Here is a 108,100-nt window from a genome sequence, read left to right as displayed (position 1 = left end):
TTGATGACTGGTACACACTGGTCATCGAGGGGAATAACACCTCCTCTGGATGACCGGTGTATACCGGTCAACGCGAGGAGGTGTGATTCCCCTCGATGGCCGGTAAAGACTGGTCATCAAGAGGAGTAGCACCTCCCCTTGATGACCGGTACACACCGGTCATCCAGAGAAGCTGTTATTCCCCTTGATGACCGGTCTGACCGGTCATCGAGAGGAGGTGCTACTCCCCTTGGTGACCGGCACAGACCGGTCATTGAGAGGAGATGTTACTCCCCTTGATGACCGGCGATTCGGAGGGTCCCTGCGGGACGGCGTCCCCCCTCCACAAACGGAGGGACTTAGTTAAGTTAGGTGAAGCCTCAGGTGGCAAAGGGAAGCGCCCAAGCCTCTTCCTAGACAGCCGTTGACACGGCTGCAGAGGCGTTTACGTCTCTGAGACACGTGGTTTGGTGAGCGACCCAAGGATGGGCCCCAAGGGGAGAAAGGAGCTGACGAGGCATAAAAAGGGGCGTTCTCCACGCCCTCTCTATGACCTCAGCTCCCATTGTTCTCCCATCGCTCACATCTCCTACGGTTCCTACCTATTTTTCTTTTCAGCACCACCCACCCACCCTGTCAAATAGCACACAGGGGGGACGTAAGCATAGACTGTAGGGTCTAGCTCCGATCCCCCAAGAGCGTGCTCCTTTTCTTTTACTCCAGGAGGTTTTCACCCCTCTTGAGCCACCAAGACAGAGTTGAATCTGAAGAGTCGTCGGAAGCCCGAGAGACACGGGATGGAAAGCCCCCCCTGACCCACACACGGCCGACTTGGAGCCCCCGCCCAACGGGTTCAGGCCGGCCTAGGGGAGGCACAATGGCGAAACCAACGCGCCTCCCTGAACCTGTAAGAAGTAAGAAGAAAGAAGAAACCCCTCCCAAAACCTCGCGTAGAGAAGGGTCTCTCAGACACCACCACAACCAAGTCCCTGGAGGGGCCTACGTTGTGGTAGGTACGTAGAATGGATGACCGGTGTGTACCCGTCATTGAGGTTAGGTGCTACTCCTCTCAATGACCGGTGATGGCCGGTCATCAAGAGGAGGTGTTATTTCCCTTGATGACCGGTCTGTCTTGAGCAATTCCTTCTCCCTTGCTCACTGGTTAAAATCTTTCCTAGCTCCACATTGTAGCAATCAATTATCAAGCTAGCCTGCCTGTCTTTGGCCTGAATTTTTTTCTTGTTTTCTGGTCTTCTTGATGCCACTGCTTGAATACCAGTGATCAATCTGATCTTGTTTTTTCCTCAGGAAACAAGAATTGTTGTTTTGATATTTTTTCTTGTATCTGACTTTAAAGTTGGAATAAATTATAATAAGGCTCAGTGACAACCATATTGGACTTTCAAACTCTCCAGCTACTTAGGCAAACTGAAAGCTTTTTCAAATCAATGGAGACTGTCGAAATTTGAGCTGGTGGAATGACAAATCTGTTCAGCAGATATGATTTTCATTTCAATGATGGGAAGGCATCAAGCTTATCATGTATACTTTAGGATTCCCATTTAACCTCAACACCAAATTCAACTCCCAGTTCCAGGCAACAAGGCTAACTTACTCAGGCTAATCTATGCAGATGTCCATTCAAAGTGAAATGAAAAGACCCATCAGTACTGGAATAGGATAAGAGAATTTAATAAAATGCTGATAAGGGTCTCAGGGTTTTATTTATGTATCTATCCTTTTACATATTCTGGAGTTTATGAAGGCATTTCATATTTAACATTTGCTTTCAAGAGGGCATTTACTGGCCTGTGGAGAAGAATGGGGAAAGGGACTGATGAGAAATTGTCCCTGAACCCCTAAATTTGCAGCGGCGAAGCCGCCTTGGCCTCTAGTATCATTGAAAACTCGATAGATTATTCGTCCAATACGTCCATATCATCTTTGCAGCTCGACGAAGAGGCCGTCATTAGACCTTCCTACGAAATCCCCTTTTCTATTTGCAGAGCGCACTTGTTCATTGACAACGTTCACGCGTACAACGCCGGTATGAGAGACTCTTTTAAACCCGAAGAAGTCGATGCCTTGCGCCGCTATATCCAACAAGGACTTCTTGCCTTCGCTCGGGAGGACCTCAACAACCCGGTTACCGCACGAAACGCCCGCCTTAAGTTGTATAGCCGGTTCCACAACGCTTTTGCACATGTATGTTGACTGGATTCTGTGTGTATATGATGAAATCTTTAGAGGAGAGAGAGTTGATTATAATACTAACATTTCTACCCCCTGTTTCTATTTTGATTTTTAGATGGATACTCATTCCATAATAGATGCCATGATAGAGGAAACTGAGGAGAGGAATACCCTGGAATTATTAAGGATGAGGGACCAAGTGGAAGAGGAGGAAGATGGTTGGAGAATAGAAGCAGAAATGGAGAGGATAAGAGCTGAAGGTAAGTTCTAATATATTCTATTTTTATTCTTTATTGAGGACTTTTACTAATGTTATGCTTTAATTTTCTTTTTCTTTTTTTTTAGATAAGGAGAAGGGAAAAGAGAAGAAGAAGGAGAAGGAGGAAAGTGAAATGGAAGAGGGTGATGTAGTGATAAAAGAAGAAGAGGTGAGCTTTTAATTTTATAATTAGTTATTTTATTTGAGAGTGTTTGAAAATGATTTTTATTGATTTTATTTCTGATTTGTTTATAGATTTTATTTTATTTTGTTTTATGTTATTGTGTAAGTAGATGAGAAAGAGAAAAGAGAAGAGAAATGAATTGATTATTCCTTATTTATTGTTTTCACCTGGAGTGGTATTCCTTGACATGAGTTGCAGCAAACCTTCTGGCCAATTCTGTGCCATCCAATTCTTCCAAGATGTAAGATCCTCCTGGGTTTTGAGCTTTGATCCTGTAAGGGCCATTCCATTCATTTTCAAAGAGCTTGCCAAACTGAGAGTCCAAAGATTTGTTATACACTACTACTAATTGACCTTTCTTTAGTGGCTGCCTTGCTGTTTTCTTCTTGTTCCAATAATCCACAGAGTTTTTCCTGGAATCCATGAGCTGCTGGTGTGCTTGCTGCAAGATGGTATCCCTGTTTTCAAGCTGCTGAGTCCTAGCCAATAAAAGATCCTGGGTTGATTCTACCTTTGACCAATCCACTCCAAAGAAGGTTTCCAATTCTAAATCAATGGGTAAGATGGGGGGCTGTCCAAGAACTAGTTCATAAGGTGAGTACCCAGTTGATCTCTTGGTGGAAATTCTGTCTGCAAATAAAACTAAAGGTAAATAATTCCTCCACTTCTTGCCTTCTTTTCCACAGAGCTTGACCAAGGTATCCTTAATTGCCTGATGTCCTCTTTCTACCATACCATTTGCTTCAGGATAATAAGGGGTGGTGACTTTGATTTTGATTCCAGATTCCAGAAGGGATTTTTGAAATTGTTGTCCAAATTCAGAGCCTCCATCCACTGTGACTGACCAAGGGGCTCCATATCTGTAGATCCAGTTTTCCAAGAACCACTGAGAGATTTTCTTTGCCTGAATCTTTTCTAGTCCAACTGCCTCTACCCATCCAGAAAGGTCATCTCTTGCAATTACCAGGTACTTCCATTTGCCAGCTTTGATGTGAACTGTATCCAAACTGACTCTTCCAAAGATGGTTGCTGCTCCTGTAGGTTTCTTGGGTTCCATTGGCAATTTTGAACTCCTCTTCTGGCAAGTTTCACAAGACTGGACCCACTTGGTAACACCTCTCTTGAGACCTGGCCACCAAAATCTGAGTTTAATCCTTCTGTAGGTTTCAGCAATACCTCTGTGGCCTAAGGATTCATGAAGGGAATTGAGGATGGATTTCTGAGCTGAAGGAGAGGTGACTACTATCTGGGAGAATGGTTTGTTGATCCTGTGCAAGACTCCATTGGAAAGGAAGAAGTTGGCTGATTTGTGCAAAATTTGCTTGAATTCCAGGCTGCTGCATCCTGGAGGTTTGTTCATGGTTGAAAGGTATTCCTGGAGGTGCTTCCAAATTCCTTTCTGCAAGTTACTTACCCCCTCCCCCAACTTAGCTGATGTCCCCAGAAGCAGGCCAAAAGAAGAATGTTTAGTTCCAAATCCAGGGTGAGGTTTGATCCAGGTTTCATCTTCATCAAAGCTAGGACAATCATCTTCATCAGAATCAGGGGGTCTTCTTGAAAGTCCATCAGGTAAGGTGAAAGTTTTTCCAGGAGTGTGAACAAGGTCATAGGAGAATAACTGAATAAATCCAATCCATCTGTTCATAGGGGCATTGGGAAGTGAAGGGTTGTTGATCATTCCAATAAGGCACTGGGCATCCACTCTGAGTTGAAAATGTTGGCCCCACAGTTTGGTTTGAAGTTTCTTGAGGATCTTGGCAACACCACAGAGTTCTAATTTGGATTTTGAGTACTTTGATTCCCTGGGTGAAAAGACTACTGACTCATATAACACAGGCCTATCCAATCCATCAGAATCCTGTTGAGTAAGAACAGCACCTGCAGCAATAACACTGGATTCCACTGAGAGTTTGATTAAGCCAGCATCAGGTCCATAGTCCAATTTCTTTAGGGTGATATCAGTTCCAACAATCCTTTTAAGGTCCTCAAAGGCATCCTGGCAATCTTCAGTCCAATCCCAAGAGGAGTCCTTCCTGGTGAGTCTTCTGAGTGGAGCAGTGAGGGTTGAGTAATTTTTAATGAACATTCTAACATATACACAGATACCTAGGAATCCTCTGACATCTGAAGGAGTGGTGGGAGTTGGCCAGGTTTCAATTTTGTTGAGCTTCTTGATGGATATCCTTCTGCCTTCCTTACAAACCACATGGCCTACCAGATCCAGAGCAGGTACACAGCAAGCAAATTTCTTCCCAGAGATGGTGAGTCCAGCTTCTTCAATCCTGAAAAGAATCCTTTCCAGAGTAATGGCATATTCATAGATAAATCTTCTAATCTGGGGGTTGTCCTTTAGAGTTTCTTCATTGTAGTCAGAGGTTGGTCCTTTTATACCTCCATCATCCACAAAGATTCCCATATGTTGAGGTAGTTCATCCTGGAGTATCCACATCATTTGGGCCTGGTAAACTGCAACTGAATTGGTGGCTCCTTGGGGTAATCTGGTAAGCTGAAATCTTCCAAGGGGTGTTTCAAAGGTGGTCAAAGGTCTGGATTCTGGAGCTAATTCTCTTTCATCATATCCTCCCATAATATCACCTAGTCCATAGCAAGCCCTTCCAGTGAATGATTCAATGAGTTCCTCTGTCTTTGGTGGTAGTCCAGCGTCCTTAATGGTGACTTTGTTGAGTTTCTGAAGGTCATGTACAATTCTGAGCTTACCATCCTGCTTCTTTACACAAAATATAGGGCTGGAATAACTGGAAAAGGATTGTTCATAGAGGCCAGTGCTGAGTCTTTCCCTTACCAATTCTATAACCTGGTCTTTGATGGGTGCAGGGATTGGAATTGGTTTCTGTTGCCAAGGTTCATGGGGAATGACTGGAATAATATAAGGCTGTCCATAGGTGTGTTTAAGAAGGCCTCTTTCTGTTTCCACAAAAGCTAAAGCACCTTGTCTAATCACAATTACCCATACCAGCAGGAGATATTCTTGAGGAGAGAGCCATCCAGGAGGTCCAAAGTTGATGAGGTCCAGCCTTTCTTGAGTAATCTTAGAGGTAGGAGTGAATGGCGGAGGAAAAGGGCTCAAAGGAGTGAGGTAAGGATCTCTGGAGAGTGGTGGCCTTGATAATGGGGGATTGAGAGATAATGGCATTGGTTGGTTTACTGGTTTTATTTTTTTTAGAGTTGATTTATATTTTGCTGAATGAGTGTCTACAGTTTGTTGCTTTTGGTTGTTTTCCAGGGTTGCAGTTGTAAGGGAAGGGAACTGAAAACCTGGTCTCAATCTAAAAAATTTAACAGTCCAGAATTGGAAGGTATGCTGGTTTCCCACTTCTGATTACTGGGGAGTATGATTGGAACCAAAAAAGTCTGACCAGCTGAATCCATGATTGAAAGTGCTTCTCCTCTGGCTCCATTGTAGTTGATGTTAGCTGAGACATCCATCAAGAAAGGCTTTCCAATAATCATCTGAACTGGTCCTTTGGCTACCCAGAAATGAACTGTCCTGACTACTTTCCCAATGGTTACCTCCACATCTTCAGCAATTCCAGGTATATCAGTAAGGTGGCCTCCAATTCCTTTGAGCTTCATAGATTTAGCAGTGAGTACCAATCCAAGTTTATGTGCAAGAGTTTCAGGAATAATTTTGACCATAGAGCCAGTATCCAAGAGTGCTTGATGTTTCTCTCCTCCAATAGTGATGGTGATGTATCCAAGGGGGCAGGAGTAGTGAGTAGTGGGTTGCTCCTGTGCTGGTTCTTCTCCATCCTCCATGTCTGTGAAGTTTGCTGATTTGACACCATCCAATGGGACCCTTCTGTTTGTTATCTTCTTCCTGATACAGTCAGTAACTCCTGGTGATATAGCAAAGATTTCTCCAAAGGCCAACTCCATCTTTCCTGCAGTCAACATCCTACTAGCCACTTCCTCTTCAATTCCTGGGTACTCCTTGGCCAAAGTCTTTTCCAAATAGGTTTTCTTAACTGGTTTGTCCTTAGGTGCAGTGGTTGAATCCTTGTCCTTATCCTGGAATCTGACTTGAGGGGAGCCTTTTGAAGTAGGGGATTTGGAAGCACTAGGAGTGGGGGGCTGTGTCATGTGAAGTAAGTCCTCTGTATCCATGTCCATTAGGTCCTGTTTTTCCTTCCTGATCCTTTTGTCTGACTTGGCTGATTCCTCTTCATCCTGATCCTTAGAGTTGTTTCTGGTCCTCTTTCCAAGGTCTGCTTCATAACTATGGGTTTGATAATAGACTGGGTCCTCCTCTAGTTGGCCAAAAGAAGATGTGAGCTTAGTTTTAGAGTACTCTTCCACTGGGGTTCTGATTGGTCTGCTTGGAATCCAGGGAATAACTGATTTGTCTGGAAGTTTGTAATCTCTTCCATCCTTGATAACAGCACCACTAGACATGTCCTGGGCAAATTGAGAGCAGCTGTTGGTTCCATGGGTTTCCTGATGACAATAATAGCATTTGAATGGCCAGGTCCTAGCAGGTTTGTCCATGTGGGGTGGTAGTCCTTTGCCAGCAGTGAGAGATGCAAGTTGTTTGGTAAGGAGTTCCACTTGTTTGTCCAGAGAAGTAGAAGCAGTAGGGGCAGCTCCCTGAGTAGCAGGTGTGGGTTTGGAGGTCCTAGGTGAGTTGTCCAAAGTGAATTTCTCTTCTGCCCTCCATTCAGTCCTTCTGTTGACCACTGATCTTGAGTAAACTTCATGGTGAATGTAGGTAAGAAGAGTTTCAGTGTCTGGCAAGATATCACCTCCGTCCTTTGAGGCTAGCATTTGATTGTCCTTCATCAAGCTCCTAGTAAACCTTTGATCCAGATCCTTGTGAAGAGTTTCCAAGAGAAGGTGTCTGAATTCCTCCAGGCTGGTACTGTACCCCATTCTTACCAAGTAGTGAGTGATGGTTTCAAACTTGTTTCTGAATGTGTTGAAGGTTTCCAAGGTGCTGATTCCTCCATCCTGGGCAGATTTGTAGACTAGTTTCCTGAGATCCTCCCTGGTATATCTGACCAATGGCTGAGAGGTTCCAAACCTGGTGAGTAGCTGTTTCTTCAGGGTTTCCCAATCCAAGTTTTCATGGCCTGACATGTCTTCCACTTCATCCTTAAGGTCCAACCCTTTGATAAAAGCAATTATTTGTCCAGCCAGTTCCTTAGAGTTAGCACCATCATCTCTTCCAGCACTTTCATACCTTCTAATGAATTTCTCCACAGGCATGTTGGTTCCATCAAAGAAGAGCTCTTTGTCCATGGGTTTGATCTTTACTCCTCTGCTGACAGGATCCTGATACCTAGGCATAGCTGGTTCCTTATTTAAAAAGTGAGTGTTGGACCTGGTGGAGTGTGTTGAGTCGTCCCTTTGGCGCTGGAACCTGGGAAAACGGGGTGGTGGTGCATCTAAATCTTCTGAATCTTCTGAAGGCTGATTGGTATCTCTATATCCTGTGTATCTAGGGATACTGGAAGTCTGAGGTCCAGGTGGAGGTCTGTAAGAACTGGAGTTGACTTGTGGAGTAGAAGAACCCTGGGGATCTGGAGCATTGGAAGAAGCCTGTGGACCTGGAGCATTGGAAGAAGCCTGTGGACCTGGACAAGTAGAAGAAGGTTGGTAACCTGGACCAGTGGGAGGAACCTGAGTCTGACCAGCATTGGAAGTGGTGGAGTCCTGAACTGCAGCATTACTGGAAGGATCCACTGGAGGGTAAAGACTGGGAGCAACATTGGTGTTGGGAGATCCTTGGGCAGACATGATTGAAGCAGATAAGTTGAATCTAAACCTGAAGGGTGTTGAAGGTTGATAATGGAGATGCTGATAGTGTTATTGTTGGTTGAAGTTGATTCTAAAAGCAGGGAGTTGATTTATAAAGAAAGGAGTATGAGGAGTGTAGGTAAAAGTAGGATGTAGCTGATGGTAAGAGTGTTACTAGAGCTGAAGATATCTGAAGGTCCAGTGTTCAGGCCACTGTTGGGACACCACTTGTGGAACTACTCAAAGGGGAGAATAGAGCTTGGAAGGGAAATGGATAGCAACAATAGTACTAATGTAAGCTATGCAAGGGTGCTGATGAGGCTGCCTTCCTGACTAATGCTGAGGGGATGAGAGTAACACTAAGAAAAAGAAGAAAAGGTGTGGCTGATTTCTGCTTGATCTTAGGAGCTAGTACTATGAGCTTAACTACTGACTACTGAGGGTAAGAGAGTTGGAGCAATGGTTGAAGGGGGGGGGAAAGCAATGGGCAATGGTTCAATGGCAATGGGTTGATGAGAATGGGCACTTATAATTTCTGTATCTAAAATTATCTATCAATTCTGCATGAGGTACAAGTGAGGGGGGGGAAGACAGTTCTTATAGTAAGGAGGGATGAGCACAGACAGTGGAGGCATTCTGGCTATGGGAATAAAGGAATGTACAAATGGGGAAGAGTGATGTGAAATAGTAACAGTATGTAATGATGAGCAATGCTGAAAGGGGAATGCTGGTTATGGGAATAAAAGAATGTACTAATGGGAAGAGTGAGGAGAACATAGTAACTACTTGTAATGATGGGCACTACTGAAAGAGGTAAGCACAGATCTAATGATGTAATGTGTACAATAGGTATAGTACATAATGAGAAATGTATGTAAAAGGTTTAGGATGTGAAAGTAATTATGTAAAATTAATGTACTGTAATGATTTAAGTAAGTTACTAATGAATTGAGTATTGTAACTAATGAAGACTGTAGGTTGTCTGTAAGTCTTATATCCTCTATAACTACTGAACCATTGAAGATAAGGGTATACTATGTATGAGTGACTATATGTGAAATTTAATGTAGAATCTGAATATGCAATAATAATGAGGTATTTGTGAAGGGTTATGGGGAAATTTTCAATGTAATGATGAATATATGTAAAAGAAAGCAATAAAATACTACTTATGGTTTGGAATGGAGCACCACACTGGGTTGAGATACTCCGGCCATCCAGAGGAATCAATCCACTCAATGACTGGTACAGACCGGTCATTGAGAGGCCACATCCCTCTCAATGACCAGAATATGAGATTATGGGTTAGAGTAGAGTTGACTGTAAGTGAAAACCTTAATTGCTCTGCTGATTTTAAATTTTTTTGTTGCTGAAAAAAAATCAAATGTGTGATAGATTTGGTCATATGTGATACCCCCTAACAACAAAGGGTAGCTGTGTTACAAATAAGGGCCTGTAGCATAGGAGGTTGAGAAACAGTTTTTCCTGCAGAAATTGTTTTTTTGTGCAAAAAACAGTTTTTGCTAAAAAATGTGTACCACAGCTCCTGTTTTTTGGGTCATCCAGAAAACAGTTTTCCTCAAAAAAAGGCAATTTTCAAAAACAGGTCTGACCCTGTTTTTCACAGCTTCCCCCCCCCACCCCCCCCCATCACCCTCCATCACCTCATTCCTCCATATCATTACTCCAAGCCCGGAGCAAGCCAGCAATCAATCATCTTGTTGTCTCCAGGAAGTCCTCCCTCTGCTTGGGATGATCTATTATAGCTGACCAATCCAACCACTACAACTGGATTGGTCCAAGGAAAACAAAGAGAGTTTGGAAAAAAGAGTCCTTCATCTCTCCTCCTTTCCCTTGGACTGGTCTTCTCCTTCTTCCCACTTGAATCACTCTGTAGTATTGGTCCAAGAGGAATTGTCTCCTCTCTCTCCAAACATGTTCCAAGAGAAAAGCAAACTCAATTTTTCTGAGAGAAAAGAGAAATAAATTGTTCCAAGAGGAAAAAGAAATCAAATTTTTGGGGAGAAAGGAGAAAGAAACCTTGGTTCCCTCCTCCTTACCTCCCCTTTGACATATAAAGTTAAATCAATCCAACAGGAAGGAGGAGGGAATTAAATTTTGACCCACCCATCCCCTTGGATTGGTATTCCCTCCTCCTTAAATCTCTCGGGCCAATCTATGGGCAGGGCAAGGAGGGAGTTCCTCTTGGACTAACAAGTCAGCAGGAGGGAGTTCCTCTCAAACCAATCAGTCCAAGACAAATGGAGGAGTGATTGCAGGCCTCCCTCTTGGGAAGGTCTCTCCAATCCTCTCGGATCAATCTGTCCAATCCTCTTGGACCAACGAGTAGATTGTTCCAACAGGGGGGAGTGCCAAAGAGCTTCAAAGGTTTTCATGAGTAGGGAAGGCACCACAATGTCCCCTTCCCTACTCATGAAGATTTGCAAGGGTACCAAAAATTGTCTTTGGGTGTATTGAGCTGATGAATGGTGGTGGAGTGCAGATATTCTGGAATCCAAAGTGATGGTTGTGGTACATGTTTATTGAAATCTGTTTTTCTGAATGCGGGTTTTTTGAAATATCTGAAAATCGCAGAGAAAAAAATTCCCAGCACAAGAAAAACAGGATTTGTATGGTACAGGCCCTAACAGTAACATAACATTTTTTTCACCATTATTGTCAGGGTTATGTGTAAAGGTGGTGTGTTAAATTGCCACCCAAATGCCAGAGAAACTTTCTTATTTCTGCCATGTTATTGGCACATGTGTGTTAAGATTACAGCTCTTCAGGTGGAGGCGACGAAGGGGGGGGGGGGGGGGGGGGGCTATCTTGAGGTGAACAGATAGGACCAAGCAGCAGGATTGGGGTTGTTGAAGCTCAGACTTGATGATTTTTATTTCATGTCCGAGGAGCGGACTTTAACCAAACAACTAGAGAGCCCCCCAGCAAGATCCAAAGGGGGGCCTAACAACAGTAACAGGGGACAGACAAGGTGACAGGAACTGGTGACAGGGAACAGGAGACAAGTCATGGCCACTCGGCCAAACAAATCAGAACAGGTGACAGGAACAGGTGACAGGAACAAGGGACAGGAACAGGTAAAGGTGTAACCCGGGGTTTGGGACCGGGGATCTTCCCCATCCCAAGGCCCGTATCTATCCGAGCCTACCCGGGTGGAAACCAAACCACCCGGGTGTTTAGGTTTTTTTCATTCACTGGAAGCGGCCAGCCCTATTGGTGCCATTTTCCTGCTCCCCAGCCATGAAGAGAAAGCAAAACCAAACTCAAAGCCGCCGCAATAGCCCAACCACACCGGATCCAATGCCAAGGACTGTCATTGAGGTTGATGACAATAGCAATACAAAAAATGGTGATATGTCAAAACCAGATAATCAACGCCGTAGCTGGGTTTGGAACCATCTGAAAGTCCAGGGTGATGTACCAACCTAGCAAATCTCAAGACAGAGAAACAAAGATGGATCTCTTTGATTCTGAGTTCTATGAACCCACCGGTACGGTTGACACAATCAATGCCGAGATCAAGCAATATCTCAAAGAAGACCCCAAGTCCAAAGGAACAAAGCTCCTTGATTAATGGCGCAACTGACAGCAATCGTTCCCCATCTTGACCAGAATGGCTAGATGTTATCTAGCTATCCCCGCCACAAGTGCGTCATCCGAGAGGGTATTTTCAAAATGTTGGCGGGTCTGTTCTTGGTCGCGCTCCTTGCTCACCCCTCATACAGTAGAAGAGCTTCTTTGTATCAAAGACTGGTACCAGTCTTCCAAAGGGCCTGTTTTTTTGATTTTTCTATCTCGGTTGATTTCTCCTATCTCAATTGTCTTTGTTTATTTCTTTGTTCTTCAACCGCTACACCACACCAGCAGTCACCAGATTGAATGATGCCCGACAAAATTCAGCCCCCCAGGCTTCCAATTATAAATAGAAAGAGGCATTATCAGTCACTGAACCACGGAACATCACTATGAGATTGTTCCTGCCCTCTCCCCCCCCCCCCCCCCCCCCCCCCACTCAATTTATGTTGCACAACTACCCGGGTGTTTGGGTGGTTTGAGAGAGTGATCCCGTGGACCGACACCCGGGTGGTACCACCTGTGAAAACACCTGGGGTGCGGGTTTTGGGTGACACCTTTATGAACAGGGGACAGGAACAGGGTACTGAACAGGTGAAAACAGGACAGGACAGGACATGATTTGACCACTTGGTTGGACAGGAAACAGGGGCCACTTGGCCAGACAGATAATGTGAGTGGAAGATGAAGTCAGGATTCTGACAATGTGGAGTGCAAGATAACATTGAACAGGCAAACTTTAGGCCAGAAATGGGTTTTTTGCTCATTGTCATTTTATCCAGCGGATAATGCCCTGTTTTTTGAGTGTTACAGATTTTTTTGATGAATTTGTATTCCTTTTGCCGCTAGAAGTTGAGATCTGTTTGACAATGGTTTCTGGTTTTCTTGGTCAAAATTTATTGTACATTATTCAAGTGAAAAAATTAATCCTATCACATTGATGACTTCCTTTTAAGACTCAAAAGTGTTTGTGAAACCCTTTTGCTGAATGGAGAAGGGGATGGTGGAGTTGCAAGCTCTTCCCTTCTAACTAACAGATAACAAGACTCACCAAGCTAAGCTTGGTACGTTTTAATCATGTGATAGGATTGGCTATTTCAGGATGATTTTGTTTGATCAATAGGGGGTTTCACAATAAGGAAACCCAGGAAGGAGTTCAAGTGCTTGTGAATATCATTATGAGGATGCTTGGGGTGATTTTTTGTGGGGCTTCACGTCAAATTGTGAAGCAAGTATTTCACCCACAAGTAAAGAAATTTAGTGCCCCAGAAAGCGGGAATCCTTATTGTGAAACCCCCTAACATGTGTGATGTATAGAGTGTTAATGGGTGTTGGTGATGAATATGTGAGGAGGGGGAATTGAACTGAGGTTGGGTGAGGTATTTTTATTAATTTCAAGAGTGGGAATGGAACCTGGGTTGGCTGAGGTGAGGCATGAAGGGTGTGGGAGCACTATGATTCAACCAGGATTGGAACCAAGGACAGGGTACTGGCACTACACACTTGTTATGTTGATGACAAGAAAAATATGTTTGCTTATTTTTCATGTTCTGGAACTCTATGACTGACTAGCTGCAGCTACGCAGCTGCTCTAGCTTATAGGCTTTCAATCCCAGTCAGTTTTTTTCAAGTTTTTGGATAGCATAACCTTTTTGGAGTGATAATTTTTGTTCCATAATTAGTAATTATGGAACAAAAATTATTACAAAAAAAATAAATAATGAATTTAGATTAATGGATATGTGGCACTCCTCTGTTTTGCAAATTGGAGGCTGTGGGTCCTGGAAGAGTTGCAGTCAACTCTTCCCTGGAAGGCACTTTGTGCTTTTATGAGATCATTGTGGATCTTCTCAAGGGAAGGGCTAGACAGGAACAATGTCCTGGAGTCTGAGAGAAGTTTAGAACCAACACTGAAACAAATGCAATACAAGAAATGTATTGTCTTTTTCAAGAAGCTTGGACCCTTTCAATATTTTTTGTTTTGGTGTATCCTTGCAGATCCCATATTTTTCTTATATACTTCTTGACAGGTGTCAGATGCGGTCCAAGGCTAAATCTCAACCCAGAGCCATCATCCTCCAGAAGAAAGTCAAGGAGTTGGCTTCAGTAGAAAGCAAGTTCATATTTGGAACCAGGGCTGAAAGAACACCCCTCCTGCCCCCCTCATGTTGCTGGACAGCTGTCCTCAGCCTGAACGTAGGGGCCAAAAAAGCCCGGGATTGTTATGCAAACTGCAAGGACAAGAGAGATGTGGGATAATTGAATCCAAAGTTAATCTTGAATATGAAAATAAACCCATACAATGAAACAAAAATAATCAAAAATTGTCCAAGCTTCTTGAAAAACACAATATATGGTAAAAGTTTCACGATGCATACCTAATCAGTCATCTCCCTCAAAAAGTTACAACTAAGATACCCAAAATTGGGTAAAATTGTAACATAATCCATTTTGTTGGAAATATCTGGGAAATGCCACATACAGCAATCCATACAAGCTTGCGGAAATACATTTTTTTTTTTTTTTTTTTTGCGCCTGCCCAATTTTTTTTCAGGTTTACTTCGCGCACGGAGGGAAACTCGTTGCGCACGGGAATTTCCGTTGACTCGATGTCACGTGACGTCGGGCCCCCCTCCGTGCGCGCCACCAGCTCCCCTCAAAAAACTATCCGCACACGGGGGTGCTGTGCGGTGACAGGTGGCCGGGGTGAAGCGCTCCGGCCATCCGGAGGAAACAAAACCCTCGGTGACCGGCACAGACCGGTCATCGAGAGGGTATATCACATCTCTCTTGATGACCGGCATTCCGGTCATCGAGAGGACACATCCCCCTCGATGACCGGTACAGACCGGTCATCGGGAGGCTACATCCCTCTTGATGACCGGAATAGACCGGTCATTGGGAGGCTACATCCCTCTCGATGACCAGAATAGACCGGTCATCGGGAGGCCAAAATCCTCTTGATGACCGGAATAGACCAGTCATCGGGAGGCTACATTACTCTCAATGACCGGCATAGACCGGTCATCGGGAGGCTACATCCCTCTCGATGACCGGTCTGTACTGGTCATCGAGGGGGATGTGTCCTCTCAATGACCGGAATGCTGGTCATCGAGAGAGATGTGATATACCCTCTCGATGACCGGTCTGTGCCGGTCACCAAGGGTTTTGTTTCCTCCGGATGGCCGGAGCGCTTCACCCCGGCCACCTGTCACCGCACGGCACCCCCGTGTGCGGATAGTTTTTTGAGGGGAGCTGGTGGCGCGCACGGAGGGGGGCCCGATGTCACGTGACGTTGAGCCAACAGAAATTCCCGTGCGCAACGAGTTTCCCTCTGTGCGCGAAGTAAACACATTTTTTTTTTCACCCCCAAAAAACTTTTCCCCGCCCCCGTAATGAGTGAGCAGCCCCCGGCTGAATAGCCCAGCGCCAATCAGAAATCGGTCATCTTCTCTCAACGGCGGTTTTGGACACGTGGCAACTGCACCAATCACTGAGGGTACACAATTTTTCATCTTCTCATTTTCAAGAAGACATTGTTCTTTGTCAATCAAGCTAATCAATCCATTTTTCCTTTTTAGGTATCACAAGGCACAGATGGGTTTTGTTAAATACTCTGCCGAGATAAAATATGCCGCAGTCCAATCCTCGCTTGATGGCAAGACACTGGACAATATCAACGTAGCATTAGCAGCCACAATCAGCCCCGACTCCCTTCACCGCTGGACCAAACTGTATGAGAGGACACAGGCAGTTGTTTGTGATCCTGCAACCTACCGCAGCAGAGGTCGGCCATTTGACTTGAATGACAAGGACCTGCAGTTTATCCGCAATATGGTCTTCAATAAGCCAACTGTTTATATTGACGAGATTCAGAAGGCGTTGATGGAACACCATGGTATAAATGTTCTCATCCAACGAACCAATCAAATCAATCGCTAGTTTTTTGAAAGCACTAAGGTTAGAATTAGCCACATCCCAGTCAATTGTGATTTTTGTTTTACTGTTGGCAGAAGACCATTTGTTAAATTTATCCTCTTCTATCACGTGGGCCTTTCGCTTGTTTGATCCACAAGTAGATGTTGGTTTTGGTTTTTTAGCTGGGGTATAAAGCCGATATTCTAAAGATATCTTTGCTTTTTCATTGTTGGATTCAGAGTCTACATTGGAGCCGGAGTCTGAGTTGGAATTGGATTCTTTGTTGCCGTTATGATTTGAAGTCCTCCTCGTGGAATTCTTGCCTGGGCTGCTCAAAGGTAGAGTCTCGCTAGGATCGAAGTCTTCAATATCACTCATGGTTGGAGTTGACTGACTTTACTCTTCCCTCCCAAAAGAAAAAACATGGGTTCAAAAAAGGGAAAAAGAAAAACAGCATTGAAGAACAAAAATCATAGCCAAAAATATGTACCCTCAGTAACCAGTGCAGTCACCACGTGTCCAAAACCGCCGTTGAGAGAAGATTACCAATTTCCGATTGGCACTGGGCTATTCAGCTGAGGGCTGCTCACTCAGTACGGGGGCGGGGAAAAGTTTTTTGGGGGTGAAAAATTTTTTGGGCGTGTGCAAAAAAAAAAAAAAAATGTATTTCTGCAAGCTTGTATGGATTAGCTGTAAATAAAATTAAGACCCCGTTTGGACGCCCGGTGTGATATGATAAATTGCATCATAATATACATACCACCCAATGTGCAATCCAACTGTAATAAAGCCAATCAAGAAGTGATTAGGGCCCCATTTGGCAGCAGTGATGTTATGTAATAACCACTGCTTTTCTATAACCGGGCCTCACCGAGGCCCATATCGTATTACTTGCATGTTTGGCAGATTTGAGGAGTTATGAGGGTCATCACGAGTTTCCTCATCACTCCTCATCATCCCTGCCATTTCCAATATAGTACCCCTGGGGGTATATTTGGGGTGATATCGGCACCCTTACACAACACACCCCCAACTCCACCTCGATGGCCGGTACAGACTTTGTACCAGTCACCGAGCGGAGTACACACTCCAATCAATGGAAACGGTCATTGAGATTGATGACCGATCCAACACAATCGGCCATCAATGACCATTGGTCATTGAAGGGACTATGTATTCTCCTCAATGACCATCGGTCATTGAAGGGACTGTGTACAAATTCTCCTTGATGACCATTGGTCATCCAAGGGACCATGTATTCCCATTGATGACCAATGGTCATCAATGGGACTATGTTTTCCCCAAAAGGGACTCTGTATTCCCTTTGATGACCGTGTACAAGCCATCGTTGAGAGGAGTTAAACACTTGATTGGCCTTGCCGGTATGTACGCTTGATGGCCGGTATTTACCGGCCATGGAGCTTGTTATGTAGGCAAGCTGTATGACGCGAGTGGCAGCCAAACACTCGTGTTATGTTGAAAGATATGAAATTCAAGAGTGATGTGCATCACATTAGGTAAGTGCACAACATCACATAACATGATTGCTGCCAAACGGGGCCTAGATTTATAACATGGCTGTTTGGTGCATCTGCTCCAAAATAATAGCACTCTTCACGTAAGCTAAACATCAGCAAGATTGAAATAAAGTTTATCCTATGTATTGTGCCAGCCAATTTGGCTGGGAAAGTATGCTGATGTATATCTCTCACCATGATCAAAGATTTCTTATGTGAACAGTGCTAATGTTGGAGTCCATTTATAACAGGCTGTTTGGAGAGCAGACAGTATCATACATGTACACACACCTATTACACATCTTGATGACCTGTTCAACTGGTTATCCGGAGGAGTAACACCCTCTCAATGACCGGTCATCTGGTCATTGAAAAGGACTTCACATCTCAATGACCGGTCAACCGGTCATTGAAGAGGACCTAACCTCTGGATGAACGGTTTGGCCGGCCATCCAGAGGAGTTCACCTCTCGATGACTGGTTGATTGGTCATCAAGAGGTCAAGTCCTCTTCGATGAACGTTCCATCAAGAGAATTCAGCTCTGACCGGCCATCCAGAGGAATTCAGCTCTTGATGACAAGTTGATCGGTCATCAAGAGCTGAACTCCTCTTTGATGAACGGTCCATCAGGAAAGTCTCTTGGTCCATCAAGAAAGTTCACCTCTCTCAATGTCCGGTTGATTGGACATTGAGAGATGAACTCCTCTCAATGACCGGTCAACTGGACATCGAGAGAGCTGAACTCCTCTCAATGACCGGTCAACCGGACATCGAGAGAGCTGAACTCCTCTCGATGACCGGTCAAACGGACATCAAGAGAGCTGAACTCCTCTCAATGACCGGTCAACCGGTGTGGTGATTTATATAGGCGAGCACGGTAGAATGTCCACGCGGGGATAGCGCGGGCGGGAATGCACAAAGCCGCTCAGGCAGAGTGCATTCCGGTGACATAAGCACTGAGGATGAGGTCAGGAAAGCACGCTAAGAAAGCTTACGGAAAGTCACGCGCGGACTGGAATGCACGGATTGCGGATTGCGGATTTTGGATTGGGTATTTGGATTGTAGCGGAAAAGACAGGGCTGGACTGCGGCGGGGCTACACACGTGGACTGGTAGCAGCGGCGCGTCAGCGGGTGAGTCACGACAGCCAAAGCGGGTTCCACCAGCGGGTGGAACAGGGGTAGAGGCGGTGGCGAGAGACCGACTGACGGGGGCTAGACAGAGGATGGTGGGAGGTCAAGCGTTGGAGAGGAGCAGAGTCTGGGAAAGTGACAAGCAGGATAGCGGGCGGAGCTGGAGGACTAGTGCGGGAAAGTGTCAGACGTGCGGGATCGGGTGGGAACAGCAGTGTGTGTGGAGGGAAGGACGGGATAAGGGGGATCGGGGGGACCCCATCTATTATCCATCCCTATCATCTTACGGGAATACTCATCATTGTACTTACAATTACGGACGTACTAGAGTTATTAAAGGATTATCTGGGACTTTATCTTTACTTTGAGAGTTACTTGCAGATTCAGTGCTTACGAAGTGCGGAGCTTCAATCACTTGCGGATTATTACGCTATAGATCAGGCTCAGTAGAGGAGTGCTGAAGGCTAGCGGAAAGTAGCAGTGCGGAGCCAAGTTACCGACAATCACACAACCCGGACATCAATATTCTTGAAGGAGGCGGTTAGCGGACATCCTTCACCGACTAACTATCTTTCATTCTAACACCGGACATTGAGAGAGCTGAACTCCTCTCAATGACCGGTCAACTGGACATCAAGAGAGCTGAACTCCTCTCAATGACCGGTCAACTGGACATCAAGAGAGCTGAACTCCTCTTGATCATCTGGTCATCAAGAGGAGCTCACCTCTTGATGTCCGATCACCCGGTCATAGAGAGCTGAACTCCTCTGGAAGGCCGGTCAAACCGGTCATCTAGAGGAGTTCAGCTCCTGATGGTCGGTTGAACCGGTCGTCCAGAGGGCTTCAGCTCCTGATGACCGGTTGACCGTTCATCAAGACCTGAACTCCTCTCAATGACCGGTCAACTGGTCATGAGGACACAACCTCTTGATGACCTGTTGACTGGTCATCAAGAGGTGAAGCGGTTGACTGGCCATTGAAGAGGACAAAACCTCTTGATGACCGGTCATACAGACTCCCAAGGTTATGTCCTCTTTGATTCCCGTTTGACCAATCATCAAGAGGGTGTGTCCTCTTTGATGACCGGTTGAACCGTTCATTGAGAGGGTGTGTCCTCTTCGATGACCGGTTGAACCGGTCATCAAGAAGTGAAGTCCTCTGGATGGCGGTCAGAACGGTCATCCAGAGTTTGTGTCTGGATGGTCGGTCCAACCGGTCATCCAGAGGTTGTGTCCTCTTCAATGATTGGCTGACCAGTCATCAAGGGGTTGTTTTCTTCTTGATGACCAGATGATCGGTCATCGAGAGGTGCAGCTTGATGACTGGGGGGTGAGTACATATTTAGTCACCAATATATCACCCGGAAATAGAGGTCCTGACCTCTATTTCCAAAATGGCGGGGGTGATATTTTTTCGGTGATGTGGGGTAATGCATTTTACGATATCATTGGCAGCCCCAAACACCAAATAAACAGGTGTGATACCCCGGGCGCCCCCCCGTTATAAATTGCCTGATTTATCATATTACATCGCGCAGCCAAACGGGGCCAGATATCCGTAACTAACAGACAACATCACTTTAAAGGTTAAATTACAGTTACAATCCAAAATAACGGTAATGTAACGGTGTGAGAATGAAGGCTGGTATGTTGGTAGAAATGTCCGCTAACCACCCTCTTCAAGAATATATGTTTCCAGGCTGTGTGATTATTGGTAACTTGGCTCTGCACTGCTACTATCTGCTAGCCTTCAGCGCTCCTCTCTGAGCCTGATCTATAGCGTAATAATCCGCAAGTGAATAAAGCTCCGCACTCCGCAAGCACAAAATCCGCAAGTAACGCTGTAAGTAGTGATAAGGTCACGTATAACTCTCCTAATACTCTAGTACGTCTGTAAGTGTAAGTACAATAGTGAGTAATCCGTAAGATGATAGGAAAATAGGATAAGGGAGAGAGAAGAGAAACCCATGAGCATTTTCCTGTCCTTCCCTCCACGCACATCACCTTTCACCAGGGGGGAAAGTGTGGCACTCTCTGGAGAGTGCCAGGCCGTAATTCTGTCAGTCAAATGGTCTGATGTGAGTTAGATGTGAGTTGCAACTCTTTGTTCAATTTTCTTCCCAACAGATGTGTAACTGTAGGTGAAGTGGTTGCGGGATGATCTGTAACTCAATTCCAACACATGGAAATATCTTAGTTGAAATTTTCTGTTTGGTTCATATCAAACAAAATCCAGGATGTGAGCTTCAATTCACATGTTTTGCCAAGAATTTAACTATCCTGATGCTCAAAGATATCCTTGACCAAGTGAGAAGGAAGATTTTTCAGGGCTGATTTTTTTCAATCAAAACCCACATAAAATCACATAATGAAAGATAGCTGTAAATTATAGCAACCACAAAGACTCAGCTAACTGGTAGATTAATCCTTGTGGGATATTTCTGCCATACCTGTTCCCTTCATCAATTGGGAGGAAAGTTATGTAAAATTAAATTTCTCTTTTTTGAGTATCACACAGTGTCAAAGCTGGGAAAACCTCTGTAACCTGTCTTCCCTCCCTGTATTATGAAATGTGAACAATCAAAGAGGCCTTTTCACCAACCATGTTTACCAAGTGATGGTCCACTTATGCAGGCTAAAGTTTGCCATGCGGTCAGCTGTTCATTTGGGTCCATGCAAATTTTGTATGTGAATACACATTGCACAATTTTCCTTCACTTGACCTCCATCTGACTGAAAAATGCAGCAGCTAGAGGTTAAAATTATTAAGCTTCACAGAGGGAAGGGGGCAGATTGGTGGATATCAATAGATGCATCAATATTTTGATGATCCTGGAACAAGCAGGAGAAAGCTTTCAATAGCTGGTCTGAACTCTGAGGTGAAAAGTCAACTCTGAAATGTCCACACACATCTCAGCATGCAGGGTCATACCTTTTGTCTTGTAGATTGATCATCTTCACACCTTTTGCCTGACTGTTTTGGGCAATTTTTTCCTCCAGGTAGCATACCTTCATCACACCTACCATTATGTCCGTGGCCATTGTGCAACAAAATGGGGTTGATTGCTCTTATCACATGGTAATTATTAGCACCAGGTGTAAGATAAGAATGATGCTTTTTTGACCTGCTGTATCCAGAACAATCAAAATCATCATCATTTTGCAGTGGCAAAAATGGTGTTCATATGTGTTGCAAATCACCAAAAAAGCTTGTGTTCCAGGAGTTTCAATCTGGGCACAAGTCAACTACGGTGGCAGCGGGGCAACAGGGATCAGCTCTGTATCCCCGGGTGTCCCCGGGGAGCGTGTTTTTTTTTGTTGCTATGTCCACCGTCATGTTCGGCCAAACATCAGGGTGGACATTGGCGAGTTGCTTGTTTACACGGGCTCGATGACCTTTGTTTGCTGGTCATTGAGCTGGGAAAGCCCCAACTCAATGAACAGTACACTAAATACTGTTCATTCAGCTTGGCTTTTCCGAGGTTGGTGGACAGTACAGACTGCTCACCAAGCTCAGACAGGCCCAGAACAATGACCAATAGGTGCTGGTCATTGGACCAGGGCTTCTCCGACTGGATGGCCAACACAAACTGGCCATCGAGTTCAGAGAGGCCGCGCTTGACAGGCATCATGCCCTGGTCATCGATCTGCAGCCTCTCTGAGCTCAAATCCGATGACCAGTAGATACTGGTCATCCAGCGAGAAGCCCTGGCCCAATTACCAGCAAATGCTGGTCATCTAGTCAGCCTTTCCGAGCGCGGTAGGCAGCCTACACTGGCCACTCAGCTTGGAAAAGTGCAGCAGGATGGACAGTACATACTGTCCATCAAGCCGGGACTTTTCCCGCGCTGAGTACAGTACATACAGTCCTTAAAGCTGGGAGAGGCCCGGCTCAATGACCAACATGCAGTACTGGTCACTGCTCTGGGATTTTCCCAGCCTAGTGAACTGTGATCAAGTGGAGGGTGTCACCACTCAATGGCCAGTAGAACCAGTCACCGAGTAAGGAACCCCCCCACTCAACAGCCAGTATACACACCAGTCCTCGAGTGGAGAATCCCTCCACTCAATGACATTGAAAACCAGTCATTGAGTGGAGGATGTCTCCACTTGGTGGCTGGTAATTTAGATATGGTCATTGAGTGGACACAACCTCCAATCAATGGTTGTCCAACAGTCATCAAGTGGAGGGAATCTCCACTCAATGACTTTACAACCCATTCATTGAGTGGAGGGGGTCTCAAATTGATTCCTGAAACACACCACTAAGTGTAGAATACCAGGGTGTACCAGGCATCAAGTGGGGGTACCCTCAACTCAATTACCAACATGTTCACCATGGAGTGGATCAAAGATCAGCCTGAGTTGAACATAAGGTCAACATATTTGAAGCCTAAATCCCACATGCTCACACATTTGACATCAGACAGTCTTCCCAAAGGAACATACGGTCTGGCACTCTCCAGGGAGTGCCACACTTTCCCCCCTGGTGTTTCCCACCCAATCCCGCAGATCCAACACTTTCCTGCACTAGTCCTTCAGCTCTGCCCACTTTCTGCACGTTGTTGTCCCAGACTCTGCTCCTCTCCAACGCTTGCCCTCCCACCGTCCTCTGTCTAGCCCCCGCCATTCATTCTCTCACCACCGCCTCCGCCCTGATTCCACCCACTGGTGGAACCCACTTCAGCGGACGTGGCTCACCTGCTGACGCGCTGCTGCTACCAGTCCACATGTGTAGTCCGCCGCAGTCCAGCCCTGTCTTTCCGCTCCGGTCTGAACACCCAATCCAAAATCCGTGCATTCCATCCGCGTGCGACTTTCCGTAAGCTTTCTTAGTGTGCTTTTCTGACATCATCCTCAGTTCTTATGTCACCGGAATGCACTTTGCCTCAGCCGCTCTGTGCATTCCCACCCACGCTATCTCCAAGTGGACATTCTACCATGCATGCCTATATAAATCACCACAACGGTATGGAGCTCCGCTCGGTGCCAGGCCGCCAGCAGCACTGGGAGGGGAAAAGGTGTCAATGTGACTGCCCTCATGGATGGTCTGGATGAGTTGTAGGGATTTGGGTTGATAGCGTTGAGGAAGTGGTTTTGAGATGTTTTTCTGGGGTTTGGATCCTTGGTGGCGGTTTGTTTTGATGGAAAAGGATCTAGGGAATGTGGGATGGATTCTTGGGAAGGGACTCTACGGATTCTGATTCTGGACTCAAAAAAAAATATCTATAAAATTGATAACCCCTGACTTGGATCAGAACAGGTGCTATGGCCTCCCATCCTCCAAGTTTGCCCAGAACTTGGATTCGTGGAGGCCTGTCACAAGCATGTCATCATCTCCTTGGGCGCCATGTGCGCGCACACACCACAGACACCAGAGAGAAAGAAAAGAAAAAGACAACACAAAGAAGAAAAAGGAAGAGAAATAAAACCAAGAGCTGAAAACATGAAACCAAAGAGGACCACAACTTAAGAAGATGAGAAGGGAACCAGGAAGTATGGGAATAAACATGACTGAGAAAGACAAGGAAGAAACAAAACCAGAAAAGACAACAACTAGGAATAAATCCACAGACAGTTCTGTGTTAGGACCAAGAAATGTGAAAGGTTACTTGAGAGGGAAGGGAAGAAAAAAAGATGGGGGAGAACAGAATGGGGAAGGAGGCTGGGAATGAGAAACTGGATTCTTGAGGGTTGAATCTTGAGGGTCTTGAAACTGTGAATCTTGAAGACTGATGCCGGTGAGAGCGGAAACTGAGAACTGAGCTTGACCACTGTATTGGCCAACACAACAGCCCACCACTGAAAAAATTGCCTTGAGAGGTTTTGTGAGGCCAAAAATAGGGGGTTCCAAAGTTGGTCAAGTGCCACCTGCATGCACTTTTGCAAGTCAGCATTCAAGTTTATTCTTGAACACCAAGTTGCAAAATTGCATGCAGGTCACATTGTCTTAAGCCCTCTAAGCCTTCTTGAACATCTTTTTGCAAGTTGGTCATCAAGAACAGCCTTGAACACCAACTTGCAAAAGTGCATGCAAGTTGCAATTGGCCAACTTTGAATCCTCTTAATGTGAGAAAATGTCCAACCTTGACCTGCAATTGGCCTGATGAGTCCATCGCACTCCTCCAGAAGCTGCTGAGAAGCCAACTGTTCCTGAAGATATGTGAAGAAATATTTGGAGACTACATCCATGCCTGGTGCGGGTTGCCCGGTGATGGGTGCTTACCGGGAGCAAAGCGGGAGGTGGGTCTAGTCCAAGACGCGTAAACTCAGTAGGCGCTGCCCCGCGCGAGAGCGCGGAAGGGAACTGGTGCGCAAAGGGAAGCACGCTTGACCAGAGAGGGCCACCGCACTCCGCAGTTGGGATTGCAGCAACCAGATTCTTAAACCTAGCTGATCCGGGGGCAACCGGTACCGGCTAGCCGCATCCGCCTCGGAACACTAGAATCTGCAAGCCTCGCTGATCACAAACCAACACCAAGTTCCCAAACCAAAAGAAGGAAATTTTTGCCTTTTATTTTAAAAAAAAAAACTGACAATCATGTTCAACCTCATCGCAGAAACCACGTCAGCCGTAAAACAAGCCGCGGGAGTAGGGTCGTTGACGGTTAGGTCGCAAGTCGCGGAGCAGCCGAAAGAGGCAGGCCAAACTCAAGGGTTGCAGGAAAGCCACGAGGAGCATCCGGACGAGGTAGCCGCCCAAGGCGCTGTGCAGGAAGGGCCGAAAACGGTTCAACCTAAGAAAACAAAGAAGGTCACCATCGCTAAGACAACAACCAGGAAGATTGCGACACGCTCGTCATTGAAGGCCCCAGAGGAAGAAGGGGAGGAGATTGAGATAGGAGTCGAAAGGGACGGAAAGGAGCGAGCAAGGGGAAAGGATGTAGGATTAGGGATATGGGAGTTACCAGAGGGAGGAGCCAAGGAGGGGGCGGGAAAATCAAAAACAGGTAAGCGATTTAATCAATTGGAGGGCTGGTTTGAGGAGGGTCGGTAGAAGGACTGTGGAAGGAGGCTGAGATCGTCTGCGACGCTTACCCCATTCAGCCGACGATCCAGCGAGTATTCAAGGAGAAGCATCTGGGACACCACGAATAGAGCACAGGGGAAACGACCTCCAAGGGGCAATGCTGGATATGATAAGGATGGCGAAAGGGGCAGCGGAGAAGGGACAGGCAGGCCAGGCCTTGATATTTTATCAGATTTGCGCTGGGCTAGGAGGAACGATCACCGGAGGAACTCCAATCAATCCCACCAACACCGTCACCAACAACCATCGGCTCCCCAATCTGGATTTCTCATCTATCGTCAACAATCCAGACACACGCCCTTCTCGAGAAACCTCACAAGCAAACAGAGAGGCCGGCCCCCCATTGTCGATCCCAGGATTTACAGTCCCGACTCCAAATCCGCGCAACCCCTCACGGGTGAGAGATTACGATGAGATGGCAGGTATTCCGCAGCAAGTAGGCACGGCAGTCATCTTCGACAACTCGGCCATCCCCACCAACAATGACCTCGGATTTACGCCGTTTTTTGAGCGTAGGCTAGTCGAGTTCAGGGCCCCATTACCCCTGACCATCTTCAACGAGGCATGGCAGGATAAGGCAATCCTGCACACGACGGAGAAGAGGGTGAAGTCCAATAATGGAGACACAGACCGGTATACGGGGTACCCTTACCCGAGCGAATATCTTCAAACTTATCAGGAGTGGTCGATAAATCATCAAGGATTCCTCGCAGCGGTCCGGAAGATTCCTACGCATGCAAACCTGGCGGACTGGCTGGTAGCTCACAAGCAGAACGCCGATGTGATAATCAGGAGGGAGGGCTATATGACGGCACTGAGGTACGACATTCATGTTTGGAACAACGCTCTAACTCACCGAGTCGCATTACCGAACGGAATGTTATCGGTCGCAAACTTCTCTATACTTCGGAAGGAGATTCTCTTGACCGTTCACGCCAAAGCGATCAGGTTTGGCGAAACAGACTTCCCGGACAATCCATACGCCGCCGGAGCATGTAGGTTTGGATGGGACCCGACCACAGGCCAACCCTCAGTGAAGAAAGACGACCCGTCGACGAAGACCCCTCTTCACCTTCAACATCAAGGGACAAAAGGTGGCCCAAAACCTGGCCCGGACACTCCGAAAGGCCCCAGCGGAGCGACCCAAACTCAGAGGCAAGGTGGTTACAAAGGAGGCAGGTGGATCTCAGCGATGACCGAACGCGAAGGGGGGGTTTCTCAAGGAGGGAGCGGAGGGAGTAGCGCAAGCGGAGGCAGGAATGAGAGCGGGAATGGAGGCGCAGGGGGGAGCGGGGGTTACAATAAATCACGGAATTATTAGTTAGCTAGTTTCCATGCTTTGGTTTCCTTTTTTTGTTAAGGGCACAGCCCATATTTGTTATCTCTATCCTTCTTTAATGGTTAGAAGAGAAGCAAATGGAATCACAGTTACTCAGAGTACAACCTGGTTTGTGTACCGTTCCCTTTTGGTTTGACAGTGAGCAAAAGCGTCCCTTGTCCGAGAATAAAGACAGAGAAGGATTGAAGTTATCCGGCGATAAGTCAATGAACAAATTGATTGGAGAGGAGTGGCCCACTGGTGTGACATGTGAGATGAACGTAAAGAAATGGGAAGAAGCGCTCATAAACGCTAATCTGCTGCCCAAATACCAAGATGTGCTACATGGCTTCCAGCACGGATTCGACCAAGGGATTCCACACCACCAACTACCAGGAGGCGCCTCCTTTTACAGCCCGCCGAACCATGAATCCGCAATGATTGCAAAGGAGAAGATCGAAGAATCTATCCTAAGAGAATTAGGCGCCAAAAGGATGTTTGGCCCTTTTAGCCACGAACAAGTAGCAGAAAAGTTCAAATTTTTTCGGACCAACCCACTCGGAGCGGTCGTGAACAGCAACGGTTCATTGAGGCCGATAAACGACTTATTGTTCCCACATGGCAAGATCGGAATCCCGTCTGTTAACTCCTTTGTAGACTCAAATGACTTCCAGACGACGTGGGACGATTTTGACGCAGTTGCAACCTTCCTCAAGAACCAAAAGGAGCCGGTACTGCTAGCGCTCTTCGACTGGGAAAAGGCTTATCGCCAGATCCCAACGGCTCCTAGTCAGTGGCCATATTTGATGGCGAAAGACTTCAATGGAGGAATACTGCTGGATACACGAATCACTTTCGGCGGCGTGGCGGGATGCGGTTCCTTCGGACGGCCAGCGGACACGTGGAAAAAGATAATGTTAGCGGAATTCAACGTAGTACAAATCTTCCAATGGGTGGATGATAACCTATTCGTCAAGAGAATAGACTCCCCAACGCTCATGACAGACGTGATAGCAAGATCGGACGAGTTGGGAGTGAAAACGAACAAAGAAAAGTACTCGCCGTTTCTTGAAGAACAGAAGTACGTTGGTTTTATTTGGAACGGCGTCAACAAAACCGTCCGCCTGCCGGAAGAGAAGCTTGCGAAGCGAATCGGACAAATCCAATACTTCTTAGAGATAGGGGCATCCTTTTTGTATGGGGAGGTAGAGATAATCGCTGGAAGATTAAATCATGTCGCCTACATGTTACCACAGCTCAGGTGTTATCTATGCGGCTTGTACCGTTGGTTGAAAAACTGGGTACATAAGGAGCGGAAGCGCCCGATACCGAAAGACACCGAGGAAGATTTGCACACGTGGCTGACAACACTCAAGAATTTCACACATACTAGACTAATAGCGCGGCAAGACCCAACAGAGATAGGATGGGTTGGAGATGCGTCGACGAGCTACGGTATTGGAGTGCTAATAGGAAGAAGATGGGCTCAGTTCCGACTTCGGTCCATGGACGAATTAGACAAGGGGATAGATGGAGAGTTAGAAGAAGAACGAATATCAAGGCTGGAGACGGTAGCAGTGCGGCTAGGACTCCTAATGTTGCTGAAGCTGGGCGCCAGGAAAGGAAAAACATTCATTGTGTGGACAGATAATACTTCCACAGAAAGCGTGGTCCTGAAACGGAAATCGAAAGACCGGTTCGTGAATGAAGAGTGGAAGAAGATTCAAAAGATCCTCATTGAATTCGAAATCAACTTGATAGCAAAGCGGGTGACGTCGGCGGAGAACCGAGCCGATACGCTTTCCAGAGGGATCAGACTGGGACATCGGGGGCGAGACCAACTACGGATTGAGGTCCCAAGGGACCTGGAACTGTTGATCACGCAAACGACAGAGGAAGATTGAAGAAGTGAAGAGGCAAGGAAATAGTAATACACTTTATATCAAAATTATAGGAATGTTTATGATGCGCGTTGCGCAAGGGGCGCCGAGGAAATCTTCCTGGTAAGATGAACCTCGAAAAACCAGGCCCTAGAGTGAAGGGCGAATCTCAGACAGGTTTTCACCCGGGATAAGGGCGCGTTAGGTCTGAGCTGGCTCCAGGCCCTGGAGTGGTGGGTCGGGCTCAGACCTTTGTGCAGAAGAATCTCGCAGGAGGCTACAGCATATTGCCTACCAGGGCAGTAGAGCAGGCCTCCTCACTCTCTCTACTTCCAAACTAGCTCCGCGACACACTCCGCGGAGTGATAGTCAAGAGAAGGGAAGAGAAAGAGGAGAAGGAGTTCTTCCCCCCTTATCCCATACTCGAGTGACTTGGGGAGCTACAACAGTAGCTTTCAGGTCACCCTAGACAATAGGAAGGAACTAGTTAACCTTCAAGCATTGTTGAAAAAGTGAAAAGAAAATGGGCCAAGGAGTTATCCGCGGCCCACCCACGCGCCTACCACGTGGCAGCGGATTGGATCCCCCGAAGAGGGTCCGCGTCCGGGATTACAGCTGCGCACAAGTTTAGCCGCTGCGGGCAAAGTTTCGAATCCATTCGTACCGCGGCCAAGGTTGCAAGACTCTTTTTGCCTGCAGTAAGAATCTCGCCCTACTTACCGGCCCGGTTGAACCTGGAAGACCGCCTACATACGAAACATCATGAATCCCTCATCTTCAACGAAACTTGCTGAACGTCAATCCTCTCAGATACCCCCGGAACAATCCTCAAAGAACTCAAGCCAGATCCATCCACCCGGATGGGTGCATTTTGTCGCTGGCGGGTGGGTCCTCTTCGCTCAATGGGCGATTTAGCTTCTCAATTGTCGTTGAAAAATCTTATCGTTTTAGGCTTGGGGGAATGTGCGGCGCTATAGTGACCGCGCCATTTGATCTGGTCAAGACAAGACTTCAATCTTCTACTTTCCATGCTGACCGCTCTCAAATTACCCGGTTTACATTCCCATCATCAGCAATGCCCACAACAACAACCGTAACCACCACTGGATCTTCCAATCGTTTGCTTTACCATTTCATCGATACTGGCAAGATCATTCGGTGAGTGCACGTGCCGTTGAAATTGATAAAATGCAAGTGATGATTTAATCTGCTTGATGCTCTTCTCAGTGACATCCATCGTCTCGAGGGTTTCCGAGCACTTTTCCGCGGCCTTGGCCCGACCCTAGTCGGCGCAATACCAGCCCGAGCCATCAACTTTTACGTTTATGGGATGGGGAAAGAATTTTATTGTAACCTCATCACCCCCACTTCTGACAATTCTTCGACTCTAGTACACATCCTCTCGGCTATCACCGCCGGTATTGCAACCTCAACAGCTACCAATCCCATTTGGGTCGTTAAAACCCGGCTTCAACTCGATGTACCTTCCTCCAATACACCGTTTCCTTCCGCAGTACGCACTGGGGCCCTGGCGATCGACCCTCCTGCACGACCTTCCATCGGTTCACCGATCCTTCCAACTTCCTCTAACCTTTCAAAACGTCTCCTGAGTCCCCTCGGCAATTCTCTACATTGTATCTCAAAAATTTATCGTCAAGAAGGTATCCCTGGTTTTTATCGCGGCCTATCAGCTAGCTATTTGGGTGTCACCGAGGGCACCATTCAATGGACCCTTTACGAAAAGTTCAAACGCCTGGGATCCCATTTCATAGAGGATCGAGATAACCGTCAAGAAGGAACATGGTCTACCAAAATGGTTGCTGCTGGTGCCGCCAAACTAATTGCAACAGGAATCACATACCCCCATGAAGTAAAAAGCTTGCTACCGATCAGATTGGGAAAGTTTTGATATTCATGAAGTTAATTATCTATTCTCAACATGTATGATAGGTCGTTCGAACTCGAATGAGGCAAAAACCACCTCAACCACCTGCGAAATCGAAATACGTCGGCCTCGTTGCCACTTTCCGGGTAATCTTAGCAGAGGAAGGCGTCAGTAATTTCTGTTTTGGCTCAGCATGATTTTTGGCAGAAACACCTCAAATTCTAATTATATACATTTATCTAGCTTAAAGCATTTTATGGCGGACTATCGCCACATCTCCTTCGGGTTGTGCCAAATGCCGCAGTCATGTACACGGTCTACGAAGCCGCCCTTTCGATCAGTCGTTCCTCATTTAATCCTTGAACAAGTTAGTACAGTGCTTGCATCAAGTGAAGAGGGCTTGGTGTTCTCAATAATTGTCATGAGGTACACTTTTATTTCGCCACTGGACTATCCCAGCACTCCCGCCAGCACAACAGAAATCAACCGCTTGGACAGCGTAGCCCAAGCAGTTGTCAGACTAACTTTGTCCAAGCAGTCGGCTGATGCGGTGCAGGTGCAGGTGCAGTTTACCTGAGGAGGCTTCCTGGAGCGCACCCTGCGTGGCATACCCTGGTGCTTCGGATACCGGTTCCAGCATTACCCATTGTACACATCACCTTATTTCCCCCGTTGCATTTGCACTGGCTGAAGCAGGTTAATACTTATCTTTTCAATATGAGTTGTAAATAGTTATATCTTAATTTGGTAGAATTGGCCAACTTGGCTTGAGACCAGTACAGAGAATCACTTCTGCCCTTTGGATGCTTGCCTAAGGTTGCGCTGCTGGGATGTGGTTAATTCAGAAAGCAACAATAGTGGATCTCACAACAACATCAATGTCCTTGACACTTCCTCGGCTTATGTCGTTAAGCGTGCTTGACTTCAGGCCCCATGTGCGCCACCAGCTCCCCTAAAACCTATTTGCACGCGGGGGGTGCGCTGCGGTGAAGGTGGCCGGGTTGAGACACCCGGCCATCCGAAGGAATCAATCCTCTTGATGACCGATCTATTCCAGTCATTGAGGTGATACATCATTCTCATGCATGCCTGCAAAAAATCATGCTTAGCAAAAATAAAAATTCCTCATGGAGAAAACCCTCAATCTAAATTTGAAGGCCGTGTTTGGCAGCGTGATTATCACGCAAGAAATAATCACCGCATGTCCCTTTGCATCATGTAAATCATCATCTTTTGGCTTGATCATTTGGAAGTAAACTGTCGAGCTTTATGACAGCTTACTTACAAAAGATTATCCTAAAAATTTGTGTTTTACAATATGTAAGGGTAGCGTGTTTTAAACATTACGCTGCGTAATATGACGCTGCCAAAGACGGCCAAATAGATTTGGAGAATCATATTGACAAAAATGTACTCATGTCTTGTTAGAACATTCCATGCTATCCAAAAAGATCACAGTTTCTTCATCACCTTGTCTACTCAAAACAACCCTATTGGACCAAAAAATAGATGATCACATATACTGATAAATGCCAGCCTCCAAGAATGGTGGGAGGCATCATAGGAGTTGGACAAAAAGATTTACAAGGCATTTCCTGTTGACATGCAACACATCCAGCCTGTAAAAGAATCATATTTTTTGGAAGATCAGGAATTTTTGCTAAGTTCGGGGAGAAATGCGGGCCATTAGAGTAATTACTTGTTTCAAACACCACGTTTCTGCTTCATGGAAAGCTTCCACACTTCGACCGCTTCCCAGTCCTCATCGATCCAGCCCATACTCTCAACCATCTTACGCAAACGGTTGGGTTCAATCTGAGTTGCTCTGAATCCCATCTCAACAGCCATTTGGAAGAATTTGTCCACCAGACTTGGGTCGCGACGCTCGAGGGCAAGATGGATCATTGGTGGCTTCGGTGACCGAGCCGAGAGTGTGGAGAGTGTGTTTAACAACGGACGGATCAGTTCCACGGCGTACACTGTGTCCGCTGAGACAATCAAATCGATCGGAGTAGCAGCAAGTCCATCGCCGTCTACCAAAGGTTGTGTTTGTCCGACAGATAGAGACCTCGAATTCAAGTTTCCGGGAGCCTTATCGTTGGGGCCACTCGAAAAGGCCGTGTTGATCGATGTCCAATCAAGCTCTAGGTTCCAGTTTAGACGACATGTCGAGATTTTTCCGGTCGAAGAGTTATTATCTTCCATCCAATTACGAACATTCGGCACCAAGATCTGAGTCAGAGAGGGCTCAATATCGGTGGCTAGTACTGTATAGCTCAGGGCTGAAAGTGTGATAGACAATAATCCTGTCCTTCCCAAATCAAACAACCGAGAAATATATTTCAATATTACAGTTCAGATTGTCCTGACTTCAAGAAGATTCAAGCTTATCAAGTACCTGTTCCTGCCCCGACCTCTATAGCTCTCAACGAATGATTTCTCTTTGCACGAACTACATTTTTCGATAATGTAGCCAAGAGATAGGCTGAGAGAATCTTCGGGGAAGGATGAATTAGATGCCATTTGAAAAAGATGTGTGAGTCAGTAAAATCCCATGGTGATTTCATCCATCTCCATGGAGATATTTCAATCACTCACTTGTGAGCTAAGCCAAAGGGTTGAGCCGGTTGATGTGCGGCAATTATCGTTCTGGATCAGGCGAGCCACTCGTTGATTACCACAATCAATCGAGTAACCTTCGATGGGAGGCCATAACGGGTATTCTAGCAAAGTGAGGTGCTTGGTTTCGGATGCCGGTATCGGTCGACTGAGTTGAGAAAGACTCATGGCGGACCGGGACGCCGGCGCCGAGCTGGAAACGCACAGATTCATGCGCGGTGCCAAGGGTTTCACACACCTGTTCACTCATTTGCTTGTGAACGATGCCCGATTAAAAGTCCCTTCCTGTTCCTGACCCGATATGAGGCATTTTAATCCCTACTTCTTGAGCATTTAGATATTTAAACGGTTCCGAGTCACACTCCTTGGTCTCCAAGCTCCGCCATTGAATTTGTCTGGGATCATCTCGCTGCTCCGAGCCTCACGAGGCCTCGCGATCAACCGAGGAATCGCCACTGTTCAGCCGCACGGTCGTCCACACAACTCCGCGACAATTTATATGGTTGATGAATAATTTTTCGATGAAATATTCCGCTCGCCCTTTAATCGCTCATATGCACAAAATGTACAACGAAGAACCCAGTAGCAATATGTCGTAGCTGGGGACATTTGACGCGAAGAGCTGTTGTTATGTTGGAAAAGTGATTTGGTTTCCTAGTGGCCTATGAAAGTTCAACCAATTTGAATAGCTCAGCAACCGGGACCTGGTAGCAGATTGCTCCTCAGATACGGGCTGGCATTGTTGGGCATATCGTGTTGCGCGTGTAATCTGAGGAGTGGAAGTGATTGATTTCCTTTCCACAAATTCCCATTGATACATTCCTTGAGTTGGACTACCCCAGACTCTTCTAAAATCGTCGAATCCCAAGTACTGGCTTACTGGGTTAATCGAGTCATTCGTACTGGTATCTTTGGTGAGCTTGTTGAATTTTGATTCTCCACGACTTGAAGAAACTTACCAAGATGAAGCAGGCTTTTGCACGAAGGCTCGAAATACAACAAACTTAATCATATTAAAGACCAGAATTTGACGACAACTCATCCGGTGTGGCTTCTGAATCATAGTGAGAATGTCAAAGCTAGCTCAACTCTTCGTAGTAATAGTGATTTGGGCCAGCATCGTCACTCCACTATCCTCACAGGGACCGCCCCCAGCTCCGCCAAAAGCCGAAGACCCTAAGAAACCCATCCCTCAAGGGAAAAACTTCGTAATCAAAGTAGGGGGTGATGATGGGGCCAAGGTTTTCAATCCACCGACAGTCCGAGTAAATGTTGGGGATACGGTCACATTTGAATACCATGTGATTAGATTTTCTCTTTTTTTTTCAAAGGTTTTGTAGGAAACCCACGTGCCCGATCAGTGATATTTGAATACGATGATCCTGACAAATGATAATATCTCCCAATAGCCGAAGAATCATACCGTCTCACAGTCAACTTTCGAGAACCCTTGTGAAGTCCCAATCGGACCAACAGGACCTGGATTCAACACAGAGACGCAAAGCGTTGAGTAAGTCTCTTCTTTGTATAGCGACTCCGATTTTCCAAAACAGTTTTGATCTCACAAATTACACCATGTAGGCTCAAGACAGCAAACAGCAATCTTCCGCGATGGACAATACAAATTTTGTTACCGGACCCGATATGGTTCCACTGCCTGCCTCATTGCGGAGCTGTGAGTTCTTCGAATTTTATTCCAGGAAATGAAGTTTTGGATGATATGTAGATTTTTATTCCGCTAGGCTGAATTCGATCCTGATTTTTAGGGAATGGTTGGAGCTATCAATCCGCCTACTTCTGGAGATCAAACCTTTGAAAAATATGTCGAGAACGCCAAAAGGACAGGGGGAAAGGCCAAAAACCTGCGAGCTGGCGCCGGTGCCGGCGAGCAGCCTCCGGCTAGACCGCCGATTGCGGCGTCTGCGGCTAAAGCAGGAGATGCAGCTAGAGCAGGAGACAAGTCTGCGCCTGGTTCTTTCAAGGCCGGAGGTTAGTGGTGGTAATTTTGCTTTCGACTTGGTGTCCAATTATTCAAAATTATATCTCCACAAATCCACATCCACTTACCTCCCATAAACAGGACAAGACGGGACATTGAAACAAGGTCCGACAAGAACGGCAGATGAAGTGGCCGCAATCAGCGCAAACTCAGCATCAGTTGACGGTAAGTTTTGGTGTGATAATCTGTCAATTATAGCAATAGGAGGTCTGATCAAATAAAAACCTTAATGAATGAATTTACTTCCAAAATCCAGGAAAAGATGCAAGTACTTTGGCTTCAAAAGGGAAAGACCCGGGGGCAGGTGCCGCTTCTATGATGATGGAGAGAAGGAAGGCAGCTATTGCTTCACTCTCACTTTCTTTGATAGTCCCAGGTGTCTTAAACACTATTTATTGATAATGATATACAAACAGCAAACAAAAATAAAATCAACACCAAAATATGTTAGTAGAATGGTCAGCCTTTGACATCCTTGATTTATTCTTCAGAAATTCACTTCACAATTAAAAAAATGTGTAATAAATTTCTTGAAACAAATTGCAGATGTCTTGTTTGAAAAGCTTTGAAAAGCCACCGTGATGATTTTGAAATTTACTGCAAGATTTATGTGAAGAGAGGATAAAATAGATGATGATCCATCATCCAGGTGAAAGAAATCCATAAAAACTTCACGGATTTTGAAAAACCTCCCCTCTGAGTCTTAATTTATCCACTTTGGCTTTGTATCATATATACATCCCCATTTCTTTTTGGTGCCAGTATTCAGAAGATTAGGACTGCTTAAATTCTCAAAACCATTTGGCTGCTTAATTGGTGCCAACATGAGCTGATCTTTTCACTAATGACAGTCTTGGTAGCCTGAAATTATATCTGTAGTTGAAACAACATTCATTTGCATGTAATCATCATTAAGAGTGGCGCCGCCCAGCGTGTTTCATCCCGAGTCACGAAGCCATGCTGCTTGAAGTGGGAAGCTGTTTGGGAAAAGATCTGCGGAAGCGCTGTTTTGAGGCACCCGGAGATACCCGATGATCGAAAGCCGAGCCCGAGCCCCGAATCTGGAGGACACAAACACTTGGCAGTGTCCACTTGGACGTTTTTCTCATCCAACAACACAAAACACCGGAGATATGGCTACTCGAATCGTCAGGTATACCGCACGACCACACAGGGGCTTCGTCCAAGTCTGTGCTGAATGGCAACTCAGTTGAGTATCTCTCGCTAGAAACTTGATAGCCTTGCCAGGATTCCGCTCACTGACAACCATTCTTGAATTTAACGGGAAATTTACCAGTCACTGCGATCTCGATTACTACCGTCATCATCGCCCTCAACATTTCCCTCCCCAACTTATCCAATCCATCCTCACAGTCCCTATCCACATACCAGACCAGACTACCGACGATCCAGTACCGAAATCCGATCCCGAAATTCATCTATCTTTCCTATCTGAACCCGGTCAATGGCCTCTACTTCAAAGGGAACGATGATATCTACTTTGTCAGCTTTTGGGCCTTGCTCTGGCTCACCTTCAGAGAACTCTCGATTCAATTCATCTGGACCCCCATCGGCACTTGGCTCGGTCTTCGGAAAAACTCTAGCAAACTTGTCAGATTCGCTGAACAAGGCTGGACGTTGATCTATGTTTCAATCTTTTGGACGATCGGCGTGGTCAGCCTTTCTCTCTCTTCAAATTATTATTTCTTTAAATATAACACGTCTCACACCCAACCACCTCACTTGTTTTTAAAATACTCCAGAAAATCCTCTCAGAGTATCCAGATCCGATCTATACCTTGAACATCAGACAATATTGGGCAGATCATCCGCGTGACTCTATCCCAGCTCTGACCAAATTCTACTATCTTTCTCAAGCCGCTTTCTGGATCCAACAAATCATTACTTTGAACCTCGAAAAACCTCGAAAAGATCACTACCAGATGCTCACCCGTGTGTCATTTTCACTACTTTCCAAGTTATATCCGGCTCCTTTTCTTCGATTACCGGTGCTTGAAGCAAATGGAAGTAGAGTGATGACTGACTGTTTTGGTTCTTCATTTTGTTTTGTTTTTGATTGTCTCATGCATAATTTTGAATTCTCCAGATCATCTGGTCGCCTGTTTCTTGGTCTGTGGAAGTTACGCGATTAACTTCACTGGAACAGGAACAGCTATCCACACCACCATGGACTTCTCGGATATTTTGCTTTGCGTGAGTAGTCGGAATACCTGGCCGTGATAGCACAATAATAACAATAACAATAATAATGGGACACTGATTCATGATGCACACACATGTAGATGGCCAAAATGCTGAACTATCTGGGAGGCGGATGGATGTGCGATGGGATGTTCACGCTATTTGTGCTTTCTTGGATCGTCACTCGACACATCATCTTCCCGAAGATAATCTGGTCGATCTATGCCGAGCTACCATTAGATGTTGAATGGGTTTGGAACCCAGCTACAGGACAATTCGCATCCACTTGGTTCTGGGTCGGCTTCCTAGCCCTGCTCTCGTTCTTGGAGGTGCTCTTGTTATTTTGGCTGTGGCTGATCCTGAGGATCATGTGGGGCGTCATTGTGGGAAATGGAGCTGAAGATGAACGATCTGATATCGAGTTTGTCCCCATCTTTCTTTTCTTCAACCGATCCATTTTTGGACACGTTCTTATCGATTTCCTTTTTATTTTTATGTTTCAGTGAAAGCGAAATCGCAGTACGAGAACTTGCGGAAAATGGTGAAGATAAGGATGATCCGATCGAAGCGGAGAAGAACCCACTCTTAATCAACACTCCACAACTAGAATCGCTGGGCGACAAGATGCCTGAATATGATGATCATAATCATGACCGACCTAAACAAAAATAAACTAATCCGGATTTCTTTCTTCCAAGAAAAGAATGCGAGAAACAAAAAGAAAACACTCCAATGGTGGAAAAAGCTTGAAATATGAATAGAATACCTTAAATACCGAAAATTCCTTCCTGCAATCACGTTTTTTTTTTGTTTTCCTTTATATTCTTATTCCCAAATGTTGATACCTTCCATCAAATCCCATAGAGGTCAGCCTCTAGAGTCTTTTACCCTCCTCGCCATTTCAGTCAAACCAAATACACCCATATATGTATGCAATACAGTTAACATCAGTGCTTTCTTTTCTTTCTTCAGTTAGATTTTGCTAATTGAAGTACCACCCCCAAACGTGTTGTTTTTCTATCTTATTGGTTTGAATGCAATGGTTGGCGTTGGGTACATTAATGATCAGTCTCAGCCTGTATGGGTGGACGCGAATATCTGAGACAGAAAGCTGGAGGGAGATGACAATTTACTGCAGAAGTACATGGTGTAACCTGTCCGAGTGTATTAAGCTTCACACATGGGGTTTGCGTGCGGACACCATCCACCGCTGCCTCACACTAAGTTCCCCGCTTTGGAGGGCTAACATAGAGGACACAACTCGTGCATCAATTTTGGATTCTTGGACTTGGTGACCATACGTATACTTATGATGGATTTCGATATATTACAACAGAGTTTAACGTGACGCCAATGCAGGAAGGAGACAGCAATAGACTGAAGAGGAGAAAGATTGGCATTTCAGAGGCAAGTCCAGTTGGTGAGAGGTTAGAGGGGAAGCAGCTCGTCTGTTGCGATGTTATTCATTGGATCCTCGTGGCCTAAATCACGATTCATTCGATATGCCTGCGAGAGAGAAAAGGGAGAAAAAGTTTCAGTAAGTTCACGTGAAAACGGAGAAGGAAGCCGTCAAAAGAGATGAGATCGAAAAATTACCTCGAGCTGTTCTTCGGTGATCCCAAAATCACCGCCATCTTGAGCATTGTACGAGAGCTCCTCATCTCCTTCCATCTTCTTCCTGCGCTTCTCCTCCTGGATAGCTTGACTGAGTTTGTCCCGATCAAGCTGACCAACGTCGGCCCGGCCGTCCAAGCGCTTCTTACCGTCCCGCTCGCGCTCGCGTTCTTCACGGGCGAGATCAGCCTCGGCTGCCCGCTTCTTTCCCTTGGCGTCCCCGGCTCCGGCGGCCTCGGCGGCTTTCCGTTTGATGTTCTCCTCGATCTGCTGCACCAGGCTCTTGGTCTCTCCCCCATTACTGCCCTTCTCCCCACCCCCGCTCGAGCTGCCCAGCGCACGGGTCCCAGTCGCGTTCACTTGGTCGTTCGCCGCTTCTATCCCCGCCTTGCCGGTACAGTACGATTGCTTTGTGGTCGAGTGACAGCAGGAAAATCCCCAGACCATCTTCGTCGTGTCGTACCACGAACCCCAGACAGAGGTGTGGTTACCCGGATAGACTGGACACAATAATTTAGAAAGCAAGAACAATGGATCAGCAAGTGCAACTCGGTCAAACAGGAGATATATATATATATCAACTCACCATCTTCGTCGTATTTCGACTTTGCCTTCGCCCTCTCTTGCCCTTTAACAACCACACCCGTCCGAGAATACTCCACATAGCTCTCGGTTTGCCCGCTGAGGAGTTCGATAGGCACCCGTTCCAAATGTTCCTCACCACCGTAGCGTTCGAGGATGCCGACTTTACTGGTCTCCTTCAGCTTTTCTTTCTTTTTCAAGAACTCCTGGTGCAGTAGTTCACCCTGCGTCGGATTGGCGTTGATATGCACGTCATTTCCTCGCTGCTCCGATTGCCACGCGAAGAGTTGTAGCTTTTGGACCTCCGAGGCACCTCCTGACGCTCGATGGAAATTGTCTCCCGCAAATTTGGCCTATAATCGTATTGGGTCGTGTCGGATTAGTACTCTATAGCATGTTAATTGAAAGGAAGACTGAAAAAAGAAGAATCAGGGTGACTGACATCTTCGGGCGCAATATCGACTCTGGGGGCTTCCCTCATCGACCTAGTTTTCGGGTCATAGTAGGAAGATTCGGTGTCGAGATTCATGAGATACTTCGCAGTATCTTCACGAATCCGAAGGTTTCGAACGGTCATTCGGGTTTTAGCGTCCATCTTCTGCCCGGCCTGGTCGGCCGCATCGGCATATTTATCCTCATCCTCGTCGTCACTCTCGTCACTACTTCCGAACTCTTCCTCTTCGGCGGTCTTTTTCTTGGCCATCTTACCGGCCCTGGCGACTTTCTTGACCTCCTTGAGATCGGTGCTCTTGTCGAGTTGTTCCTCTCGCATCTTCTGTCGGGCCTGTTCAAGTGCTTGATGCTCCTCAACGACCTTCTTGTGTTCAGCTGGATCGTATCCATCCCATCGGTCCCGCTTCGCATCCCAATCCTCTTCGTCCTTTGAACCGAGCACTAGTTCGTCTGGTGCGATATCTTTGTTCGACCATTTGGCTCCCTTCTTTCGGGGTCGTTCGAGGCAATCGACCACTTGATGACTCATCGCTCCGCAGTTAGTACATGCCCCCTTTCTGTACTTGGTGGCTGCATGAACCTAGATATTTTTAATCAAAGATTAGATTCAGTTATCTATCAAGTGGCATGTAGGTTATACGACTTTACTTTTATTCCCCGAGAAACCTGTTCCTTCAGCTTAGCAGGATCCGCGTTGTATTCTTTCCCCTTTTGATGCTTCAGAGATGGGACACCGGTGTTCATATACCAAGGCGCCTGAGCCATGAATTCTTTTGAGGGTTAGAGAAAATGAAAGCAAAAATTAGGATAATCATCTATTTGTAGGCTCTTCTTCATTTATATTGCGGTGGATTTGAAGAGCTTACGAGGAATGTGAGGATTGATGGCATTCCCATCTTCGTCCACTTCGGCTGGGGCATTACCGGCTTTTCGAGCGGCGTCGAGATCCTTTTGACGCCGGAACTCTTCTCTCGAGACTTTTCCGAGTGCCGAGGCTGTGGCCATCCTGTTTTTCCTAGTTCGTTCTTCTGGGTGATGTTTGTGGTGTTGGTTCTAGCAGATTGGTTGGATGGCGGACCCGAGGCCGGCGCAACTCGTGCGGGTTGTGCGGGGTTCCGGATCGGATAAATGGTCCGGTCCGGCCTGCGCAACTATGCAGCCCCGCATCGCTCATTCCGCGCAGCTGAACTGATGGATATTGGTATCAAACCACAGAACCGGTGCAATCAAGTCATTCAAATCACTTGAGAGATGGACAACATCAAGAAAAATCGCCAGCTTGTTCTCGAAACTCCGATCAGGACACATGAACCTGATAGCTGATGGAGGTCTGGGAGTCGGAGAGACAACACATGCATAAACCATCCAGACAAAAATCCGGGCAGCTTGTGCTTTGCCGCCCAAGTTCCGTCTTCCAATAACAATCTTGCAATAGTGAAATCAGAGAATCAATGTCTTCAACTTTGGGGGCTTGCGATACTATGAAAAAAAAAATGGAGAAAATCATGGCACGGCAGGGTCGGCCGCGACTGTCACCAGCCCGTGGACCCTAAAAGTTCAACTCTGAGGGGAGGAGGGACGCATTCCGACATAAATAAATATGTACAGTTGCAAAACCTACCATCATCTCGCAAGGGTGCAAGAGTGACGTTTCGAATAATAACAACATAATTTATGAGCAATTGCAAAGCAAAAGTTACAATGAGGAGAGGTCAACAATAATTGAGATATCGACAGGATTAGTTTGATAAATGAGGAAAGAAAACTAGGCAGGAACTATTTTTGAACAATATTTGTGAGCTGCTGAGGTTTAGAGATGGAGTAAGAGAATCAATGCCTTGAGAGAATCATGAGGACCTGTTTGTCGTCGATGTGATGTGCCTTGGAGTCCTTGGGAGTGCTTTTTTCGTTGCAAGTGCTCAAGATGCTGTTGACAGCCTTCTGGAGGATGTGGTCCCGGCTATGTCCAGCAAAATAAACACGGTCAGCAGTCTTGCAGGCATTCAGGCAGATGGAGGTTGTGAATGCTTACATGTCTTTTGCGACCACCTTGTCCTTGGAATTGTGGAGTGATAACTGGAGTAAGAAATTTGAACTCGTAAGTTGACTGTCTCTCGAACGCACACGGCAGCATCACGGCGGGACTTACTTGGCAGCTTCCATTGGAAGCAGAGTGTACGCTCTTCTCGCGTGAAGTTTGAGCTGCTCTGGAGGAAAAAAGAAGTGAAAAGAGCGGAACAAGGTCAGTTGACAATGATACAGTGAGATAAAGGACAGTCAGCGTACTTCAAACATTGAGATTTGGAGAACACTTCAGAGACGCCTTTGCTGCTGGTGCAGGTGACACTGTCGGCGGAGCTTCGACGCAAGAGGTGGTCGGCATCGAGGTGGATTGCCCGACGACTGACGGAGTGCTCCGCTTCCTGCTCGGAGGCCTTTGCAAAGAAGCCGCCCATGCCGAGGGCCATGTTCATCGGGAAGAAAGCGCCCCCAAAGCAGGCCCCGCCCATCGACCAGGCCAAACTGTTGATCCATGGGGATCCAAACATGCCCAGGCCCATCCCGTCCAACGAGTAAAAGCCGTTGTACATCCCGCCAAATCCTCCAAGCCATTTGGCATCCACGTCTTCGTTCTTCGCCCCGCTTACTTCTTCTCCGTGCGATGCGGCGACGAGTACAGAGAGCAGGGTGATGAGATAGGCTAAAGATACCATCTTAAATTGGGACAGAGGGGATGATTTTGGATTGGAGTGGGTAAGGCTGGAGTTGAATTGTGAGGCTGGCGGTGGAGTGTTGGTGCGGTGGGTTGGATGATGATGGGAGAGACACTGAGGCCAAAAACGAGCCCGTTTTATACCTTCAATCGGTGTTGCATTTTTCGACGAGGCTTTGATCCACGCCATAGAAGCAAGTCCTCCTGCTTGCTGAAAATTCCGGGCTTTGCACCTAGTACATAGGCACACCGCTGGCACCCGGAGTAACTTGGATATTGGGGACATTTTCTGCAGCAAAGCTGGGTGTGAAAAACGGCAGCCCAGTATTTAGATGGAAGATCCCATGACAAGATTGAATATTTACTCTCGTTGTGCCTTCTACCGACATTTGGTGAACAAAGTCATCACGAAAAAACGTGCCGGGTTAAATGCAAATTTTCCCCGCGGAAGTGACCGGTAGAAACACAGCTTTAAAAGCGGGATATTTAATGAAAAATTCTTGGCATGGAATCAGCCAACTCCCATACCGCCGCTGGCATATGAAATGTGGGCATGTGAATGAGGTCGAGGAGGTGCTGGCCATATGTGTTTGAAACCAGACGCCGGTTCTGGAGTCGTCGTCGCCGGCGGAGTCCTTGTTGTCATTCATGGCCCCACCGGCATCATTGAAGGCTCGCAGGTCTGTAATTGCCGTCTATTTTTAATTCGGGAGTCCGCTGATCTGGATTCGGTGTGAATCCGAGCTTTTCTGCTCAAAAGGGGTTTTCATGACAGGTAATGTTGAAGAGGGTCCCGACCCCCTGCCTGTCGGTCCACCGTCGGCACTGTTCCGTCCAGGGAACCCTATTCAGGCTGGATTGCAATCGTGGACCCCTCGGGGAGCTATGTGTATCAAGAGATGCGATTCTACAAGGCATGTAGCATGCAACGCTTGATTGATCTGGAGAAAGGCAGAGTCTGCCAGCCGATCATCGGCGTAACTTCTCCCTTACTTGATTTGAGCCGGCGTGTGGAATAACTCCACAACTTTCTCGACCAACAAGAAGAATTGCAGTTTGACTTGAAGCGTTGTCGCAGTAACGAGCATCATCAGCCATCGGCTACCATAAGGTCACGAAAGAACAAATGACTGGGTGATCCACTCCGGCGCAACAAGTTCTCCGAAGAACAGTTCAGCTGCAAGTAAATATGCATTGGCTTCCACTGAGATTGGTCGGAGTTTCTTTCAATGCCCATTAGATTTTCCTCTCATTGTGCACAGGGAGTGAATAACAGCGGCACAGCTCACTCAGATGTGTGGTATGGCACACAAGTCTCAATCCCTTCAATTCAGAAGGTATGTGTCACTTTTGGAGTAATAAAAACGTAATGTATGAGCAATTGCAAAGCAAAAGTTACAATGAGCATAGGGCAACAATAATTGAGTTTTCAACAGGATTAGTTGGATACAGGAGAAATGAACACTATTGAGACACTATGTTTAAACAAGAGATACAAGACTGCTGAGAGCTTCAGATTTGGTGGCAGAGAATCAATGCCTTGAGAGAATCATGAGGACCTGTTTGTCGTCGATGTGGTGTGTCTTGGCGTCCTTGGGGGTGCTCTTTTCGTTGCAAGTGCTCAAGATGCTGTTGACAGCCTTCTGGAGGATGTGGTCCGGGCTATGTCCAGCAAAATACACACGGTCAGCAGTGACTTTCAGGCAGATGGAGGTTGAGGATGCTTACATGTCTTTTGCAACCACTTTGTCCTTGGAATTGTGGAGAGACAGCTGGAACAAGAAAATGGAAGTCGTCAGTGGACTGTCTCTAGAGCGCGCACGACAGTGTCACGGTGGGACATACTTGACAGCTTCCATTGGAAGCAGAGTGTAGGCTCTTCTCGCGCAAAGTTTGAGCGGGACTGTTGAAAGAAGAATGCAAGAGAACAAGGTCAGTTGACAATGATACAGTGAGATAAAGGACGGCGATCGGCGTACTTCAGACATTGCGATTTGGAGAACACTTCAGAGACGCCTTTGCTGCTGGTGCAGGTGACACTGTCGGCGGAGGTTCGACGCAAGAGGTGGTCGGCATCGAGGTGAATCGCCCGACGACTGACGGAATGTGCGGCTTCCTGCTCGGAGGCCTTTGCGAAGAAGCCGCCCATGCCGAGGGCCATGTTCATTGGGAAGAAAGCGACCCCGAAGCAGGCGCCGCCCATCGACCAGGCCAAGCTGTTGATCCATGGGGATCCAAACATGCCCAGTCCCATCCCGCCCAACGAGTAAAAGCCACTGTACATCCCGCCAAATCCTCCAAGCCATTTGGCATCTCCACGCCGTGGAAGCAAGTCCGCTTGCGTGCTGAACAAACCTAAGTAGTAAGATGCTGGAACCCGGTGTAACTTGGATATCGGGGTTATTTTCTACAGCAAAGCTGGGTGTGAGAAACGACAGGCCAGTCCGTAGATGGAAGATCCCATGACACGATTGTCAGGGTCGGCAGTGCTCTAGAGCACTCTCTTCGTTACTTCCACCGACGGAAGCCCATCGGTGAAACATACTCATCACCAAAAACGCGATCAAGGAGTGCAATTTCTTGCCCGCGGAATTCAATGGGCAAGACAAGGCTTGGAGGTTCGGATAACATCATTGGCATAATGTCCTGCCCACCGTCGGGATCTGATGTGGGGATGTGAATGGGCTCAAGGAGATGGATGCCGGCTGCGCATGGTGGAAGAAGACGCCGGTTTTGGAGTTGTCGCCGGCGGATTCCCTCTTGATCCTCCGAACGGCACCATTGCATTGGAGGCTACCAGTCTGGACTTGGCGTCTTTTCTTGGCCCATCTGTTGATCTGGCCCAGCTTTTCCTCAAAAGGGGCTTTCATGACAGGCGATCTTCAAAAGAGGCACAGCTCCATGCCGGCGCCGGCCCGCTGTCGGTAGATCTCTGATCCTGCACGCTTGATTTCTATGTATCGTGAACACCTCCGCGAGTTATGTGTTTCAAGAGATGTGATCCTAGCATGAGGCGCTCGACTGATCCAGAGAAAAGCAGAGTCTACCAGCTCATCATGGGCAATACTTCACCCCCATTTATTTGAGCCGACGTGTGGAGTACTCTCTAGCTTTCTGGACCAAGAAGAAGAATTGCAATTGTACTAGGAGCGTGGTCTCAGTAATGATCATCGATCATCGGCCATCGGTCCGTCACGGAAGAACAAACGACTAGGCGATCCACCCAGGCGCGACAAATTCTCCGAACAACAGTCCAGCCACGAGCAAATATGTATTGGCTACGAGAGTAATGAGTATCATCGATCATAGGAGTCCATCCCGTGAAGGAAGAACGAATGAGTCAACGACTGGGGAATCAATCTACCCAGGCGCAACGAATTCCCCGAACAACACTCCAGTCGCAAGTAAATAAATATGCAATGACTTTCAGTGAGATCGTTCGGAGTTTCTATCAATGACCTTTCCTCTCATCGGTCAAAATAAGTGGGATCTAAGCCACGCAGCTCACTCAGATGTGAGGGATGGCACACCAGTCTTAGTCCCTTCACGGCACCCCGGAAGGCATGGGTCACTTTTGGAATAACAAAAACATAATTTATGCGCAGGTGCAAAGCCAAAGTTACAACGAGTATAGGTAATAGGATTAGTTGGATAAAAGAGAAATGTGCACTATTGAGACGCGATTTTTCAGCAAGAGTTACATACAAGGTTGATGAGTCTGATTTTTGTGCTTGTCACTTTTTTCCCTAAAAAGGCGGCCCAAACCCGGCCGGGTTCGAGCGGCCATTCGGCAAGCCCGCCCGATTGAGGTAGATCCGGAGCCTCTGTCGACAATTGGCAAGTTAGAGATCGATTGGCCAAGTTCACAGCCGGGTCAACTGGCAGAGAACTCAAGGTGGATCCGGGGTCACCTCATTACTTGTAGGGGTTCATATGTACAAAGCTTGATATTCCGCGGTCCCGGAGCTGGATAGACTAGCATCGACGGCTCCTAGCAATCGGAGTAGCACAGAGTAGCACTGCAACTCTCATGTTGAAATTATCAACAGATTCAGCTCATTCTGAACCCTTCGTTTACTGTGTGGTTTATCCATACCAGATGTCGATCACAACATCTTACCTGGCGAATAACGAACTTACAACCTGGTGTCGCAGCCAGCGTTGTTAGGCTAGCGGTAAACTGGGGCCTTGCCATGGCCTCGTCAGGGGTTCGACTCCCCTACAACGCAGGAGAAGCATCGAAAGCCTCCGGTGAATCAGGCATTTTCTGGTCCGAGAGTATTATGCTGCCTTTGGGCAAAGCTTCACATATCTTTTGTCGGTTGTTTGCCAGGTGAAGCTGGGGGGGCAGAAATCACCATGCAGTTATGTAAAATCTTGTGAGAAGTGCTGTTCCAGTCACCAACGTTGCAGGGGGAGGATTACATCCCTCCGAGAGATATTTGACACTGACAGTGACTACTACAACTTACGAGTATGTAGTTGTTTTCAACGTGATTACTGTGATCACCTTTCCCTTAAATTCGAATATTTTGAAAACAGGTTTTGTCATAGTCAATCATATGTTTCCTTCTTGGATCAGATTGGGGTGCCATCTATTCAAGATACAATTATGTATTTGTATTAGTGCCAATGCGAATAGATCAAACAAAATAAATCACTTCCAACACTTGGTTAGACTGAGAGAATCTTCATAATGCTAGACATGCAAGTTCCTCGACACGAGTACTAGAGTGTTGGGCTGTTACTACAAGTTGCTACTACTGTTACTTTTGCGCACGGCTTGCGTCTTGTGCAGCACCTAAAACTACGTTAACAGTACTCGCATAGCAGGCCAGGAAACCTGAGTGGTTGTTGGATAGTGTTCGGCCGCAAGAGAAATCCAAGGGCTTGCCGTCTAAATCGACCACGGCACCGCCTGCTTCGCTGATCAAGATATTTCCTGCAGCATGATCCTGAGTTTACCCAGGCCGAAAGAAAAGCCAGAATTATAAATGGTTAGCAGAGTAAATGACTACTTCAATAAATCTAGGGCGGGTTTCAATGAAGAAAGTGTGAATAAGGGAAGAGACCAACCCAAATCTTTTCCTGATAACCAGCCTTCGTAGGGAATCGGAAATATAGATCACTATCACCTCTTGCGAGAACGCAATACTTGGCTTGACTGTCAATCCTGATTGAGCGTTGAGCGTTTTTCATCTGCAGTTTGTGCGCTATATCCACGGTGAGGTGTTGATTAGAATGATCCGCATCAAATGATTCACAAAACGTTCCATGTTCGCTCAGAGTATGCTGATCCAAGCAATTCATTTTGATCGAGGTATATTCGTCTGAGTCCAGGGGACGTTGGAAAGCACCGGAACCCTTTTCGGCTAAGAATAATGTACCATCAGGTTTGTTGCCGGCCGGAGGAGATATGCCTTTGAGTGGTAGGTTGGGCGTTCCGACGACCCCGAGTACGACTTGGCCATCGACGACCAAGGCGAGACAGATCGCATATTGGCCACCTCGCAGGAATCCTTTGGTGCCATCGATCGGATCGATGGTCCAAAACCGTCGTTTTCCTCCTTCTTTACCCCCCGCACTTTTCCCCAAGTCAATCAATTCTACCAGCTGGTCCTCAGTTAACTCCGGCTGATCTCGAAACTTTCCCCAGATATCTTCATCCGCTGGTGTACTCAATCGGTCGTCCTTCATTCCTTGATTGGTGAACTCAATGATCTGCTGTATGTGTTTCTTGTCTGTTGCATTTAACAATTCTGATGAGTCTTCTTCTCCTACAATCTCATCCTTCGGGAAATATCTCGAGAGTATGAAATTAACTATTGCTTGAACTGTGTAGTCCCCAACTAGATAAAAAAAACAGATCGACAATACGTATCAGTATTCGGAAGAAAGAAAGATACCATGACACCTTCTCTACCAAGGAAATCAAGCGCATGAATAGACGAAAATGTTTGTTTACGGACCGGTAACAGGGCTACGATCGACTTTAGTGATCGAGACTTTATCGGAGTCTCCAGTTTTCAGGCCGGGTCGAATCAGCTGATCGAATATCCTTCGGGTGACGATGGAAGCTTGCAAGACAGCCGCGACCGCAACCTGCCGTTCTAATTGATATCCCGACTGAATAGGAATCATCGCCGGCTTGTGTGAGTTTGGTGTGGTGATCTGTTGCGGTATTGGTTTCGAATGAAGAGTTCTAGTGCATCCAATGATTCCGCTCGGTGCTGTTGTGGTACAGTGGATAATGATATCGCAGTGCTGAAGCCGACGCAAGTTCAGTTTGAGAAAAGCTCCCGCCATCTTTCACTGTTTCATCAACATGTATGCGATCTGCCCCTGATCGACATTAGGGGGGTTCACAATAGGATAAAAATAAAACTTTAGAGTCAATTTTAAGGCCTTTATCAAGATTTTTTTTTAAATCTGGCAAGTTGTACAGGACTGGTTGTCCCCTGAGAATCAAAGCAAATTCTTCATTTTTTAAAAAGTGTATCATAAAGGCCTCAAAATTAGCTCTAAAGTTTTATTTTTATCCTATTGTGAACCCCCCTATTACGTGTTGATGTAACTTGACTTGCACAACTAGGCTTATTAGGGCCTGCACCATAGGGCATGAAAATTGAAATTTTTCAAATTTATTTCTCCCAAAATTTCTTAGAAATGAAACTGACCTTGGCCAAAATTTAGTCCTGAGCCCAAATGTGAAGAATTTCAACATTTGGACCCTCCCCTAGTTTTCACTTTTTCTGTAGAGGGCAACAAAAGTAAGAACTTTTCCAAATCAAAGCCCATGGTACAGGCCCTTAGGACAACCCAGGAAAGCCCTGGAAAGCCCCTATGGAACACCGTAACCAAAATGTATGGATTTTTGGTCAAAAACCATAAAAGGTACTCACCCCAGATGTATGAATGGCCATTTTGGCCAGTAAAGGTACTCACCCCATATGTATAAAACAATTTTGAGGGGGAGGGGGTAGTAACTGTTGTAGCCGAGAGGGCTACGCACTCTGACACTCACCGAAGTCGTGGTATCTACCTCATCCCGGACTCTTGTCCGGGCTGAGACCTAGTGAATCCACATCTTCTTTGTCACTCACGCACCTGGTTCACCACAGGTTATGAGCCCTTGACGCTTATATATCTTCAAATATAAACAGTCTAACAAACTGAATTCCGGCTTAATCATCCGGACCAACTCTAAACTCTTCTTCCTCGCACCAACTTCTGTCAATCGCCAAGCTTAATTTGCTTGCTTATCTGACTGGCCAACAACCAGACAGAAGGTCGACAACGTTGAAAATCTCAATCTCGGTTTCAAACTTAACCCGTTTGGTTTGACTGGAGTTTCAACAAACTCTCGGTACCGATTTCACCGGTGTTATAGGGGTGAGAGCTTTCTCTTGAAGTTTTTCAGTGGCTAGGAAGACTAGCCATCTTCCGAAAGCAGGACTGTGGCCCGGTCCTGTCCGCTGTTGGATTGCTAAGAGAGTCCGTCTCCGACTTGTGGACCGATACCTTTTTTCCGATTTCCGTCTTGTTTATTCTCAGAAACCATATCCCTTCTTTCAAAAATCCATTTTTTTCTCTCTCCTAAACCACATCTCACCTCTTGAAAATCCAAATAACCTCCTCTCTCCTTACCTCCAATCTCTGAACAACCCTCTTGCATATTTTTCTTTCCCCAAACCTTTTTTCTACCTATCACAACATCCCTCTTTTTTTCTTCTCTTTCTCCTTTTTTTCGATTCCTTCCCTACCTTTTTTCCCTCATCACATCACCAACCCTCATCCTAAAAACTCCTCCCAGCCATTTCTTTTGACCTCCTTCTTTTACCGACTTTGCCGACCGATGAACCCCAGGACAAATCAACAATCGACTTCTAAGGCAGCAGGATCATCGAACTGGGACATAGACAATTTGTCACACAGGAATCGTCTTGAGGAGGATATTGCCATCCTCCAATCACAGTTTGAACGTTTGCCGCCTAGCCCAGAGACAACAGCAGGTCCGGTCTGTCATCCCACATAAATTCAGGCGGGCAAACAACGGCGGACTACTCTGGTGGACGACTGACAGCTCCCACCGCGCATGGATCCACGGCTACCATCCAAACCCGCGCGCCACCCCAGAGAGGCAAATATACCAGTCTCTACTCCGGCGGCGGCCATGGGCCAGCAGGAGCGCCTGGATGCCAAGCTTGCCAAGCAAATTTGTGATTTCGAGGAGGCCAAGTTTCTCCTGAAACAGAGCAAGTTGGTTGGTGTGGCAATCCAGACAGGCAAGGTGCAATTCCGGCAAGTCAATACCCTGAAGGCGGATGGCGCGAATTTTGCCAACTGGTACCGTAATCTGGCCAAAGTCGGGAGGGCAGCAGTAGATGACACACGTTTGTTCACTACTGCGTGTGAGAACTCCACCTACGAGAAGATTGCGCAGGCCCTACTCATCTCCAGCGTCGATCAATTGCTGGTTGCCAAAATGCAACAACTCCCGACATGCTTCGCGATGTACACGGCCCTTTTTGACAAATTCAAGACATCCTCCCGGGCCGCTCAAATGTTGATCTATTACAAGTTCAGGCGTTTCAAGATCAATCCTGATGGGCACAATGCTGGGATTGCCTTGACGCTACAAGACTTGCAGGCGGAATGGGCAGCGGTCAATGTGAAGTTCGGGATGGATGCGTTTATGGGTTTTGTGCTTCAGTCGGCGGTGATGGAATTGGAGGCAGAGTACAAGAAAGCTTTCGAGTTGCGCGTTGAACAACTGGTCCAGGATGACAAACAAGGACACTGTCCAAGTTTCAACTTAATCATGAAGGCACTCGACATATGCAAGGACCAACATAAACATACTGTAGAGTTGTTGTCTGATGCAGGACCAGGTTTCACTTCTAAAGCTCCCCCTGCGGCGCTCTCCACCTCGCCATTGGCGATCAACAATTTCGACGTATCAGCTTTTCTGGCTGATGTTGATGAACAGGACTGGGTCGACGCACTTGAATTCCATGCTCTCACAGCACACAAATGCTGGCAGTGTGGGGGCAAGAACCACTATGCGAGAAACTGCCCGGAGCCTCAACAGTCAAATCCATCCAACAAGAGGTTGGGTACACCAATGGGCACCATTGTTGGAACAATTTACGGTCATCTCCCAAGTGGCGCTTTGGTCAGCTCCTCTCGCTTCCCTCGGACAAACTTCAAGCGGTCCCAGTTCCCGCCCTCCAGGAATCAACAGCATGCAAAGAATCTTGCGGACTTTTACCGACCGCGGTATCAAGGCAACAGTCAACAATCGCAACAAGCGGACGCTGGACCCTCAAACCCAGCAAGAAAGGGGGTTGAGGCCCATATCGTGGAGGTAAATGGGCTGCTGGATGATTTGGATGACCTGGACTTCCACTCCATGGCGCTGGGGGAAGATCTGGTAAGTGAAGCTGCTATTTTTGATACCAGTGCCTCTCATGGTTTCACCGGGTCTAAATTCCTTCTTCACGATTTCCGTCTCCTTCCCAAACCTGTCGGTGTCTCCGTAGCTACCAGTGGGTCAGGATCTTCAATCACAGGCGTGGGAGCCCTAAAGTTCCAGGCCCCTGATGGGACCGTTATTGTCTTGCAACATGTGCTGTACTGTGAGAAAGCCAAAACCACCCTCATATCAATGGTGGCATTGCACAAAGCTAATGCTCTGGTGGCTTATGACAATGCAACAGAGACTTTTCAAATTTCACAAGCATCAGGAGAGCGCTTGTTTGACTGCGTTTTTGAGCCGACCAAAAATCGTTGGTGCATGCCCTACCCAATGATCAGGGCGGGTCTCAAGAGAACGACTCAATCGCCTAGGTGCCATGTCCTCTATTCCAGTCCGAGCCTTTTGGCAACCCCCTCTTTGTCTCACTCTTCCAATTTTCATCACAATCTTCCTTCCTCTCCTTCTCCTACATCTCTCTTAACCTGATTCTCTTCTTGTGTCTCCACCAAGCTCTTCAGTTTTGTTAAACCCGCTCCTATCCTCTGAAGTCAATGATATCTCGGTTATGTCCTCCAAAACTGAACTAAAAACAGATGAGATCTTTAAGGAGTCTTTGGGTCAAGCTACTGATTATCAGTGGAAGCCAGAGGCCCTCACGCCAGACAAAGTGAAGCTGCTGTATTATCACAGAGCTTTTGGCCACACCAGTCTTAGACACATAAGGCGTATAATTAAGTCTGAGCTAGGTTTGGGTCTACCAAAACAGCTCCCTGTTGGGAAGATACATTGTCCAGTCTGCGCGATAAGTAAAAGCACAAGAATTAACCCTTTAGCCTCCACCCTTTGAGTTGCAGATTGTTTGGATGTTTTGGCGGCAGATCTAATGGGTCTGTTTCAGGTTGACTCGATAGAAGGCGGCAAATACCTTCTGACGATGAGGGATGTCGCGACGGGTTACGCTTTCATCAAGGTGCTGAAGAAGAAGTCGGAAGCCAACCAACATATCATTGACACAATAACCCAACTGGAACAAGCTACCGGGAAGCGGGTGAAGACACTGGGGAGCAATAATGGCGGAGAGTTTGCCAATCAAAAACTGAATGATTTCCTGACAAAGCAGGGCATCGGAGCGGAGAAGGCGCTTCCGTATCACCATTATCAGAATGGGGTGATCAAACGCTTCAACAGAACGGTGGCGGACATGGGACGGACGATTCTTTTTGATAGCCCCCTTGCAAAAAGCTTCTGGAGCTACGTGTTTGTCTGGGCAACTTATGTGTTGAACCGTCTCCCGAACAAAGCTAGCGGCGAAAAGACTCCCTATGAGGCGATGTTCAACAGGAAACCACAGTACGACGGCTTTTGAGTTTTCGGGAGCACAGGATATGTCCATATTCCCCAAGAAAAGCGCAAAAAGCTCGACGAACGCGCTGTTAAAGGGCATGTGATTGCTCACCTTGAGCAGAGTAAAGGCTGGTTGTTTTGGATACCAGACCAGAAGCGTTTCGTAAGCTCAGCGATGGTACGTTTCTCTGCCGATCTGGCGAATGTTCCGGTAGAAAAGAAGACGTCAATCGTGGATGAAGCGGCTCCTCCAACTCCGGCCGCAGTCTCACCGGCTGCCTCAAAACTCTCAGTCAAATACATCATGAACCTCCTTCAGCTTGGTGATTTCTCGCAAGAAGTGGAATTTACAAATCAGGAATTGATTGTTGACAAGATCATTGACTTGTGCCAGTTCTATGCAATCTCAGTTCCCAAGACTTTCAAGGAGGCGATGAATTCCCCTGAAAAGGATGCGTGGCCGAAAGCTATAGCGATTGAACTTTCTAACTTAGAGCAAATGAGAGTCTGGGTGTTGAAACTGAAACCGGAAGACAAGAAGGCGTTGGGGGGCAGATGGGTTTTTGCAACAAAACCAGGGGTGGAGAGAGTGGGCGTGCGTTTCAAGGCCCGCTATGTTGCCAAGGGTTTTACACAGGTTGAAGGAGAAGATTTCAATGCGACTTTTGCGCCAACGGCGACTTTTGTCTCGCTCAGGCTTCTGCTGGTCATTGCAGCGGTGTATGCATGGCCGGTTCAGTCCTTCAATTTCGTGGCCGCCTACCTCAACTCACCAATAGATGAAGAGGTTTGGGTCAAACCCCCTGAAGGGATGGAGACCCCGCCTGGCCATGCACTTCTGCTGAAGAAAGCGCTGTATGGACCCGGCAAGCGGCGAGATGCTGGTGGCTCCATCTCAAAGGAGTCCTGGACAAGTTTGGCTATTCCCCTTTGCAGTACGACAACAGCCTATACGTTCTTCAACACCCGGAAGAGGCAGGCGTGGTCTGGCTCCATCTGGACGATGGAGTGGTTACGGCTTTGAGTGACGCACTCCTCAAAAGGCTAGAACACGATCTGAAAGACATCCTCAAGATCAAATGGAGCCATGGGATTGATGCGATTGTTGGTTTGAACGTGAAGCAAACGGGGCGGGGTTTTGAACTTTGCCAGAAAGATCTGGTGGCCGGTATCCTCGCGGAGCATTGGGATGGGGTTACGACAGCTGCGACTCCTTTGCCGACGGGTTTCAACGCAACAACGGACGATGAAGGGGTGCCGGGAGACTCCGGGAGATATTTGTCTGTGATTGGCTCCTTTAGCTATTTAGCTGTGGGAACGCGTCCAGACTTGTGTTTTGCGGTAAACTACTTGGCAAGTTTTGCGGCCAAACCAGGTGTCAATCACTGGAAAGGAGTGAAACACCTGGTGAACTATCTTGCCAGAAGCAAGGACCTCTCCCTATGTCTTTTTCCGTCAAATGATACTAAACCGTTGAAGACTTTTGCAGATGCCTCTTGGGGAGGAGAATTCTCAAGGTCCTCTTACGGTGTGCTGGTGTTGTTTCTCAACTGCCCGGTCCTTTGGGTGTCAAGGAGGCAACAATTGGTGGCATTGTCGACTTGTCACGCGGAATACATCGCTCTCGGAGTGGCGACGCTCCAGACACTGTGGGTTCGCCACTTACTGCGCGATGTGCTCAAAAAGGACTTTGTAGGTCATTTGTTTTGTGATAATCAATCTGCTATTAAAGTGTCCACTGAAGACGCGTCCAACAAGAGGATGTGCCACACTGACAGAGATTTTTATATTACAAATGAGGCACTTTTCCAGAAGAAAACTAAACTGGAATGGGTAGGAACAAAGGACCAATTGGCTGACATTTTCACCAAAGGCATGCCACCGGAAAGTTTTGTTGCATTGAGGAGTAGGATCATGAAGGCTTGATTGGGTTTCATTTCTTATTTGGTACTATTTTGTTTGATACATGTATATAAAAATATTTTCTGCCTTCTCCATTTGTTTCCCTCACCTTTTTTTCTTTTTTCTTTTTTTCTATTTGTCTTTCTGTTTTGTTTATCTTGCTGTACGGGATACCACGTCTACGGCGAGAGAGGGGGTGTTGTAGCCCAGAGGGCTACGCACTCTGACACTTGCCGCAGTCGCGGTATCTACCTCATCCCGGACTCTTGTCTGGGCTGAGACCTAGTAAATCCACATCTTCTTTGTCACTCACACACCTGGTTCACCACAGTAACCAAAAATGTATGGGAATCTGGGAATGATGGAGTGATGACTCAATCTTTCCCCCATCAGCAGTCCACTGTTCAGTAGATGACTTCCCCTCAAATATGGGACCCTTGCAGAAGTTGATTTAGACCCTAAGAAGTCAATATTTTGGCAGGAAAATCTGTTGAGTTGTGTTGTCTTTGTTTCATGTTTTCTCTCTTCTGTTTTCCTGCCTCAAACCTTTCCTTCACCTTTCACACATGTGACATTCTGTAGGTAGTTACCTGTGGCAGCAGAGACGTGGAAGTCTTTTCCTCATCCTTCCACAAACTCACTCACCCTCTGTGTTCTGCTGCCACAGGTTAGTGTTTCTTTCTTCTCTCTCTCTTTCACTCTTTCTTTTCATTTTGTTCTTTCTTTCCTTCTCTCTGATTCAATGAACCCATCCCTCCACAAACTCACTCACCCTCTGTGTTCTGCTGCCACAGGGTTCATTGCAACAAAATCTAGCTTTTGGCTCTCTGGATCACTTCTGGTAGGCCCTCAGATCTTGAAAGCAAGTCATCCAGGTTTTTTTTTGCACCCCCCCCCCTCAGCAGCATTCCACTGTCCTGATTTTTTTTAAAAGGTACTCACCAAAGTTGTATGAATCTTCTGGCCTAGCTCTGAGCCTACACACAAAACCTGTATGAATGAGCTCAAAAAATGTATGAATTTTTCAAAAATCTAGGAATTTTGGTCCCTGTGTTCCATGGGGGCTTTCCTGGGTCCTGGCTTAGGCTTATGTTGCAAAGGTTGCAAGATGTGATTTTAATCTATGTATCCTCAAATTCAGACCAAAATGTGCACTTTGTTTGTTCCTCAAAGCCATGTGCAGGGTACCAATCTCTGTAATATTCAACTTGGAGTTAGATTAGAGATACCAAACACTCTTGCACTAGAGCAGACTAGAGCACTAGATCAACCATATTATGCTTGAAAGTTGATACATTATGGTTCTAGTTGAGGGTATCCAAGAATTGAGGAACATGTTATTGTTTCATGTGGACAGTAATTGCTTAGCTGAGAGAAGTTAGAATGAAGACTCTGATTCAATCTATGATCTTTTTGACAGCAGAGCATAGCTGGCTAATAATGATTTTTTTTTTTTTGCTCTTCAAACATAAGCCAGGGGTGAGTGTTGTTCAAATGTTTTTTTTGAAATTTGGTGTTCAATAAAAGCCTTGAACACCAACTTGCAAAAGTGCATGCAAGTCTTGCATGACCAAATTTGAATCCCCCTAATTATGTGATCAAAAATCCAAATTACAGAACTGTGATCAAATGGTTAAATGTTTTATACTGGAGCTGGGGCGTGATGGCACCAAGACTAGGTTGTAGGCTGTAGCTACCACAAGTACTGAGGAAACAAACTGATGTAGCAAATGCAGAATTTCTGGGGGACGGAATAAGAAAATGAAAATGAAAGTTGTTTACAAAGTGCCTTTATGTTTTTTTGTTTTCTTCTTTTTATCTTTCCCACCCTTAGTGGGTTGGATTTCTTCAGCCTTACGCTTTGACAATTTTTTACTAGAATTCGGGTTGGCCAGGCTGACAGTCAGAGATTTTTTGTCAGCATCTCCCACCAATGTCTCACTAATCTTCTGTTCGACATGTTCCCATTCCGTTTCATCTCCGCCTACTGCATATCTATTACCGTAATTAAATATACGAGTCAGTCCACACGTGCTATTCGATCAGCAGAGAAATACAATCAGACATACTTACTGATTCAAATCAAGAGTGTCAATCAACTCTCGTTGCTGTTCTTTTAATCTGTCAGGGACCTGTGGCAAGTTTCCCTTGGTTTTGATCTCCGGAGCCTTCCTTACTGGTACGGTGGCGCTTGCTTGGGGCTCTGTCGTAACGGTTTCGGAATGAGCACCTGCGGTAGTCTTAGCCAACTGCGCAGAATACTTAATTTTTTGAAGCTCTTGAATAGCTTTCGTTAGCTTGCGAATAACCTTCACAAATAATGCAAGTGTTTGAGACACAGGTAGCTTAATTTCGTCCTGCCGCGTCGGGACCAAGAAAAAAAACATTAGTTGGGGGTTCAAGCCAGTCTCACAAAAGATCAAGAAGAAAAAAAAGGCGAACTTCAATATCCTCCACAGATTTTCTCTGCAAGCCTAAGCTTAACAAGATCGAACTTTGCACCCCGCTCAATCGAGTTTCGGCATTGAATTTCCCGCTAAAATACAGCTCAGTCAGGTTGGGTAGTAGATCAAGGATGACGTGATAATCGAGCATATTGTTTGAATAGCTCTGGAGCCGTTTCAGATCAAACGGGGAAAAGTATCGAGAGATTTCCTCTCCACTGAGCACTATTGCGGATAAATGAGAGCAAACACATCAGCCATGCATTTAAGTCTTCTCACAACAGGCAAACACTTACGACTCTCGTGCTTTTCGACCAACTCGCCTGCGTTGGCGGCTTCTAGGACAGTTAAGCTGGCGACTGAAGGAAAGCTGCGGAACTTGTATGAAAGTAATGTGAGAAAGCGTTTCCGGAAATCTAAAGCCGACGTAAACGTATGATCAATTTTCTAACACTTAGCCGTGTCCACATTAGAAAGACTTACCCAGAGCGAAGGCAGTGAGCCAATCTTCAGGCTGGTATTGCTTCTCGGTTTCTTTCTTGCTTAAGCTTCGAATCATCACGGATGTGTGCTCGCCCGTCAATTCGTTTTCAGTTTGACGAATATAGACCGGCAAGAAGCCCAACTGTTTCCAAAACTTGAGCAAATTCGGCGTCAATCCATAACTGACTCCCAAGTAGTCAATAGGCTCGGGTGGACGATCGCTGAGTCTCTGTAAGAGGGCAGGAAGCTTGTTGATGTCCCGCATCCTGATCACATTACCATCTTTTTCGGTTGTTGCTTCACCTTTCGATTGGCTGGCGTCAGCTGATTTGGCAGGCTCCTTGGGCAATTCTTCGCTGAGGCTGACCAACTGGCCATTGAAGTATGACGTTAGGATTTGGATGGCTCGCGCGCCGTAGCCCATTCGACAGTAGTCCGGGTGAGTGGCTATCCGCACTATTCGAGCCCCGGAAAGAGTAGGGAAGTCCTCATCTTGAAATTGCTGCGAGATCGTCCACGGAATAAGGTCACCAGAAGCCTTGATACCTCGACTGAGACTGGCCATCACGCTAGGTTTCGATATCTTCCCTTCCAATGCGACTTGAATCACCACGAGCGGCTCCGGGAGACTTCCACTATCCCCCTCTGCGATAGGCGGCAGTAAAACATAGAGCTGCTGAGAGGGAGAATCACTCATTAATTGTAAGTCGTTCGGCGAATTCTTGTAATGACTGGCAACGTAAAGCGACATCATCCGGCGCAAAAATTCTTCGGAGGCGGGATGATAGCTGAATAATGTATCCCGATTGACAAAGTATAGGTCACATTTGCTGGGATGTTGCAGACTTCGATTACTCGATGACGTTTGGACATCAAGACAAAGTAATTCATTCAACCATTTCTCAACTCCGTCACCTTCAGCATATCGGATCGGCTCTTCCAATTTCAGCTCTTTTAAGCTTCGGGATAACTTTTGGTAGGTCGCAGCAGTCGTGGCGCTTGTGTCTTTCGTTGACGATGGATCGGTATTTGATTTGGAGGCCGAAGAAACGACAGATCTTTTGGAGAGCTCTCGGAGTTGGGAAATCAGCTTGAGAGACAAGGAGCGACCGGTACCTTCATAACCGTTAATGGTAGAGGCCATGAATACTAGGTAGGGGCCGATAAGATTTTTGACGAGCCGGATCGGTATCGCCGCTGCCTCATCAATGACCACTAATTCAGCCTGGCCTAAAACCTTGTAGTCTTGAGGCTGGATATATTGAATGGTTTGCCGGTGATTGCGGAAGATATCAACTCGGACGATGCAATTCTTCCAATCCGGGTTAGATGATTGATGGATGTTGTAGTCGAGATGCTCTTCATAGCCGAGGGCTGCTAGACTTTTAAAAATAAATTCAAACAGCGTTTTTAAGTTTTCAGGCGATGGTGAAGTGACAAAGATGTTGGAGTACGAGTGCGCCACGGCAATGGCAATCGACATCCCGAGTGCAGCTGATTTGCCGCGACCTCTTGCAGCTGTCAAAGTGACAGTTGATGAAAGCGTTTTTTCGGTTATTGACGAAGTGAATTCCATGACCGTCTTTGCTTGATCAACCGTGCGAGCCAGCTGTATGACATCACCGATGGGTTTTGTTTCGACTAATTCATGTTTGATTTCGTCTAATTCGAGCTGGCGGGTTTTTCCTGTGGCGTGTGATAGTTGATTCTGATCGGGATCTTCGATCAGTTTGACATCCTTCCCAGCGCTAATAGGTAGGACGTTGAGCTCGTCATCGAGTACTAAACATTCTTGAAAAGGTCCGAGAGAGAGCAAGAATCTTTCGTTGAATCTTCCTGTTAGATCGCCGTAAGCTTCGGTGCGATATCTTTCGTGGACATCCATTGAGAGTGTGTACATTTGTTTGAGAGACTTCATGGTATTCAGTAAGAGGACGACTATTCCACCCCCCGTCACAGTTTCGATGGTGCGAGCGAGTAAATTTGGTGTCAAAGCCTCGAAGTCTTGAAGAACGAGCATTCCAAAGGTTTGCCCGAGGATTTTTTCAGATTCTTTATAATATCTGGCCACAGAAACACGATGAGAGAAGCGAAAGAATACTGAAGATCAGTAAGCGGCCTTGATAAATCAAGTAAAAAAAGTGTAATAATTGGGCAGAGACATACGTATATCGGATATCAGTCAAGCTAACAAAAAGCTCGAAGGGGTCCATATCACCTACCTCTCTGTGGCCTTTCTTGACTTCTTGCTTGATTTTTTGTTCTCTTTTCTTTCGATTCGAAGTAAATCCAAGTTTGTTCTTGTAGCACCATAGCACATTTGGCCTGGCGGTATGGCGTGATTGAGAGAGGAGAAAGTGGAGGTTGACAACCTGGTCGACTGCTTTATCCCCGAGAACGATGAAGAATGATCGGTGGTTAGTCTTGACACCGTTCTTGATCAGGGATTGGATCCTCGGGTCGAGCCTTTTCCGATTCGAAGTCGGTTGCGATGATTCGGGCATTGCTCTGACAGAAAATGTCGATTTTGCTCTGAATATCACGGCGGGATAGCGAAGGCTCCTACTGGAATTTTGCTGCAGCTGACACGTCGGCGGCGAAGACTAGGATCCGGCGGAGAAACTGCGATGGCGAAGAATGGAAAAATGGGGAGCCAACCGCAAAGAAATTTAAAAGAGGGCTTGCCAATTGCATATGGGCACCAATCCGTAGCCCCCCGCTATGCATGCATCTGCGCGATCAAGAGCGGCGAGCGCAATCGAGTCCATCGCCAACATGATTTTATCATGATGGCTCAGCCCGTCAGACCCAGTGGGTTGGGTTCCAAGGAGCTACTCATGATTCCACCCCCGACGCCCAGACAGGCCATGCAGGGGACCAGCAGCCAAAGTGCCAAGAAGGATATGGATGTAAACGTGTTGCTTTGGCTGAAAAGTGGTACCCAAATCCAACCTGGTGTAAATTTGGGTTGAGTATGCTGCCATGTCAGCTTTCATCGCTTGGGACTGAGTCTCTTCTGCGGAGTCGCCCTATTCTGCAAAGGACTTGGATATGTTCGGGTAGACCCTGTGGCAATCTTTTCCCAGACTACATAGAAGAAACTCAGAGTCAAGGGAGGTGCAGAACCAGATATTGGCATTGTCATAGCATTCTAAAAGCTACTACATACTCGCTCTCAGTATTCATCCGCAAACCACCGGGGTCGCGCTCAAGATGTCCCTTTAACTTCTTGTTTCGCGCGGTTTCGCAGTTTCTCAACATGTTGTTCGTTATGTTTTTGTTTGTTCTACCCGAAGAGGTTGGATCTGAGCTTCCTAGAGCTCTGGTATAGCAACGTATTCACAGATCAGGTTGTTGCAGTGTTGATGGTTTCATTTTATATTCAACTACTACCTCCTGAGCCGCTCAATCTGTAGACCCGTACAGGAATCGTTCGAGATGGTTAAAAAGATTCGGGCAAATTGACTTCCTTGATGGAGCTGGTCAGAAAGCCGAGCGCAATATACGGATGGGCATCGGCTGGTCGGTCGCCTTCAATGAAGACTATGTAGATTTTACTGTCACCTTGGGCACTCTGCCAGCTGGTCAATTTCCATCGCCGACACCAGCTGGTGACCGGCTGGAAACTCGAATGTAAAGTGAGAAATTATTTACAAGTTTGATAGGAATTGGACTTTGATGTGTACGATTTGCTGGTTTTCATGACAATTACCATTGAACTGATACTTACCAGCATACCGTCAATGATGAAGATAGAAGGGCTCCGCCGGGATGAGTTCCGAATCCGATTGTTACTTGGATGGAGTCTCTCATGCAAACCGAGCGTTGGTCGATGTCCAGAGGGACTGTCGAAGCGGAAGGAAACAACTCAGACCAGGCTTTCATGATTCAGGGTATCACGACGCGCTTGAAAATTCCTCTTGCATATGCCTAACGTTTCAGTGTTTCTGGGAAAATAAGCTTTCTAGGGTCGTCGCCAGTTCCTCTGGTCAGGATGCACAACACACCGCCCGTGGGTAGCACTCATGGGCACGTACAAGAGCGCCCCAGTAGGACTCGCGCTTACGTAGAATGACAGACTTTCTCGTCAGTTGCCCCTGTTTGACTCTGTTTCCACGTCCTGGTCCCTGGAGCGTGATATGCAATTCACGTTTTCTTGTTTCAAAGGGTGAAAAATTGCGTTGGTGAGTTTTTAAATGGGATGGATCTTTGTCTTGGAATGCCGGTGTAGAAGCTAGTCAGACCGCAATCACAGCTGAGCTGATCCGTTGTGGAGGACAGATACGAAGGAAGTATAATGATGATACGATTACATGGGAGTCGGGCAGTTTTTTTTTCTTCGGTAGATCCCGGTGTCTGATCTCGGCAGTTGACAAGGGAGAAGATAAGCACGAGAATGACGTGAAATGGCAGCCGGAGCTGAGCATTTTGGGGGGTTCGTCTGGGACTTGCCGCGCTCGCTCGGTTGGTTGGTCAACTTGGTTGGTTGGCAGGAGGGGTATGAATGATGAAGGTTTACGTTTGACGATAAAGAGTTGGTATTTAAATATGTAGATAGAACATGTATCGATCAGGATGGATAATAATGGATAATGGATGAGGAAGATGGAGATCAAGAATTGGCAGGTCCGAGAGTCCGAGGCAGAGGATGCGGCAGGCCATGCACAGGGAAAATTCTCAGCGACAGAGTGAAAACTCCGAGACGGAAACGGTGTGTGGTGAGTCCGCCGGTGGTGCTGTCGGAGCAGAGCCGAGTGGGCGGCAACGGCAGGCAAAGGAAACATTTCGTAGTGCGGATGGTTGGTTGTAGGTCACAGTCAGACTACTACTACTAGCGCGCTAGTCGGTCCTCTCAACTTCTATGTCTACCTCGTTTACTCAGATCTGCAGCTCAATCCTCCCCTTCCCTTGAGTCATCATCCCCAGGTCGCCTTTCCTCTCCTGGCAACCCTTTCAGACCTAAAAATGGAGGTTGCTATGGCCATATTCAGCTGTCGGTGGCCGCGCTATCCCTTTTTATAAGAGCCAGCAGATAGTGCCGCAACCCCAGCATACTACACATACCTCGCGTCATGGCTTCTTCCCTTCTCCCGGCTTCTTCCCCAATGCTCCTAGGCAACGTAGACGAGCCATCTCGGCATTTCGAGCCTCTTTCCTCTCCAACCCCTGCCGCCCCCTTGACACACGGCCGTCCTAAGTCCTGCCCAACTCAGCATCCTACCGGTGTCAAGGATGACTCGGCATTGCTCCTTAAGTCCGGAGATAGTCACAACGTAGGTCATCGTCCACTTTCTGAAGGCCCAATGGATCCAGAGGTTCCCCAACCCATCGCATGTGCACAGAGCCGGGCTCATGATGAGGATTTAGTACTCGCAATGGATACTTCTAGTCCGTCCATTGCCAGCCTAAGGTAGTCGTCCCTTCGCGCTTCTTTCTCATCAAACTCATGATTCCCATGAGAACATCTTTGTGTTAAAGCTGATCCCTCATCTTGTACATCCATCAATTCATCCGTACTTCTCCGCTACCTAATCCATCACCCATTCCCGGTGATCCATTTCCTACGCTGTCCACGAAAGCCGGATGTATAACCCAATTCCACCAAGCCATCCGGGGTCGAACCTTGCGGCTATGCCTCTTATAACTCCTTCCAATCCGTATTATATGGATATCTCATCCGCTTCCGTTGATCGTAGCGGTTGCTTGACCAATGTGCCTGCCGGAGTATCGTTCGGAACTTCATACCAAGCACTCTGCGAGGATGCCTCTAAGCTTTCGATACCCCAAGAGAACCGTCAGATTTGCCAGCAGAGTCGATATAACTCTGTAAGCTCTCTTTTTCCTTCATACAAATAACCACAGCTTACTAACACGGTAGCACCATTGCAGCCCTCCTTGCAGGCCACAGTCGGCAATATGGACATTGATTCCCCCGGCTACAACATGCATCCCATCGCGCATGATTCCGAGCCTGGATGCTACTCCTCGTCAGGAAGTGATTCGCCGCTTAAGCAGCATTCTGGTCGCTCGGCAAGTGAAGGGAGCATTGGCAAACGGAGCCGCATGGACGAAGAAGAAGACGAGCGATATTCATCCTCGCCTGCTATTTCTGACTCCAGATCTTGTCGCCACCGGTTCTCTAATCCAAGCATGTCCAGATCGCTTCAAGATCACACATCCCCCTTGCCGGATGACAGCGACAGTTCCAAAATGCAAACCAATTCATCCAATCGTGATATGGACTTATTCTCTCCCGAGCCTCCATCATCATCATCGTTCGACGATGCCAGCCCTTGTTTGAATGCCGTTGCTAGGAAAGCTCTCTATCAGGCGCCAAGGGACAGCCCTCTCTCTGCCTTTCGGTTCCCTGCGACCAAATCAACTCTAAATTGCGAAAAACGACTGGGCATCAACCGCCAGGCCCGATCCAGTACAACTAGTTCCAGAAGTGATTCTGTTCCATGCCGATCTCAGTCAAAGGTAGCTCAGAACACGGCTACATTGTTCAACCGACATCTATCATTATCGACAACTATTGATATAACCCGATTAGAAGAGCCCACTAGCCGACGGGGTATGAAAGTTCCACGTGCAGTCAGCTATGCGGCGAGTGGACCCAGACCAATGGAGGTTGACGGACGGGAAAATTCGGAGGAACTGGACGACCGGTCCGAAACAGATTCTTCGCCTGTTCCTCGGATTGCGGTTAAGCAGGTCTCGGCTCCTACCAACCTGAAGGCCAAACGATGCGCTGCGCCGCTGGATTTGGGCTATCTACAACCACCATCCCTCAACTCAGTCACCGCCTTGCAGAGTCCAAGCAGTAGATTCATTTTTACATTCGGTGCGACTATCCAAAGTCCTGTAGGTATAGCTTTCAGTGAAAAGGAGCGCGCCGGAAAAATCTTACCCTGCCACAAAGTTTCTAGCGATGGTTTGATGCGCATATCCCCCGAGACAATGGACCAACTACTAGATGGAGCGTACGACGATAAAATTTCAAAGAAGATGATTTTTGATTGCCGGTTCGGATACGAGTATGATGGTGGACACATTCGCGAAGCTATCAATCTCCATGACAAAGAAGCTGCCGAGACCATGTTACTGCAGGGGACGCTCTTCAATGGCGGGCAGAAAGATGTTCCTATTCCTAGCGAATCCGGCAAACCAGATCCAAATGGGGAAACGAAGAAAGTTGTGCTAGTCTTTCATTGCGAGTATTCCGCCATGAGAGCGCCGACTGTGTAAGCCTTTGAAGCTTGAACGTTGACCATCGCCATAGGCAGTCTTCACTAATATGTTTGTTTCAATCACTATCAGGGCAAAGCACCTGCGAGAGCAAGACAGACACAAGAATATGACTCATTACCCGGCACTACATTACCCTGAGATCTACATACTGGAGGGCGGATTCGCCAAGTACTTTTCTCATTCTCCACAGCACTGTGATGGTAGCTACGTGCGCATGGACGACCCGACCCACCGAACTGATCGGCAGACGGATCTCAATCTCTTTCGCACCCGGGAAAACTCTGTGTTCGCGAGGACAAAGAGTTACACTTACGGCGATAGCAAAATTGTAAAGCACAAAAAGGATCCAAAGTTGACCCTGGGAGGAAACCGATTCGGACTTGAAAATAAATCGAATCCGATGACTGGCGCAGGAAAGGAGAACGCTCCGGCTCGGAGCAAACTCATTGAAGAGGACGACGACGATGATGATGATGAGAATTACGCACAGGCGTCTAGCCCACTCTACATGACCATCAACGCGGCAGCCCACGCCAAGAGAGCTAACTTGAAAACGCAAGGACGATCGATTAGCATGTTGGCTAAAGTCGAGCAAAATCAATCCACAAGAGGTGTCGCAGGCCGGAAGCCTCTCGGTAACAAGACTCAAATGAATCGGCTAGCGCTGGCTTGAGCAGGGCTTCTACCGGACAACTTTATCTAATGTATCAGATGCTTGTGTTTAGACTGCATCAACAATCCCCTCTCCATCTTCTGTTCTTATTCTCCCTGCTGATTTCCGAAGCAAATATCAGCACTTTGCTCTACATACACTAATTTTCTACATCGCTCCATCTACTCTACTGTTTTATGACGATCAGCTTTTTTGATGTTAGTATCATATTATATTATCGCTAGACGCCATTCCAATTCGATGTTCGAAGACCAATTATTTATGTATCCACAATCCTAATTTATGCCCCTTTCGAATGTATCCCTTTCTAATCACCCAAAATCATAATTATGCCAATTTCCACAAAATCAATACTTGTATGTATACCTTACACTGAATAATCCAGTCACAGCAGAGTTACTCATGTACCAAGCAAAAAACGTATAAAAAAGATCGTAGGTATCAGGTTGCCCTTTCATTATACAGTTAAGCGACCTTTTGAGTGTTCGTAAACTATTATTTCTCTGTGCTGCAAAGACAGGAGGGCAACAGTTTGGAAAAAAAGCATTCTCACATGAGACTCTCTTCCCCCCTTCTGTCTAATTTAACAACGGCTATGGGGAATGGTCCAAAAAGCCATCGGAATATGCCCTCCAGTGAGGTCTTTTGTCTAAACTGACATGATATTTTTGATTGCTGAGGTGCCGCAAAGTCTTTAACAAACGGAGTTCAAAAGGGAAACAGTCAATGGTTAGGTTATTACTCACCAACACTGCCGGAAGGTCAGTCAGGAAAGCTGAGCTGAACCCATGGAAGATGATCAAGTAAAATGTAGCGGTAAAAAATTATATAGACAGGAAAATCAGGTAAACAGACAATGGTTCAGACCAAGGTATTGGGCAAAGTGGGCAAGATATAGTTCAAAACAGATCATGTCAAGAGAGTGTTCAGTCTTGTGTGCAAATTCTCAATAGTGAAGGAAAACACTTTGTTGAAGAACTGCTTAAAATTAGGGCCAGGCTAAATGCACTACCATCTTTTACTACATGTACTCCAAAAATGGAGTACAAGAGTGTGCACTCCAAAGATATTGGAGTGCACATTGGTCTACTCCATGAATGCCTGGAGTGAACCTGTGGCTACTCCAAAAACTGTTCAAAATCTGGAGTGCACAGGGTGTGCACTACCAAAACATTGGAGTGCACAACAGTGCACTCCATTTTCAATTTTTCTTGCTCCGGGAAGTGGAGTGCAACACAATGCACTCCAACAATCATTGGAGTAAGCATACACCTTACAATGAACATGCACTCCAAATCAGTTGGACCATTTTCCTCCAAGTCCATCCTCCCCCCTGCTGCAACTACTGCTTGCTCCACGACTCTCTGTTTTTGACTCTGCTAGCTACACGGCCAGACTATCCACCCCGGCAGATTATCCTCTCCTGAAACAAAGATGAACAACTCAACCACCCCAACTAATGGCCTTGTTGTCACTCCAGAGATGTGGCAGCAGATGCAATCAATGCTTGCGCTCTTCCAAAAATCCACATCAGCTCCAGTTCCGGCTTCTTTGGATCAACAACCTTCAGCCAAACCAACCCATCAAGCCTCTCTAACCAGCACCACATCCATCTTGGATTCCAACTTGGGGCCTCAACAATCCAATCAGCCTCAAGAATCCAATCAGCCTCAAGAATCCAATCAGCCAGAATCAGACAATGAAGTGACTTCGGATGATAGTGGCTTTAAAAACCACAAAAAGAAATCTACAGCCCCTCCAAACAAGCAATCACCTCCTATCATCAACACACAAGTTGCTCAAAACCACTCCAGAAACAAAGATCAAGACCTTGACGTGATTTCAGATGTGAAAAGTTATGACTTTAGCATTGGTGGTAAGTGGCCATCAGCATGCTTTTTACTCTCAGATTTTGACTGACATGTTTTCTCAGAACCATTGGACCCTCCTCGTTGTGCAGCCTTTAGATCAATGGACAATCTAGTTCAGTTTTGTGAAATGTGGGCGAAGAATCATGGTTACGCGGTCTTCAAGTCCAACTTGGTGCCGGGTAAAAATGTTTATATTTGATGTGATCGATCTGGGCATTATCGCGGCTCAGGAGTGAAGAAAGATGGACGACAAACATCTACGACCAAGATAGGCTGCCCCTTTCTAATTTATGGCTCTGTACCCACCAGCAAGAAGGTTCTCGACAAAACTTGGACGTTTCAGATCCGAAATGGCGAACATAATCACGAACCATCCCCTGGACCCAGATCCCACGCGGCTCACCGACAACTGATCCCCAAGCAGATTGAGGAGATTCGAAAGCTTTCAAAATCAAACCTCAAAGCCGCTCAGATTTTACTCCAGCTTCAAACATCCGACAACAAGACCTATGCAACCAACAAGACCGTCACAAATGCCCTTCAAAAGATCTGTTGCGAAGATTTAGCTGGTCGGAAGCCAGCAGAAGCTCTGATGTCGATTCTCCAGGAATCTAATTGGACCTGGGATGTCAAGGTCAACAACAACGGAAAGCTTCTCAATCTGTTCTTTGGTCATCCAGGATCCATCCATCTCGCTCGGATCAACCATCATGTGGCTCTCCTCAATGCCACATACAAGACTAACCGCTATAAGTTGCCACTTCTCCACATTGTTGGCCAGGCGGCTTCAAACCGTTCGTTCTCTGTGGCATTCTGCTTTTTGACTTTTGAGGATGACAACAACTACTTATGGGCCGTCAATTGTCTCCGAAAGCACATTTGGCGTCCTGAAAGAACCCCCCAAGTGTTCATAACTGATCGCGATACTGCTCTCTGAAATGCTTTGAAACGAGTGTTTCCGGACTCTCAAGCAAACTTGTGTACGTGGCATATCAACAAAAACATAACAACAAACTGTAAAAAATACTTTTCGAGTGAAGAACCAGAAGATTCAGACGAGGAAGAAAGTTCAGAAGAATCGATCGAACAAAAAGCGAAAGAAACAAGAAACAACTGGAAGATTTTCATGGGTCTCTGGAAGCAAGTCACCTACTCGAAAACGGTCGACTTGTACGAAGAGCGCTTCTCTACATTGAAAGATTATCTGTCATCTTTCCCTGCTGTGCTCGAATACTTGGAAAAGTGGATTATTCCACATAAAGAGCTATTTGTTGTCGCATGGGCTTGCCAACACCCTCATCTACGAAACCTGAACACCTCGCGAGTCGAATCTGGACATGCGTACCTCAAGACGTTTGTCAAAAATGCAACTGGTGATTTACTGTCCGTATTCCAATCATTAGCACTTGCGGTTGATGCGCAATTGAACCAGGTCCATGAGTCTATTGGGAGTGATACGGTCAAGACACGTGTCAGTGTCCCCAAGTCTTTCATCCCTCTGCTTGGCAAGGTATCCTTGTTTGCTATCAAACAGGCAATCGATCAGTTCAAACGAATCCCGAACCTTGCTCTCAGACTCTCACCAAGGGGATTGGAATCCCACGTGCTCACAAAATTTTGGAGCTATTGGAAGATGGGTCTCATTTGACCCCCGAGGATTTCCATTCCCAATGGCTCCTGAGGTACAATCCTGAGTTTGCGGTACGTTCTTTTTCACTTGAAACATTATTCCAAGCCCAAAATGTCTTGTTTGATGAGAAGCTGATGTTACCGACATTACATGCAGAAACCTGATGAACCTGAATTGGATTTGGACGCCGAAATGAAGAAAATCACACTGTCTCTCAGCCATGAAGAACCCAAACGGCTTGCCACTATCATCGATCAAATTCACCAGATCGTTGCTGGTACACATACTGCAGTCGCTATACAGGCACCCGATGTCAAGACCAATACAAAAGGTCGGCCATCCCTGAAGAAATCACACACCAAGTCTACTAAGCGAAATGCCTCAGCCTTTGAGATGGTCGAAGCCAGTCTGAAGAAGGAGAAGTCCTCCAAGAAGCGAACAGCCAACAGCAGAGGACAACCAGCTCGAAAATCAAAGAAGATCAAAAGAAACTACATCAAGTCCGAACAATCAGATGACGATGTTTCGGATGGTTTGCTTGAAAGTGATATTATCGGTATTGAGGACTCCAAGGACGCCCCGGATATTGAGGACGCCCCAGCTAGTTAGGACGCCTCAGATTGTGAGGACGACGCCCCGGCTATCGAGGATGCCCCGGCTATCGAGGATTCCCCGGCTATCGAGGATGCCCCAGCTATTGAGGATGCCCCGGCTATCGAGGACGCCGCGGCTATCAAAGAAAATGAAGCTAGCCCAAGCTCCAATCCGTCTCCAAGTCAGGAAGCTATGAAGGTATGAAGATGTTCCATTCATGGTGTCATAGGAGCCAATCTGACTTTCCTGTTTAGCTCAAATATCTTTCCCAGATTCCAACACACCTGGAAGACGCGGTCCGAGGACTTTGGGATCCACGCGCAGATGGGAATTGCGGGTTTCATTGCCTGGCAAAATCACTTGGCTACCCAGAAGAAGGGACTGGGTGGCGGCGGGTCCGTAACAAGATGGTTGAAGAGACCTTGAAAAACAGGTCTTCTTATTCAAAATTACAGGGCGGCGATTCAGAAATCACGAAGATCATCAATGGCCTCAAGCTGAACAAAAGAAATAAGGCCACTCCGTCGAAGTGGCTCAACAAATTGTCCCATGGACAAATTATCTCAAACACTTATGTGAGGCCGGTAGTTTTCCTTTCAATCTCAGGCTGTCATTCCTATCTTCCTACAATTCCAAACCCCCCAATCTCCAGTGTCCCTGACCCAGTTTATCTGCTCCACATTAATGGTAATCACTGGGTCTTGGCAAATGTGGGGGGGATGGATGGGGTCATGCCAATCCCACCTATACTGGGTTCAAAGTCAACTTCCAAGACTGTTAAGGGTTGGTTGAACTTGTTTCAAAAGGGCATGGCTCTCTATAAGGATTTGGAGTCTCAAATCTCTTGATTGCATGTTTTTTTTCTCATTTGCCCACTTGGTTTCCTTATACCTATAAAAACTTTTTCTGTTTATTTTCTTGTTTCAGTTCTTGGTTTTGTTGGCTAATAAATTTATTTACATGATTTTCAGGCTCTCATTTGATGAACTCCAATTTCTTGAGGTGCAAAGTGGTGCACTCCAAATATGTTGGAGTGCACAGTTTTGTACTCCAAAGATTTTGTAGTGCACAGTTGTGTACTCCACACTTGGAGTGCACAGAATCAACTTTGGAGTGCATGCTTTGTGCACTCCAAAGAAATTGGAGTGCACAAGTTATACACTCCAAATTTTTGGAGTACACGGATGGGCTACTCCAAAAAAACCTTGTTTTTGGAGTAGACATTGGTTTACTCCAAATTTATTGGAGTGAACATCAGTCTACTCCAAATTCTTTGGAGTAGACTGATGTTCACTCCAATTTTTTGGAGTACATGTAGTAAAAGATGGTAGTGCATTTAGCCTGCCCCTAAAATTATGGTCCACTGGCTCCATTAAATCCCCAGTGAGTTCAATTAGCAATGACTTCCTGTGACTCCGGAGCCAAAAATCCAAGTAAACCCAAAGAAGAGGGCTCCGTACTGCTCTTTCATTTTGATATTTGTTGTTTTTCATCCTCTGATAAAGTTCTAATGTAATGCTTTTTTGATTTTTACTGTATTTTTCTTTCCATTGTTTGGCTAACATGCCAAAGGATTGTGATGCTTGCTTGAGTTCTGAAGTTTCTGACAGTTTCTCACTTTTTGGTCTTGGTATTATTGCATTGATCATTTGAACATGCAATAAAAAAAGTGGGAAAACTGTTACTGGAGGATCCCTTTCATAAGACTTGTACTCTTCAAGATGGGATTTGAAGTCAATTCCAGTTGTCTGAAACCAATATTTGTACCAATTGTCTATATTTTTGTAGAAGCTATCCATTCCAATTTTCAAAACCTTTCTCATGTCAACTCTTGTATATGAAATGGCTGAACTTCTACTGGTTATAGTCTCTTGTGGTGTATTTTTTGCATTTTTGATTCTTGGAGACAAAGCAAAAACATGTTCCCAAGAATTTTAATTCTCTTTGGTGCAAGGTAAGATGTGCCCCTTGAAGGGGACCAATTCTTCCCAAGATCCAATCCATAAACAATGAATTATTGCCAGAAAAATTGAAAACTTTGGTGTTGAAAATCAGTAAGTCTGTGGAAGGTTGTCAACTACATAGTTTTCATTATAAGCACTGCTCAAAACACTTGGGTTGAATGGGTTGGGCAAAATTTGGCTTTGAGCAGAAGCATGTTGAGGTTTTGATCCATCAATGACTGATTTTACTTGGGCATCATCATCATTGATCCTTTTCCTTTTCCAATTCTTTGTGTTTTGGATATTAGCATCAAAATTTGGCTCAGGAAAAGATCCTGCAGGAGTTTGAAATGGGTTTGAAATTATACTTTTGAAATAACTCTTGGTGGTTAGTCCCAACTGCTCATCTGAAATAAATTGTGTTTTCTCAATATTCCCTGAATTCCTTCTCTTCACATCCTGGTCCTGCATTTCAGAAACTTTTCCCTTTCCCACAATCAATGGAGGAGCATTATCTGTGGAATAGTGATTTGTTTAAATTTGATATATTTGGTGGTAAGTATTTTCCTGAAATTTTGGAATTTCTTTTTCATAGTCATGCAGGTGAACCCATGAAAGAAACTCACAAGATTCATCAGTACAAATCAAATGAGTTCCAGATGTATCCAGAAACAACTTTGGGCAAGTGTTGTATGAATTATTCCCAATAAATTTTTCTTTCAGATTACCAAAAGAATTGACATTGTTAGTTAAAGATCTAGGACTGTTTAGAGTGCTGCATGCCTTAGTGGAGTCTAATACAGGTGCTTTGATCTCCAAATTTAAGGCTGATTCAATAGTTTCTAAATAAAAAGATTCAATGGTATCAGCTTTCAACCATTTCTCTTTCACTTAGAATTCATGTGTTCACTATTTTGATCCTTTTCTGAGTTTTTGGATGTCTTTTTCATGCTTCTGCAGGTACTGAAACAAACTCACCAAATTTATCAGCAAATATCAAATTAGTTCCAGAAGGATTTGGAATTAAGTTTGGGGATGTTTTGTAACTATTCCCCAGGCATCCAAGTATATTAAAGCCTCTGAATCATGAAACAAAACTTCAAGGGTTTCCCCTACACATAGCCAAAAGTCACAAAAAATAGATTAAAACATCAAGGGTTCTCCCTAAAAGTAGACAAATACAACAACAAAAAAATCATGGGGTTTCCCCTTTTTGCCAATAAATAAAAAACAAGAAGTCACACCACAAACACACAAAACCACAATATAAAAGCAACATAGAGCCTGCCACCCAACACCAGTAAACTGATGCACCGTGGCCCACCATCCATCCCTGTCTAGCAGGGTTAAAAAATGGTGAGAGGATGACCCCCAGCGCGCTGCATTGAAGGCATTATGCAAAGGGGGGCCACCGAGTAGAGCCCCTCAAACTGTGCAAGTGCAACAGCGGAGGGGGTGAGGACAAACCGCACGCTGGAATTACAGCGGCAGAGGACGCCTGGGGAACAATCACTCCCAAGACGACCTCATTATATAGCCATCATCCAACCCAATCCACCAGCAATCTAGCACCGCCCCCTACGCTATGGCATTGGCAACAACAATCAACGCCACACCGCTACAGGCATGTAACTGTAGCCTCAACCCCTCTCAACCCGCAACCAAGTGGTACTGAATACAGCTTCTTCCCCTTCCTGTCTGACTAACCCGTTTCAGCCCCCTCGTCGAGCGGCCAGACGAGTCCCAGGCTAGGAGGAGGTGTTAGAGTAGGGCCGGCAGATTCATCAAGTTCAAGATTGCAAAACCTATATATCCATAATCTTGTATCTAGTTTACCCTATCCCCGGGATGTTCCCCTGTGGTTAGGGCTGCAGCTGCTACCTGGACATTCCCGCGCCCCGGCTCCAAATCTTTTCCTCACCGAGATTTGGAGACCGGGATCTTCCAGCGCCGACTGCTGACCAGCGACGGGACTGTTTTGTCCAGGTGAGTAGAGTCTGACATCATTGAGCAATTTCGCCGAGATTTGGAGACCGGGATCTTCCAGCGCCGACTGCTGACCAGCGACGGGACTGTTTTGTCCAGCTCCCATTTGCCATACCACATTGGGGCATCTTATAGGAGGGCTGGGGGGGAAGCCCCACCAGTCCCACCTGGAACTTCCCCATAGCACCCGCGACGCCAAACTCCGCCGTTCTAAAGCCCGTGCCTACCAAACCCCACACCGCGCTCCAAAGCCTGCCCCGAGCTGTCCGAGCCGCCCGTCACACACACTGTCCAATGCTACTCCGGCTCATCTACACCCTCCTCACCCTGACCTCGCGTTCCCTCCAGCTCCGCATCCTCGCGGTCGGCCTCGCCCTGGCCATCGGCGCTACCCTGTGACTCCGCGGCCAGCAGACAGACTGTCTCTCGCCCGCCGGCCTTGGTTATCTGCTCGTCTTCAACGCCCTTGGCGCCGCACATGCCCTCCTCTTCGACTTCCCTCCGGACAGGCTTTGGGACGCCCTGGGCACTAACCCTGTGGCTCGGCGGCCAGCAGACCGACTTTCTCTCGCTCGCTGGCCTTGGTTATCTGCTCTTCTTCGCCGCACATGCCCTCCTCTTCGACTTCCCTCCAGACGACTGGTTGGACCGGCTTTGGGACGCCTGGGCACTAACCCTGTGGCTCCGCGGCCAGCAGACCGACTTTCTCTTGCTCGACGGCCTCGGTTGTTTGCTCGTCTTCGACGCCCTTGGCGCCGCACATGCTCTCTTCTTTGACCCCCATCCGGACGACTGGTTGGACCGGCTCTGGGACGCCCTGGGCACTAAGGACGGCGGCTCCACCATCCGCTTGCCCTTCAGGTACTTCCCTTCCCTCCCTCTCTCTGCTTTACTGTGACCCAACACTTCCTCCTGGGTCGCATCTCTAGACGGGCTTGACTGGCCACACTCAGCATCTTCTCTCAGGCCAGCGCCCCTATTAGTCCAAGCAACGAGTTGGGCAACAAGCAATGGGGTTGAAGGGCCCAGCTTACTCTCAAAGCTCTGCCATATGTTTTTGTCCTCCTCCCCATCGCCGTCCGCTCTCCTCCATCTCTTTGCACCTGCTCATGTTGGCCACAGCGGCTTCGACGCCACCAACCTTGCCATCTCTTACGGCTTCATCATCAAAAAACTCCACATGCCCGACCACCAGAAAGCCATCCTCTTTGTCACCGTCTTAGGCTCTCTCCATGGACCTGGTGCTTGGCTACATCTACTGCGCCCTCCTGGCCATGATTAATGCAAGACATGAATTTGTATTTTATTAAAATTGATTTTCCTGCAAAGATGGATACAGGTGATTAATTAGCCTATACAGGTTAAACAAAACCAGATATCTGAAAAGTGTGGGGAAGATGATTTGCAGTGCCTTAGCCAGCCCTGATAGGATTTTCAGCTGTAAAGGCTGGCTAGCCTGTCAAGAGTAATGATGATTAGAAGAGTTGAAAATGAGCACTGTTTTCTGTGGATGAAAAAATAATTGACAGGGGTATGAAACCCCTGCAGCGGCGAAGCCGCCTTGGCCTCTAGTTCTTTTTTGAATCTCCGGAAAAATCCACATCATCACAGTGGGAAACAGGGTATTGCACTGGAGGACTGTTTCCTTGTGTGAAATAAGATATTGGATTTTGAATTTCCCAATCAAAGATTAATGAGATGTGTTCTGGTTTACATAGCAAAAATTTGGTATTATCAGATTTGCACAACTTGACAAGTCTCCTTTCCCACAGAATCCTGTGTTCATTTTTTGTTGGTTCAGGTGATCCAGTCAAAAAAAAACTTACCATCATTTTGATGATCATTTGAGTAGGAACCGCAGAAATTACTTGGAAAATGAGAGGTACCCTGGTAAAATTTCTCTCCTATTTTGTTTGTTGAAATTTGAGGCAAATGAATGCACCTGTGGCACTATAATTCTTTGGCTTTTAGCCGAAGAAAAAAGTGCATTTTTCTTTGGCTAAAAGTCGAAGGAGCGCTGGAGCTGGCCGGGCTGGCAGAGCTGACTTCATAGGAACCTAGCCACAAAACCTGGGCAGCGCAACCAATGGTTGTTAGCCTAGTGGTTTGCAGCACAGCTGCAAACCTCCTTACAGCAAGGTTGCTGGTTCAATTCCCACTGCCCCCATGCCCCATTTGGGGGTTAGGGGGCAGGTTAGGGGGCGGGTTTTTGGGGGTCGGGTTTTAGGGGTTAGGGGTTAGGGGTTAGGGCAGTTTTCTTTAAAAAAAAAACGTGGCAAGGTGTATAGCACATTGTATTGGTATGTATCGGATACGTATTGGTATGTACCGGATACGTATCGGTATGTATCGGATATGTATCAGTATGTATTTTTAGTACACTGTACAGGTATGTATTGGATACGTATCGGTATGTATTGGATATGTATCGCTATGTATTGGATACGTATTGCTATGTATATGTATCGGATACAGCAATGTATCCAATACATACCAATACCAGCTCATCCAGCGCCAGCCAGCGCGCCAGCTCCAGTGGAGCTGGCCCGGCCAGCTCTGCTGTCCTTTGGCTTTTAGCCGAAGAAAAATGCATTATTTTCTTTGGCTAATAGCCAAAGAAAAAAAGGGACAAAACTCTCATTGAGCACAGACCTCTTCTGTTACTTGGCTTCAGTAAAATCCAAGTTTTTATTTACTTTGATAATTTATTTCACCTTGAAGAAGTGGTGTAACATAAATCAGATTCTACGGGATGACACACAAGAAGCAATGATTTGTGCCAAGCAAATTTTTAAGGTTTTAAGTATTGAGGGCAAGGAACTGTGATGGTTTGAAAAAACCACCCAGCCAAATGGAGATTCTAGGCTCTGCAAAAGGGAGTGATAGCGCACAAGTCCCTCCTGCCGAGAGCTATCAGAGGCTTGCTTCGCAAGACCAGACGCTCACAGCGGCGAGGGACTTGTGTTAAGTTCGAGCATTAGCGCAATTTCTCAAATCTGCGCTAATGCTACGCTAACAGAAAAATTAGCTGCGCACCCTGTGCGCGTAGCGTTAGCACAGAGATGGTGCAATTCCGCTAACGCTACGCTAAAATTTAGCGGAATTCTGCTACGCTACACCACACTAACGCTATGGTTAGCGTAGCTGGCCCACTGTTGCTTATAGTCTGAGATGAGCAGTGTTCCCCTGACCCTCATGTATGAAACATGTTGTGGAACCTCTCAAATGGGTGATATGAGCTTGGAGGGGATAAGTATGATGAGATACTTGGGTGTTAGTAAGACTGCCCTCCTGGAATGGCTCTGGGAGAAGGGTTCACTAAGAATAAAAATAATTTGTGGCTTACTTCTAGGTCATTGAGAGGGTCGAGTCCCCTTGATGACTGGTCAATCCCGCTCATCCTCAAGCTAGCTGGGTGTCAAACAGGCTATGTATTGACCAGAGAGTGCGTGCTCTCATTTCATAATTACTTTCTGCAATGTTGGGCTATAGAGTCGGTAACGGTCTTGAGGTTTATTTGTCTTGTGTAATTTCTCAGGACATACATGTATCAGTACATAAAGAAAAAAAAATAGAAGCCTCAGCAGTAGCATGTTGAGCTGATCTGGAGCAAAAAAAAACAAGTTTATCATGGAATGAGAGAGGTACAAGGGGAAAAGTGAAAAGTGAGGTGAAAATTGCATTCTCCGTGCGCCAGAAAGGGGAGGTATGGTATAAGTCCCTCCTGCCGAAGGCTGTTGGAGGCTTACTTCGCAAGTCACACGCCCGCAGCAGCAAGGGACTTTGTCAAGTTCGGCTAACAATACACACAGAGGGCGCCAAAGAGCGCGCGCTACGCTGCGCTACAGCAATTTTAGCAGAAAAGTAGCCTTTTTTCCCTTCTTGACCTTCGACTCCACAATTTTCATTGTTTTGAACCTTGTGCATACCTCCTCCCCTCTCCGACACCGTTTGTCGGAACTATTCCTCTGACTCTCTTTCCTACACCTCCCCCAAGGGTATCCATTCCCTCTGTCTATAAACAAATCCACCCCCAACCCCGCTATCGTAGTTTTTGATCCTGTTCCACTCAATATTTTATGGACCGCCACAGGGGCAGCTTCATAGCACTTTCCCCTCACCGCGCTGCCTATTGTCTGACACCGTGAGGGCTGTATACCATGTGGAAACATCTTCCCCAACCCAAAATTGATCCACTGGTTTTGGTGGGAGGGGGTGATGGTTTTGAACCTTCTCAGGTAGGGTAACAGGTATTGAAATTGAAGCTATTTTTATTGAGGCAAGAGTTTTATGAACTGGACAACTAATTAAGGGTTTAAAAATGAAAATGGGAGTGTTTTGTAGCAGTAAATTTGGGTCAGGGACTTGATATGTCCGCATGGATTTGTGGAGGTTGCAAACTGCGGTTCTGCAAGGCTGACACGGAGGATGTTCATCAAGGCGGAGCGCGGGGGGATTGTACGCAACACCACAGCGGAGCTGGAGTCGACTTAAGCTGGCTAGCGCAGACTGTCTAGTAGCGGTGGTGATTGGGGGAAGCCGTGGCATCCAAAGCGGGCGTAGCTAGGGCAGATACGGGATGTGTGATACCAAAATTGTAGGATAGACAGGGGCGGGAAGCTATGGCAAGAGGATTCCAATGTTGGTCAACGACGTGCGGCAAGGTTGACAGGAACATTGGTGTGAGAGCGGAGTGAACATATGATGTGCGTGGTTGTGAGAGCATGGCTTGGCAGATTGTGTGTGTGAGAGGCGGGTTAAGGATGATGTTCTCTCTCTCTCTCTCTTTTGTTTTGCATTTTTTACAGAGGACTGGTGTCAGCCTTAGAGTCAACTCAGCTGACCTAAAGTCTGCCTTTTTCTACTTTTTACATATGAATTACTTCATATCTTTTTCATCTTAAGAGATAACCTCATTTAGACTTCATATTCTGTTTCCTCATGCAATTTTAACCCTAGTTACAACTTACCAATTCTCTGTAACTATGCTCCTTCCCTGAGTTATTGAGTTGTGGCGCGCATGCGCAGTTGTGACGTGTCAGCGCTACCAGGCGCGCCAAACCACATGTACATATGTAAATTACATAAGCAAACTGTGAAAATTTTCGTAGTCAGGATCCCCCTTGCCTGAGGCGGATCTACAGACTTCAGCACACCAGAACCACCACCCAGATAACCCCAGGATCACCACCAAAGAGCCTACTATACTCCCAGTATACCTACCGTCACAGGCGCCTAGGATATTGACAGTAAGTAACCTCTTTCACTGAACCTTGTTTATCTCAGAGGTACAACTCTGTGTCTTGCTTGATCTGCTCTTTCTTCTGGTTTTGCCTCCTTCTTGATCACAGGGCTGTCCCTCCAAATCCACAGGCCTTTGCCTCTATCTTGATCACAGGGCTGTCCCTTATTATCACTTGGCCTTTCCCTCAAATCTAGGTTACAGGGCTGTCCCTCAGGTTTCCCTTTAAGAACCTTGACTATCCAGAAGGAAGCTAAAAAACTGTGGCTGGATTAAACTTATCTAATCCAGATACCCTCCTGAGAGGAAGCTGTAGCACTTCTAGCACAGATTAGCAGCACTCTTCTGAAGAGTAGCATTGCCAGTGGACGTGCATTAATCCCACTAGAATAAAATAGTACTTCTCTTCTTTCTTATCCTGCTTGGTTTCTCTCTTTCTTTCTCTTTTTCTCTTACAGTTGTATTTTCTTTATCCCAAGAAATCCAACGATTGCTCTCCCATTTCTTGTGTCCTGCTGTCACTATAGAGACTCAGGCTCACAACTGGTGTGGACATTCTTTCTTATTTTTATTCTGTACTACACTTATTCTTTACGTGCGGGGCTCTTTACTTTACTTGCAGAGTTGTTCTTGAGTTATCTACGGCGGATGTTACTGTACTTGCGGCGGCTTTCTACATACCTGTGGGTATTCATATGTTGCTTTACACAGTTTAATTTGCATGTAACGTCTAACTACTCCTATGCAGAGCGGAGAGGAGTTGCCAAAATTGCCCAAATTCTCTGGGAATAACATGTGGGAGAGCTGTCTGGACAATTTGTGTCAGTAGACAGTTTTTTGCACCACAGTGGCATAGTTTTCTATGTGGGAAGGGGTATTGGGCAGGGGTTTGGCTTTGCGGGATTCAAGCACCAGGCTCATCACTCTCTTTGAAGTGGTTATACTATGTTGTCACAGGGGAGACACTGAGCTTCTGTTGGTGATGTAGGCCATCCAAAACACCAGCTTTGATCCATTATAAGTAGCTCCATTACTCAGGAAAATAAATGTCATGAAACAAGGCAAGAAAAAAATTGTTCATTTAGAAGGCAAGTGGTCCAAAACACACACCAATTGGTGTGATTGCATGGAGGAACTCAGGAAGGTTAATGGACCCATAATTGATGTTCATTTTTTCTTTGAAGTTAATTGCAGCTATGAAAAAGTTACTTAAGACAGAACACAGTGAGAGATTAGACAATTAGGGTGTTCAAAGTTGACTTGCATAAAATCATAACACCATAAAATCATAAAATCTAAGCTGAAAAAAAATGTACCACCCAAACACTCAAATTAGAGCACCACTTCTAAAATGGTACACGTAAAATCATCATTTGAAAATTTTATGATTTTATGGCTTTATGTATTGAAAATTTTATGATTTCAACTTTGAACACCTCCAACAATTCAAAGAAACATATAAGGTGAGATGGGAATATATATAAAGCTGAATAATGGATCATTTTGATAGAGTGGGAATTCTTGTGTGCAAATTCTCAATACTGAAGAAAAACACTTTATTGAAAAACTGCTTGAAATTCTTGGGCAGTGGATTCATTACATTCCCTGCAAGTGCAATTACCAAAGACTTCCTGTGATTTAAAAGCCAAAACTGCAAGTAAATCCAAAGAAGTGTGTTCCGCATGTCTCTTTCATTTAGATCCTCATTATTTTTCATCCTCTGATATAGGTGTAATGGAATTCTATCTTGGATTTTATTATAATCTTCATACCAAATTGTGGCCAAAATACCAAAGGATTGTGATGCTTCTTCAAGATCTGAAGTGTGTAGTATTATCTCACTTTGTGGTCTTGGTATTATTGTATTAATGATTTGAACATGCAATAAAAACAGTGGGAAAACTGTTACTGGAGGATTCCTTTTGTAAGTCTGGTAGTTCTCCAGATGGCATTTGAAATCAATTCCAGTTGTCTGTAACCAATAGTTGTACCAACTTTCTAGATTGCTGTAGAAGATATGCATTCCCAATTTTAAAGGTAATCTTGTATCAAATTTGGCATCTGAGCAGGCTGAATTTCTGTTGGTTATATTCTTTGTTGGGGCATTTTTTGCTTTTTGGATTCTTGAAGACAAGGCAAAGTCCTTTCCCAAGGACCTTAATTCATCTTGGTTCACAGTAAGATGTGCTCCTGGAAGGGGTCCAATCCTATCACGTATTTTATCTAAAAACAATGAATTGATGTCTGGATTGTGGAAAACTTGCTGGTCAAAAATTAATATATCCATGGAAGGTACCCTATCAACTGCATAGCATTCACTAAACCCATGAGTCAAAGTTCTTGGGATCATTAATGGGTTTGGAAAGATTTGGATATCACCATGAGGAGCATAATGAAGCTGTGATCCACCAAGTGCTGCTTGTTCTTGGGCATAGACATCAACAATCCTTTTGCTTTTTTGTTTTTTTTTGTTTTGGTTATTTGAATAAAATTGTGGCTCAGTAAAAAGCCCTGTAGGTTTGGAAGAGCTGTTTTCAAAGCATATCTTGGGAGTTGGTGCCAACTGCTCCTCAGATATTTCAAGATTACTTAAAGTTTTTCTCTTTTCATTCTGTTTTTGCCTTTCAGGAATTGTTGATGTTTTTCTTTTCAATGGAGTATTTCTGCCTGTGGAAATGACATCTGCTCAAATCAGATATTGGTGTTTCATCTTTTTCTGAAATTCTATTGTGTATGTTTCTGATATAATGAGACAAACTAACCAAATGGATCAGTACACATCAAATGATCTTCGGAGGTATCAAGAATGAAATTTGGGATAGTTTTGTGTAAAGCATCCCCCATGTATTTTTCTGCTATATTCCCAGTAAAATTGGCATCATTATTTAGGAAAGCAGGGTGTTCACCCAGAGTGCCAATTTTCCTAGTGGGGTCTAATAAAGGTTCATAGATTTCCCAACTTAAGAGTGATGTGGTAGGTTCTATATAGCAAGCTTATTAGTATCAGCTTTGTGCAATTTCTCTTTCCATCAGAATTCACTTGTGCCCTTCTATTGGGCCTTTCCTGAGAGTTTGTGTCCAGTGTTCATGTTTCTTCAGGTAATGGAAAAAAAACTCACCAAAGTTATCAGAACGCATCAAATGATTTCTAGAGGGGTTTAAAAACAAATTTGGGAGAGGTTTGGAATTATTTCCCAGGTATTGTTTTTTTCCACTCTCAGATGAATTAAGGTCATCATTGGGGGAACCAAGTTTTTGATGCAAAGGACTGGTTGCTTCAGTGCATTCTGATACAGGGTCTGAAACTTCCCAATCAAAGAGTAATTTGATAGGTTCTAAAAAGCAATAAGATTGTAGTATCAGCTTTTTGGCATTCATTTTTTCTTTATAATTAATGTATTCATTCTCTTAGTGATTCATATGATCCAGTGAAAATATCTCACCATCATTGTTGAGATCATTTGAGTAGGGCCCAGAGAAATCAGTCAGGAGATGAGGGGTATTCTTGTAACTATCCTCTGCCATTGTTTTTGTTGAGCTTTCAGGCAAAGAATTGGCTTCATGAATCTGCTCAGCTGGAGTAGATACTGGAGTGGCTTCCCAACTGAACTGCAAGCTGTAAGGTTCAAATGGTGAAGGAGCCAGTACATTGACAGTCATGAATACCAACCAAATGAAAACTCCCTGGTAGTATTTGAATTTCATTTTGATTGTTGAAAAGTTAATATTATACTGGATCCTTCTCCTTCTCCGGATAGACAAGAGTGTCTTATAGCAAGCAGTGTTGCTAGTGTTGAGTATGGTAATGACAAACCATAAAGATGATGGTGAAACCAGTTTCAATAGGTTCAGCAGATCTGTATGTACATCTTTTCTGTAAACAAATATGATATTTATGTAGAGTGTGTTTGAAGACTTATGTAAGTGAGGGATTTCCCGTTCCTGCTTGGTTTAGAGGAAGACACTATGGTAAAAACTTCATCACAATCAATTTTCACCAGTCAGAATGTTTAGCCTTTCCCTCTATATCAGTCATTTTATGCAGCTGACAGGAAGTCCTCCATATTTGGTGTGTTTTGACCAGTTGATGATGTCATTGTTTGCTGTGATTTAGTGGCTCACCCACGGGGTGCATGCAGTGGGAATTGGTGGTGATGGGCTGTTCAACAGACACAACAGCAACCAACAACCAACATCCAACACCAAAAAACCAACATCCAACGTGGAAACCAGCCGAAAGATCTGTGCTCAAAACAAGGGTTTAATATTGACTGGGCTTTCTCAAACAGTTCAACTCAATCCTGCAAGTTCCACATAATCATCTCTGTACAGTCAATACATAGATATATGCATGAAACTTTTTGATGGATGGGATCATGTGGGCGCAAAGACATGGTCAATAATTTTTCTCTTATCTCTCCTTCAGCTTTAACATTGGCCTCAAGTCGCTCTTCACCTTCCTAACCACTTAGGGTCGCCAATCCAGCACGGTCTACTTCTGGCCTCCCCGGCTCCAATCACTCTCGGGGATCTTTATCAAGGCGTCCGTCCATCAGCAGACTGAATTTGGTCCGCGAAAACCAATCGACTGATGACCACAGCCGGAAGCTGAAAGAACTGCAATTGGCAGAGCTGACCAGACAACTTGAGCTCACCAATATCGCCCTACCTTCCCCGCCCCCATCTAGCCTACAATCTTGGGATCCCACTTGCAGCCTCCGCCCCAGCTAATCCCGCTGATGCAGTCCGCTTTGGCTGCCACAGCTTCCCCTGATCACCGCCGCTACTAGCCAGTCCGCGCTGGCATGCTTAAGTCAATTCCAGCTCCGCCGCGGCGTTGCGTACACCCCGCGCTCCACCTAGATGAACATCCACCGCGCCAGCCTTGCGGAACAGCAGTCCGCAACCCCGTGCGGACACATCTTGCCCAACCCAAAATTGATCTACTGGTTTTGGTGGGAGGGGAGGGGGGGTGATGTTTTTGACCCTTCTCAGATAGGGTAACAGGTGTTGAAATTGAAGCTGTGTTTATGGGGGCAAGAGGGTTATGAATTGGAAAACTAATAAAGGGTTTAAAAATGAAAATGGGAGTGTGTTGTAGCGGTAAATTTGGGTCAGGGGCTCAGACAGAATGTCCTCATAGAGTTGTGGAGGTTGCAAACTGCGGTTCCGCAAGGCTGACGCAAATGATGCTCATTGAGGCAGAGCGCGGGGCGATTGTATGCAACGCAGCGGCAGGCAGAGCTGGACTCAACTTTAGAAGGCCAGCGCAGACTGTCTAGTAGCGGTGGTGATTGGGGGAAGCTGTGGCATCCAAAGCGGGCTAAGTCAGTGGGAGTAGCTAGGGCAGAGGTGTGTGTGGGATCCCAAAATTGTAGGATAGACAGGGACGGGGAAGCTATGGCAAGGGGAGTCCAATTGTTGGTTGACAACATGCGGCAAGGTTTACAGGAACATTGGTGTGAGAGAAGAGTGGACATATGATGTGTGTGGTTGTGGTAGCATGGTTTGGTGGATTGTGTGCGTGAGAGGCGGGTGAAGAATGATGGTCTCTCTCTCTCTTTTGTTTTGCCTTTTCTACAGAGGACTGGCACAGACATTCTTTCTTATTTTTATTCTTTACTTTACTTGAAGACTTGTTCTTTATTTATCTACAGGGGATGTTACTGTACTCACAGCGGCTTTCTACATACATGCCCACAGTTATTCATATGTTACTTGACATGGTTTAATTTGCATGTAATGTCTCACTACTCCTATGCCGAGTGGAGAGGAGTTGCCTGAATCACCCAACTTCTCTGGGAATAACATGTGGAAGAGCTGTCTGGGCACTTTGTGGGAACAGAAAGTTTTTCACATTGCAGCGAATTAGTTGCCCATGTGGGAAGGGTGTGGGAAGGGGTATTGGCCAGGGGTTGGGCTTCCCGGGATTCAAGCACTGGACTCAGCACTCTCTTTGAAGTGATTGTACTATGTCGTTGCAGGGGAGACACCAAGCTTCTATTGGTGATACCCCTAGGCCATCTAAAACACCAGCTTTGATCCATTAGAAGTAGCTCCATTTATCAGGACAGAAAATGTCATGAACCAAGTCCAGAAGACATTTGGGCATGTAGAAGGCAAGTTGTCCAAACCACAAACCAATTGGTGTGATTGCATTGAGGACCTCAGTAAAGTTAATGGACCCATAATTGATGTTCACTTTTTCTTTGAAGTTAATTGCAGCCATGAAAAATGACTTGAGACAAAAAACAGTGAGAGATTCAACAATGATTCAAACAAAGTTGTAAGGTGAGATGGGAATATATAAAAAGATGAATAATGGATCATTTTGAGAGAGTGGGAATTCTTGTGTGCAAATTCTCAATACTGAAGAAAAACACTTTATTGAAAAACTGCTTGAAATTCTTGGCCAGTGGATTCATTACGTCCCCCACAAGAGCAATTACCAAAGACTTCCTGTGATTTAAAAGCCAAAACTGCAAATAAATCCAAAGAAGTGTGTTCCACATGTCTCTTTCATTTCGATCCTCATTATTTTTCATCCTCTGATACAGGTCTAATGGAATTCTATCTTGGATTTTATTATAATCTTCGTACCAAATTGTGGCCAAAATACCAAAAGATTGTGATGCTTCTACAAGATATGAAGTGTGTGGAATTATCTCACTTTGTGGTCTTGGTATTATTGCGTTAATGATTTGAACATGCAATAAAAACAGTGGGAAGACTGTTACTGGAGGATTCCTTTTATACGTCTTGTAGTTCTCCAAATGGCATTTGAAATCAATTCCAGTTATCTGTAACCAATAGTTGTACCAACTTTTTAGATTACTGTAGAAGATATCCATTCCAAATTTTATAGGAAATCTTTTATCAAATTTGGCATCTGAACAGGCTGTATTTCTGTTGGTTATATTCCCTGTTGGTGCATTTTTGGCTTTTTGAATTCTTGAAGACGCAGAAAATTCCTTTCCCAAGGACCTTAATTCATCTTGGTTCACAGTAAGATGTGCTCCTGGAAGGGGTCCAATCCTATCACGTATTTTATCTAAAAACAATGAATTGATGTCTGGGTTGTGGAAAACTTGCTGGTCAAAAATTAATATATCCATGGAAGGTACCCTATCAACTGCATAGCATGCACTAAAACCATGATTCGAAGTGCTTGGGATCAATGGGTTTGGAAAGATTTGGATATCACAATGAGGGGCATAATGAAGCTGTGATCCACCAAGTGCTGCTTGTTCTTGGGCATAGACATCACCAATCCTTTTACTTTCTGGTTTTCTTGGGTTTTGGTTATTTGAATAAAATTGTGGCTCAGTAAAAAGCCCTGCAGGTTTGGAAGATCTGTTTCCAAAGCAAATCTTGGGAGTTGGTGCCAACTGTCCCTCAGATATTTCAAGATTACTTAAAGTTTTTCTCTTTTCATTCTGTTTTTGCCTTTCAGGTCTCTTTTCATTCTGTTTTTGCCTTTCAGGAATTGTTGAAGTTTTTCTTTTCAATGGAGTATTTCTGCCTGTGGAAATGACATCTGCTCAAATCAGATATTGGTGGTTCATCTTTTTGTGAAATTTTATCATGTATGTATTTTTCTGATACAATGAGACAAACTCACCAAATGGATCAGTACACATCAAATGATTTTCAGAGGTATCAAGAATGAAATTTGGTAAAGTTTTGTGTAAAGTATCCCCCATGTATTTTTCTCTTATATTTTCAGAAAAATTGGCATCATTATTTAGAGAACCAGGGTGTTCATTCAGAGGGCCAATTGCCCTAGTGGATTCTAATAAAGGTTCATAGATTTCCCAATTTAAGATTGATGTGGTAGGTTCTACATAGCAAGCTTATTGGTATCAGCTTTGGGCCATTCCTCTTTCCATCAGAATTCACTTGTGCCCTTCTATTGGGCCTTTCCTGAGAGTTTGTGTCCAGTGTTCATGTTTCTGGAGGAAATGAAAAAAAAAAAAAAAAAAAAAACTCACCAAAGTTATCAGAACGCATCAAATGATTTCCAGAGGGGTGTGAAAACCAATTTGGGATATTTTTGAAATTATTCCCCAGGCATTGTTTTTTTCCACTCTCAGATGAGTTCAAATCATCATTGGGGGAACCAAGTTTTTGATGCAAAGGACTGGTTGCTTCAGTGTATTCTGATACAGGGTCTGAAACTTCCCAATCAAAGAGTAATTTGATAGGTTCTAAAAAGCAATAAGATTGTAGTGTCAGCTTTGTGGCATTCATTTTTTCCTTATAATTATTGTATTCATTCTCTTAGTGATTAATATGATCCAGTGAAAATGTCTCACCATCATTGTTGAGATCATTTGAGTAGGGCCCAGAGAAATCAGTCAGAAGATGAGGAGTATTCTTGTAACTATCCTCTGCCATTGTTTTTGTTGAGCTTTCAGGCAAAGAATTGGCTTCGTGAATCTGTTCAGCTGGAGTAGATACAGGAGTGGCTTCCCAACTGAATTGCAAGCTGAAAGGTTCAAATGGTGAAGGAGCCATTACATTGACAGTCATGAATACCAACCAAATAACAACACCCTGGTAGTATTTGACTTTCATTTTGATTGTTGGAAAGTTAGAAGTACATTGGATCCCAGTTCTCCTTCTCCGGATAGACAAGAGCGTCTTATAGCAAGCAGTGGTGCTAGTCTTGAGTATGGTAATGACAACCCATAAAGATGATGGTGAAACCAGTTTGAACAGTTTCAGCAGAGCTGTATGTACATGTTTTCTGTTTAAGAAACAATTATGGTATGTACACCACGGGTGCAACAAAATATTCTGAAAACCAGTTTGATTGGTTTTCAGAAAAAAATGTTAATTGAGTCCGGACGTCCTGAAGAACAAGTCAGACTAACCATTTTCAGATATTTTTAAAACATTTCTGGAACCACCTGAGGTGGTTTTAAAAATATTTTGGAAACCAATTTGGTTTGAAAAATATTGCCAGAACCATTTGAAATGGTTTTGGAAACCATTTGGATGCTCCTTCTCTCACGGCACGGTTTTTAGGACCTTTTTGGCAACGGAATTTGTCCACAAACCAGATTCAGACCAATTTGGTTCTGAAAACCACTATCCAATCAATTTGGTTTTGACAACCATCCCAAAAACTTTTGGTGCACCCGTGGTGTAGAGTATGTTTGAAGACTTATGTAAGTGGGGGATTTCCCGTTGCCTGCTTGGTTTAGAGTGTTGAGGAGTATGCATATAGAGGACAAACCTTGCATGGAAGGTTATGGAATATTCTACATAGTTTGACAGGTTGTATATGTAGTTTAGCGGGTTTTGGTCAGATGCAAACAACACAACTTACAACATAGAGGAAGACACTATGCTAAAAACTTCATCTCAATCAATTTTCACCGGCCAGAAGGTTTAGCCTTTCCCTCTAGATTGAGCATTGAGTTCCTCCATATTTGGGGTGTTTATGACCAGTTGATGATGTGATTGTTTGCTGTGACCTGTAGGCTGTGATGTACATAGTGGCTCACCCACGGGGTGCATGCGGTGGGGATCCGTGGTGATGGGCTGTTCAACAGACACAACAGCAACCAACAACCAACATCCAACACCAAAAAACCAACATCCAACGTGGAAACCAGCCGAAAGACCATCTGTGCTCACAACGAGAGTTTAATATTTACTGGGCTTTCTCAAACAGTCCGACTCGATCCTGCAAGTTCCACATAATTATCTCTGTACAGTCAATACATAGACATACGCATGAAACTGTTTGATGGATGGGATCATGTGGGCGCAAAGACATGGTCAGTAATGTTTCTCTTATCTCTCCTTCAGCTTTACCATTGGTTTCAAGTCGTTCATCACCTTCCTAACCACGCAGGGTCGCCAATCCAGCCCGGTCTACTTCTGGTACGCCTGGGCCTGGCCTCCCCGGTTCCGATCACTCTCGGGGATCTTTATCGAGGCGTCCGTCCATCAGCAGACTGAACTCTGTCCGCGAACACCAATCGATCGATGACCACAGCCGGAAGCTGAAAGAGCTGCGATTGGCAGAGCTGACCAGGCAACTCGAGCTCACCGAACTCCAACGCAACCATCCACATCCACAGGCGTATGCCTCCGTCCCTGCACCACCTACCTCCCGGCCGATGACGCCCATCAGCTGCAAATTATCAGGCGTACCAGGTGGGCCTCCCCTCAGCAATCAAGATTTGGTCTGGGAAGAAAAGTTACGAGAAGCCAATGAATTGAACGCGAGGATTGAAAACCTCCGGCTCGCGGGGATGCCCCCAGACCAGCTTCCCAGCCCAGTCTTGCTGCCCAGTCGGCCACCATCGAGGGCTCGAACAGACAAGCCACATCCGAACTGCGTCCCGCCTCGCGACTATCCGCTCCCACCACTCTCCTCCTTCGCCCCCGAAGCTGTTCTGAGACGCCAGCTGTCCAAAAAGTCTTTAAATTCCCTATCTTCTTCTCATCATACCCAATCGCCCGCACCGCCTGTCTCGCAACCGCATCAAAACCGAGACCGGGCCGCAAGTGCCAGCCAAGCGAGCCACTATCAAGCGCTCAAAGAAGCGGAAGATGTAATTTGCAAACTGCGCAAATCACACGACGAGCTGTTGGAGAAAGTGAGAATTTTGGAGAATCAATTGGACCTCAAAGAAGCCGAGAATCAAGACCTGACGACTCGGAATAACAGATTAGAGACCTACCTTGCCGATGAGCAAAAGGCGAAAGAAGGCATCCAAAGAGAGAACGAGCGAGCGATGAACCAGTTAAGATCGCTCTCACGAAGCCAACCTCCCCACCATTCCCAAAGGGAGGATCCATCAGCCCGACTATACACTCAAGCCGAACCGCCTCAATCCCTTCACGAGCGGTTTTATCGTTCCCAATCCGGGACTGTGCCTCCAGACCAGAACATGTCGAAAGCGAGGGCCGAACTGCTGCAACGAGAAGAAAACCTGAAGAGACAGTACTCCTACAAATCCGGATCTCTGACTCCAGAGCTGGCCCGGCCAGGATCAGTAGTGAGTGAAAAAGCTCAGACCTAAATTTCTTCACAGCCGTGAGACAAATTTTTGATGCTTATCAAACATTGCACAGTTGGGACACAACCTGCCAGGACACCCCATGCCTCCTCCGATGGGCAATGCATCGCAACAACACCATCATCATCATAATCTATATGAATCAAGCCAGCCTGACGGATACCACTTTCCGCCTACGTCGGAGCCTCCTCATTCGCACTTCTATCCAGAAGAACATCGCCAAAGACCTCTCGACCCTGGCCATCCTCAAATGGCTTATCCGAGCTACCTCCATCAGCAAGGCCCACCCCTCTTTCCCCATCAATTCCCTCGCCCAAATCCTCCTCCCAAACCCCTGAACCCGATCGACGAGCCTCCCTCAGGGTCGAATGGCTTCCACACTCCTAACCATTCTAATCCTGCTTATAATAGACTTTACTGAAAACTCACTCGTGCAAAAGAAACACTAGTCGATATGTGTTCAGCAACTAATTCCGTCACTTGACTGGTCGATTGATCCACTCGTTTCTTAAGAAATAAAAAGCATATGCCAAATGCTACCCCCATATTCTATTCCCTCTTGCATATCCTGTACAGCTAGAATACTTCTCATATCGCAAACTTATCTCATTCCCCTGCTTGACTATGTTATCAATTCCTGTTGTTGTTACTCATCTGTACCCTTCTTACTCTTGCTCCCGTCTCCTCCATACTCTCGCATATATCTGCGCTGATAATCTTATACACGCGACCAGTCTCCCCGCAGTCTTGCTTTGTTTCATGTTCTTCTTGTTGGCTCCATCAATTTAAAGAAAGACCTATCACCTATTGTATCTAGACAATTCACCTCCTTACTCTGTGATCTTTCCAATTACACATCTCCTTTCAGCGTTTAAATGACCTATTTTCTTGAGATTCTGTTGGGCTGCTTTGTCCGTATGAGATCCTTGTCAGGTCTGGGCATATATGACTTCTCGACTTCTACATAGAACAACCATGGGCAGAAAACTTCGCACAACCAGTTTGAACGTTGTTATCTGAGTGCACTTTAGATGACCTCTAGCTACTCATTGCCCTACGTTCTCTCCAACATTTATTCGAAAGTAATAACAAGAAGTTACCTAAATACATCACTCCTACAGCACTGATGTTGGCCTTTCAATCTTTGTTGTGCTTATTCATCCGACTTGGCATCCACCAGCGCGAAAAAGGTCGCGTTACTCGAACTGGCATCAACACCTCTCTCAGGACCAAGCACTTTTACCCTTCTTGATTTGGTTTGCCTTGTACATACTTCCTAATATCTATGTAGTTGAATGAAGCGCCTCAAGGAGATATTCGTCCCATCGAATGAGATCCCCATATTTTTTCAGCTTGAAGAGGGCAGCGTATCTCTCACTTTTACCGATTGTCTGGGGATAATACCCAGAAGTGTTGGTATTATCAATGGCGCTGGCCGCTGAAAATTTGGTCAACCCGCCGGGAAGGGAATTGGAGCCTCGGTCAGTTAAGAATCAGGAAAGCCTCAACTTATGGGATTGGATGTCGCATCTTTGATTGGGACAGCTATGGGCCACCAGGTGCAGTGATCAATAAGCGTTGAGAATGAATACGGCTTTCAATCAGCTCGATAAACCCATGGGACCAGCGTTCAAAAGGGCCAACCAAAGGAAAGGGTCTTGACCCTTGCCGGTCTCTTGAGACAGTCATGTCCGCTCGAAAATCTGGCACTGAATCCCAGTATTTGCAATTCTTCTCAACGGAAAGTCAGTGACGCCAAGCCGCGCCCTCTCATGGAGAGGTTCAATGCTTCGCGGCCTCGATGGCCGGATTCGCCGCGAACGTTGTTTAATAGCCATACATGGCGATGGCCGTTTCGGATGAAGGGAGATCATTTAAACCAGGTCGACCTGTCAGGCTGTAACCACGGGCACCATAGTCCCATACAATTAAACTCTGGACTGGATATCTCTGACTTGGCCCCTGGAACTAGGACATAGCCTGAGGCTAGACCAGTCGGTTATCGCGTATGTGGCTCCCCACTTCATGGTTGTTGTTGCTTAATTCCCATCTCTTCGGTATATGAACCCTTGAGTTTTCCATCTTTGTTTCTCCCTCTCCCCAGTCATCCGGGTTCTCACAACTTCAGCATTGGTTAGCTTCCTCTTCCATCTCACAACGCTTTTGAGCCCACATCCTCACTCATCTACCCAGATTCCTGTTGCATTCCTGGATCCACCCTACTCCGAACAACAAGCAGCAAGATTTCCCCCCAAGTATCTCTGCCACAGCAACTCAGGTTAGTATCTCAAAAAGAAAGCTTTCTTTAGAAAGGTTTCTTTGACCATGTTTCTTACGTTTTTTTCTCCTCTGCCAGATAAAATGCCTTACGTACTTGCATGTTCGACTCTCCTGATCATGTTTTGTAGTAAGTTTTTTTTTTCGAAATCCTTTGTCGTGACATAAAAGACTGATTAGATATTTGAACAGGTTACAGGTTGGCCCGATCTACATCAAGGATTTCATCCCGTAAGTCATGGTCCTCTTATCTGATTGGAACATACATTTGCTTACCTTTTTTCTTTCATACTAATTCGGGAAATCATGGCACGCCTGACTGTGGAGCAAGAAATTACTTCACTGAAGCAAGCAGTTGCTGAACTGGAGCAAGCCGTTGCTGAACTGGAGCAAGCAGTTGCTGAACTGGAGCAAGCAGTTGCTGAACTGGAGCAACTGTATCCTGCACGCAAACAACAGTTTGCTGCACACAAGCAACAGCTTGCTGCACACATGCAACAGTTTGCTGCACACATGCAACAGTTTGCTGCACACAAGCAACAGTTTGCTGCACACAAGCAACAGCTTGCTGCACACATGCAACAGTTTGCTGCACACATGCAACAGTTTGCTGCACACATGCAACAGTTTGCTGCACACATGCAACAGTTTGCTGCACACAAGCAACAGTTTGCTGCACACAAGCAACAGCTGGCGTTGGAGCAGCAAAACACATGTTGCCTCCAGGGCCCTGCTGTACAAGGTGGACAAACTTGACATCACCCAGTTCCCATGTCTCCTCTCTTTTCTCTTTTTTCACTTGTTTCCTCGCCCCTTTTGCATCTTGTGTAAATTCCTTTTCTGTTTGTGTTACTCCCCTTTTTCTTCATCAAATCTCATTTGTTTCCTTAAATGCCAATCATGAAGGGTCTTTCATAAATCACACTGGCTAGAGTTTAAGGCTACTGCGCTGTGGCACCAGGAGTTGGAGGACTACTTCACTTGGTACAGTGTACACCCCGCCCATGCAGACTCCAAGCCCACCTTGCCAATGGACGGATAAACCCAATCCAGTGACATTTTGTTTTTTGTTAACTTACAGCAACATCGCAACAGATCTGATCCAAGAGAGGTATTGGTGACACCAGGTTATTGACGTTGATGCCCCAAAAACCGACATAGAAAGAGTTTTTTTGCTCCAGTATCTAAGACCAATAAAAATCTTCTCAAAAATAATGTACTAATATACAATGCTCGTAGCTTGTCGCTCCAAAAGAAAATGATGAAGCGGATGTCCGGGATGGATATTATATTAGCCAAGCAAAAAGATGATGAAATTACAACAAACAGTACCAACATAGATGCATAGAAACAGAGATCAGATATATGGATTGATGAGCAGATTGGTGGGGCTTGAGACACACATGATGACTTACATGGATGATGAGATGTCAAAATTGGGCTTCTGTACGGATTAGTTGACAGAGCAAGAAGATAAAACAAGTTCTTTACAAAATAGTGGATTTAGAGGATGGAGAATGGCAAGAAGAGCGATAGATGAACGGTTTCTTGAGGGGCGAAAGGGTGAAAGACGGATTACTATCTGGCTGAGGAGCCGGGTTTGAAGATGAGGGATTTGGAGGGTTGTTTAGGCGGAGGTTTGAGTTTCTTTGGGACGAAGAGACTTGATGTTTTTTTGGTTGGGCTGGCAATGGAGCCAGGAGCTGAGAGAATCGATTCGGATGTTGTTTTGGGTTTGAGGAGGGCAGCTATACGTGAAGGCGTTCGTGCTGGCGGCCGAGGAGTAGTAGCCGGAGGAGGGGATCTACGTAGCGCGGTAGTTAGAGGTCCTTTATGAGGCAGTGGCTTGGCTTTGGGGAAAGGGGTGGGCTTGATGCCGTTCTTATCACTAGGCGCGGTAGGGGGCGCAGAGGGGACCTGGACGACTTTGACTTGTGGTTGGACGGCTGGAGTGCGTACGACACATTTGGCTGTCGGGGCTTTTCCTACTGGCTTCTTGATCGAAAAGATGGGCGTGCTCGAGGAACGCGGGGGATCGGCTGGGCGGGCAACTGGCTTGGGAGCAGAATTCGGTGTGCTTATCATTGCTGCTTTAACCCGGACTGCGTTGGCATAAACGGCTGCTGATTTCTTGACTTGTTGGCGTGCTTTTTCGGCCAAAGTTTTCCCTGTTAATCGATGTCATCAGTGTGAGCCAAGGGTTTTTTTTATCTTTAAGAGCGGGGGAGAGAGGGCATGTAGAACTTACCTGTCGGAGTATAATTGCCCCAAGATTTCGCGCCATTCAGCTTCTTTTTCTTACTCCCAATACCGTAATCAGTCTGGCCGGTAAAAATAGCCTTCCGTTTCAGTTGATCTGAACGACTAGCTTGGACCTTTTCTCGTAGACGGGCAGATGCAGATGCAAGGGCCTCTTCCTTGGCGAGTCGAGTTTTGAAATAAAGGAGCCGATTAGCTGGCAGGTCCACCTCTTGTACGCCGTCTTCATCTTCGCGGGGATGGGAGGGGCCGGGAGATGGAGAGCGGACGGAGGGCGGGATTGCTGTTTCATTGGGAAAATCTTTCGAGAGAAGATGGTGCCAAATTTCATCCGATTCCAACATGAGATGCTAAAGAGCAGAATGATTCCTTGACTAAGAATTCCTCGATTTTTACGGGAAGGGCGAGCAAAGAAGAGAAGCGGCGTGTAGCTGATGGATATACGCACGGGAGAGGAGTCTTCAATGTGGGCTAGCTGGTCGGGATGGCATGCAATAAGAACAGGCCTAATCAAACGATACGGGCAGTGTCCGACTTCCAGGAGACCTGAGCGTTAAATCCAAACAGAATCAAAACAAAGCAAGTCAGCACTTGGAAACACACGGCGAAAAAAAAGCCTGGAGGACAGCTTACTGCCTGAATGTGCAGTTAGAACTAGGATATTCGGAATTGACCAGGGAGGTAAATAATCGGCAAATTGAAGCAAGTCAGCATGATTCTACCGTGCAGACAGAAAAGGCCAGAGAGCATGATGCAGAGCGGAGGGAATACTGACTACGCAGGCATGATTCTTTGAGTGAGAGCACCATGGTTGCGTGTTTGCTTGCCTGTGGTTGTTTGTGGTCCGATGGATGTGGTGTGGTGACTGGTCGGAGTTTTCTTGGTGGAAGTGGGGAAAATGACACACTCTAACTTAAAGTCGCTTACGTAATCCAAACTAAACACATACCAGCGCTACCCCCGGATGGCCACGACCCGAGTGACCGAGCACCCGCAACAGGCAACTTCATTTGGGTTGCAAGCTGTTCCCAGGGCTTCTCTGACTTCATATGAGACCACCTGGAGGCCTTCCCTCCGCCTAAATGGCTTGATTGAGAGGGAGCCGCTAAACCTTGTTTGCTGGTGAAAACTTGATCTTGATCCCAGCTGGCAGCCAGTAAGGTTTAGCCTTTCCCCCCAGATCAAGCACACAGGAAGTCATCCACTTCTTATAACCATTATGTATCTAGATTCCAAGTCAAGAAACACCATGGAAGTACCCTTTTTAACATCAGCCTGCCAACTAAGCAGGCATGCCAACCAAGCACCATCACATGTCAGAGGTACAAAACTGAGGACATATCACTTGTCTCGTTTTTGGCTTGATTGTCCAACCGGGCCCTAAAGCATTTACCTGTGATCTATGTATATAGATGTCGTGGGTTTGATTCTTGTTCATTTATCATTTTTTTTTTCTTTTCTTCTGATGTTTAATCCTGTTTTTTCACATCATCTCAGCAACCCAGGTGACATCCGCCTGGGTCTAGGACAGGTTCAGGTCAGCCTGGCATTATTCTGAAGCCTCACATTGCCATCGGTGTTTTTGCGAGGGTGACTCCCAAGAAATGCCGGACCAATATTTTGGCCGCAAGACGCGGGTCTCATTGCTGCTGTTCGTTAGACATAAAGTGTGGAGTTATTTTCCCATAAAGCCCCCTTTTCCATCTTCCACGATGGCATATGACTCATGATGGATGCTTGGTTGCTCGTAGGTCTGTGGGAGCTAGTTATCTAACCTCGTACACGCTCGTGAAGACACATTCAAAATTGAGAAAAGCGGTGTTTGAATTTTCCTTAATCTTTATGTTAAAAGGACAAGCAATTGATTCTGAAGAAGTTTCAATTGAAATATGGGTGGGCTCATTGATAGAACGATTAGGAGCTTTGAATTGGCAAGATAGACTACATCGCTTTTCATGAAAACGGTAAAATAGGGAGTTATTGCTGAGGGAGGTGGTCGAGAGTCGACAAAATTTCAGATTGGATGAGCGGGTCGGAAACTTGCTCGGCCGCGTTTCTCATCAAGTTCAGGATATGATGATCCGGTTGGAAGATGAAAGAAGTCGGTCGACTTTGGGGGTTGCAGAAGTAAGTTTTGAAGGTCGCGAGGGATTCGAGAGGTCGGTCGAGTTCAAGATCAGCTTGGATAAGACTGTTGACCAATGAGTGTAAGATCGTCGGAGCAGGTTCGGATTGATGATTATTAGGGTTCTTCTCGAGGAGCAAATCCCTGCAAAGCTGTTTAGAATTATTGAGACTCTTGATGATTTCCTCCCGTTTTTCGTTTTGTTGGCCTTCTCCCTCTTCTTCTCCGACGCTGTTTTTGAGAAACGTGCGGTATCCGTGGAGACCGCCGAGATGGCCGACCATCAGGTTGAACCCGATCAGTTCGCTCTCCTCAGCTACGACCACGAGGTCTTTCCCTATCCGGACAAGAATCTCAACCACCTCCGACATCCTGTTGCCCGCCCGACTGAGCGCAATGATCGATGGCAAGAGATGTGTGATTTCTAGCTTCCGTCGAGATCTAACGAGTTGGGAAAGGACGTTGAGCGCAAGATCTGGCAGGATGTGTCGGCTGCTGAGAGATAGGAGTTCGATCATCAATCCATCATCGAACAAATCCTCAATCAGATCGGCATGGTTGTTGTTCAGGTATGAGTAACAATAAAGAGCCGATTGAGGCTGTTGGAACGGAAGCGGAGCCCAGTTTAGCATGCAAATCAGTGGGATGCCTATCATCTATCGTGAGCCAGTCGTGGATGGACATACATCTGATCGATTGACACATGTCCGCAGTAAGCTGATCAAACTTGCAACACAATCCGGATGATCGGTTTCTTTGATTGGGACGACAAAGGAGCGGACGAGATCGATGGCTAGCTTGAGCTGGGCCTGTCCAGCCAGGGAGTCGGCCAATTGGATGAGTAAGAGCTTTGGGATCTGGGACAACAAATCGGAGGCCGTGGCTACTTGGAGCAGAAGGATGGACTGGCTGAGATTAGATTCGAGGATGGCCGCACGGAATAAGGCGGTGATCGTCTGGGGCCCAATCTTGTTTCCTGTGGAGAGGATGAGTGAGTAGATCACGTCGGTTGATCTGTCGCATCGGATGAATCCTTCGAGGATCGTTGCCCATAGCAGGTCGTCGATGTGATTGAGTCCGATGAGCTCGATGAGCTCGTTGACGGTCGCGTAGAGCTGGGTCCAGAGACCATAGTGTGCAAGGATTGAGACCAGGTGGCGATATGCTAGGCTGAGGTCGTCCTGCGAGGGTGGCCCGGCCTGCTTGAGTTCCTGGCACAGCTCGAGGATCCGCACGACATTCTTGTCCGATTGGGCCTGCTCGAAACGAAGCCGGAAGGTGGGCTGGGGTGGATTGGCGCTGAAAGACGATCCTCTGCCAGGCTTCGTGTCCAACCTTAGGTTTCTGGCCTCCGAGGATATCGACAGACGGCGAACAGGCCATGGGATCCCGGAAGTGCTCGCTCGACCTTTCCTGATCGACTGCAGCAGGACCCGCATTTTGCTTGGCCTTGGCACCGAAGCCCGCCGAGGGTCCTCACCCTCCTCGAAGTAGAGCGTCGGCGGTGGGCATACTCTCGCCGCGAGGCTAAGCTGCCTTGGTCCGACTAGCCATTCGGAGCTTCAACACCACAAAAACATCCTTGGCAGCAACATCCTCAAGTCAGCATGCTCTCTTTCAGCTCGATCCTAACCAGACGAACAGCACCGACCATCCAGAAGCCCTCCTTCCGAAACGGCTTGGCTCGACACAACTCGTCGAAATCCACATCGACGAAAAAGCCCACCTACCAGCCCTCACCCTCCCCCCCTCCCTTACCACCCAAAGAACAGAAAGAATTCATCTCGCTCATCAACCAATCAAACTCATCGCCTCCAGATCAGCCCACCAACCAGACCCATCCTGATCTCAGAAACCTCGGCCCAGAAGAATTTCAGGGGGATGTCAATCCGAGAACCGGTGAAGTCAATGGGCCCAAACGCGATCCTTTAAAATGGCCAAATGAATGGGGATATGGTGGTCGAGTTGAGCAATCTGTCTTGTACCCCTTTTTGTGTTGAAATATGGCATGCATCGCTCACTGACATGTAGTCTATTGGAAAAAAAATATTGACTGTTGATAAAATATTCAGGCTACAGATTTTTGATGAGCGTTCCCTTACGCCGAGTGGGTAAGTACCCTACCACGGTCCGGACGGCGACGAACGATCAGAAACGGATCTCCGAAACAATTTTCGCTTCTTTCTCAACAATCACCTATCGCAGCAACCCCAGTTCTGTTGGGAAGATCAAGGAAGAATTTTCAACCAAATTTATCACCTCTCATCGTACACATCATCATCTTCCACCTCTGCAAATACCTAGTGGTTTCCCAGCTCAGGTTGAAAAATTAGTACAAAGAAACAGTTACGTCTTCAGAGATATATCAAAATACGTGAAATCAGAAACAATTCTCTACCTTTCTTAAACACTACATGCACTCCTCCCATATTTTTTCTCATCCTTGCACAAAATAAATAAAGGAAGGGAATCATGTTTGTCATATTTGAATTCATTTTTCTGCTTACGTTGTAGCTGTAAGGTTTTTGTTTTTTGATCAATACTTATCAGTCCCTTGCATCCTAAACGCAACTTGGAAAAACTGCTCTGTCTTTTCTTAACAAATGCGTAAACACACGGGACGCCAGGCCCTTCGGCTGCCAAGTATCTACACCTTGAACCAGAATCGTCGAGGTAAAACAACACTGTAGGAGGTACACTTCGGTCTCCCAAATGTCAAACAAGCTGGTTGACCGGCAGGTAGTCTTGCAACCGCCACAAGCAAAAATCGAACGGAACTAAATCACTTTCCTCCGACGAGGCAGGGACTAAGTTGAGTTCGAGTAAGGATAGGGATAACAGGCGTATTTTCCTCCCTCTGAGAACGGCCTGGCGTCCACTCGAATGTGGGCTATGTAGTGCAAACGCAAAGCAAAATTGGATTCCCTGTGGTTTGTCCACAATAAAGACGTGTCCTCCGGCCAAGACGACCCCCCACAATCAGGATGTACTACATAGATGACAGAGCGTAGAGAACACGTAGGCCAGCTTCTCCTTGACCCAATTCCCAAGCCCGAGTAGGACTGGGGCAAGACATCTATCCAAACAATGTTGTCCAAATTTCCAAGCTTTGGACTTCCCCGTGCAAGAAATCGCACATAACTCAACACGTGTTTGGTGATGACTACTGGCTTCCATCCGTGGAAGCATGGAAGCAACGAAGGGAATGCTGGATAGATGAGAGCGGCGACGACTCTCGCAATCTTGTCATGGGTTCGTCCATCTACCGACTGGCCTGCCGTTTCTCACACCCTTTGATGTAGAAAATGCCACGATATCCATGTTACCCCGGGTTCCAGCTGTGTGCCAGTTAGTTTCTATCGTGCAATAGCCGGGATTTTCGGCAAGGAGACTGGCTTCCACGGCGTGGATCAAAGCGTCACCAGAAAGCTGCCCCGATTGGAAGTATAAAGCGGGCTTGTTGTGCGCCTTGGTGTCTCTACCCTCATCATCCAATCCACCGCACCAACACTCCAGCCTACCTAATCAACTCCAGATTTAGCCAGTCCAATCCAAAAACAACCCGCTCCGTACAAATCCAAAATGGTCTCCTTAGCTTACCTCATCACCCTTCTCTCTGTGCTCGTCGCCACGTCTCGTGCGGAAGAAGTGAGCGGGGCGAAGAACGAAGACGTCGATGCGAAATGGCTTGGCGGATTCGGCGGGATGTACAACAGCTTTTACGCGCTGGGCGGGATGGGCCTGGGCATGTTTGGCTCCCCATGGATCAACAGCCTGGCCTGGTCGATGGGCGGCGCCTGCTTCGGGGGCGCTTTCTTCCCGATGAACATGGCCCTCGGCATGGGCGGCTTCTTCGCAAAGGCCTCCGAGCAGGAAGCCACCCATTCCGTCAGTCGTCGGGCGATCCACCTCGATGCCGACCACCTCTTGCGTCGAACCTCCACCGACAGCGTTACCTGCACCAGCAGCAAAGGCGTCTCTGAAGTGTTCTCCAAATCGCAATGCCTGAAGTACGCCGATCACTGTCCTTTATATCACTGTATCATTGTCAACTGACCTCGTTCCGCTCGTTTCTCCACTTCTTTTTTCCAACAGGGCAGCTCAAACTTTGCGCGAGAAGAGCGTACACTCTGCTTCCAACGGAAACTGCCAAGTAAGTCCTGCCGCGAGACTGCCGTGTGCGCTTGAGGGAAGTCCACTCACTAGCTCAATTTTCGTGCTCCAGTTATCACTCCACAGTTCCAAGGACAAAGTGGTTGCAAAAGACATGTAAGCATTCACACCCTCCATCAGCCTGAACGCCTCCAAGACTGCTGACTGTGTGCATCTTGCTGGACATACAGCCCGGACCACATCCTCCAGAAGGCTGTCAACAGCATCTTGAGCACTTGCAATGAAAAGAGCACCCCCAAGGATGCCAAGACACACCACATCGACGACAAACAGGTCGCCATGATTCTCTCAAGGCATTGATTCTCTGATTCCGTCTCTAAAACTCTTGGCAGCTTGTTAATCTTGTTGAAAAATAGTGTCTCAATAGTGTTCATTTCTCCTGTATCCAACTAATCCCGTTGAAAACTCAATTAGTGTTGCTTTATACTCATTGTAACTTTTCATACATTATTATGTTTTTATTACTCCAAAAGTGACCCAAGCCTTCCAAGGTGAAACTCCCCTTGGTCCAAAAAGCTGTGGAGTCCTCCACACGCCTGCTCAAATTAAGTAAGGGGGAAGGTCTGCCCATGATGAGCTGGCAGACGCTGCCTTTCTCTGGATCGGTCGAGCGCTGGATGATGCCTGCTACGAGTGCGTAGAAGTGCATCTCTTGATCCACGTAACTCGCCAAGGTGTCTATCCTGAACAAGGTGCCCTGGACGGAAAAGTGCCGACAGCGGACCGGTGCCGGCAGGGAGCCATCCCTCTTCTCAAGATCGCCGGTCGTGAAAACCCCTTTGACGAGGAACAGCTGGGCCAGATCAACAGCCTGCCGAGCCAAGACAAGACGCCAAGTTGCGTGGTGCCGGGCGGACCATTGAGAGGAACTACGCCTCAAGAACCCACGTCTTGGTCAACCGGCACCTAGCCCATTCACATGCCCACAAGAGATCACGATTATTGCAGCGCCCTAGGGATGGGACCTGTGCAGGACATCTATGCCAATGATGTTATCGAAGTTTCCAAGCCTCGTCTTGACCGGCGACTTCCGCGGGCAACCAACTGCATTCATCCCGTGTTTGGTGGTGGGTATTTCTCACCGATGTGGGCTTGTTTCCGTCGGGAGAAGCAACACAGAGAAAGGTCTGGGAAGAGAGCACTGGCGACTCTCGCAGCCTGGTTGGACAGAACATCTTCCATCTACCTACCTATGTACCTCTACCTACCGACCGGCCTCGTGCCACTTCTCACACCCAGCTTGGAGGTAGAAAATCCCCGCGATATCTGCGTACACAAGTTGCTCCGGGGTCGATTATCAGCCAGTGGTGGACTTGCTTCCAAAAAAACCAGCAGCGACTGGGTAGGGTATAAAGCAGGCTCGGTGTGCGCCTCCATGTCTCTCTCATCATCACACCAGCCTACCTAACCAACACTCCAGCCTGCCTAACCAACACTAGCCTTACTAGCCTTACCTACTCCAACCCAACCTCAACCACCTGCACACCAACACACCATGGTCTCCTTAGCCTACCTCATCACCCTTCTCTCTGTGCTCGTCGCGGCATCGCGTGCGGAAGAAGTAAGCGGGGCGAAGAACGAAGACGTAGATGCTAAATGGCTCGGAGGATTTGGAGGGATGTACAACGGTTTTTACTCGTTGGGTGGAATGGGTCTGGGCATGTTTGGGTCCTCGTGGATCAACAGCTTGGCCTGGTCGATGGGCGGCGCCTGCTTCGGGGGCGCTTTCTTCCCAATGAACATGGCCCTCGGCATGGGCGGCTTCTTCGCAAAGGCCTCCGAGCAGGAAGCCACCCATTCCGTCAGTCGTCGGGCGATCCACCTCGATGCCGACCACCTCTTGCGTCGAACCTCCACCGACAGCGTTACCTGCACCAGCAGCAAAGGCGTCTCTGAAGTGTTCTCCAAAACGCAATGTCTAAAGTACGCCGACTGTACTTTATCTCACTGTATCATAGTAATCTGACCTTGTTCTCTTGCATTCTTTTTTCGACAGGGCCGCTCAAACTTTGCGCGAGAAAAGCGTACACTCTGCTTCTAATGGAAGCTGCCAAGTAAGTCCCGCCGTGACCCTGCCGTCTGCGCTCCAGAGACAGTCAACTTACGAGTTCGATTTTTGTGTCTCAGTTATCACTCCACAGTTCCAAGGACAAAGTGGTCGCAAAAGACATGTAAGCATCCTCAACCTCCATCAGCCTGAACGCCTGCAAGACTGCTGACCGTGTGCATTTTGCTGGACATAGCCCGGACCACATCCTCCAGAAGGCCGTCAACAGCATCTTGAGCACTTGCAATGAGAAGAGCACCCCCAAGGACGCCAAGACACACCACATCGACGACAAACAGGTCCTCATGATTCTCTCAAGACATTGATTCTCTGCCACCAACTCTGAAGCTCTCAGCAGTCTTGTATCTCTTGTTTGAAAATAGTGTCTCAACAGTGTTCATTTCTCCTGTATCCAACTAATCCTGTTGAAACTCAATTATTGTTGCCCTATACTCATTGTAACTTTTGCTTTGCAATTGCTCATACATTACTTTTTTATTACTCCAAAAGTGACCCATACCTTCTGAATTGAAGGGATTGAGACTTGTGTGCCATACCACACATCTGAGTGAGCTGTGACGCTGTGATTTCACTCCCTGTGCACAATGAGAGGAAAATCTAATGGGCATTGAAAGAAACTCCGACCAATCTCACTGGAAGCCAATGCATATTTACTTGCAGCTGGCTGCTGAACTTTTCTTTGGAGAATTTGTTGTGCCGGAGTGGATCACCCAGTCATTTGTTCTTCCGTGACCTTATGGTGGCCAATGGCTGATGATGCTTGTTACTGCGACAACACTTCAAGTCAAACTGCAATTCTTCTTGTTGGTCCAGAAAGTTGTGGAGTTATTCCACACGCCGGCTCAAATGAAGTAAGAGAGAAGTTATGCCAATGATGAGCTGGCAGACTCTGCCTTTCTCCGGATCAGTCAAGCGTTGCATGCTACATGCTTTGTAGAATCGCATCTCTTGGATACACATAGCTCCCCAAGGTGTCCACGATTGCAATCCAGCCTGGATAGGGTTCCCTGGACGGAATAGTGCCGACGGTGGACCGACAGGCAGGGACTCGGGACCTTCTCTAACAAACATTACCCGTCATGAAAACCCCTTTTGAGCAAAGCTCGGATTCATACCGAATCTAGACCAGCGGACTCCTGAATTAAAAATAGACACCAATTACAGACCGGCGAGCCTTCAATGATGCCGGTGGGGCCATGAATGACAACAAGGACTCCGCCGGCGACGACGACTCCAGAGCCGGCGTCTGGTTGTAAAACCCCCGGGGAAGGAAAGGTACCACCCGACTACACGATTGTAGCGGGCATCAACTCTCCCCCGGAGAGGTATAACACCAGGCCATAACACTCCCCTGCAAGCCAATATCACTGATAACAGAGGTGATATTGGATTGGACACCAAATGGGCTGGTGTGAAACTACATACAAATCTAAGTGTTACTCCCCGACAGACTTGTTAACTGTCAACTTTCACGCATACTGGCTACTATACTAATGCTATTTTTAAAGACTATACTATGATTTATCTTAAAATGGGACTTTTGGCACCCATGAACCGTGGAACTATTTTAAGGCAACCACACTCCTAAATCAATAATCAATAATATGCTTGTATGTAAGACTAGGAGTAGCTAACACAGTTATGTCATGTTATGTGAGGGTTACAAGCTGTGGAGATGTGACATGTGCGAGATGCAGGCAATGGGAATTGAACATGCAACAGAGGCAACGCTGGGCTCATAACCTGTAAAACCCCCGGGGAAGGAAGAAAAGGTACTGTTGTGACATAGATGTCACAGGCATCTCTGTGACTTGCCGCAGCACAAACCATACTCCTCTTCCCGGGACAATCCCGGGCGGAGGAGAGTTCTACACGGAATCTACAGAGTTTGTGTCCCCATAGTCTCAATAGGTTATGAGCCTTCTCAATCTATAATCAAGGACTCAGACTCGAAACTTGACCAATACAACTCACAAATCAACGCTTCGACTGGTTGGTTATACCTTTTCGACCGGTAGCTCAGGATAGAGCGTAATTGTCCATCATCGGGAGGGTCAGTGTTACTTTGCCGTAACGCTGTGACAGACTCCGCAATCCCCTCTCTCTGTCCCTGAACGGTGTTGATTGAACTTACCTGAATAAGCTAAGCGGACTAGCCATCCTGCTTATTACGGTGGTGTGGCCCACCTACCGGTGCAGAAAAGGGACGTCTTGTGACGCACCGTTCTACTCCCTCTTTTTTCCTCTATCTCTTATATTGTGGGTATTTCTCAGTGTTGCAGTGAGTAGCCCTGTCCTTTTCCAAACTTTGATTACCTTTTTCTGTCTACTTTTGGCCATCTTTTTCTCTTTTGTTTGCTGCTTCCGGCGAAATGTCTCGACGGGGTTCAATCCAATCTGACGGCGAAGATTTTGTACCAGATGGCGGGGCTAGGATGGCCAATCTTTTTGATTTGTTTGCTGGGAGTTTGGTGGGAAACCGTGGAGGAGACAAACCGATCCGACCAGCAGCATCAACGTCTTGCCAGCAAACCGCTCCCGCTGCAACTGGATCGGGCTCCCATCATCCAAGAGGACCTGCCCCGCACCAAACGCAACCTCCAACCGGACCAATACCCCCAGCAAATGATCTCACGCGGGCTCAGCAAGATTTTCTTGCTGCGAAATTGCAGCTAGAACAGGCAAAGCTAGTTAGTCAGATGGCTAAGCTCATCAATGACCGATGGAACGACGAGAAACACCTGGCTGCGAATGGATCCAATCTGGCGAGGTGGCTGAGCAAACTTAGTGAGATCAGTACCGCCCATATGTCGAATGGTGATTTCTTCTTCAAGCCGATTGACAATATGACTTTTGAGAAGATCGCTTGAATAGTTGTCCTCAAAGGTGTCCATGGATCATTGGTACCCGATCTCCAATGGGTGAACTCCGCACTCAAAATGTTGTCTCTCCTGAAGAAGCAATTCTCGGTTGTCTCTTGCGCGGCGCAAATGAACTTCTTCAACCGTTTCCTCAACTTCTCAGTCGATGAATGCGAGAGTACGGGTTTGACGTCTTTGATGAGGAACCTATACACGGAATGGAACAACCTCAACGTCAGGATCCACTCGGATGCTTTTTTTGGTTTCATTTTCCAGAGAGCAGTCATGAAATCCTCGGCACCTTTCAAGAAGATTTCAAGCAGCGCATTGAGAACTCAAAGAATGATCAGTCCAAAAGCGTGCCGAAATTCAATTTTTTGGTAAACACTTACAATGTATGCCAAAAACAACATGAAGACTCCACGCCCACCAAAAGAGCATTAGCAAATTTGTCGGCACCATCGGTACTGTTGGCAACAAATGATGGCGATGATTTTGACTTCGAAGCTTTCCTAGCGGATGTTCCGGAAGACAACTGGCCGGATGCGTTGGATTTTTATGCGGAAACGGCGCATTGGTGTTGGAAATGTGGAGCGGCAGATCATTATATACGGGACTGTCCACAGCGGGTGAAGTCAAATCAGATCAACAAACGTCTTCGCGGTCCGGGTGTGTAGCCTTTTCCTCAACCAGCAACCAGAACCCAAGCGACATTTGTCGGTTCTCTCTACACCCAACCTGCCAATTCCCCAACTCAACTTTTGACGCCCTCCAGAGCCCCCCCCATGTCCAACCTTCAAGTACAGGCAAAACAACTGGCTGACTACTATCGACCCTGGTACGCTGCAAACACCAATCAACAGCATGCGTCAGTGCCCTCAACTTCAAATGCGACAAATTTGGCTGGGGGGGGGGGGGGGGGGGTGGGGCGTCTGCGCAACTCATGGGAATTGGTGAAATTCCAGATGATCTCGACCAGCTGGATTTCAAGAATATGGCGCTTGGGGACGATGTTGTAAGTAATCCTGCCATTTTTGATACTGGCGCATCTCATCATTTCACCAGGATGCACCAGCTTCTTCATGATTTCAAGCATATCTCTAAGCCCTTGCCCCTGTTGGTAGCTACCTCCAGCAACCAATCCTTCATCACTGGTGTGGGAAGCCTCCATTTCCTCAAGCCATCCGGCCAATTGATCATACTTTGTGGTGTACTCTATTGTGAGGATGCCCGATCTACACTGATCTCAATGGCAGCATTAAGGAAAGCTAATGCCCTTGTGTTCTATGACAATGACAAAGAACAGTTTGATATTTTTTTGGCAAACTGTCAATTTGCTTTCAGCTGCGTGTGGAAGGCAAAACGCAACTGTTGGTATTTACCACACCAAATGGTGAAGGATGATCGGCATGGCGGAGTGGCTGGGGATGATGTCTCTGTTTTCTTATCTTCTTCTTCTTTTTCTGTTTCCCGTTTACCTACTCTTCTGGATACTCCCCCTCTTTCTGTTTCTCAACCCTCTTCCTTTTCCTCTGTTTCTTCTATTTCTTCTTTCTCCCAAACAAACGTCTCCGACATTTCCAGTTTTCATGTCTCCTCAAAAATCCCTGCTGTCAACGTCTCGTTTCCTAT

At 46.4% G+C, this 108,100-nt stretch overlaps 17 protein-coding genes across 17 annotated transcripts; 10 read left to right on the top strand and 7 right to left on the bottom strand.

Annotated features, from left to right (window-relative positions):
* Window positions 1-25,071: 25,071 nt before the first annotated feature.
* Window positions 25,072-25,527, top strand: PtA15_7A691 (uncharacterized protein; the record flags this gene model as incomplete). The annotated part of the gene is made up of 1 exon (XM_053171324.1): window positions 25,072-25,527. The coding sequence occupies one exon, from the start codon at window positions 25,072-25,074 to the stop codon at window positions 25,525-25,527; it is 456 nt and encodes a 151-aa protein (XP_053022517.1).
* Window positions 25,528-29,520: 3,993 nt separating this feature from the next.
* Window positions 29,521-31,006, top strand: PtA15_7A690 (uncharacterized protein; the record flags this gene model as incomplete). The annotated part of the gene is made up of 5 exons (XM_053171323.1): window positions 29,521-29,642; window positions 29,710-29,916; window positions 29,986-30,628; window positions 30,709-30,810; window positions 30,887-31,006. 5 exons carry the CDS (start codon window positions 29,521-29,523, stop codon window positions 31,004-31,006), a joined length of 1,194 nt encoding a protein of 397 aa, XP_053022516.1.
* Window positions 31,007-32,347: 1,341 nt separating this feature from the next.
* Window positions 32,348-33,430, bottom strand: PtA15_7A689 (uncharacterized protein; the record flags this gene model as incomplete). The annotated part of the gene is made up of 3 exons (XM_053171321.1): window positions 32,348-32,925; window positions 33,042-33,138; window positions 33,242-33,430. 3 exons carry the CDS (start codon window positions 33,428-33,430, stop codon window positions 32,348-32,350), a joined length of 864 nt encoding a protein of 287 aa, XP_053022515.1.
* Window positions 33,431-34,332: 902 nt separating this feature from the next.
* Window positions 34,333-35,660, top strand: PtA15_7A688 (uncharacterized protein; the record flags this gene model as incomplete). The annotated part of the gene is made up of 6 exons (XM_053171320.1): window positions 34,333-34,563; window positions 34,672-34,772; window positions 34,844-34,937; window positions 35,029-35,251; window positions 35,343-35,426; window positions 35,518-35,660. The coding sequence occupies 6 exons, from the start codon at window positions 34,333-34,335 to the stop codon at window positions 35,658-35,660; spliced, it is 876 nt and encodes a 291-aa protein (XP_053022514.1).
* Window positions 35,661-36,292: 632 nt separating this feature from the next.
* Window positions 36,293-38,135, top strand: PtA15_7A687 (uncharacterized protein; the record flags this gene model as incomplete). The annotated part of the gene is made up of 6 exons (XM_053171319.1): window positions 36,293-36,470; window positions 36,559-36,935; window positions 37,025-37,214; window positions 37,369-37,475; window positions 37,565-37,884; window positions 37,967-38,135. 6 exons carry the CDS (start codon window positions 36,293-36,295, stop codon window positions 38,133-38,135), a joined length of 1,341 nt encoding a protein of 446 aa, XP_053022513.1.
* A 756-nt stretch (window positions 38,136-38,891) lies between these two features.
* On the bottom strand, window positions 38,892-41,117 carry PtA15_7A686 (uncharacterized protein; the record flags this gene model as incomplete). Its single annotated transcript, XM_053171318.1, has 6 exons — window positions 38,892-38,969; window positions 39,060-39,577; window positions 39,664-40,012; window positions 40,102-40,692; window positions 40,761-40,882; window positions 40,979-41,117. The coding sequence occupies 6 exons, from the start codon at window positions 41,115-41,117 to the stop codon at window positions 38,892-38,894; spliced, it is 1,797 nt and encodes a 598-aa protein (XP_053022512.1).
* Window positions 41,118-47,591: 6,474 nt separating this feature from the next.
* On the bottom strand, window positions 47,592-49,131 carry PtA15_7A685 (uncharacterized protein; the record flags this gene model as incomplete). Its single annotated transcript, XM_053171317.1, has 3 exons — window positions 47,592-47,780; window positions 47,902-48,674; window positions 48,795-49,131. 3 exons carry the CDS (start codon window positions 49,129-49,131, stop codon window positions 47,592-47,594), a joined length of 1,299 nt encoding a protein of 432 aa, XP_053022511.1.
* Window positions 49,132-57,327: 8,196 nt separating this feature from the next.
* On the bottom strand, window positions 57,328-60,980 carry PtA15_7A684 (uncharacterized protein; the record flags this gene model as incomplete). Its single annotated transcript, XM_053171316.1, has 6 exons — window positions 57,328-57,544; window positions 57,623-57,906; window positions 57,992-58,218; window positions 58,290-58,409; window positions 58,477-60,539; window positions 60,643-60,980. The coding sequence occupies 6 exons, from the start codon at window positions 60,978-60,980 to the stop codon at window positions 57,328-57,330; spliced, it is 3,249 nt and encodes a 1,082-aa protein (XP_053022510.1).
* Window positions 60,981-61,918: 938 nt separating this feature from the next.
* Window positions 61,919-62,361, bottom strand: PtA15_7A683 (uncharacterized protein; the record flags this gene model as incomplete). Its single annotated transcript, XM_053171315.1, has 2 exons — window positions 61,919-62,095; window positions 62,215-62,361. 2 exons carry the CDS (start codon window positions 62,359-62,361, stop codon window positions 61,919-61,921), a joined length of 324 nt encoding a protein of 107 aa, XP_053022509.1.
* A 1,187-nt stretch (window positions 62,362-63,548) lies between these two features.
* Window positions 63,549-66,400, top strand: PtA15_7A682 (uncharacterized protein; the record flags this gene model as incomplete). The annotated part of the gene is made up of 4 exons (XM_053171314.1): window positions 63,549-63,886; window positions 64,056-64,302; window positions 64,366-65,720; window positions 65,797-66,400. 4 exons carry the CDS (start codon window positions 63,549-63,551, stop codon window positions 66,398-66,400), a joined length of 2,544 nt encoding a protein of 847 aa, XP_053022508.1.
* A 1,434-nt stretch (window positions 66,401-67,834) lies between these two features.
* Window positions 67,835-68,320, top strand: PtA15_7A681 (uncharacterized protein; the record flags this gene model as incomplete). Its single annotated transcript, XM_053171313.1, has 1 exon — window positions 67,835-68,320. One exon carries the CDS (start codon window positions 67,835-67,837, stop codon window positions 68,318-68,320), a length of 486 nt encoding a protein of 161 aa, XP_053022507.1.
* A 2,101-nt stretch (window positions 68,321-70,421) lies between these two features.
* On the top strand, window positions 70,422-70,699 carry PtA15_7A680 (uncharacterized protein; the record flags this gene model as incomplete). Its single annotated transcript, XM_053171312.1, has 2 exons — window positions 70,422-70,433; window positions 70,511-70,699. The coding sequence occupies 2 exons, from the start codon at window positions 70,422-70,424 to the stop codon at window positions 70,697-70,699; spliced, it is 201 nt and encodes a 66-aa protein (XP_053022506.1).
* A 4,019-nt stretch (window positions 70,700-74,718) lies between these two features.
* On the top strand, window positions 74,719-75,322 carry PtA15_7A679 (uncharacterized protein; the record flags this gene model as incomplete). The annotated part of the gene is given in 2 exon segments (XM_053171310.1): window positions 74,719-74,819; window positions 74,839-75,322. 2 exon segments carry the CDS (start codon window positions 74,719-74,721, stop codon window positions 75,320-75,322), a joined length of 585 nt encoding a protein of 194 aa, XP_053022505.1.
* Window positions 75,323-89,410: 14,088 nt separating this feature from the next.
* PtA15_7A678 (uncharacterized protein) lies at window positions 89,411-91,126 on the top strand (the record flags this gene model as incomplete). Its single annotated transcript, XM_053171309.1, has 3 exons — window positions 89,411-89,454; window positions 89,532-90,684; window positions 90,761-91,126. The coding sequence occupies 3 exons, from the start codon at window positions 89,411-89,413 to the stop codon at window positions 91,124-91,126; spliced, it is 1,563 nt and encodes a 520-aa protein (XP_053022504.1).
* Window positions 91,127-94,560: 3,434 nt separating this feature from the next.
* PtA15_7A677 (uncharacterized protein) lies at window positions 94,561-96,050 on the bottom strand (the record flags this gene model as incomplete). The annotated part of the gene is made up of 5 exons (XM_053171308.1): window positions 94,561-95,150; window positions 95,231-95,591; window positions 95,690-95,787; window positions 95,875-95,895; window positions 96,017-96,050. 5 exons carry the CDS (start codon window positions 96,048-96,050, stop codon window positions 94,561-94,563), a joined length of 1,104 nt encoding a protein of 367 aa, XP_053022503.1.
* Window positions 96,051-97,218: 1,168 nt separating this feature from the next.
* PtA15_7A676 (uncharacterized protein) lies at window positions 97,219-98,805 on the bottom strand (the record flags this gene model as incomplete). Its single annotated transcript, XM_053171307.1, has 2 exons — window positions 97,219-97,965; window positions 98,053-98,805. The coding sequence occupies 2 exons, from the start codon at window positions 98,803-98,805 to the stop codon at window positions 97,219-97,221; spliced, it is 1,500 nt and encodes a 499-aa protein (XP_053022502.1).
* A 168-nt stretch (window positions 98,806-98,973) lies between these two features.
* On the top strand, window positions 98,974-99,773 carry PtA15_7A675 (uncharacterized protein; the record flags this gene model as incomplete). Its single annotated transcript, XM_053171306.1, has 2 exons — window positions 98,974-99,347; window positions 99,446-99,773. The coding sequence occupies 2 exons, from the start codon at window positions 98,974-98,976 to the stop codon at window positions 99,771-99,773; spliced, it is 702 nt and encodes a 233-aa protein (XP_053022501.1).
* Window positions 99,774-108,100: the final 8,327 nt, after the last annotated feature.

Source organism: Puccinia triticina, chromosome 7A (genome assembly GCF_026914185.1).
Source record: "Puccinia triticina chromosome 7A, complete sequence".
In the NCBI taxonomy this organism is placed as follows: Eukaryota; Fungi; Basidiomycota; class Pucciniomycetes; order Pucciniales; family Pucciniaceae; genus Puccinia; species Puccinia triticina.
This window is presented reverse-complemented; position numbering and strand designations above follow the sequence as displayed.